The sequence below is a fragment of the Corapipo altera genome, unplaced genomic scaffold (assembly GCF_003945725.1).
Source record: "Corapipo altera isolate COAL_440 unplaced genomic scaffold, ASM394572v1 116, whole genome shotgun sequence".
NCBI classification, from domain to species: domain Eukaryota; kingdom Metazoa; phylum Chordata; class Aves; order Passeriformes; family Pipridae; genus Corapipo; species Corapipo altera.
In genome coordinates, this window is record NW_020884953.1 from 2,448,936 (window position 1) to 2,566,942 (window position 118,007).

Consider the following 118,007-nt stretch of genomic DNA (forward strand, 5'->3'; position numbering starts at 1 on the left):
GGGACAGGGGATGTGCGGGGACAAGGGAGCCGGGACAGGGGACAGGGAATGTGCGGGGACAAGTGAACTGGGAGAGGGGACAGGGAGAGGGGACAGGGGCAGGCGACAGGGGATGTGCGGGAACAGATGAACCGGGACAGGGGACCGGTGAGTGGGGACAGGGAATAGGTGAGCGGGACAAGGGACAGGTGAGTTGGAACAGGGGCTATGTGGAGATAGGGGAGGGGGAACTGGGAACAGACGATAGGTGAGAGGGGAACCCCTCCCAGGACAGGGGCCGTACGGGGACAGGGGAGAGAGGACAGGGGAACCAGCATAGGGACTGTGCAGGGACAGGTGAGGCGGGACAGGGAACAGGTGAGCAGGGACAGGGAACGTGCGGGGACAGGTGAGTGGGGACAGGGGATGTGCAGGTGAACAGGGCAGAGTCTGGTAGGAACCAGGCAGCGATTTTTGTCCTTATGGCAAAGCTTCCCTCCTTCAGGGTGTCAGCCCCCCCCCACTGAGATGGGGTGAAGTCAAGTTGGACAGAGAAGGGAGATGTGGGGTGGGATGGGATGGAATAGGAGCAAGGAGGGGTGGGGTGGAATGAGGGTGAAGATAGCAGAGAGGTGGGATGGAATGGGAGCAAGGAGGGGTGAGATGGGATGGGAGAGGTGGGATGGAATGCAGAGAGAAGTGGGGGAGGCACAGTGCCAGCACACCTCGCCATGGTTTTAGTGACAAACCCTCAAATGCCCCCTGGGATGATGTTGTAGAGGGGCTGATTGCTCTGGGGGATGGAGCTCCCCAGAACATTCCCATCTCTGACCACTGACACATGAACTATCCTTTGCAGTGAGCTCCATCTGGAATGGATTCAGTTGTTGCTCATCTCTTCTTCAGGCTAACAGGTGATTAAGGTGTATCTCCACATTGCAAACGAGGCCCGAAGGTGCATTTGTAGGACTCTTAAGGAATGTCACATTTACAGTGGAAAAAAAGCTGATGCTGGTCATGATTTTAAAAAGAAGAGAAAGCCCTCACATGCCCCCAAGGCACACTTTATTAAAGGAAGGGCTATTTTCTCTCTTCCAGCTGTACATCCGAGGCTGCTCAGTGTCAGAGGCTAATGCTGATTTTCTGTGTCTCTTTGCTTTGGAATGTAATACAGAGTGATTTAATCAATAAGGTGATACGGAAACTTAAAGAGTTTTCTGTAAAGATGGCTTTGAAAATCTATAGGGTGTAACGGAGGACTAGAAGACTCCCATATAATTATTAAATACCCAATAAAAATCTATGTAAGGAATAATTCTCCATTAGTTAAAAATATATAAAAAGATGTGTGCCATTTATAGCAGCACTTTCCAATAATAGCAGAAAAAAAATGGTGTAACGTTTGAAATCAATAGCATATCCCACCTCATCTGTGCAAACAGCAAAAAGCAATACATTGGAGATTGTTCTACTTGCAACAGAGGAGTTTCTTCCTGGTCCCTTAACTAAGGACTGACTTATGTCTCAATGCATGTCTGGTTTAGACCCCTTTCAGGCTTTCTGCTTTAGTTCTACTTTTGTTTTTAAATAGTAATAGGTAACTTATTATTATTTTTATTGGTTTGTCCTTATGTCTAAAATATCAATCCCTGACCATGATCTCACTGCTTTAGGCACTGTGCAGAAGAGAAAGCAAGCTATGGAACCAAAGAGGTAACAATACAAACTAATTAGGCTTTAAATCAAACTATACACTTATTGGTTTTTGTTTTAAGAATTAAGCCTGGTAGGATATCTTACATTGTCTCCATTTACATGTATTCCCTTAGCATGATGTGTTATTTTAATATTCTGAGTTGGAAGAGCATCCACTGTGCTTTATCTGTCCTGCATTTTATGTTATACCATTTCCTTGTGTCTTCTTATCCCCATCCTCTTAACTGTGTCATGTGCACAGCAGCTTCCCCCAATTTTCATTAATTTTCATATTGGGAAGAGTATTTTCATTATGATTAAGTTGCCCTAGCATATGTTTTCCTTGCAGTAAAACAGGAATCTCTGCAGTTATGAAAGCAAGCTAATCCATGTTCAGGAAAAATCAGGAATATCAAAGTCAGCACTTTGGATTTATATGCATCCAGACATTATCGCTAAAATAAAGGTGAAAAAACCCCCTAAATTCCACTGTTTGCAGAAAAGTGTCCTTCAAACTAGGTAATTATGAGAATGGCAACAATAGCAGGGTTTTAAGCATTAAAGATTTCTTTTAGGAAAGGTCACAAAATAATATATTATTTAGACATGGAAAAATGGTGTTGCCAAAATAAGAGATTAAGAGCAACTTAGACAATGTCCTTCTTGGAGTCTCACCCTTTAGCCACCTGGGCCCCAGAGCTATTCAGGCCATGCACCCTCTGCTTCCTAAAGGCTGTGAGCATCTTCCCTCAACCCAAGTAATTGTAGAGTGCCAAAACCTGGAGGAAGCTGAAATTCTGGAAAGGATACCAAAGGAGGTGATAAAACAGCTGCTACTGGCAGGATCTGCAAGCAGTGCTGCAGACCTGCTCCCACAGAACTGAGTGGGAGTTTGTTACTGATATCCGAGAGCACAGGCTTAGCCCATCTCCTTCAAATCCTGAGCTGCTCATTATCTTCAGTCTGCACCTGCTTCCTATCTCCAGATTTAATCTGTAAGCAGAAGTGGCCTCTCGAGTGTGCTGAAGCAGCCATGGTGAATTTCAACACCACTGAAGCAGTCTAACCAAAAGATTTTGCCCCCTGTCATATTACTCTGATTTCTAATCATCAAAATACAACCCCCCTGCTTCAGTCCTGCAGCCTTTGCAAAAGCTTGGGTGACAAAGTTTATTCTTTTCAGATTAAATAAGTAAGTAGTGCCTCAAAATCTGTATCTGTACATGCTCAAAAAGTGAATACTTCATCTTTTACATTTCTGCTCACTGGGATAATCCCACATTCTTTGGCCAGATATGGATTATGATTTTTTGCAAATGGCTCAGTCTGGAGATTAGAGTGGATAAAGCAAGTAAAATTAATGTTGACTCTGTCAGCATTATCATACCCTTGACTGTTTCTGTTACTTTTTTAGAATATAAAAAACACAGTTGGATCCATCTAGCTCTGTGTTTTGTCTCCAGCACCTAAGACTGCATGCTTAGTAAAACAGTGTAAAAATAGACCCTGTATTCTTTTCCTATTTACCTTGTAATTTTTCAGCAACTAGTGAGATAGGGATTTCTGGAACTCAAGGTTGTGTCCAAGCTACTCCACTTAGTAACTACCAGTGGTCCTGTTCTCTAGGAGTTTAAGCCCCATTTGTGGTTTTTCTTTCCACAATGTGCTGTGACAGGATAATTCTTCACTATTTAAAACCAATTTCAAGTCTTATTCCTGAATAAGTGTTGCGTTGTTATAGAGGCTGTAAATTTATTATTTTTACCTTCTCACCAGCATTATAAGATGAGGGGATATGGCCTTAAACTGAGGGAGGGCTGGTTTAGATTAGATATTAGGAAGTGATTCTTTACTGTGAGGGTGGTGAGGCCCTGGCACAGGCTGCCCAGAGAAGCTGTGGCTGTCCTGTCCCTGGAAATGTTCAAGGTCAGGCTGGATGGGGGTTGTAGCAACCTGGGATAGTGGAAGGTGTCCCTATCCATGGCAAGGGGGTTGGAACTGGATGATCTTTAAGGTCCCTTCCAACCCAAACCATTCTATGATTCTAAGATTATTTTCCAGACTTGAATTGGATTGCCCTTCAGATGTCTCTCTTTCAAGCTCATGTAGTTTTCTCTGTTTTCAGTGGGAAACTTTATTACCATTCTCTCTAGCCTTTCTAATTTTACAAGAAAACACTACTTTCTTTAAAACTTTAATTCTACTAAAATGACTTGAATTTTGCTGGATCTGAAGTAGGCAAGAGCTGCCTGGCCAGGGGACTTTGAAGAACTCTGAGCATCTGAGTGACAGAGTCCTATGACTTTGGTGGTCTCCTTGTCATCTCAGGGAGGAGCTACTAATTCTTAACATTCAGTTCCCCTTTTTGACCACTTCTTAGCCCCATACTGACATTTTAGGAGCGCTTTCCCCTTCAGCCTCCAGATCTCCTGCAGAAGAAGTGGTAGCTGGAAAGAGTGTCTATGTATGTATGGCTGGGGTTATTTTTTCCCCTGTACGTTACTTTGCACTTATCACTGCTGAATTTCATCTGCCAATTTATCACCCAGTCACTCAATGCAGTGAGACAACATTGCCTCAACACCTCTTCAGTGCCATCCTGTGTGTGTACAGCAACTGCAAAGCAGCTTAGCTACATCATACTACAGAAAAAAAAAATGTGCAAAGCAAACACCATCTCTCTGTTTTGTTGTTTTGTTTTGTTTTGTTTTCTGTCTACAGAGCATTTTGCACGGTTCTGGGCACAAGAATAATAATGGCACAAATGAAAAATTGATGCAGAAAAGGAGAATATCCTTCACTTGTAAAATGTCAGTGCCTGTAGTGCCCTTGCATGTGATACTCCATGAGCAAGGTTGATTGTGGAGCAGAGCTGTTTCCTTTGGGGGTTTGGAGATGCAGAGAAGCACATGGTTCAGCTGTGCACAGGGCTGCCTCTCCAAATCTAGTATGTTGGGGTCAGGCAAGTAAAATTAAGTACCTAAAGGGGGCTTCCAGAACTTGGAAGGGCTACAAGAGAACTGGAGAGGGACTTTTCATGAGGGCATGTAGTGATAGGACCAAGGACAATGGCCTTAAGCTGAAGGAGGGCAGGTTTAGATTAGATATTGGGAAGAAATCCTTTACTGTGAGGGTGGTAAGGCCCTGGCACAGGTTGCCCAGAGAAGCTGTGGATGCCACGTCCCTGAAAGTGTTGAAGGCCAAACTGGATGGGGCTTTGAAAAACCTGTTCTAGTGGAAAGTGTCCCTGTCTGTGTCAAGGTTGGAACAAGATGATTTTTAGGGTCCCTTCCAACTCAAACCATACTGTGATTCTACAAGAACCTGTGGCACTGTTCTGGTAACCAGTGGGAGAACCCCTGATTTTGGCTCTGTTGCTCCCTAAACTCTGTCTCTGGTATATCCCTGTTGTTTCTGAGCATCTTCAGGGGCAGACAGAGGTCAGACAAGAGGCTTGTGTCTTTTAAGGCAATGAGAATAGGAACAAAGAGTCTTCACATTTTCCATCCACTTCTGAGAGTGAGAGTTACCTGAAAAAAGGTCTTTTGGATTTGACATTGCAAAATTCCCTGTCTAACGTGAAGTCGTACAAATCGGAACTTTATTATCTTACAGCCAACCCTGAGTTTTGAAGACAACAAAAATGACACGTCCCCATTTCGGGTTAAGGAATATTTTTAACCAAGGGATGTTTTTTCAGCCTAGATGCATGATAGATCAAGGGGAAAAACGGGTTTCATTGACTTTTAAAACAGTCTCCATTTCAAGAAAGAAGAATGCAAACTTTTTGTTCTGTAACAAACAACATCCTTGAAGTACAAGTACAGTTCTCTCAGATATGAAATATTACGGCCAGGTATTAATTCTCCCATTTGAGTGAGGCTGCTGAGGGATGAGAAAGTTTTCAGTTTCTTCCTTGTTTCTTTAAAATTTTGTGTTTTCCTCTTGATGTCCTTTTCCCAGTGATCTTCTCTCTGCAGAGTCCTGGACTGTTTATTCCATAACTGGTTCACTCAGGCCAAGGCCTGTACAAGCTACTGTGCAAATTCAAAAGCAGTCTTGGAGGTGTAGCCACAATTCAAGAGTGCAACTGATGATATCAGCTCAAATTGCTCAAGAATAAACTGTGGTTTGCTGCCATGTGTTAACAACTGGAAGCACTTGGTCTCTCGAATTTACCCAGTCACAATACAGGAAGCTAAAACATCTGGCTCTTCAAATGATCATAATGTTATAGAGGGAATGACAAAGATGCCAGACAAATAAAATCCAGGATATGAGCACAGTTTAGCCACAACACAAGTTCAGTCTCTAAACATCCTGTCTTACTTTTCTGATGCACTGATTTCTGTTTTTCAGGCTTTAATTCACCATGAAGGAAACTTCATGTATTTGAGGAAGTGCTAAGCATCGTGATAGTTTTTAGTAAGTAATTCTTACCACCTATCCTGCTATTTCTTACATTTGTGATGAGAATTATTAGAAGTGACTTGCCCATTGTGACCCAAATGGAAATAAAAAAATGCAATGAGCCATAGCTATGTGACCTCCAGCCAAACGCTTCAAACTCATGTACCTAAATATAGACACCTAAATAAATGGCCTGGTTTTCAGAAACACTGTGTAACTCTCAGAGTTGTAGGTGCTCTGAAAAAATCAAGATACTTATTTAGGTATCTAAATACAGACTGAGCTTATGAATATATTAATTAATTTGCTTCAGAATGTAAACAACTAAGAAAACAAAGCTACTAGAAATTCTATTTTTATATGTGCTAATTAGAAGACCACAGAGTGCAATTCACTGCAAGACACAATTTACTCCTATAAAGCAAATAGTGTGGTAATTATTGTTTATTAATTGTTGAGAAATAGAATTTTGGAGCCCTAGTTCTGAAGCAGTGCTAGACAGGTTTGATGGAGAAGTCCACTGTAGTAGATTTCTTTGCCTTTTATTAATCTTTATCCACAATTACAGAGATTGACACAGAAAGGCTTTCCAAAATGTCATTTTAAGGATCTTCATTTATATTGAGAGATCATAAAAAAACAATTTATGTGTTTCAATCTGTTCAAGTGTGATCCATAATCTTGAGGCTTTTTGTGTTTTTCTTTGTTGCTGAAATTTTCATTCATTATTCTGACACTTTTAGGTGACTATTGAAGGCATAATGGGAGTATCATGGGAAGCAGAGGGCTGTGAATGATGAGTTATTAGTCAGCACATGGCACCACATACACATTCAGTTAATAGAAAATAAGCAGCTCAAGCAGATAAGTAACAATTGAGACTGTATTTTTGAGCCTGAATTATGCCTAGAAGTAAAAATTTACTTCTTCAACACTTCTATTAAGATATGTTTTGCTTACAGACTTTATCTGGGTTTATGCTTATTTTATTATTTTTATATATTATAGCCCCGATCTTCTAGAAGTCACATCAGTGATTGACAGGTGGCCCCTGGATGATGCCAGTGCCCTTGTCCTGCCAGCCCTTGTGCAAGGTGAACACTGGAGATGCCAAAATGGAGACGGACCTGGTGACACAGATATTTTTGGGCAGTCACAGCTCCCACAGCACAGAGTCACTGCAGCAGAGCAACCTCTGAAGAGTGTCCTTCTTCCACATCAGCCAGGGGGAAGACTCTACCCCTTCCTCCTGCTCTCTCAGCAGGGTGATAGGGCTCCTAAAGAAGTAGCTAGGTCCATTTTGGCCTACCCAGGGACTGATCTACCAGGCTTAGCCTTGCAGTGCTGCACTCCAGCTTTAAGCTTTTTAGATATTTGGTTATCTGAAAATCCTGAAGGAAAATGTAAGCTGAGCTGGGAAGGGAGGGAAAAGGACACTAGTGAAGTTCCCAGAGAGGACAGGAACAGTAAATGGAAGTGGGAAGAGAAAGGGAAGGGAAAGGGGAAGATGAAACATGGCCTTTAGTCTAGATTGTGCCCTTGGACTGCCACCTTGGGAAGAAACCACTGTGCCATGAATTCATTATGTAAATCTGTTTGCAGAAGGAGCCTGTGCTAGAGATGTCCTGTTCAGACAGGCAGCCCACCAAGACATCCAGTGGCACAGCACAATCCCAGGCTCTGAGATACTCAGAGTCCAGAAGGCGGGACAGCCCAAGCTCCCATATTTTGCCCAGCTTCCACCTTCGACCCCTGCACAGAGATGCCAACACAGGCATGTCTCCATGCGGAGAGATAAATGTACCTTGTCAGGTGCAGATCCATGCTGGCAGGTGTGGCAGCTCAGGGCAGATGTTTTAGTAATTGCAACAATCACTTGTGGCTTGTGGGTCTGTAGAGAACTCATTTCCTACACACCCATGCATGAGCAAATTGTGCATGTCCACAAAACCTCTGAACCAGGCTGCAAGGCCAGAGTCTGTAAGAAAAACTCAGTTGAATATGTTCCTTAACACCCAAAGGAGAGACTATTGCTGATTTGGGCCTTTTTATTATTTTAAGGAAAAACCAGATGATTGCGATGAAACCGGCTTTTAACGGAGGAGTGCTTGGTTTCAGTTTGTGGTAAGCAAAGAAAGCAAAGACCAGTTGCCAGGTTTTCAGATAGTAAAACATTCTTTGGTTTATTTTTTCAGAAAAAGGAACTTCAAACCTCAGCTTTAATGCCTGAAAACACCCTTGTAATCATCCTTTTTTATCTCTGTATTATTCCAGTTCTATAAACAAGCTTAAAATAGTAAATGATAATACCAAGATTTGGACAGAAGAGCATCAAAGGCAGTATCTTCAGCTGTAATGAATTACTTAAAAAGCAGAACTCTAAGTATCTTGCACTGCTTGTCTATTAATTTTAACCTGGGAATCACACTTGGGGAGCCATGTCGTGATACTGGAAGGCCCTTGATTTTCTTCTGGTATCAAGTAAACAGGACACACATGATGCTTTTTCTGAGCAATGATGGTTTTCAGAATAAAGGCCAGATAAGAGGCCCGTGCCTTGAAATTGCCTCTGGATCTGTGTCAACAGTAACAAAGACCAACACTATGAACCCAGTGAAACTTTTGTGTTTAATTTGAAAGAGTTAAGTGTACAATTGAGACCTTTGACATGAGAAAGTGTGACAGAGCCCCATCTTCACCTTGGATCACTCTTTACCAGTGCAAGACTCCACAGCTAGAAGAGTTTGGGCATGTAGTGTTGAGAGCCTCACTTGTCTCTTAATTTGGGTCAGATCTTCACAGAAATCACTGGTCATTGTCTCTGAGCAAGGACCCAGGAAAAAGGGAATGCCAAGTCTTTCCATTCCCTACTTACACTTTGTAAAGAAAATGATCCTCCTTAGATTTAGGCTTCTCTGCCCAGCTGTGATTACTTGATCTGAGTATTACACCCTCAGAAAAGAGATGTTTCCTGCCTTTGTAGACTACCTAAAAGTTGCTTTATTGAAGCAGAATGCCCGTATAGAGAATTTAGGTCTTCAGACTTTCCTGATTTATGTTTTGCAGATTCCTGAAAAGTAATCAGGATGCCATTCTCTCCTCTCTCCGCCCCAAGAATGCACACACCCCAGATCAAAAGCTTCTGTTTCAGGAAAAAAAAGGCAATTTTGTTGTCAGGACTATTAATTTAGAAATGTCATTTCAGTGTTTGGTAAAACAATTCAATTTCCTGATCTGCATTTTTACCTCATTTCAGATGGGAATCTGCTCATTTTCAGTTCACTGCAAAAAGGCACAGCAAGCTCCAAAGGCCCATCCATTATTGAACTTGGGTATCCTCAGGCTGTGCTTAAGTCACTTCTGAGCATTCCCTTTCTTAAGCTCACCAGATGGACTCCAAAGCTGGGCAGGCTTAGCAACATTTCCATCAACTTTCTGATTCAGCTCTGATCTCTCTCAAATTTATCAGCAGCCATTTGGAATCACAGCCAGGGCAGTTACAGTGGGATGTAGTATCTCCTCTCCAGCACTGAAGTTTTTGTTTTCATATCCAAAATCCATGTTTTCCCCTTCAGGCATAGTATCCCACTGGGCCTTGGGCCCAATTGTTTGCTCATTTGCCATCACTCCTTCCTCACTTGTCTTTTTCAAAGCTGCACTCTTGGAAAGATGATGTATGAAGTTTCTAAAGCAGTAAAAGCCTGGTGCAGCTTAGGGAAGTCAGTCAGAGTATGGGTGTAGTTCCTACTCATAGGTGGTTGCTACTCAACATTCTAGGTTATGCTCCTCTGCAGGGGTTGGTTTTATGAAAGGACATTGTATTTTTACTCAACAACAAACCTTCCCATAGTCTTTAAATTCCAAGCTTTGCATTAAAAACAAAGTATTTCTAAAGACTGGGGGGTACAGCTTGTTCATCATCCTCTTAAAATGTATGAATTAGGAGATTTAAAATATTTCCCCTGAATACTTTGACTGTAACTCCACAAGTAATGTAATTTACAAGGAGCACATCTCAGGAAAGCACATATCTTATCCAACCCTTCCAGACACCCATTGCTACCCATAACCAGGCTTGAGTGCTCTGATGAGTGGGAGCAATACTTACATATAGAGGCTTTGCAGCAGTGGGTAATTGTCATTATTACCCCAATGTATAGGTGAGGAAACTGAGGGATGAAGTGACTCACCCAAAGAGCCCAGTGAGTCAACAGGAGAGTTGGGAATAGAGGGCAGAATTCCCTGCCTTATGCATTGGAGCCCTCAGATAATAATTTTACAAATGCTCTATCTTTGTAAAGACTTCAGTGCTATAATTATCCTCCCAGGACTCTCATGGAAACAAGATATTTATAACTCCATTAAGCCTTTCCTGGTAATTTTATGATCAAAGTAAAGAAAACAAATAACACCGTGACAATCAGCTGCATGTCCAATGTCATTCAGAATGGCCACATGATGAAAGACTCGCCTTGGTTGTTGCAATTAAGTGCTTGCTATCTTTCAAATGCCTTTCTTGTGTCTAATTCCCCTTCCACCACATACTGGCTGAGAGGAAATATTTTTCTGCCATATGATGAGCCGCACGTTTAGAATATACCAAATAACTGGGAAAGATGCTTGCTGCCAACAAAGCCCACTGGTTTATGCTCTAAATGCTTCCTAAAATCCTTTAATGTTTGCCAGTTTCACCTAAAATAAGCAAAGCCACCTCAGTGTTTCCACTAACCCCCATATGGCTTTAAAATTACAGCACAGATGCCAAGACTAACTGTAAACAACAGGTTAGGGACTGAGGCATTTGAACCCTGGCTCAGCAAAGCACTTAAGCCTGTGCTTAAATTGAAATCCATTCTTATTCTGCAAATCCATTTTAAGTGTTTGTTTAAAGCAAAACACATGCTTAAGTCAAGTTTTGCTTGGCATGGTGCTCAAGCCCAGCACAGAGTGAGGGCCTTAGAATTAATTTCTTTTGGGCAGGAAGTAATTATTTTTAGCTCACCTCTCAATGGCCACAGCCCTATCTTTTAGTCCCCAGACATCTATTTCGAGGAGGTATACGTGCTAAGCCTGAACTTCTGGGTTCTGTGGCAATCAGTGGCAAAGAAAAGAGGAGACCACTTGAAATACTTGACTGCTCAGTACAGATGAGAGGGGCCTTCGGGGAGGCTCATTAGAGGGAAGACATGAAAGAAATTGTGATTATTCTGGGAGGTGGTTGCTGATATGGCACGTCATCTTTTCACTGCACTGGCTGGAGAAAATTCACTTGCAGTAGGTGAACAATTTTAACTCAAAATGTTTTCATGAGTTTTATATTTCCAAGGGAAATTTATGATTTCAGGGCAAATATTTATACTTTCTTCAAAAGTGTCAAAAAAGGTTCGGCTGCAATGTGATAGTTTCCCTTGTTTTTCCTTGTTTTTTTTTTTTTTTTTTCCCCTGAAACTCTTCATTAATATACAATAAAATTCAAAAATTGTTAAAGAAAATTTGAATTAGCAGAGTTTTATTGCTCATTTCCCATAATTCTAGATTTCCTCTCTCTTTAAGACAAGTCCTACCATTTTTTTCACTGGCTTAGATGTTGGGATTATTTGTCAGGTAGATCTGGCCTATGGCATATCTGGAGGAGAAACAATTGCATTTTCTAAGATGTTTTTTGACGGATGTCCCACTGCATTCCCTTTAACATCCATACTTCATACAGAAGGTAGAAATACAAAGATAAGTCAAAATACAGTATTTTTTTTTCCTCTGCGGGCTTAAAAATCTGCTGCTTCATACACTTTTGGTACTGGCATGGATAAAACCTGTTTCTGACTCCTGCTACTGATACGTAGAACAGCTTTCTAACAGTAGAGAGGGTAAGAGGACAGATCCCCTATGGAGTTTCGGCACTGCTGTATTTAAAAGCAGATTGGATGAACACTTGAAGAAGAATAATTTAGATACTGTTAATCCACTCCTGCATAGGGTATCGTGATGACCTTTTAATTCTCATTTAACCCTGTCCCATGGGAAAGTCTCTCCCTCCCCCAGAAGCTTCTGAATTATTTCCAGGCAGAAGACCTCATTTAGCTCTATCACTTGACCACTACATTGCTTTACTAATCCATCTCCCTTGTTTTTTCCACCTAGGAAAGTACAGCGAGTGCCTGGAGCTGTCATCCACCACAGGCACTGATGGGATCCCAGAGCCAAGCCCGCTTTTCTTTACCTGCTTGTTTGGTATTTCTCTGCCACAAACAGGTATTTCTTTCCTGCCAAATGCCTACATTTCTAATAAAAATAAGTCATGCCTTTCAGGACAGATATTTTCATGTCTGATTCTCCACTGCTTAGGGAGTTGCTAAATCCTGTATCCTCACAGAAGTGAGGCTGCTGCAGCTCTGGGCCCAGCCTGTAGTGAGGCTGCACATGGATTCCCAGCAGGCACATACACAAACACACGTGTAAAACGTGTGTATGCAATGATGGCCCCACTGGCCAACTCAGACAGAAACACTCAGCACTCACAGAAGCAGCACCAATGGCCTCATCCTGCTCCCTGCTCTGGCACATCGAGGTAAAGGTCTGTGCAAAAGGAGTGCAAAATATATAGAAAAATCATCACAGAATCACAGAATGGTTTGGGGTGGAAGGGACCTCAAAGATCATCTCATTCCAAACCCTTGCCATAGACAGGGAAACCTTCTAACCAATTCGATGTTGACCTTCTTTTGGGGACCTTTTACCTTTAAAGTCAAGTTTGCCATTATAGAATTTTGCTTTCTTGATTTACCTCTCGTGGGGAAAAAAAAAATCCCACATCACACAGACAAAACCAAACAAAACAACACAAACAAAAAACACAAACAAAAAAACCCATGCACCAAAAATAAAAACCCAAAAAAACCCCAAACAAAACAAACCACAAAAAACCCCACCAACCTCCAAACCCCAAAATCAATTAAACAGAAAAATAAAAAGCAATGCACATTTTTGAAAAAAAAATAACTTTGCAAAACTGGAAAATACATAAAACCATAGAATCACAGAATGGTTTGGGTTGGAAATGACCTTAAAAAGATTATCTGATTTCAACCCCGTGCCATGAGCAGGAACACCTTCCACTAAACCAGGTTGCTCAAAGCCCTGTCCCACCTGGCCTTATGGATATTGCAGTGATTGCCAAATTTTACAATTAAAATATACACTTCTAAGTAATACCATGCATGAAAACCAAGGGAATAGATTTCAGTTTTGGAAGAGACACTGAAACAGCAGTTAAGAGTGCAACTCTTGCAGAGTTCACTACAATGAGCTAAATTAGAAGCTGGATGAATCATTTTCCAACCATATAAATCATTGAAGTTGTTCTATCCATAACGAAGGTAAGCCAACCACGTAATGAATTATACAATGTGTTATTTTCCTATGCTTGTTATTCCCATAGTTTTACTGTTGTTGAAAGTCTATTTGTGTGGGATTTTTTTTTTTGCAAATACTTTTAAAATGATGAATAATCTTTACTTAAAAGACTAAAAATACATGCCAGCTATTATTGTATATGAAATCTGACAGCAGTGAAAGTGTTATCTGAGCTTACTTGACAGCTCCATCAAACAACTTTTACTAGGTATTCTTTATAGGATTGAATATTCTTAGATTTGTGCAATTTGTTCTATAAGTCATGTGAAAGGGAAAGCAAAAGTGTTCTAGATATTAGACAACCAGTCTTTTCTTGCAATCACTTTTTATTGGGAGCTGAACATCCCAGTCAAACTTTCATTGTGTATTCATGCAAGGACCGATCCTGAATCCTGTGGAACAAGTAATGCTCAGTAGAAATTTTAGGGGCTCTGATGGAATAAGACCCCAAGTGCTTGCAATTTTTCCATTACAAATGCATTTTATTTGCAAAAAGTTGGCACCTGTTGCAGGCAGAGCAGGTCAGATCTTCATCTACCCACAGAGGCAGTGGCACAGAAGTCATGATACTTTTCCAGGCTGTGGATATGATCCGGTGGTCTCTGCTCAGACTGTCCTGGATATTGTGCACACCAACACCAGGGAGATGTACAGTGTTACCAATCTGATTTCTTAACATGAGGCACCACTTTGGTCTTGGTTTGAAGCAACCTGCACATTCTAGCTGGTTCTAGCTGAGCTTCCACGCAGAATTTCCAAACACTGCAGCTTTTTGTCCTGAATGTTTGGTGAATAACTGCCCTCCAAAGTATGAATGCAGCAGGAGAGCTTGGATTTTAAGCACTAGGACCTGGGCAACCAGGTGCAGAGCACAGGTATGACTATTCTGGTATGGCAGAGCACGGTTCAGCATTGAATATGTGAATATTGAGTATGTGCAGCATTGAAAGTTGAAATTAAGAACTCTTCAGGTAGAAAACTTATCTGAAGGTGTAGGATAGGGAAGCAGCTCAGTGGTTCATCCATCGGGGGGGGCGGTGGCAAAGGAAGGTTAGTGCTGGGCAGCTTTTATTCCCGGCATTTATACTGGACCCGGAATGGTGCCATGGGTTGCTGTGTCCCCACCAAGTGTAAAGGGCTCTGCAGAGAGAAGAAAATCAGTAGGAACATTTAAGTTAGTTCAGTTATTGGATTTATTATCTTGCTTTAGTATTAAGATATGAACGTATTCTTGGAGCTTTGGTCTTAGAGAACCAAAACCAAATACCAAGAGTATTTCTTGGCTTTGCCAAAGCCATTGAGGAAGGCCTTCATGATTAGTTTTTATTCCAGTCACTCTGCCAGGATGACACATGAGCTCTTAAGAAATTCTCACAGTTTTGAATATTTTCAAAATATTAAAATAATAAAGTGGAGACTGTGCCATTCTCCCTTAATGGTAAAACTTCTCTATGTCACAGTTACTCCTTCAGTCTTACCCTAATGATTTACCTTCCACCACTGAAAATGGAGTGGAAGAGCACTATGAGTGCTGCATCTGATTTCATATTTTTAGAGTATTAATGATCCAGTTTCATATTCACTGTTTTTGTGAGGGGCAGAAAACAATTATCAAATCTCTGGTGATGTTTAGGCAACAATGAGACAAAATACTCTTGTACGGTCAGTGCAGCTCCACTAACTGGAATTGCTGAAGTTATTCTGGGTTTTCTAAGTTCAAACAAAGACTGAGCTATGCGTTACATGTTTTATAACACTCCTCTCAAAATTTCATTTCATTATACATAACCACAGTTGACCATGGCTGTTCAGCTGAGCCTGATGACTGGAGGACATAAAGATGGGGAATGTTATATGATTGCATGGAACTCTTACCTCCTTTGGTACTGCATCCAATGCCACAAATTCATACTTGTACAGGAACAGAATAACAAACAACTGGATTTCCATGATCGCAAACCACCTGCAAGAAAAGGGAGGAAAACATTTGCCATCCAGCCTGAATATAACACGTGTTATCATCAGGTAACAAACAGGGTGTCTGACACATTTTACGCTCCATGCTTTAGTTCTGCTTGAAAGTTTATCTTCCATAGGGAAATCTGCTGTAGCTTTGTTCAGCTTTGTTCCTCAGCAAAGAACATGAATGTAGTGACTGCCCCTTCTTTCTGGTGAACCATTAGACCAACAGTATCCTTCTGACACCCTATTTTAAACCAGACCCTTATCATTATGGATTTTTCCACTGTATAAACATTTATGTTCTCCTAACGCTTGCTGACTTGAAATAACTTCCTAGGAGTGAGAAGGCAGTCAAACACAGAAAAGGCCATATGACTAATCGTGCTATATAAAGTTATATAATACAGCTGGGAGCCTGATGACATCAGGGAGCAGTGACAGTGGGAGTTATTATTTAATGCATCAGCATTAGGATGCAGTAGGAGACCCAAGGGCATGATTTCTTTTTTTCTGTAACACTCTCAGAAGGGTCCTTCTTAGTCAGGCCGGAGAAGATTTTGGATAACTGCAGGTGAACTCCTCCAGGCTACTGCTTTTTAAGGTTGATACATACAAAAGCTTTCTGCATTAAGCAGCATACACCTATGCCCGGTCATGGGATTACTCACTTGCAGAATTTAGACATAAGTCTTAAATACCCAGTTAAAATAGTAATACTACCTTCCTCTTCTACAGTTTATTTTCTGTTATCTGAGAGATGCTGGAAAACCTGGATGAAACATCTATTGGGGAATTCACAGGGGAGGAGGCCATGTGACTGCGCATGGCGTCAGCCTGGAGTTGCCCTGGGAGGTGTGAAGAAGCTAAGAAGCCCCAGGAGACCCAGGCTAACTCCTGCAGAACCATCAGGATCTGCACATGAAGCTGCCCTGGGCTCTGGAGTGGGAGGATGCTTGTTTGTTTTAGCACAGCTTCAGACCCAAATTATCTCTGGAACTACCTTACGACAGGGAGCTTTTGGTGACCTTGAGCTCTGGGGAAAGCAGTGCAGGGATCTTTCAGTGGATATTAGCCCAGATCAGGTGGGATGTACTAGCCCAAACTCCATGCCTGCAGCACTGTACAACGGTGGGATCCTTCCAGTCACAGTCCTGTTTGCACAGTGGAGCCCTGGACCCCTGGTGCTTGAGGTCCTGCCTCTGAGCACCCTTGCTGGTCTTGCAGGGGTGAACCATGATGCACCCAAAAGCATCTGGATTTCCCAGAAAGTGGAAAGGCTGAGTGGACAGAGTCCTTCAAACACCAGCACAGCTGGAGGTGGACTGTGCAGTCCTGACACCTCTGTACCCTCTGCAGCCTGTTCCATGGATATAACCAGCAACTGACCACAGCACTTCCCACCACCAGATCCCAAAGTGTTTTTCCCAACAGGCTGCTGTGGTTACTCTGCTCTGCACACAGAGATGCTAAGATACAAGGATAATAAGCAACACATGTGTCTGAGGGTGGTCAGAAGGACAATCCAGGAGTGAAATGCCAGACTGCAGCATTCCAGCATGTCCTCTTCCGTGGCTTGTTGTACTGAGCAGAATTCATGAGCTTTCCCGCAGGAAAATGCTAAAGCCCCTTAGTTCCCACCTGTCTTTCATGTTCACGACTGAGTCCTAGAGCAGTTTTCCTGTAAAAACCCTGAGTCACTGATGCCTTCCCATTTAATTTAGTGACAAAGGGGCTGGACCAAGATGTGCTTTCTGAAATCTTGCCCCCAGTGCACTGCTACATATTTGAGTGGTGCTGGAACCCAGGATCCCAGCTGTGGATTAAGATGCTGCAGTAAATGGAGCCCGAGAAGAAAATCACAGCTGTTGCACTGGTTTTACAATGTCAGCACAAGACAAGAGACAACAGACAGAGCCATGCAAGATAAGCACAGTCACACAGGCAATAATCACCTGGTTAGACCAAAGTAGTCAAACTGACATCACGTTTTTCTTTTAGGTAAAAAAGATGGCACAGAAATGGCTTTGTGAGAGCCCTTCCCATGTCAGTTTGCTAGAATATTTGACAAGTAAGTTATTTACTAGCTTTCAGTTTCATTAACTTTTCATTTCATGTTGAACTTTTGCAATGGAGCAATTAAATGTTTCATGCATTTAATTTAAAAATCTCAATAGTGGATTAAAGGAAAATGCATCCTAAACTTCAAATATCATTCTTTCATTCAGTCACATCAAGGAAATCTGCAGCCTGGAATCTAGATACAACAGTTGATTTAATTTTCTTTTTTTCAAGACCACCACATTATTCTTTTACAATTATTGCTGAAAAACTTGAAGTTGTATGTTACCATGTGAACTGCCAAATGGTTTTAAAGAGTTTTTTTGTCTGTCAGCAAGAAAAAATATTCTCCATCTGTTGTCTATGTAGAAATGTTATGATTTTCTTCCTAACCACAAACTTATTTTAAAGATGTTATCAGAGTCCAGAGAACAGCCTGAACAAATAGGTCAGGATATACAAACAAGCAGCTTTCAGAAACATTGTTTTGCAGCTTTCTCTGTACCTGCAGATGCCTCTTGTGAATTTTGCTGTCACCCTTGCTGGAATGAGGCTGTGCTCATATTTAGCTCAGGAATATGGTACAAGCCACGGAGGTACAGCAGTGAGTGAGCACCTTCCTCTGGTAAGCCTAAATAGTGAATGCAGTTTTATTAATTTTGCTCATTTTAATGCCTTCACAAAGTTTATCTGACACTCATGTCCAGCCTGCTACAGGGAGCAGACTCCAGAATGCAGATCCTCTGCAACTCTCTCCAGATTCCTTGCTCCACATGGGACTCAAGATAAAATGACTACTTTTAAGGATTCTTGATTACTTGCTTCTTAGAGGAGACCAGGTTTTGAAGGCAGAGGATTGAGCATAGAGATGTTTGAACACAGAAACAAGGAGCAGCTGGCTCCCTGGGACTTGTTCCAGAAAAAGGGACAGCAGAGAAAACAGCAGAAGGAATGCAGGAAGCACCAAGGCTGGCATTGCTGGAGGAGTGAAGTGAGACAGGATCTGCAATTTAAGCCATTATACAATTGTGTGGGCCTTAATGCAAAGACAAGATTCAAACACAGAGGGGCCAGTTAAAATATTTCAAGATCAGCAAAGATGTCAATGGCATTGTAGAGGATGGAATGAGAATCTCAGACCAGAGAAATGTTCTTTAGGTTTGTTTAGAACTGGTTTATGGCAGCTTAAATACCTCTGTCTGTAAACTGGCAAGTTTGAAAGTGGGACAACTCCCCCTTGATGAACAGACACCTCAGCAGAGGCAGAGCTGGGCTGACTTTCCTTCCAGGGGGTGGAGGGGAAATAGCCCTTGATACACTAGTCTCAGATTCTGCTTTTGCAGTGTGACTTAACCTGTCTTTTCCAGGAATGAAACCACTTTCAAATCAGTTTAAACAAGGTCCAGATGATGCCAAATATTAGGAGACTGACAAAGAGCAAAGCAAACACTTTATCTCCAAGTGTAAGAGGAGCCCAGTTCAAGAGTTGTTCTCTGCAGGATTTGGGAATAAATAAACCCCAGCTGTTTCACTGACCTTCCTGGACACTGATGCTTCCCTCCTCCAAATGCCACAAAGCTGTCCAAGAAAGCATTCTTCTCTAAATTTGCCTCTTTCCAACGATCCTGTGGGAAGAAACTTTTTTTCCAAATCAGCCTTATATAAATAAAGCTTAACTTTATTTCTCCAAGCTAAAAATGACCTTGGACAGCTAATCCTCAATACAAAGTTGCACTAATGCCATTTTTTTACATTCAACCTGTTAATGTTAAAGTCTGGATTCAAAAGTCAGCACTGACTCAGGGAAAGAAATGAGGGTCCCATCTGAAACATATTTAGGTGCCTCAAAATGCTGGTGAGGTTTTCAAAATTATCCCTAAAGCATTCTTCCTATACCTCCCCATTTGCCTATAAAAAAATGCAACCTTGTCCTTTTAAATATACACAAATGCCAAGGAAATGTTCAACCAGTACTGGAGAAAGCCTCAGCCACAAAATTGTGTCATGACACACAAGTGGCTCATGCATATCTTGCACAAAAAACGTTTCTAAGATGCTGCGTACAGACAAATGCAAGGTCCATGAGCTGTATCTGGTGTAAGCCAGTGTGTGTGAGAAAATGAACTATTTGGAACAAAAACAGCTCTGTCTGTACCTACAGGGATCCTTGTCCATCCTGAGTTGCTTTGAGAGAAAAGGAACAACAAGGGACAAGGCTGAAGTTTTGGTGGGTGACACTGAGAGAAGCAAATCTTTTGATTGCTGAGTGACAAACCAGCCTCCACAAACTCAACACAACTCTGCCAAGTAACACCCTGTCAAGGTTCTGGTGGTGAACTACTCTGATGAAGCTGTCCCAGAGAAGATATCTTTCTTTGGTTTAGTTTTGGGGTTTTTTTCAGCTAGGGCTGTTTATATCTTTCTGAAGAGGAAACCTGTTAGCATCAAAATTCAATAAAAGAAAGAAAAAAATCTAAGGAACAAGGAAGGAGGTGACACATTTGGAATGACAATGTCATTCGAATGCCGAGGAGCACTCATCTATTCCTCAGGGAAAAAAAGTGTGAGTTTCTAAAAAATAAGCTAGTTTGCTTTTTAGGAATAAAGTTACTAAAGAAATAAGCTGCTGCATCAGGGTTTCAGCTTCAGATTTCAAACAGTCAGGAATTGTTATGAGAGATTCCAAACTGGGAAGAGTTTGCTAGAAAGGAAGTTTTGTTTAAATTATTCCTTGATGTATTTCTATAAAAAAGACAAACTGTTCTATATCAGATGGTGCTAAAAAGAGCCGTTACAAGCCTGCCCACACAGCCACCTGCAGTGGAATAATAATCAAGAAACTAGATTAACTACTAAATTAGCAGAGCTAATACCTACCAGAAATCATCTGACAGGGAGAGGAGAGTACTTGGAATCATAGAATCATAGAATTAGTTTGATTGGAAAAGACCTTTAATATCATTGGGTCCAGCCATTAACCTGGCACTGCCAAGGCCACACTAAACCATGTCCCCAAATGCCACATCTACACATCTTTTAATCCCTCCAGGGATGGTGACTCCGTTACTTCCCTGAGCAGCTTGTTCCAGTGCCTGACAACCCTTTCAGTGAAGAAATTTTTCCTAATATCCAATGTAAACCTGCCCTGGCATGCCTTGAGGTCATCTCCTCTTATCCTATGAGCTGTTACTTGGGAGAAGAGACCAATCCCCACCTGGTTACAACCTCCTGTCGGGGAGTCACAGAGAGTGATGAGGTCAAGATCACAGTGATATAAAGGAGTACCATATTACCTGGAACATGTAATTGAATTTACAGTCTTGCTTATTCTTACAGGCTCCTCCTTTGTGGGCCCATCTTTTCTGTGTACAAAGCCATCCTCCAGTCAGTGGGGAATACTCAACTTTGGGCAAATTTGTCTGTGTGCTTTTGTTGTGAAATAAGTGAAGAGGAGAAAAGACAGCAAAATATACACACACAAGAAGTGACAACTTACAGGTTTGAACGTTTCTGGGTCTGGAAAATATTTTGGATTCCGGTGCAACCAATAGGGCGACAACATCAGCATGTCACCTGCAGGGATGGTGAAATTCTGGAAAGAAGGAAAAACTCTAAGAAAGGAGAAAATCACAAGTCAACTCCCCAGACAGTCCCTCCTTGGTACTTCTCTTCCATCACAGAAAGTCCTAAGAGAGAACAAGTGGAGGTGATAAATCCTTGATGGCCACATTACATGTTTGAATTTTCTTCTTGCTGTTGCTGTTTTCTTCCATAAAACCTAAACAGTGGAGACCATGAAAAGACTGTTTGTGTTCTAATTTGTTTTTTTCAGGTATCAAAAGACAAGAAGCATTATTTCTTCTTTTCTGATTCTTGATGTAGCATGTGTGCTGTTCGTTTTTTTTCTAAGTCTTTTATTGAACATTTCATTCAATGTAAAGAAATTAATAGAAGGTCTTATATGACAGCAGACATTAGTAATTTCTTAAGTGTCAGGAGCACTGCTTCCTTAAGAGAATGGGTTTTCCCCAAACATTTCTTTGCCAGATTCCTAAACGCTGACACCTCCCTTCTGAATGTCAGTGAGGAGGACAAACAGAAAATAAGTTTTATCAGTTACTAAATTGTGGTCCTTTCTACTACATTTGTTGTGTCTGATTACTATTTTACATACCATCAGCACAGTATCTCCATCTCAATTCAATTCAATCTAAAATCAACTAAAAATTGAAGGTAAAACTGTGAGCAAGAGAAGCAAAGCCACTCATAAATTAATGATGGTGAATAACTCCATTAAAAAGAATATATTTGTGAGATTGGGAAATATCTCTGGTACTTTAATTTTATCCAGATCTGTTGAGAGAACCCTTTCCAGACAAATCATACCGCATCCTTTGGGGAAAAAACCCCACAACCAAATCTCACCTTAATTTTAATTGGGTTTATTACTTTCTTGGTGATTGCACCTGGAGACCTCAGCCGTATGGCTTCCAAAGTGCACCATTTAATAAAAGGGAGCTTCTTCAGGTCCTCTTCAGAGACTTCCAGTTTATCTTTACCTGTCGTGGCATGAGAAAGAAGACTCAGTGTGAAAAATGAGATTTCATAATTGTTTTGATAGAGGCTGACATATCTTGCTTTAGAACTGTTGTTAAAATACTTCAAGACATATTTTACATCCAAAATTTTTCTTTATATTTCAAAGTTTTAAGAAAAGCCATTGAAGAGAATGTAGTAACTCTAAGGTGCTGTATTAGATATGGTGTTGGCCAAGAGAAGCCAAAGATAGGTCATTTTGAAAGGTAAGAGAGTCTCTGGACTTTTTCAGTGCTTTGGTACTGCATGGAAGTTGCAGGGATTGTAGGCACCAAGACAAGAAGCCATGGCTGAGTTCCTGGGCTGTGTTAACACAAGCAAATGAAACAGGGCCAGAAGAAAGGCTTAAGCACTGCTTTGTGATTTTCTTTATTGGATAATTATTGACATGTTTCTTGATATGGTTTTGACCCATGTCAACAAAGAGCCTTCCATGAAACTCCAAGCATGGTTCAGGGCATGGCATATGGGAATCACTGCTCCCAGTAGGTAACTGCTTTTTGAGGGAAAGAGATTAGCCATGGGGGGTGAATCATGCTGGATAAATTGGCCTCTGATGACAGAAAAGAGAACAGTTCCTGGCCTGATTTTTTCCACAGAATAGCTGGAACTGGTGAACATCACACCACGAAAAGCAGCTGAACTGAAAAACCTCATCTGATGCTATCCTAGGTACATGGAAAAATCACAACACTGGTTAATACAAATCTAAGTTTAAATGATAGGAATGAGGAAACATATACAGTTCTTTTCCTACCTTCTTTTGATAACATCAAAGGTGTTCTTGCTTAAAAATACTTCTTGAGCATATGCTGAGTAAAGAACTGAGAGCTGGACTCGACGTTATCAGTAGCACTCTTAGCAGCAACACTCATTGTTCCCAGCCACTGACCAAGTGTGCTGTGTGCTGGGCTGACACAGAACAAATCATTTCTAACCTCCAGGATATGATCAGATTTATTACCTGCTTTGCCAAAAACAGAAGCCAGGTCTTCCATGACTTTCTTGTAAATGGAAGGATGAGACAGTATGAAAGCAAGGGTCCAAAATGCAACCTAAACAGAGATGGAAACCCTTGAATTTAGGAATACAGAACAGAATGACAGTATCTTTGTAGCAAATCATGGAGGCAGGTGAAAAAATCTTCTCTTTTTTTTTTGTGCGTGTCTCTTGTAGTTGGGATGCACAGGGAGCTGTGCTTTCTGGGTAAATCCATATCTAAGGGCTCAGCTCCTGGGAGATTACGTCTAGTCATCTGCTGTGTACTTATCTTTAGTGAACATTATATAGCTTTGGCCTTGAGCTTTGAGGCACAGAATCCTTACTTTATTTTCAAATAACTAGGTGTTGAAATGAACTACGAAATCATTGTGTGTGATTAGTTTCAGCTTCATGAATGGAAATAAAATTCCTACTAATATTAGCAGAAATGAGGTTAAATAATTTGCAGGGCATTGTCATAGTGAGTCACACTAAAACGGGCAGGAAAAGTTTTAATTAACAGCAAAACAGGGAGTAGTATATCCCCTTTAGAAATAATTTGCTAACTGATTATGCAATGAAGTTGAAAATCAAGAAATTTAGGAAAGGAGAAAATCCTCTTAAGTAGGATGAAACCAGAAGGACTGGCAGCAGTGCCAGGAGTCTCTCTCCTCTTGCTGAGCTAGCGGGAGATCTGGTCATGGGCCATCTGTGCTGGTGAGGGATGAGAACTCTTACTGTTATTTCCCAAATAGCCCGATGTGGATGCAGGTCCTCCTTCTGCAAAACAAATCTGGTAGCTTAGTTTTCTTGTACAGCACTTGGACATTGTGGCTTCACTCCACGGGCTAAGGAGGGATAACTGAATTGTTTCAGATAAAAGGGTTTAAAGTGCTTGTAAAAAAATGCCCTTGGAAGGTGAAAGGCCTTTTTTTCCATCATTCCATTCCCCAGAACAGTGGTTGTGCCTATTCTGAGAAACAGCGAAATATCTGTATGTCTATTTACAGCTGAATATTACAGGAGTAAGTGTTGTGGAAGGAATGTCAGTTATCCTGATAACAGGCAGCAGGCTATGCCTCCCACTTATACCAACACATGAATCCACAGAAACTTCACTGAAATGGATGAATTTCCCTTAGGCTAAATTTCAGTGATATCCAATCTACAAAAAACATAGATATATCCATTAGGGGTACATATAAAAATAACTCACTATCATGTTTTTCTACATCACATCTGTAATGGACGTAACTGTGCTGGAAAGGGCTTAGTAGTCATGGTAAATAAAGGATGGTTGTGCTGCTATGGATTTTTCATCTGAGAAATTCCTATAAATGTCTTTGGTCAGCCTAAGCTGTGTTAGATATATTGGGTTTGTTAGCATACTTATATCAGGATCATTAATCCAGCAAATCCTTTTCTAACATGGACAAAATTTAACAGAAGTAGAATCAAACTATTGCTTTTCTTCCTCTGGCATTTTTACAGCAGATCCCCTAAAATGAAAGAGACAAATTCACTCAAGGATTTACACATGGATGAAGTTACTCTATATTATGCTTTTGATATTCTTTACAATTGGTAACACCAGGATATCTAAAATAGAGTCTTTACTATAACACAGCCACAGTGCTTCAAAACAGAGTTAAATGCTCTTCACAGCTTAAGACTGTGATCTTAATAGCTATGAGGCTTATGTTCCTGAAATGTTATGATAGGGGACAACATAATTTAGGAAAAATACAAGAAGAGCTTTTCTTGTCATTGCTTCTGTGACATTGCAGCCTGGGTATATTTGTAGTGATGCATGTGGGCGTGATAATCCCTTCTTTGGAATCCATGCAGTGTGTGTGTGACCTCTGCTTCAAAGTCTTTGCTTCCCAAATACAGGCTTTTGAACAGAATAGAAAGAAGATGTTTCTGTAGCTGATGTACTTACGGGGACAGCATTTGCTTGGGCAGCCCAGAGCATGAGGAGACCATAATTGGGAGCTAAATGTTTTCCTTGCAAGTTGTCCAGAAGATGTTGCAGTAGTGTCTGTTATAAATAAAAGATAATGGCTATTTCCAAAATATTAAAAGTGTTTAGGGTAGGGCTTACTAGAATTCAAGGATTAGTTTATCAAAGAGAAGTAATATTAGTCATGGCTTTTTTGCAACCACAAAGTAGAGATGACAGCTGTTGAGAGTAAGTGAGACTCACACATAGGCAGAGAGCAAGAAGCACTCAGTGCTCCATGTGAATCCCTACTGAATACTTGCACTGATCTCAATTTCCTTAACGTTTTTAAGGAATTGGGCACCCTCAATCCCTATTGTTGCTTACACATGGAAGAATTCTATTCTAACTCCTGCTCTACTCCTCTAAAGAACCTGAAAATGGGAATGAACCAGTTGAATGAATGAAAATGAAGAAAATGTTCTCTCTGTTCATGCTTGTTATGAAGAGATGGTCTGATATATCAGTAAACTCCCTGGTTTCAGGCACTTTGTAGGTGACCTAAGCAGTGACCTCAACGGGTGGATATTCTTTGAAACTATAGCAACTGTGTAATGTTCTAGGATCAGCTTTTGTTTATAGTATTTCCTTAAATATAAGGCAACCATGCATTCAAGACAAAGCTTCCTGTCTACTTTTCAGAGGGAAAAAGGCTGACTTTGAATAAAAAATTACTGATCTTTTTTCCAGATTCCCATCCAATCTAAGACACCAAGTTTGTGCCTCCTACTTTGTGCATCTTCTTAGGTCCCACCATCCCCTCTCCACCCTTCTCTTTCTTTCCATTAATCTGTTTTATTTTGCGAAAGAAAATGTGGTATGTAAAGCTTTTAAAGTCTAAATAAAACTTGTTTTGTTTAATGACCCGTTCTACAACCATTTGGTAGATCAAAATTCCCAGGCCAGTCTGCTATCACGTTTGTCAGCCATATCAACAGAATTCCTGCCAGAGCTAAGGAGAATAACCAGGGGAACAACTTATCACAGCTTTGACACAATCAATATTTAGGGTACTTGGCTTCCAATCCAGTAATCTGCTATTTTCTACTAGTCTGGCTGTTGGACAACCTACTCACTCTACACCAGGGTTTAAAAATAGTACATGTAAGGTTTTGAGATTTCACAGCGTGGTGCCCTCAGAGAAACAACTGAAGGATCTTTCTCTCACCTCTTTCAACTGCTCACTGCAGTGTGATACTGGAGGCTGGCAATGGATCACAGCTCTGAACCCTTGGCTTAAAATTCCCCAGAGGAAGACATTAATCCTCAGAATTGTTGGAAATAAACTAAATGGAGGAGTAGAAGTCAAAGTTGTGGATCTGGATCTGTCCTACTGCAGGTAACAGCAATACTAGACAATGAAGGCATAGCTATAAAAGTTGACACATTTGATTTATTTCTTCCAGTACTGAAATAATTCCTGTCCTCCATTGCTTCAGTGAGAATATACAACAAAGTCATCTTATTTCCTAGCCTGGGATGTTTACCTTGGATGTGGTGTCTGAAGGGTTGGTCCTTTCAGCATCCAACACTACTTTCTCAAATAATTTTAGAAGCCATTTTTTGGATTTAGACCAGTTCCTGTAAAGAAAAGCAACAAACAAGAAGCACTTAAGTGAGGCAGCACAAACCAGCATTTCCTTTTCCATGAGAAGGACTCCTAGTTTGTTTTCCAAAAGCCCCTGGGCAGCAGTCAGTTGATGGATAGCCAAGTGTCAGTCTGACTGATTGATGTGATGACTGACATGAAGAACAGCACGTCCAAGACCTTCACCTTGGCCAGACCTCATCCTAGAGCCAGGACCTGTGGCTGCAAGACTCCTGCATTTTCCTACCTTTTCACCACGTTTTCATTGTGGCTTTGGACAGATTGCTTAGGCCAGTCTTTTCAAGTATGATCCTCCTGAAGAAAATCAAAGCCACATTTTTAGAGTACCCTCAATTCTTTCTGAAGGCTATTTTGGGGTGTTAAAGGCAATATCATGGCCCTGGGAGCACTGACAGGCTCTACAAGCACTTCCCGCCCTCAGAAATTGGGTCTCTCTACCCAAGGTCAACTCTGCAACAGTGCAGCCACATAATCTAAGATTGGTCTGCTGGGAAAACAACGAAGTTATGGAAGAGATCAGAGGGACACCTCATTGGAGACCCCCTGAGCTTGGGACTCACATTTAGGCTCAGGCCTTTGCCCTTTGCCCTGTTCTGCTGCTCCCTGGCAGGTCCAAGCTGGACCCTGCCTACCTAAGCAAGGTTGTTACCTCAGGAAGCACTCAGGCATCTGAGAAGCGTATTCAAAGTCCTCATCGTACTTCTGAAAATGTTCTTCAAACTCCTTGATTTTGCTCTGACTTGTCGGGCAGATGCCTTTCCCAAACAAGGTGTTCACCACTGCTGGATACATGACATGCCTGCAAGGACAAGATCCCCAAGACTTAGGGGCCATAGGAAGCCATGGCAGCAGTTTTAGGTCAGGATGCAGTGTGTTAAATTGCCAGCACTTGTGGGACTCAAGCATCATGCTGGTACGGAAGGGCTGGCACAATACTACACTCACACCCTTTTTTAAGATTTTAAGCAGAGACTTGGAGATACATAAACCTCAGGCTGGTCCTCTGCATGTGGCTGAACTTCATCAGTTATCATTTGGTCACCTGAGCAGTGGCAGGAAAGCTCTGGGCCTCAAGGTCCCTTCTCCCCATTAACAACCCCTCTCATTTCAGGTCGGCCTACGTGAACCTTCCAGGCATTGCACAAACCCTTCTGGACCACACACCCCAAAACTTCCTTCCTCTGTCTGCAGCTTTGCTGGACAATATTCCTTTGTTTTCATCTCACTCCTTCCCTGCTTGTTCCTCCGTTATCCTGCAAACTCTGAGCTCCCTTCTCAGACCCTTCTCCTGTACGGTCTTTGCAAGGTTCCAGCCTCTGCTAAACCGGGAATAGCGCTCACTGTCCTGCTTTTCTAAAGATCATAAGGAAGCTGGGGCCATCTGGTGGCTCTGTGGATTTAGTTTTGAGGCAGCTAAATAACAGCTATCCTGGGCATTGCATTCCAATTCTTTTACTCTGCCTTGTAAGAACAGATCACCCCCACCCCCAGATTTACTGTGGATGACTTTTATGGATTCTGTATTTTATCATCTAGCAAATAACTTGGGTTTTTAAATTTTAAACAAATAGCAGCTGATGTGAATGCCAGGACAGCCATGGAAGTGGAAAGAACACATCAGGGATGCAGTAGGATGGAATGCTCCATGTGTAATTTGTAGGCTCATGGCACCACTGACTCTTGTGGACCACAGTCTGTACTGGTGCCAGTACAGCACAGAACAACAGGTCCCTGTCCACAGAAACTTGATCCCAGGTTAAAAGACCACAGATGGATTCAAAAGGGGAATAACAGGAAAATGTGAGCCAACATTAGCACACCAGGCAGTGGTATGGGTCACCACCAATCCAATGATGCCCATTTTTTCACAAGAAGCAGATGTGAATTTGATCTCAGAAGACAGGTGGGGAAACATCATGGGATGTAAGTTTTTGCACCCCATTATTGAGACAAGTGTGATAATGGGAGGGTTTCAAAGCCCCTTTTCCCCATATTTTCCCCCAGTTAATCCATATTGCAGCAATTGCAGTGACAGGTGCTGAGTGTTTTAGCTGCAGTAAAAGCTGTGTTATGCAGAAAAAGTCAGCAAAAGACAACCTGGTGTTAGAAACAGACAATATTTGCCCTATCCCTTGGAAGTGTTCAAGGCCAGGTTGGATGGGGCTTTGAAAAACCTGGTCTAGTGGAATGTGTCCATGCCCATGGCAGGAGGTTCCAACTCAAACTATTCTATGATTCTATGAATATTCAACTTCTAGTACTGATGGACAGACAAGATATAGATGTTGTCCCAGATGACCAGGAAAAAGGAGAAGTTAAGAGCTCTGTTGTTGTCACATGAAACTGTCAGTAAAGGGATTTTTTTTTACATGAAGAATGAAGTTCTGGCAGCAAAGTCAGTTGCAGAGGATTAGTTAAGTTTTGGCCTAGGCTTGGCCCAAACATGAAAAGTTTTCAACCTGCTGAAGATCAAGCATTTTGTCTGTTCTTAAGTTCTTTATAAAAGTGTGAAGTTTTTATCCCATCTTCTGGGAAACAGGGTTTGTTGGAAGATTCCATGTTTTCTTTTTCTTTCAAACAGGCAATTCAGATGCTTCTCCTAGCTGGGAAAAACCACCTTTAGATGAAACCCTGCCTGCTCTGTGAGCCACCTGAAGCAGAGAATCTGTGATGAGCATCCTGACAAAACTTTTGTAACACTTGAGAGCCTGAGCTCCACCTGCTTTACAGTGACACCTCTGCTCCCATGTAGGACACCCCTGCATTGGAGATGTGCTGCAAAACTCCCTTACCTTACCAGGTCATTGAGGTCGCCTGTGCCCTCCATGCCCAGCTGAGCCATGTGCTCATGCAGCTCCTTACACAAAGTGCCCGTGAACATGTGCAGATTGGAAGGACTCATTTTCCCCTTCATCATGCTGTACAGGTTACTGTGATTCTGATAAAATGCTTCTGCAGGGACAGAAACTAAATACAAAAAGAAACAGAAACATTTTGGAAAGTAGACAAAGTAGATTTTCACTGAAAGACAGAGTGAAAACTTTTACACTTAACTTTTGACTGTAATTTAAGTGCCTTAACCCTCATTTTCCTAGAGTGAAATACTCTGTAAGCTTCTTTCTAAAGAAGCTTCTTACAGTAAAAATTTTGGTGAGCCCTCTGCTTTTACCAGTCTGTGTAACATCTTCCTGCCTCATGAAGCTTCAGTGCCAGAATCAACAATCCAGACACTTCCCCCCAGTGGAATATAGAGAGATGTGCATGCACATCCACAGAACTGACTGTAATGAAAAATAAATTATCCCAAGAAAAAAGTTTGTATCACCTTTCTACAGTGGCACATCCTCTCAGGAGAGGCTGAGAGAGCTGGGACTGTTCAGCCTGGAGAGGAGAAGGCTCAAGGGGGTCTTGTCACTGTGGATAAATATCTGGTGGTAGAAGAAAGATGAAGCCAGGCTCTTCTCAGGGCAGGAGGCAATAGGCACAATGGCAACAAAGGAGACTCCACTGAGACACAGGGAAGTTTTTATTGTGAGGATGATTAAACACAGGAACAGGTTGCCCAAACAGGTTGAGGAGTCTCCAGCCCTGGAGATATTCAAAGCCCAACTAGACACAGCCCTGAGCAATCTGCTGTCACTGACATTGCTCTGAGCAGGGACTTGGACCAGGCAATCTCCAACAGTGCCTTCCAGCCACAGAGATTCTGTGATTTAATCTCTCTGACAATTTGCTTCTCTCTTATTTCACAGTCCAAAATTGCCAAACTACTCAAAGAATTGCTGTCTGTGCTATTCTGTGAGGATATAAGCACATGAGCTGATAGAGCATGCCACTCTGGATGGGATATATACCTCGCCCATTTTTAATGCCTGTTGTACCACAGGGTAACAACTAATTACTGCTACAAGCTGATTTTCAAATGAAGTGATAGGACTACACTCACTCCAAACACGGTACACACAGGAGGAGTGTCCAGCCACAGAAAAGGACCTGATCTCAAACTTGGGTTGCTTGATGATGAAAGTAATAACAGTCCTTGGATCAGAAACCTCTGCTTCCTTGTGACTGAATCCAAATCACTTTGCAGGTTTACAGTGCTGGATCCACACGGAGAAATTGAGTTTCACCTTCAATTCACAGTATGGTCATGGGTTAAAATAAGCATTTAAGGTATGATCAAAGAGTCAGTGGGCTTTTGGCTTGCTTTAATGTTCCTGGGTAACTAGATTTTATTTCCTTTAAAAAAGAGCCAGGTCTCAGTTACCTGCATTCTTGACAGCTTGTTGTACTGCCTGTTCAAAGTTTAAGTCTTCAGATTTAAAAAATGCTTCAGTTCCTTCTTCTTCAGTCACAAAAGTAAATCGTTTTCCCAGAGCAAATATTGTGAACACGGGTCCATACTGGAACAAACAAAGATTTCATATTACTGCACTGTTAACTCAGTGCTGCTGAGAGGTCAGGAGGGAGGAGCTCGTCCTTTCTGCTCTCTGTACACCTTGGCTCAAGACTGCACAAAGAGGAACACAAATCATACCAAAATTTGTAGACTTAGGGACCAGAAGGGAATGTGATCTGTGGCTACCTGACCTTTTGCAGAGTAGAAGGGATTCCTTCTCTGAGAGTAACACTTTATACTTGAATTACATTACATTTCAAACAATACAACCTACCTGGATTTAGAGAATCCAAGGGATGGACTATCTACTGCATCTCTTGGCTGCCACAGTGAAGTACCCACAGTGTTAAAATCCATAATTATACCTATTTCAATCTACAGTTTTTTAGCAAAAAATCCCCACTCCTACATCTTTTTATTCCTCTCCTTCTCCTCTCCCATCTCCTCCCCTTCCCTTCCCTTCTCTTCTCTCTCCTCCCCTCCCCTCCCTTGCTCTTCTTTTTTTCTCTTTTTTCTTTTTTTTCCTTTTTTCTTTTTTCTTTTTTCTCTTTTCTTTTTTCTTTTCTTTTCTTTTCTTTTCTTTTCTTTTCTTTTCTTTTCTTTCCTTTCTTCTTTTCTTTTCTTTTCTTTTCTTTTCTTTTCTTTTCTTTTCTTTTCTTTTCTTTTCTTTTCTTTTCTTTTCTTTTCTTTTCTTTTCTTTTCTTTTCTTTTCTTTTCTTTTCTTTTCTTTTCTTTTCTCTTTCCAATGATTTCTTTCTTTTACAGATGTTGAAAGATTAATATCGAAATAGCGAACAAGCTTTGAGCAGAACAGATTGACTTACATTCAGGGAAGGTTTTTGATGCCATAAATCATTCTTTCATCTTCCCTTAATCTAATATCCTAGAGCCCTCTCAAAACTTTCAGCAATAGGCATTCACTTCTGAATTCCTACATTATGAAAATGGTCACTGACACTTGGAAATACTCTAAACTAGAAAACAGATGTGCAGTATCTACTGTCTGTGAGATGTAGGCATAAAAAATCATTCCATCTTGCTCACATGGTTTATGCCATTGGTTGTAACCATTTCTTTTGCTGTCTGTGTCTGTATTTAAAGTCTGCTTTATCAAAAGGTCTTTGAAGCCAAGAAAATATTCCTCTTGACATCAGTTGAATTTTGATTGTGTCCTTCAACTGTAAATTATTAAAGAAAGAATGACTGTTCAGACCCTCTGGGTAATAATAAATAAAATATTGTTTTAATAATAAGTGTTCAAGGCCAGGTTGGATGGGGCTGTGAGCAACCTGGTCTAGCGGAAGGTGTCCCTGCCCATGGCAGGGGGGTTGAAACAAGATGAGCTTTAATGACCCTTCCAACCTAGACCATTCTATGATTCTATGATTCTATAATAGCTAAATTTCTAAGGTTGCTATTTTATGTCCAGGTCCTCATTATCAGGCTGGCTAAAAATCAGTGAATTCGTACTCTGCTTGTTTTCAAATAATATTTTTAAATTAACATTACAATGTAGTTAAACTAATTTTAAAATAAAATCAATTTTGAACTAATAGCAACTAGACTCTGATTACTACAGAGACAGAGAAAGCAAACTAAAAACCCTCTCAGGATTTACTGCTTTCACTCATGAAAGCTCTGTTTTTTCCAAAGACTGGGAGACACTGCAGTGCCATGGTGAGAGGAATTTCTCTCACAGAGAGATAAAAATTTATTTCTCTCTACAGAGAAATAAAAACTTCAGAAGGATGCTCTCCAAAACCCCAAAGGAAGGAAATCAGGGAAACAGCCATTTTTCCATGGGGCACTGACAGTCAGGGAGCAACTACTCTTAGCTGGGACAGCTGCAGTTGCATCAAGAGTCGTGCTGGAAGCTGGGAGCACTGGGTGGGTTTCCTCTCCGTTGGCACACACCCACACACATGAGGTCAGTGCCGTGACCCCTCTTTATCTCAGGGACTCCAGCATTTTGGTCTTCTCTGCATGGAACCAGGGCCACAGACCTTCAGGGACTGGGCTGCGGACACTGACTATGGAAATGCTCCACCAGAAGCCTTGTCCTCCTGTCCAGCCTGTTTCTCCTCCTCATGTCCCTTGCCCTGTAACCCAGCGAGCCATCCCTTGCCCAGCCGCACACAAGACAGTAAGGCCAAGAGGCATCTGATGAGTCCTGAGATATGGCACCATGTCTCAAAAGCAGTCAATACACTGAGAGGGATATATGGATCCCACAAGTCCCTACAACAGTGCAGAACAATCTCCTGGGTTTAACTGAACTTTTCCTGTTAGCTTAATAAGCAAACTGATAAGAAGAATTTGAAATTCCTTACTAACTCACGTCATGTTTGCCAGGCAAAGTGAGGAGCTTCATCCTTTGAACTCCTCATTAAGCACCTCTCCCTGTATTTTACGTTGCACAGTGACCCTGATTACCCATCCCAGACCACCTGCAAAACTGCTTTAACCAGGCAGGCAGCTTTAGGAGGAAGAGGTGGTATCTTTTATTAGATGGGAGATTAAATATTTTATTTGAGCAGGGGAACTTGCTTTTCTTAGTCCCAGTAATGACACAAGGGGGAAACCAGACAATTCTTCCAGCCCACGGATTCTTCTGTAGGAGGAAAATAGAAGCAGCAAACTTCAAGAAAAGTGCAGGCTGGAAGTAGTGGAAGTCTGCTGTGCTACTCCAGGGCTTGAGAGAGAAAGCAGTGAGGGACAGACAGAAAAGGAATTAAGAAAGAAAGGAATTAAGATATTAAGAAAGAAATGAGTGTCACTTTGGCAGGCTGAAGGATTTATCCAGAGGAGGAATTTTCTAACTGCAAGAGTCTCCCCTGAAGGTAATGACCCTATGGAGCTGAAGAGGTTTCTCACTGCCTAGAGCCCGTTTCTGCACCACCTTTTACAAGGGCAGCTTGCTCGTGCTAAGGACACTTAACTCTGTTCTGGCAATATTAAGGAGCCTGGAATTATTGCCGATGTATTTTGCAACCCCTGCAATGCCTGTTAATGACCCCTTTGGCAGCAGCACATGTTTTGTTTGGCTGTACTCTGCTAGAGTGCCTACTCCTTTAAAAGGGAGCAGGCAGGAAAAGGCTTATTTTTCCTGGCCTCAGCACAGCCTGCCAGCATGGGAGGTAGGAAGGGAGGGAGACTCTGCAGTGCCTGGAGTGTTTAAGGAGAGGAAGGGGAAAACAAAAAAGCAGCCCTCCTCAGGGACAGGGGGACTGTCAGATGCTGCTGCTGCAGCCAACCTTGTAGGGGGGGTGTGGATGGAGACATCCCTCTTGGCCCAGGGGCACCTCAGGGAGAGGTCACAAGGATGCTGATTTGCTGGACTAAAAACAAAGTCAAAGGAAAGGTCCTATCTGCAAACACAAAAACAAAGGGGAGAGATGTAAGAAAGCCTTTTCCCTCTTCTTTGCCTTATCTAGAGTTTTCTCCCACGGAAAATGTTTCTTGTTCTAGTTTCTATCCCAAAAAAACCTGGGGTTAACAAAGTCCATCAGGTGTTTTTGGTGTGCTCAGATGTGTCAGCAGCTGCCACAGCACCACTAGCAGCCTATAGGGTCTCCAGGCAAACAAACACCTAAATTAACGAACCCAGAGCCTCTAAGTGTGCATTTGTACATCAACACAAACATGTAAATGCTTTGCTCATTCAGTCTGTGAATGAGCCCCCAAAAAAGACTCTTCTGCCAGGTTTGTTTTAAAATTTCATCCAAGAGATTTTGCTAAAAGCTTCTTGGGAAAAAAAGGCAACTAAAGGAAGTTTAAGTCATGGTGAAACAGCTGTCCCCAGAAGGACTGCACCGGAAAGGACAGATTGGCAGGCTGCTTTAATTTGGCTGCCACCAGGACGTGTTTGCAACAGAACAGGGTGGGGAAGTTCTCTAACAGCCTCATATCAGAAAAGTAAAAGAATGTTATGACTGGATTATATAAGTGAGGCTTGATCAGTTTATTTAAAGGATTATATGGTCTCTGAAATAGGAGGAGAACAGGCTGGAATGAGTTTTCTTCCAGTCCTACATTTCTGCCCTATGATGAATGAATAAATAAATGATTATGGTGTGCATAGATGAAAGATACAGGAAATACAGAGTAATATAAGGTTAAAACTGGCCTATTAAGCACAAGGAAGCCAAAGAACTCCAGATCATACACATGATCTTACCCCATGGTGAACCCAATGTGCTGTAATACAAGACTGACAGCACCTGATGTTCTCAAAAATTATACTTAAACCTCTGCTTTCATTTAACATCATGAGTTTATAACAATAATGACTGTAAAGATGCACTTACAAACATGAAATCTAACAGTTGAAAATGAAAAAGCAAATCTTAAACATCCAATATTTATGTATGCATTGGGGGTTTTTTGTTTGGTTGGTTTTCTTGTTTGTTTTTTTGTTCGGTTTTTTGTTTGTTTGTTTGTTTTTGTTTGTTTTGGTTTTTTTTTTTTTTAAATTTCAGGATGTTACAGAGGTTTCATTTTTAGCCAGTTTTTGCAAGTAGTGGGCTGTGTGATCCTTCAGTATGGAACACTCGAGGCTTGACTACATTGCAGTAGCAGGTGATATCATCCCTGAATGAAAGTGGGAAACTGTTTTTTTATATCAGTTATTATTAGCTACCTAGAAATTAGGCATCTAACCTAAATTAACCATTTGGTCTTTATCCAACAGACACAGAGAAAGAAAGTTATGTCCAGGGGGGAAATCTTCACACTCGTGTTTGGTAAGTTTTTTAGGACGGAAAACGTTGCCTTCCAAGCATGTCTGTGTCTCTCTTGAATGCTAAGGGACACCAGCTGGTACTCAAAAATCTCACCTAACTTTAGGCATGCAAATAATTAGTTTCCTGGTCCCCGCGCTTGGCACAGAGCTTTCCACATTATCTGAAACCAAGATTAACATGCAGCCAGACTGCAAAAGCAAACCAGCAGAGGTCCAAGCAGGATAGTCACAGCACAGAGATTGTGTCTGGATCAGATCCACAACTTAGCAACATTAGTGGTACAAAGCTGATTCTTCACCAGCTAAATGCTCCTGATGTTATAAAATGTGACAGGAAAGGAGAAAACTTAAGGCAGAAGCTTTGCATTGCCTTTCCCCTTGAAGGCAGCCACCCTGAGCACACACCCACGAGCAGGCATGCCGCCACAGACATTACCTTGTTCCTAGCTTGCTCTATAAACTCCAGAGGAGCTTTCCCGAACTGAAACGCGGCTCCAAACCAAGGGATCCAGCTCCTGATGCAAGGAGGGCAGCTCGGGTTTCTCAGCTGAAACAAAACAGCCTTGACAATAAGGAGCCCCAGGACTGCTGCCAAGAGGAGAGTGAGATCCATTTTGCCTGCTCGCTGCCTGCCCCAGCAGCTGCTCAGTCCACCGCGGCACCGGCATGGCCGCGCTGGCCCGGGCTCCGAGTTAATGAATAGGCCTCCCTGATCAGCCCTGCCAGCTGAGCACTGCCATGGAGACAAGATGTCAAAGCACCAAACAGCCCAGCGGACAAGCCCTTGTTCTGGGAAAGGCAGAGCCAATTGTGCTTTGTTCTGGGATGAGGACCAACTTCCACGGCTTGCAAAACTGAGATGTTGCTGTGGCAAGTCCTTGGACTTTGTGCCTGTTGCTGAGAGGCTGCTCAGGCAGCCAGGGACATGGCCAGGGACACTGGCAAAGCAATGCAGAGCTTTCTTCAGTTAAAAATATTACTTTTTTGGTAATATTGAGATTACAAAGCAGAAAGGTTGTGATTCACAGACCTTTAGCTTTCAGCAAGTGAGATGGCAAGAAACTGTTGCAGGCATCATCTGAAGGAAAAACCTTATGAAAGGTGTTCCTCACCTGCCTGAGATCATCTCAATAAAGACTAGATGTGTGTCCAGTGTCTGAGAAACAAGAGGTTGAACTGACAACTCAAAGCCTGCTGGTCACCTGTGTTATATCACTGCAATGTCAGAAGACAAGGGTACAGAGGTCAAATTAGTTTCTTTGCATATGTGGAAGTGGCACACCAAAATTACACATAGAATTCATTAAGTATAAAACATTCCCCCTAGGAGGTGGTCTCATAGCCTTCCCTCACACACCCTCAGCAAGAAGAGAACATAAAACCACGAGGAGTCACTGATAGACCAGATGAGTGTGCTGCCATTCAGAGGGACCTCAACAGGCTGAAAAAATGGGCAAACAGGGACTTATCTTAAAACCACAGAATACCAGGTTGGAAGGAAGCTCAAGGATCATGTGGTCTAACTTTTCAGGGCAAAAAAGTGACTTCATGAAGTGCAGCAAAGGGAAATGCCAAGTTCTGTCCCTGAGTGGAAACAACCTCATGTACCTGGAAGGCATCTGCCTGGAAAGGAACTTTGCAGATCTTGTGTCCTGGTGGACACCATGTCAAACACAAGGCAGAAATGTGCCTTTGCACTCAACAGTACCCTAGACTGCATTAGGAAGAGTGTTGCCAGCAGGTTGAGGGAGGTGATCCTCTGCTCAGTGCTGGAGAGATCGACTAGGAGTGCTGGGTCCAGTTCTAACCTTCCCAGTGTGAGAAGACTGGAGTGAGCCCAGTGAAGTGCCAAGAAGTTCATAAAGGGGCTGTAGCATCTGTCATTTGATGAGAGGCCGAGAGAGCTGGGACAGCTCAGTCTGGAAAAGAGAAGGCTCAGGGGACCTTACCAGTGTGTATGGACACACGAAGGCAGGGTGCCAAGAGGATGGAGCCAGGATCTTTGTAGTGGTGCCCAGGGAAAGGCCAAGAGGCAGTGGTCATAAACAAATAGAGAAAAATCCACTTAATTTTTTTTTTTAATTGTGATGGTGGTCAGGCACTGCAACAGGTTGCCTAGAGTGGCTGGGGAGTCCTGGGAGACATTCAAAACCCAGCTGAACACAGTCCTTAGAGCCTGCTCGAGGTGACCCTGCTTTAAGCAGGGCTTAGGACTAGCCAGATTCCAGGTCCCTTCCAGCCTCAAATGCTTGATTTTTTTTTTTTTTTTTTTTTTTGGTGGGTGTGTGTGATTTTGTCTTCTTTTGCTCTGGCTCTTTGTCCAAATCTCTTGTTCTTCTCAGTCCCAGGACCTGATCCTCCTCCTTGCTATGCCCAGACTCCTTGCTTCAACAAGCCCTGCTCACCTTTTCTAGCCTTTCATCTGTTTGCTCCACAGTCAAGCAACCAGATGTACATCAGATCACAAGAGCTGTGAAAACCAGATCTATGTCCTTCATTAAACAGTCATGTTGAAATACCTTGGGATGTTACCTATCAGTCATAGCTGCAGAAAAACAAGCCCAAATATATCAACTGTGTCAAGTAGGATGCTGATGTCCATTTCACAAATTGTCTGGAACAAACAGCTAAATCACTGTTAACTGTGGTATTATTACACTTCTGTGTTTAGCTATCACAGCTCTTTGTATGTTTATTTCCTGGGTTTAGTTTATCTATTAAATTCTTTCTTTTCCTACAAATGGGTATGTAGTGATAAGAGAGCTAAAGACCTTGGAATATTGGAGTATATTTTCATTAACTGACTGAGTAGTGAGTTTAAAGTGATCTATGTGTACAGGTAATACAAGCCCTCAGCCCTACGTGAAGACATAAATTAAAGGATTTTGTGTTTGTTTTGGTCTTCTTGTTGGTTTGTTTTTGTTTAGCTTCTGCTTTTGGGGCAAGACGTGATGAAGGACATGAGATGCAACTGCAAGGCACTAATGTGAGGAGGATACAACCAGTATGACATTGCAATAGTCACTACCAAGCTTTCCTCAGACTAGGCCCTAGTCCTGGGCAGGTATTGGTTAGTGGCCTTTCCAAGTAAACTAACACCTGCAGAAGCATCTGAGAGGACTGGGCAGTCTTGCTGCCTTTCTCCATCACAGAGAGAACAGCCCTACCAGGCCCTGCTGCTCTGTTTCCCATTCCATCTGAAGTCCACCCTCCCTCCCTGCATATGTAGCCTTTGATCAAACCGGCTTTGGAAAGAAACCAAAAAATGCGGTCTCAAAAAATGAAATAAATTAATAGGAAGGGTTCTCTCTGCTGGTGCTGTCTCCCTCAGGATTTGGGGTGTATGAACTCCAGCTATGGATTTTCATGAGCACTGGCCTTTCTCTGCTCCACACGTCACAGAGCTGTCCATGCAAGCATCCATCTCTAGTCAGGCTCATTTCAAAAATCCTGTGAGAAAATTCTTCTTTGTTGCCATCTCTAAATCAGTCTCATTTAAAAAAGAACCTATTTCTTCAGAATAAAAATTACCATGGAAAGCTGCTCTTTCCATCTGCAATGCTATGGGGTTTATTTTAAGAAGAGATCTACTTGTTGTTTTCCACTCCCTAAAACATGGTTATAGAGAAAACAGAATGAGACTGTACCCAGAGGTGCACAGCTAAGGGATGATGGTGAAATCCTCATCCTGGGAGGTTTTCAGGTGACAAAAAAAACCTTGGGCAACCTGATGTACCTCTGAAGCTCTCCCTGCTCTGAGTAGAGGATTGTACAATGACTGTAGGTGACCTCTAGAGGTCCTCTCCAGCCTATATTATGAATCGATGATATGCAGGCTGATATGTAGTGGCCAAGCCCAGAGAACAGTTTTGGAAGGAGGCACAAAGTGCCACAGCAGATTTCATGAACTGTCAGGAAAAAGGCTCTGAACCACTTGTACCTTCCCTGCAGCCAGGCGTGTTTGCATTCTTCCCATTTTTAACCAGGGTTTTGTCAGTAGCCTGCTTTATCACTGTGTGAATTCTAGTGAATTTTAACCCAAAGAAGGATGCAGTTTAATACCGATTACTGGTGAATGACAACATAAAGTCTTTGGACTTCAGCTGAGTATTTCACCTGCAATGCTCACTTTGTTTGTCTGAATCCTTGCAGTGGGGACCACACACCAAAATGTCAGGCAGTCAGACAAGTGTGTGGGGAGGTGGTCTGGAATAATTTTCTGTGACCTAAAAAATCCCCAAATCCTCAGCATGAGGATTACTGACTAATGGCTAATGATTAACTTAGGGATTCAGCTGAGCCTTAGTGATAAATGAAACGCCTCTCTCGAACAGCACATACCTTTTTTTTTAATGATGAGGACCTAAATATGTTAAGAGAAATTAGGACCAGCACACAATTAACAGGGCTTCAGCATTCAGCCAGGAAAAGCTTTAAACTTTTCACTTACGGGGCTCTGGGCAGTGATCAGCTTCCGTCATCCCGAACTGCACTGCTTCGTGCCTAATCCGCAGGAGAGGCAGATTGCTGAGAGCACTCCATCACCTCAGCTCGGCACTGCTGCCAGTGCAGTTCTTATTGAACCAGATCTGTATCACTTCATCCCTTATGGATGCCTGTGCAGCTGTTTGACATGGGAATGCAGTTTGGGGCTCCCGAGGCGCTGCTGTCAACGACAGCACCTTGTAAAACAAACACCCCCCACACATGTGCTTGTAATCTCGAGCTCTCGTTAATGATTACACTTTTTAATACAGATGATAATGGACAAAACTGTGTGTGTGACTGTACCTGCACTGCCGGTTTCCTGGCGCAGGGCAGCGTCGGGGACAGACTACATTTCCCAGGAGCCTGTTGAGCAGGATTCTCTTGTCACTGCAGAAGGACCTTCCAGCTCTGCAGGAGCCACCAGGGCTGCTGCAGTTCCTGGTACTGGCGCTGGAGAAACATGACCTTCAGCAACTTATCTTCTAAACGACCCAGAACTGAGCTGTGCTAGGGTCTGCTCTGCTCCAGACAGACCCTGGGCGGCTGGTGAGCCTTGGTTCATGTGAGATGCTAGATGTCACCTGCAGAAGAAGAGAAGACCTTACCTCTTCCACAGAGGTGGCCCCGAGCCAGCAAATTTGCTCTGTCAGCCTGTGCAGCGGCTGTGGCAGAACTAGGTACAACTCATCGTGATTTTCCGAGAGGGAAGGGGGTCAAAATTTACTTACGGGGGGCAGGGAAAACGTCAGCCCCTGGCTGCCTCATTTCTCAGTGTTCTGCTCCAGCAAATCTGTGCATTTCACTGTGCTCACCGTGACTTTTCTGTAATCTAAACCTTGCAAGTGCTTTATGTCACCTGAGTGTGGCTGGAGGGCGGGTTTTTCAGGATGAAATCTTTGCCAAAGGACTGCAGTCATTAACACAGAACAGTTGTGACTGGTTTAAGCTTTGCTGTTGCTGGGTTTCCAGGAAAAGACTAAAGAGGCAGGGAGATTTGTTGCCTAAGTTACTAGCAAGGGCTGATTCCTTTAGGACTTTGCTTTTCATAGTTAATGGAAATTAATCAAACAAAAATTGACTCTTATATGACTGGTTACAGTGGAGATGGCTTTAAAAATGGGGTTGAAAACTACTTGGTGAAACGTGGGGTAGAAGCACTGTGGCATCTGCATAGCACTGCTTTGTGATCAAGTAGCTTATTTGGAATATTTTTCAGCATGCTTTGTGTCATTTCTACAAGCTCTTACAGGCAAATCTGTTACCTTGCTCTAAATGATTTGTAACTTCTCAATTTTCCCTAATCTTTAAACACGAATACCAATACCATACCTAATGCACAAATAGACTGTAAACCTGCTGAGGCTTTGAGCATTGACTGCATTCCCCCAGCACCTGAGTCCTGCTCTGGAAGGACCTTGGTGTGTTGCTGAGGAATCACACCAAAGACAACCCCTGCTCCTGGGCACTTGCCACCAGAGACAGCCTGGGAAGGTCCCTCACCCAGAGAGGAACTCCCAGCCTGGAAGTGAAATGAGGGCAGCAACCATGTATCCATACTGTTTCAGGAGCAGCCCTGGGAAGCTGAAATCAAGTTGGACCTACTTCTCTGGCCAGCAGTTATTTCAGCGAGAGAAATAACAGGCTAGACACGATTTTAGTCTCTGAATCAGAAAAGCAGCGTGTTTTAGGGTGGTCTGTAGGACAGCTTTGTAGATGGGTTTGTAGGTGAGCCTGTATGTGTATCTGCATTACAATGGCCAGTGTGGGGTTGTTCCTGACCTTAACGTGCTGCCTCTATGCTGGGCAGAATTGGAGAGGCCCCATGGACAATTGAGAGATTTGACTGGTCTTTATTCAGGGGGACTAACAGGAACAGGATTTTTAATTATGAGTCTCTCAGAAAGTACACATACTGCATAACAAATTTGCAAAATGAAATGCGGGAGAAAGACTTGGTGTTTGACGGGAATGTAATCCGGTTACTCGTGCCCAGAGCTGCTTTTAACAGATCTGGATGTGAATCTTCTCCCCTCCATGAATCTCCTGCACCCATTAGGTACAGCACCTGATGCCCGTGGTGCCTGGCAGGGGGTTCTGGTGCAGATGTTCCCAGCGTGGGAGGTCTCCCCACAGCCACACTCATATTCACATGTGTTCCCTGCCCTTTCTCCTCAGTGACATTTCCCCTGGATCTCACGAAAACTCGGCTGCAGATCCAAGGTGAGGCTGCTGTCCGTCAGGATGGAGCTGCGGCCGGCCAGGCAGCCCCGTACCGTGGGATGCTGCGCACGGCAGCAGGAATCGTGCAGGAGGAGGGATTGGGGAAGCTCTGGCAAGGTGCCACGCCAGCCGTCTACCGCCACATAGGTGATTATCTGCTTGTGATGGGGCAAGCGTGGGTCCTGCCTTCTGTGGCCAACAGCCTTTTGAAGTGAGCTTGATATATCTCTTTGTATTTTAGATATATCTGTATTTTAGATATATCTGTGATATATCTTCAGTCTAGCCTGCAATCCCACTTTGAAATATATAGGGGATTTGGGATCAATATTGACTCTTCCTTCTCTCCTTATGCCTTATTCTGGCTTCTGGGAAAACAAAATATAATTTCCCTGTCATCTTTGCTGGAAGGCCTTGTGTAGGAAGCAAAACAGGCACCTGTAGTCCTCAGAACCATAAATATCTTATACTTGAGGGAAGTGGGGATGGGCTGGGAAAAAAAGATAAGGTTGCAAGCACTAGGGAAGAATACAAGTTCTAGATTAAATGCATTAGGGGGTTGGCCACTGGTAACAGCTTTCTGTACTTTATTTGGAAATACAGTGATAGCAACAAACCTCAAAAGTATTTGTGGGACGCTTTGTGTTTGGCATCAGCTGAGGGGGAAGCAATGCAGTCACATCTCCTTAGGATGAAGGTAAAGCCTCCTGGCAGACCCATGGCTCAGCCAGAGAGATTCTCTGATGCTGAAATGTTCTATCTGTAGCACTGATACCAGGTAACGCCCTCATAAATGTGAGGGCAGTGACCAGCTGACCCAGGTGAGATCCAGAGTGTCTTAAACCGATCTCTTGATGTCTCTCTCACAGTGTGACCTCCAGAAATGGCAAACCCAAGAACTCTCTCCTGCTTTTGTTTCCCACAGTGTACTCTGGCGTTCGAATGGTTGCTTATGAACACCTCCGTGACTCTGTGCTTTGTAGGGCTGAGGATAAAACCTTTCCTCTCTGGTAATGTTGCATATTTATGCATATTTATTGCTTGTTTTGGGATTGTCCTCACTGAAGGAGTCCTGCAGACAAATCTTTGGTCCAAAATGTATCTGGTTTTAGGATGAGATTGAGAAAATCTAATACGAAATACTTGCCATGGCTGGTGCTTCAGGAAGGGGGAACTATGGATACTACTGAAATTTCTGGGTTTACTAAAATAAATAGAACCAGAAAATGAACATAACCCAATTAGCAGCAGTGAGAGATAAAGAAAAGTCTTAAATATCAGCAATCAGTTTAGAAATTCACACTGGCATTCAGTTGTAGTATATGGAGCATCATCCCTTACTTGTGTACCTTCCCATCCTGCCTTTAAACCTTAAGTGAGGAGCATAATGCAACCTTGATTTTTTTCCCCAGGCAAGTTTTAACCCTTTCTTAAAATTGGCAGAAATATTACTGACTAACAACCTGCAGTCACCACAATTATTACCTTCACTTTGGTCATTAGTATATGGAGCAACCATTTACACTTGTTCCACCTGGGTCGTGCTGCTGAAGTCTGCAGCTCAAGCACTGTGATTTTTGAAGATTTTCAGTTTATTCTGGAGCACAAATTTCCCCCTGTTTGGCAGGAAAGCTGTGGTTGGAGGCATGTCTGCAGGTGCCATCGGACAGTTTTTCGCCAGCCCAACTGATCTGGTGAAGGTGCAGATGCAGATGGAGGGAAAGAGGAAGTTGGAAGGAAAGCCGTTACGGTTGGTTCCTCTCAGAGCTGGTGGTTTTTTTCCTGTTACTGATCATGCTCTGGCCCAGAGTGTGTTTCTCTCTGTTTTCTGCCACTCCCTCTCTCTAGCTGCTCTTTGCTTTTTCAGGGGGAGAGCAGTGTCTGGGAAGCACACAATGGCTCTGGGCAGTGAACAGGGTGGGGGACATAAGACTTTCTCCTTATCTCATTTATACTTGCCTTCCTTATTCTGATTTATTGGCCCCAGAACCACAAACTCTCACCTGTCCTCTGTGCTGCAGCATGTCCAGGTCACCATATTTCCATGGGGAGGGAAGGATGCCTTCTAAAGACAGTAAACTGGAAGAAAGGATGAGGGAAATGGCTCATGCAGGATGCACAGACAGCAGGGCTTGAGACCCTCCTGCAAATACCAGGACACACTGCTCTTTGCATCCCAAACTGCTGCCATCTTTTGGTGTCTTGTACATTTACTACTGCAACGCTGTGTGGGATCAAAGGGTTGTCTGCTGTTAGAGATCAGATCATTGCTTAGCAAGGCAACCAGTATGTTTGGTAAAATATTGTGGCATGAAAGTCAAAGATGGATCAAAAAATGGATCCAGAGGGCCAGATCCTTGCAGGTGTAAATTGCATAAATCCTCTGTGAGGATCTGGTGCAGCAAAGTGCTGGAATATGCAAAGATTTCTCTGTATCTGGGCTGTCTACCTATTAGTTGCATATTGATTTCAGGTTTCGAGGTGTGCACCATGCATTTCTGAAGATCCTGTCTGAAGGAGGAATACGGGGACTTTGGGCTGGATGGGTGCCAAATGTCCAGAGGGCTGCTCTGGTGAACATGGGAGGTAAATGGAATAACTTGGTCTGCAGCACATAAGGCCACACAGAAACTTTAAGAAAGAAGAGTCTTAGTGTCTTGATTACCTACACTAGGGACCCGTTTGGAGCTCACTGCAGGTGACCTCTGCCTTGTGCACCTGTGTTTCAGTCCTGTGGAAATCAAATTGCGTAAAAATAACAGTTTGTGCCTCAGCTTAAGGAAAGGTGATCCAGGCGCTGAGGGGATCCCACGGCCAGCAAAGCAGGGACCTCACCAGGCCACAATCCAGCCCCCAGCACTCAAGGTTTGCAGGGCAGAGCCATGAAGGCAGCGAGACTTCACTAAGATCCAGATCCTCAGGGAAGTGTGTGGTGATGAGACAAGTCTAAGGCCAAGCCTGGAAGCTGAGCCAGCAGCAGGTCTGGTGAGGGTCACCCAGACACACAGCTCAACGATCACCTCTGAGGTAAATTAGAGCAGATGGGAACAAAAAGGAGAATCATAGAATCAGCCAGGTTGGAAGGGACCTCTGAGATCATCAAGTCCAAGCCTCGATCCACTACTGCTGTGGTTACCAGACCATGGCACTAAGTGTCACATCCAGTCTCATCTTAAAAAACTCCAGGGACAGAGAATCCACCACTTCCCTGGGCAGCCCATTCCAATGCCTGATTACCCTCTCTGTAAAGAATTTCTTCCTAATATCTAACCTAAACCTCCCCGGCACAGCTTAAGACCATGCCCTCTTGTCTTATTGATAGTTGCCTGGGAGAAGAGATCAACCCCCACCTGGCTACAGCCTCCTGTCAGGGAGTTGTAGAGAGTGTTGAGGTCTCCCCTGAGCCTCCTCTTCTCCAGGCTGAACAACCCCAGCTCCCTCAGCCTCTCCTCATAGGATTCGAGTCCAGCCTTGTTGCTCTTCTCTGGACCTGCTCCAGCCCCTCAATGTCCTTCCTGAACTGAGGGGCCCAGAACTGGACACAGTACTTGAGGTGTGGCCTCACCAGTGCTGAGTACAGGGGAAGAATCACTTCCCTGGACCTGTTGGCCACACTGTTCCTTGATACAGACCAGGATGCCAATGGCCTTCTTGGCCACCTGGGCACACTGCTGGCTCATGTTCAGCTTCCTGTCAATCCAAACTCCCAGGTCCCTCTCTGCCTGGCTGCTCTCCAGCCACTCTGTGCCCAACCTGTAGCGCTGCAGGGGGTTGTTGTGGCCAAAGTGCAGGACCTGGCACTTGGCCTTGTTGAACCTCATCCCATTGGAATCAGCCCAACTCTCCAGTCTGTCCAGGTCCCTCTGCAGAGCCCTCCTGCCTTCCAGCTGATTGACACTCCCCACCACCTTAGTGTCATCTGCAAATTTGCTGATAGTGGATTCAATCCCCTCATCTAAATCATCGATAAAGATATTAAACAGAACTGGGCCCAACACTGATCCCTGGGGGACACCACTAGTGACCAGCTGCCACCTGGACGCAGCACCATTCACCACCACTCTCTGGGCTCGGCCCTCCAGCCAGTTCCTAACCCAGCACAGAGTGCCCCTGTCCAAGCCCTGGGCTGCCAGCTTTTTCAGGAGAATGCTGTGGGAAACGGTGTCAAAGGCTTTGCTGAAGTCCAGATAGACCACATCCACAGCCTTCCCCTCATTGACCACACAGGTCACCTGATCATAAAAGGAGATCAGGTTGGTCAGACAGGACTTGCCCTTCCTAAAACCATGATGTCTGGGTCTGATTCTTTGTCCATCCTATAGGTGCTGCGTGATTGCAGTGAGGATGATCTGCTCCATAACCTTGCCAGGCACCGAGGTCAGGCTGACGGGCCTGTAGTTTCCTGGGTCCTCCTTCCGGCCCTTTTTGTGGATGGACATGACATTTGCCAACTTCCAATCATCTGGGACCTCCCCAGTGAGCCAGGACTGTCAGTAGATGATAGAGAAGAGGTTTGGCGAGCTCTTCCGCCAGCTCCCTCATCACCCTAGGATGGATCCCATCTGGTCCCATAGACTTGTGAGGAACCAAGTGGCATGTGCTCACATGTCTAAAGACAGGACTTAGGTGCCACAATCATCATCAGAACCTGGGGGCAGAGTGCCAGCTGTGCCAATGGGAGGAGCTGCACCGGAAATGAACATCCTATGCCATGAACAGCACAGACACCATTTGCTTCTGACAGTATTGTTTTTTCTCATTATCCTCTCTACAGATCTGACCACTTATGACACAGTGAAACACTTCTTGCTTCTGAACACGCCACTTGTGGACAACAGTGTGACTCACAGTGTTTCCAGGTGCTGTATTCCCTGATTACCCCTTTTCCACTGTAGAGCACTTCCAGTCTTGCTGTCTTCATCTGCCTCTCTGTGTCAGCAGAAGCCCCTATTCTTTGATTTTGATACTGCTGATGAAATGCAACTTTGGAATTTTATTTTTTTTTCCTGAGAGAGTATCACTTTACAAAAGACACAAGAGAAAGAATGTGCAAACTGCCCTCACTACAAGTGCCTGCTGGTGCATTTAAACACCTTTGCTCTCATCTGTGGGAGCATAGTCATATAACCCCTGCAGAACAACCTTTTTTACTCCCTTAATTATGAAGAAATCTACTTTATAGAAACAATATAATGAATTGTGTGTTGTAGGTCCTTCATTCCTGCCTGAGAACAGCACACAGAGGTGAGGGTAGCTGGGAGGACATCTCAGCAAGAGCAATACTAGCAAGCCTTCTCCCAAGCCAAGTTTATTTTACAAGTTATTATTCATGATTTTATGATAACTGTTGTAATATATCTCTATTATAAGAAATGGAATCACAATACTACAGTTGTCATAATACATATTGGTTTCTTCTTTAAGTATCTGTTGCTGTTGGCAGTGTCTGTTCTGGCCTGGTAGCGGCTGTTCTGGGAACTCCTGCTGACGTGGTCAAAACCCGAATAATGAACCAGCCGAGAGACAAGCAGGGAAGGTGTGGGCACTTCGGAGACCAACTTTTCAGAAGCAAAATGAAAACCCTAAATCTCACCGATTTCACTGGAAGCAAAGTGCTAAGTTTATGATTTGCTCTTCATCTTTCTGATGATGATTTTACTGATTTAGTAAATGTCTGAAGGGCGTTGTTGTGATGGCCACCTAAGCATAGCCAGTTACTCCAGTGGATTTTAGTTCTGATTAGATTCCAAGGAGCTTACAAAAGAGCTTTTGCTTGTAAAGAAATATCAGCAACAAATTATTTTTATGAGCAGGATGTGATTTTTTTAAAATTACACATTTGTAATCCTAACACTGTTTGTTTTCCGTGCACGTTCCTAGAGGTCTGCTATATAAGTCTTCCACGGACTGCTTGATTCAAACCGTCCAGGGTGAAGGGTTTATGTCTCTGTACAAAGGCTTTATACCAACCTGGATGCGAATGGTATGTGCCTTTTAACTCTCTTTACAAGAACAATTAGCATTAAAATGTGAGGAGTTTCTTCCTCAACACTATTTGAGTCTCTCAGTTTCTTTAATTGCAGTTAGCATAGCTGAATGTAGTGCATTACACAGCTGCATGTAGGGTCACTTCTCTCATGTTGCATTTTATACCTCTTTAATTTGGAAAACATTGTCCTGCTTAATTGCTAGCCAGTTTCCTTTCTTTTTTTTACAATTTCAGGCTCCCTCCTTTCTCCCTTCCCCAAACTCTCCAATGCTCCCTTCTTACTCCCAGCCCCGGACAACCTTTGCATGCCTCATACTTTCATTCCTCCTTCTCTCTTGATCCCAGAATTACTTTCTTTTCCCTCCTGGGTCTCATTTTCACCCCTCTTGTATTCAGGCTGGCAACCTTTCTCCTGCACACTGCTGGGCTGTTAAAGTTCCAGCTCTGCAATTAAGCCAGGCAGCAGTAACTGGAGCCTGGGAACTGGAACCCTGCTGTTAGTTTGAGCAAAGGGAAATTCCTAAAAGCAAATTTACATGTGATTACCTTTTTTAAGTCCATAAGAATTAAAAAGAAATAAAAAAAAAACCAAACCAAAACAAGAGCATCTCAACTAAATGGGTGCAGGATATACATTTTATGCAAAGCAAACTCTGTCATTTTCTGATTAAGGTTTCAGAACAGGTAAACCCTTTAAAAAATTTAAAAGCATTCAGCCCGAAGTAGCCCACAAGTATGAAACATTTCAGGTCAAACATTCATGAGTTGGCAAGCTGAAAAAAGAAAGAGGTTTAGGTGTCTTGTGAAGGATTTGGTAGGCCTAACCACATGTAATGTTACGATTTTTGTATGAAAGACAAAATCATAGAATCATACAATGGTTTGGGTTGGAAGGGACCTTAAAGATAAGGTTCCAACCCCCTGGGCAGGGACACCTTCCACTAGACCACGCTGCTCAGGCCCCATCCAACCTGGCCTTGAACACCTCCAGGGATGAGAAGTTCACAACCTCTCTGGGAACCAGTACAACATGAGATTGAATTTAAGAATATAATTTTTAAGAGGAGACAAGTTAATCTAATGGGTTTACTTATTGGATTACTTCTGTTCTAAGCCTCTAACTTCTGTGTTTGCTTTCACAGGCTCCTTGGTCGCTGGTATTCTGGCTTACATATGAACAAATCAGAAGGATCTGTGGAGTTAGTTCTTTTTAAAATCCTCAGTATTGACAAAACAGAGAAGAATCAAAAAGCTGAATTCTCATTTCACACGGCAGTAGGATCCCATGTATACATTGCTTCTCCAAATCCAGTCCTTACTGGTTAGAAACAGCCATGACTTAAGGACACTATTTGGTTGTCAGACTGCTAAATGAAATTTATATTATCTGCACAGACTAAAATCGTCACAATAATACTTCAACTAGCAGCCAGCATGAGCTTACTGAAACAGTAAACAGGGTAAAAGAAAAAGTCTACCAAGTAAATAGAATATAATAATGTCTGCTTGTTTGACAATAGAGACGGTTCCTATTGTTAAGGACAAGAGCAGGTTCAAAAAGGTAGCACTAAACATCTTCTGTTGCTAAGCATCTATAAAATTATTTGGACATTTTTGTTATTAATTGTATTTGCACACACATAAAGAACTACTTCTTGTTAGTGTTATGCCTCAGCAAACCAAGCCTGTAGTACTAGGTATTGAAAATGATAAAAGCAGTTTATCTGATTCCAAATTTGCTTTGCACAAAAAGCGGAAGGGTTTGTGTTCCTTTTACTTCCCAGAGACTGCCTGACCTCTGTACTCAACCATGAGTAGATCCATGATTGAAATGCAGTCCTGTTCCCAAGAAATCAAAAGCCTAGTTCACTCTGCCTCTCTTGAAGGACTCATGATACTCCAAGCTGAACTACTTGTCCCATGGCAGTCCTGGTGCTGATGTGGCAGACTGGGTTATTAAGGTACCACTTTTCCATGGAAATATGCACTCTGCCCACTCTAAATCTTGGTGGAACTACAACATTGTCTTTAAAACACAAAATGTTTGAGGAGGAGTGATTTGTTTATTTTGAAACCTAAAGCCTTCCAGATTTCATAGGGAAGGAGATTAGTGCTGTTTGTCACAAGGTTCATCTTTGGCAATGAAGAGGCAAAAATGCAGTATTAAAAGCCACCGTTAGTAGATAGAACAAAGGTGGCTTTGATTTAGTAATATCTAATAATGGAATGACTGTGCAAGACTTGGCTCTCTGAGTTAATACTCATGATTTCTTCTAGTCTTTGAAACCAGTGACTTCAATGTGCCAATTTCTCATTAAATAAATTCTGGGCGTCTTTTGGCTTGCACTTATACTTTTTATTGTAGCTCTGTTGTGGCTTTATGCATTTGGGGGTGTTAGAAAAAATTAATCTCTCCATTATTAGGGAGTCGCAGAATCACAGAATGGGTCAGGTTGGAAAGGACCACAGTGGGTTATCTGGTCCAATATCCCTGCTCAAGCAGGATTATCCAGAGCACATGGTACAGGATTGTGTCCAGATGGTTCTGGAATATCTCCAGTGAGGGAGACTCCATACCCTCTCTGGGCAATCTGTTCCAGTGCTTGGTCACTGCACCGTAAAGAAGTTCCTCCTCATACTTAGGTGCATCTTCCCGTGCATCAGTCAGAAGGTTTTCTTCAGAAATACTGACATTTTTCTAGTTGACACTCTGAGAAACTAATCCAAGTTCTTTTTGCCTTGCACACCATCACCAGCAATGACAAACCAGTAAAGCTGCTGCTTCAGTTCCATCCTGAGGGGTCCTGCCTGCCATCTCATTACCCTGATAACCCTGCTGTTGAATATGCAGATGTACCTATTGATTGAGTTAGAATAAGTATTTTTATCACAGAATCATGGAATCACAGAATGGTTTGGGTTGGAAGAGACCTCAAAGCTCATCTTGTGTCAATCCCCTGCCATGAGAAGGGATATCCTCCACTAGAACAGGTTGCTGAAAGCCACATCCTACCTGGCCTTGAACACCTCAAGGGAGATTGAGCATCCGCAGCTTCTCTGGGCAACCTGTTTCAGTATCTCATCACCCTCACAGCAAAGAACTTCCTCCTAATATCTAATAAACCTACCCTCTTTTATTCTGAATCCATTCCCCCTTGTCCTGTCACTACATGCTCTTGTAAATAGTTCCTCTCCATCTTTCTTGTAGGTTCCCTTCAGGTACTGGTAGGCTACAACTAGGTTACCCTGAAGCCTTTTCTTTTCTATTCTGAACAAGCCCAATTCTCTCAGCCTTTCCTCATAGGAGAGGTGCTCCGTCCCTCTAATCAACTTGGTGGCCTCCTTTGGACTCACTCCAACAGGTCAAGGTCCTTCCTGTTCTGGGGACAACAGAGCTGAAGGCAGCACTACAGGTGGGGTCTCACCAGAGCAGAGCAGTGGGGCAGGATCACCTCTCTTGACGTGCTTTGGATGCAGCCCTGGACACAACTGGCTTTCTGGGCTGCAAGTTCACATTGCTGGGTCATGTCCAGCTTTTCATCCTTCAGCACCCCCAAGTCCTTCTCGACAGGGTTGCTCTTGATCTGTTCATCCCCCACCTGGATTCATACTAGGTGCTACCCTGACCCTGGTGCAGCACCTTAAATTTGGTCTTGTTAAATCTTATGGGATTCCTGTGGATGCACCTCCCTCTGGATGTCATCCCATCCCTCAGGAGTGTTAACAGCACCACTCAGCTCAGTGTCATCTGCAAACTTGCTGAGGGTGTACTTGACCTCTTCGTCTATATAATTAAAGAAGATATTCACAGAAGTACAGAATATGTTGACTTGGCCCTGCACAGGACCATCCCCAAGAGTCACACCACATGCCGGAGAGTTATCATCCAGACACTTTTTGAGCTCTGTCAGACTTGGTGCTGTGATCACTGTCTTGGGGAGCCTGTTCAGTACTCAACCACCCTCTGGGTGAAGAACATTTCTCTAATATCCAACCTAACCTTCCCCTGACATCAGTAACACTGGCCCCAGTACGGATCCCTTCAGGGGACACCACACACACACACACACACAAAAAGTCTTGTGAAAGTCTGGTAGTGAAAAACTGCTTTAATCCTTAACAAATCTTTCTTTTTCAGTGTGAACACTACAGACACGCCACGAGCTCACACCGCCAACCCCTCTCACACTGCGCCCCCCGCCCGCGCGCCGCACCCCACCCTCACACCGCCGCCCGCACTGGCCAATAGTCCCCAAGCCCTGCCGCATGTCCCGCCTCCGGCGCCTCTCTGGCCAATGGGAGCTGAGCACCCTTGGCTCCCTCTCCCCTCACCCCGCCCCTCCCGCCCCGCTGCCACCCGGCTGACGTGGAGCGCTCCACGCCGCCCGAGGGCACCTCCTGCGGGCTCTGCGCTGCGCCCCGCGGGGCCAGGGCGATAACCCCGTAATAACCCTCCTCTTTGTGGCGCCTCCGGGCAGTCGCGGTTGAGCAGGAGCGGTCCCCGTGTATTAGCGCCCTCCACCCCTTCTTCCCCCCAGTGCCCCCGCGAGGATCGAAATGGGCTCGACCGCCCGGACAGCCGCTAAACGGTTGGCCGCGGGTCACGTGAGCGACGCGTGGCCCATATAAGGCCGGGGCGCGGGAGGGTAGCGGGGGTTGTTCGCCTCGTGCGGGCGGTGAGGGCGCGATGGGCTCCCGCGGTCCCGCGATGGACGCCGGACTGGGGCCGCTCGGCCGCGGCGACGCCGTCACCCTGCGCGTCCGCGCCGTGGGGCTGCGCCCCGACGTGCCCCTTCTGAGGCTCTGGGGGCTGCTGGGCGAGCGCAAGGCCGACTACGCCCGCCTCCACCGCGAGATACAGGCGGCGGCGGGGCCGCGCCTGGCCGCGCGCTCCGAGCCCGGCGGGCAGGCGGCCGGCGGGGTGGGGCTGTGCCCTGGTGAGTTGGGGCTCGTAGAGATGCTGGGGCTCTGGTACCGCTGCTGCGTGGTGAGTTGCAGCGCCCAGGGGTACCGCGTGTTCCTGCTGGACGAGGGGTACCTGGTGGCCACGTCCGCCTGTTACCTGGCGCGGGGCTGCCCGGAGCTGTTCCAGCTGCCGCCGGAGGTGCTGGGCTGCGTCGTGGCCAATGTCATGCCCTCCCAAGGCCCTGAGGGCAAGGGCTGCGGGGACTCACCGGTCTCCAAGTGGACAGTGGAGGCGATGGAATTCCTCAGCTTCCTGCACGGCAAGGAGGTGTCTGGTGTGGTGCAGGAGGTGATGTCCCCGCAGCTCATCGTGCTCGAGCTGCCCCAGCTCGTGGCCCAGATGCAGCAGCTGGGCTTGGCCAGGCGGGTCTCTCCTGTGTGGTTCTACCAGGTGCTCAGGCGCTGCCTGCCTTTTGGCCACCTAAAGCAGCAGCTCTGGCAGCAACAGCCCTCAACATGTTCCCTTGGAGCTTTTGCAGTGCCTCAGCTTCTCCACGTGCTGCTGTCATATCGGCCCCTGTCACCTGCCTTGGATTACTTCTACCCACAGCTTCAGCTGGGTGTGACAGAGCCCGTCCTAGTGACCCATGTCTCTGACCCACATCACATCTACTGCCAGTTGCAATGCCTGTCCCAGGAGATCCGTTGCCTTTCTGATACCATGTGCCATGTTTATGACCGGTGGGAGCAGGATTTATTGCCCAAGGTGGGCTCACCCTGTGCTGCCCGTGGCACGGATGGCCAGTGGTACCGTGCCCTTCTGCTGGAGCTTATTACAGGGGAGCAGGACCAGCAGGCAGCTCTTGTGATCTTTGTGGACTATGGCAGGAAGGAGACTGTGACCAGAGCTAACCTGCGCCATTTGCCTGCTGAGTGTTTTCAGATGCCTGTGGTGACTTATGTGTGCGCTCTTCAGGGTGTTTCTGATGGGGGCTGTGGCTGGTCCTCGTCACAGATCGATGTGCTGAAAGCACTGGTGCAAGGCAGAGGAGTGAGTGCTCGCATCAAAGCCTTTAACTCCTTTGAGCATCTCTATTACGTGACCCTGTATGGGGAAAGCGGCGTCAACTTGAACCATCTTTTTGGGTCTCAGGCTTGCTGCCTGGTCAGCAGTTGTAAGCAGGTTAGCCAAACTGAGGCTCGTGGGCAGCTGGGATTAGAAGGATCCTCAGCTGGAGAATTGGAATTGCCATCAGATGCACCTCCTGTCTTAACACACAGAGATTTGGGCTCTGCTGGTGTACCTGGTGTACAGCTGAAGACCTGTGTGTTCTACAGTGCACAGGTCTCCTACCTCCGAGATCCATCTGAGTTCTGGCTGCAGCTCAATGAGCACCACCAGCTTTTCAGGCAGCTGAGGCAGTGCATGTGGAATTTCTACTCCCATGCCACGAAGCTGGATGGTGCTGGGTGGGACCCACACCCTGGATCCCTTTGTTGTGCCAGTGGGAACGAGGGTGGCTTTTATCGAGCGGTGGTCACCAGGGTGCTGGACAGTGGGGTGGAAATATACCTGGTGGACAGGGGCAGTACGGAAACTGTGGATCGGTGTGCAGTGAAGGACCTGCTCCCTCGGTTCAGGGAAGTCCCTGCTCTAGCTCTGAAGTGTTGTTTGGCAGGTGTCTCCCCTCTGAGAGGGGCTTGGAGTGAAGCATCTGTGTCTGCGTTCAGGGAGATTGTGCTGAACAAGGGACTGAAGGTTTGGTTTTTGAGTTTGAAGGGTGACAAATACATGGTTGAAATTTTTGACCAGACCCAGTTAGGAGAGAAAAGAGTAAGTAAACTCATGGCCCAGGGAGGTTATGCTGAATACCAGAGGTGTGAAATATCCAAGACTCTCCAGAATTCAGATGAAAAGGCTGTGACACAGGCCTCTTCCCTAGGAAATAGTGCAGAGGAAAAACAAATAAATGCAGAGAAGAGGCTCAGAGAAGAGTCTGCTCTAAAGAGCAATGATAGAGCAGTTGATCCTGACATCACTGTGATGGTCAGAGAGAGCCCTGTTGCAGTCATTCACAGTTCTAAAAGTAGTGAATCTCTTCCTACTCAGGAATATAAGGGCAAGGGAAACTTGCACGTGCCTTTGAGACAGAATTATGTGGAAATTAAGCCAGGTTATTCTTGTGGAGGCCACTTAGAAGTGGGAAGTACTGTTAGTGTTAATTTGTCATATGTTGAAAATCCTAGTGTTTTCTGGTGTCAGTTGAGTAGAAATAGCCATGACCTTGAGTTACTAATGGATGAAATTCAGGAGCACTGTAAGAATTCATCCCAGCCACATGTTTGGCCAAATCTTGTGTGTTTAGCCCAGTACTCAGAGGATAAGAAATGGTACAGGGCTTTAATTGTTAGTGAAGCACTTCGTGCAGAAAAAGTAGAAGTTGTCTATGTTGACTATGGCAACAGAGAGCAGGTGTACCTGTCAAACCTCCGTGCAATTGATGAGCGCTTCCTCAGGTTGGAGGCTCAGGCTTTCAGGTGCAGCCTTTATAACTTAATCCAACCCAATGGTCAGAATCCTTTTGCTTGGGAAGAAGAAGCGATTAAAACTTTTCAGCAGTTTGTTGTTAATTCGTCATCTGAACTTGAACTGAAGTGTACAATATTTGCCTTGGCTTCAATAAATAGGGACCTGTTTAACATCGTAGATTTAATAACACCTTTTCAGAGTGCTTGCCAGTTTCTGACTCAGAGAGGTGTAGCCAGACCTTTATTTCCTCAAAAGCATCTGGCATCCTTGGTTCAGCTTCATTCTTACTATTATTCTAATCATGGTATCAAAATTGGGAGTGAGGAAGAAGTTTATATTACACACATTGAGGATCCATGGACGTTTTATTGCCAGCTTGAAAGATGTGCAGATACCTTAGCACAGTTGGCTGATAACATCAGTCACCTGAGTGAAACAATGACCAGCACAGGAACCTTGAGAACGTCTGGGAGCTTGTGCCTAGCAAGGTATGCTGACAGTCAGTGGTACAGGGGAGTAATTATGGAAGCACAACCTAAGGCAAAAGTCTTCTTTGTGGATTTTGGGAACACAGAAACCGTAGAGGAAGACGATCTGCTTCCTTTACCCAGTGATGCTTCTGATATCCTGCTTGTGCCAATGCAGGCCATAAAGTGTTCCATATCTGATGTATCTTCTGTTTCCAAAGAAGCTGCAACATGGTTTAAGGAAGCTGTCCTAGAAAGGCAATTAAAAGCAATAGTAGTAGCAAAGGACTCTGATAATACACTGCTGGTTGAATTGTTTGATAGTAATACTCAAATTAATACAAAACTGAAGGAGCTAAGCCTAAACAACGCAACACTGTGTAGTCATGTAGAAAGTGGCACTCAGTGCTCTAGAAATGGAGATGTGAATGAGACTGCAGTGTCCCCTTTAAATGCAGGGAGGCCTCTTGAAAGCAAAAAATGCGGATCTGAAGCTCAGGGAGGACAAGGGAGCAAAAGGCACTTCAAAGAAGATGTAAACCTTTTCCAGCCCTCTAGCAAGGGAGATCTGGCAGCTGGATTACTAGAATCTGATGAAATGCTTAGCAGTAAAAAGGATGCTATTTTGTTAAGTAAAGCAGGGGAGGAGTCTCTGCTCTCTATCCAGATGGATACACGGTCAGATATTAAATCTGGTGCTGAAGGCAGGTGTGTAATGCTTAAAAATGTGTCTGATCTACCACAACAGAAGATAGTGCCAGCTCATAAAACATTAGTGTATGTGTCTTATGTCAATGATCCTCTGGATTTTTATGTTCAATTAGGGAGTGATGAGGTTCAGCTTAACAGCATTTTGGAAAGTTTAAACAATGGGACACCAGCGAAGAATCCTTGTGGACAATTTTTCCAAGCAGGAGATTTAATCAGTGCTGTTTATTCAGAAGACAACCTGTGGTATAGAGCTGCAGTAAAAGAGAAGACTTCTGACAATTCAATAAGGGTACACTATATTGATTATGGTGATACTTCAGTAATTAGTGTTCATCAAGCACGCAGGCTCCCTGAGGACTTGTCATCTATTCCAGCAATAAGCATTCACTGCTTCCTAGGTGGACTTAAGTGCAAAAAAAATACAGACTGGGCAGAGAAAACAGTGCTTTACTTCACCAAGAGAACAAGTGAAATTCTGCTGTCATGTGAATTTGTAGAAAAGGTTGAGGATAAATGGGAAGTTATTCTCAGTGACCATCAAGGTATAATAACAGTGGATTTACCTAATGATCTTGCAAGTACAGAGAGATCTTGTTCAACTGAAATAATTGATAAAAGAGAGAACAGTGACATGATAACTTCATGTGAGCCTTTGCCTTCTCAGGCACCAAGTGAGGTTTCCTGTGATTGTAAATCATTTATCTGGAAGTTTCCAGAGGCAGGTCAGACTTTAAAAATTTACATCACAGTAGTAAATGGCCCAGAATACTTCTGGTGTCATAGTGCTGATACTGAACACTTGAGCTACATTGACAAAAAAATAGAGGAAGCTGAAAAGCTTGGACTGAGCTCTTTGAGTGATGGCAGAATATCTTGTATTAAAGGCGGTCATACTTGTCTAGCAAAATACAGTCAAGATGGATGGTTCTACAGAGCTCAGATCGTCAGTGTAAAAGGTGACAGCGTAGTTGTTCGACATGTGGATTACGGAAGCCAGGAAGCTGTTGGCATGGAGATGGTCCGACAGATTCCATGTGAACTGCTCAGAGTACCTGGTCAGGCATTTGCTTGCTGTCTGTCAGGTTTCAGTGCTTCAGAGGGCTCATGGCTTAGTGAAGCAAATCAGAAGTTTTATAATATGACTGCAGACCTTGTATTAGAAGCTGAAGTAGTAGAAACTCAGAAAGATAAAGATTCTGAAGTTCCTCTCTGTGTTGTCAAGCTGGAAGCTTCTGGCAATAGTATTAATGAAGAGATGAAGCCTTTTTGGAAGGCTAATAAAGGAACTGGTGACAGTGCTTTCTCAAGTCTTGACAACCTCTTAAAGGAAAATAGAAGTTCAAACAGTGATATGGGTCTTTGTCTTGAAAGAGAAACTACTGCTGTTTGTGGATTAGCTCAGGAAGGAAGTGCTTTACTTCGTTCTGAACCTTTCCTGGGTGTAACTTCTGAATGCTTAGAAACTGCAGAAGCAAATGTATCAGTGGGAGCTGCCAGTGGGAACGCTGATGATGGATATGAAACAGCAGAGCATCAGAACAGTTTTGATAAAGAGGTACCTCTGTCTGAAGGCGATAGTGATAACAGTATGTTACTAGAACCAATGAGATGCTGCAGCCCTCATATTTCAGGGAGTGAAGTGACAGCTTCAGAACAAGAACTGTCTGAAGTACTGTTTGGAGAGGATGCTGAGCTGCAAGCAGAACTGACGGGCAGTGCTTCAGCAGCCAACCTCTTTCTAGGAAACAAACCAGAAGAGCTGCAGCAATTGCCAGTGCTCCAGGCACAGCCATCTTCCAGCGAAGGAACTGGGATGTTAGTAGAACTGGATCCATTAGAAATGCACTATTCATATGATGATCTAAAAGAGTTCCTGCTGGATCTAGAGGCACTTTCAGCCAAGTCCTCCTTCAGTGAAGAAACAAAGGAAGCCCTGGAAACAAAGTCACTTGAAGTGCAGACAGCATCAGGCAGTGAAACAAGAGAGACAGTGTTGGAACAGGAATTGCTGGAGCTGCCAGTTTGTAGTGAGGAGACAGGAGAGTTGGCAGCTCTGAACTTTCTTGAAATTTTAACATTACTTAATGAGAAAGAAAACCTGGTGCCTTCAGTTAGTGATGGAAAGAAGTCAGAAGAGCCGATTCTGCCTGTTGTTCAGCCTTCTTTGGGAGGGAACCCAAAGAAACTGAGAGTGAATTTGTCCGGAATTCATCAGGCAGAAGATCTACTAGGTGATTGGATGGAAGCAGACGCCCCTCCCCTAAGGCTGTCATCATCTGGTGGCAGACCTGAGAAACAACTGGACCTGAAGACCCATGACAAGCAGTCAGTCGTAAGTGCCAAGTTTGGGCACTTTCTGGAACTGGTGCTGCCTGATGTTCAGCCTTCTCAGGAAGACAGGGAGGAGGACTTGTTAGAGCTGGAACATGCTGTGCTGCAGAATTCTGCAAATAGTGGAAGTCAACTTTCATTTCTTACGAAAGACTCAGTGGATCAGAGGCCTGTTTTCCCTGTAAAATCATGTGACTACAAAGTTAAGAAACGTAAGGGGAGGCAGAAGCAGCAAGATGACTGTGTGGAAGAGTGGATGAAACAAGACTTGACAGACTCATTTAAAGAGTGTGGAAATACGCATGGGCAGTCGTCAGGCTGTAAGTCTGGGGATGAAGAAGAAGAAAAGCAAAACGAGAACTTGGCTGACTGCAGTGCAGGTAAATTACCTGATTTTGAGAAGTTAAATAATTAAAATGTTGTGCTCACTCAGACATGAGAATAGCTTGCTTGTAGAAACCTAATTTTTATTTCCTAATAAGCTAACATATTAGCGTTAATGTCAGTATGCTTTGATGGGTTAAGGACAGCAGACTAAGTGTAGTATCTCATGTTTAATGTGACAGTGCAACAGCAACTAATCTTACCAGGGGAGAATGATTTCGATTGGAAATCTATTTCAGAACATGAAATGCATTTGCAAGACTGCTCAGGATGACAAATTTTAGCTTTCCAATATCAAGTAAGTAGTTTGGAGGGGGGCAGGGGAGCAGTGTTGTGAGGCATCTTAGGTTTTTTGAGGGGTGATTTTTTTGGGACTTTATGTGTTTGTTTTTTTTTCTTCCTCCTTCATTGATATGTCATAATTTCTTGTAGCACACCCTGAATATCCTTGTAATCTGAAGGGCTTTGCTGTTGGTTCCAAATGTGTGGTGTGGACCTCTCTCCAGTGGTGTGAGGCTCGCATTTTGGAGATATCTGAAAAAGGTACTAGGGTAAGTATGGTTTGAATATTCTTTCTGCCTTCTTAAGATCTGGTCCTTCTGTAGTCTTCCTCTAAATATTTTAATATTGAATATTTTAGATCTTCACTCTATAAAAGGCTACACGGAAACAGGAGTGTCTCAAATAGAGTTGGATGCTACATGCCAACACTTGATATTCCCTTCACATCTTATTCCCTTGTATTGACTGGGAATATTGAAGGAGTTGGCTCCAGATTGAGATGCACACTTATACACATGGTTCTATCTGGCCTGCAAGTTAATGTTCTGCTGTGGAGCTGTTTTACCATTAAATGCTCATGAAACCTGGTACTATTTTACTGGTGTTTTGAGGAATTAGTGCTACAACAGTAGAACTTTGGGAAGAAACTTGAACTGTACTGTATATAATAATGAATCCAGGACTATTCCTGCTTCAGTGAAATGTGTACTACGTTAGTGGCTGGTGGGAGTTAACTTTAACAGTAGAGGATAATCGAGGGAGCTGCCTTGTTCTACTGCTCCTTATGCTATGGGATGAATCGGAAGCTTTCCTTCAGTTCAGGGGGAGTGTGTGTCTATGTACACACATCACAGATGTCATACTTGGATAAAATGACCTTTAAGTTATAATTAAGGTTGCAAATCCAAAAGATCTTTACAGAAAAGCAACTTTTTGGAAGATTGAATGCCTGAGATTGTGGAAGCCAGCTCTTTTGCTAGTAGATCCCTTGGGTATCTAAAACTAACCTCAGCTGTATTCAGATGAGGTTCAGTGTCTATTGTGTATTATTATTTCACCAGCTTTCTTCTGGTTCTGATCTAGTAGGTATTTTACAGCCTTTGTTTCTCACTATACTTACCTTAGAAGTCCAGAAGAGTCTTGAACAGATTCAGTAATTATATTCAGTTTTTTTAGAGATTAACTTGCTCTTCCTTGCAAGATACAGACTTCTCAAAACCTTCTAAAGGCAGAGAGTCCTCAACTGTGTTTTCCCACTGCAGTGTCTTATTTGCTGAGTGTATTGCTGCTGTGCTAGATACACTTTGGCTCCCTCTCTGCAGGTCTTGAATCTCTCCAGTGGCAGTGAGGAAATTGTGGCTCCTGAGAATGTCTGGAACGGTATTCCTGACTCGGCTTGCGGATCATCTGAGGTATGGCAGTGTGGTAGTGGACTGGGTAGGACGGTACTGGTTTTCAGAAAGGGTGCTAACTAACTGGTAAATAATGAAAAATACTTCTATTATGAAGTAATTAGGAAAGAATAGTAAGGTTTTCACCAGTGTTCTTCATGAAGTACCTACCATGAAAAAGTCGTGTCTAGAACCCAAAGCTCAGGTCATCAGCCATGCTGTGGTGATAACAGAATGAATTTCCAGTTTGTTCTTCACATGCAGTTTTTGAATCAAAGCGAAAAGTGGGCAGAAGACCTAATATAATGAGTTATAAGGGGGGAAAACAGTGGTACATAGGAGTCCAGTAGTGCTGATGTAAAAAGTTAGTCTAGTATTAAAGGAAGCACCTCAGTGGATGTCTTAGCAACAGTGCCAACTTCCTAAGAAGATCCCTTTTTGTATAGGCATTAACCTCTGCAGCAGAAAACTTCCAGTCTTTACCAGAGGAGTCCTTGCTTCATGGTAAGTGTACCTGAAACCTCCCAAATGGGTTGTGTATTTGGTGTTGAGATGTTTTCTAATTTTCTAGAAAGTGTTTTATTTTAGAAAACACAGTTAAAACACTAATTTGAATTTATGTAGTTGATACTGTTGTTGAGATGTTCTTAGTATCATTAGCTTATGTACTGTCAGTTTAGGGGTGACCACATGCAATGAGAGCTGCTACTCTGTCTGGATTGGAAATCAGTTTAATAATTATTTATTCACCTGATGGATTGAGCCTCTTGGAAGAGCTTGTTCTTGGATGGTTCACCCAAGCTATAATTTTTGGTAGGGTTTTGAGCATCTGCCATTAGCATGCTGTTCTTGCTCATGTTTCTGAGGCAGAGTTGAGTGACTGCTAGGCAGATTCTACCAAGCATTTAGTGTGGGATTTGAGTGCCCCAATCCCATAATAGATCTTTGGTCTATAAATCTAAACCCATAATAATACCATCTTAGTTGTTTGTGAATAGTGCATGTACATCTTTATTGTTTCTTATAAATTTTGATGTGTTACTGGTAATCAGTGCACCAAATAAATAGTACAGGTTCTTTCTGGTTATAATCTATGGAATTGTAGGGCAGTTCTGGTTGAAAGGGGCCTTTGGAGCTGCTGAAAGCAGGGTCAACTAGATGAGGTTGCTAAGAACCTTACTGACAGGTCTGGAATCTATCCAAGGATGGAGACTCCAAAACCTGTCTGGGCAACTTGTTTCTGTGGTTGCCTGATGAAGACTGAACTGAGTTTAAATAGAGATAGCATATGTGCTTTCAGGCATTGAGTTGGTAATTATATTTCAGTACAACTGTACTGAAAGCTGACTGGTTTATGGGTAGCAAATAATGAAGCCTGCAATAGAGATCTAGTTGCCTGTTAAACCAAAAAAAAGGCAGTTAAAAGAACTTGATTAAAATGTTAAAATGGTGAATCTACAAATTCTCCCGCAATTGCATCACCTAGATGCAGAATTATTCTTGATTTTTGTGGTCTTGATAATACTTTCATAGTTTTTACCTCTTCATTTTAGTTGTTTTCCCTTATTTGCTTGCTAAATATTATTGTCCAAATTTGCCCATTGTCTGTTCTTGAACACTTTACATGGAATTAGTATGTTCGCCCTCTCAGCAGCAGCACAGGAGATGTGAGCTAAGGTGGTGCAACCACATGTCACAGAGTTGGATCTTGCTGCACATGTGTGGCACTGCCTGGAAAGGCAGTTTGAGTAGAAGGTACCTGATCCACAGGATGCAAAAACTCCTGCAGTGATGTATGCCAAGCCCAATGAGGGATGGAGTGACTTGAACTCATAACTGGAATCTGGGAGCACTGCTGCTTCATCTTTTGGGCAGGTCTGCTCTTTCATCTTTTTGTAAATGTAGTCTTCTCATATGGTCCAATATGTTGATAATATTTAGTCTGAAGCCCTGTAGAGCTGTGACTTTAGATGATAATGCATTTATATACATTTATAGACACATCTTGTTTGGTCTAATCTGTGTTTATTCCCTGTAGAAAAGCAAACCGGCCACAGCTGTGATTTAGTTGAAGATATTTGTGCCCTCCAGCATTGCTAAAACCAAGTGACATGTTCACCACATGAAACTGATTAAGTACCTGTGTGCCAAACATTCCCATGGAAATGTGTTCATGGGAATGAGAACACAAGACAAGCATTGAGTTGGTTTTTTTTCTCCCTAACTGACTAAATGCCTGTCACTACTGCACTTCCTTGTCAAAGAAGTGTTGATGGTAGACATTGTCGACTTTTTTTCCTACAGCTGTTGTTGGTAGACTGTTATTGTTAGCTTGTTTCTCATAACTGTACTTTCTTTACTGAAATAAGTTTGCCTCTTGACTGGCATTTCTTATTGTGTGTGGGTGCACTGACTTGTATCGAGTTCTTGTATTAAGGTGGGTGGTTGTTCAAAAAAGGCTTCTTATGAGTTTCTGTATATGCTATTTGTTGTACAGCACTGCTTGCTGATGTTTGCTTTTGGAAAGCAAAAGTTACGTTGTTACATGGGGTTTTTTTTCCTCAAAAAAAAAAAAAAGAAAATTGAGGGTATTTTTGCAGGGGTGTGGTGGGGGGAGGAAGGTTTTTTTCCTCCGTTGGGAAATACAGTTGTTTTGGGTTGAAATCTTGCATTTGGTGCTGTTCTAAAGCAATGGAAGAAGCTAGAATAAAGCTTTGGCTGACATATACTGTTTTGTTAATGTGTTTTTTTACTGACTTGTGTCTGTTCCCTATGCATAAGCACAAATGCTGTGTGGGTGCTGTTCTGCAGTCCCTAGTTCTGTTTTGACCTTAACCAGCTCTCTAGAGCACTGTGAGCTATGGTGAATAATTAGAAACAGTAATTGCACTTAATTAATTGAAGTTATTCCAATTTCACTAATGAAAGATGAAGCTTTTCCAATAAATATGAAGATGACCCAATCGAATGGTGTCGCTGCTACACAGGTACAGCAGTGTAAGGACTTAACCTGCAGCTATTCAAAGATCTCACCTTTTAATCTCCTCCTCAGGTGTTCAAAAGGGGATTTTATTTTATGGTGGTGTTCCATGCTCCTATATGGCATAGCTTTTTCCTCCTCTTCAGAAGCTGTGGATTTTTCATGCTGCCATATGGATTAGGAATGCAGGCTGGCTGATAGTGTCAGTCTGGCTGTCTCACAGTAGATTTCAGGTGTTAGCTGTGACTCAAACACATCTTTAAATGCTTAATAAAGACAATACATGGTGGTAGGTTGGAAAGAACTTCATTAAATTTTGAAGGACAGGTCTTAGGTGTTGTTGCAATCTCATTTTAAGATCACAGATTATGTAACATTTAATTACACTGTTAATTGCTTTGCTTGTTCTGCTTGCTTCAGTTTTGTTTGTAACCTCATTTTGAAATGAACATAATTCAGAAGACACCCTTCCCATGGGGCAGATTCAGAAACTTCTGATCCAAAAATGACAGCCTTAAACAAGGCTGACCAGGTGGCTGTGGACACTATTTGTCCAGGTATTACCATTGCTCTCTGTCAGTGGGAGCCAGCTGCTTCTGCTGTCAGCTACAGACAGCACTGTACCTGGACAAAGAGGAGTATCAGGGGAGAATTAGTACCATGAGAGACCTCAGAAGATCAAGCAGTGCTAACAAGGACCATGTAAAGGGAGCTTTACAGGTGCCACATCTCTATAATTTCAGCTGCAGGCTGTGTGATAGTGGTAACAGACATTAACAAGAGAGGAACTGCCTGGAGCTTTGCCCAAAGGGAATTACAGAGTGACCAATACAGAAGCTTTTGGAATAGAAATATTCTCTAGGTATGGCACTAAACACAGATCTTACATTTAAGTGGATCAAGTTCATATGAGGAGTCCTGTGTCTGAACAAACACCTTTCTCTGCTGTGATCTTAACTATTTCCTGTAGCTTTTACTGTGGTTTACTAAAATAAGGCAGTTTTGAAGACCACCCTCCACTGGCACCTTTCTGACTGGAAGGAGCAACAACCTGCCCCAACTCACAGCTGTTGTCAGAGCACAGCTGAAACAGTATCTAAATGACAAAGTGGTGGTTTTGGGGGAGGGGTGGTTTTGGTTGCTTGCTGGATGCAAACTGACTTAAAGCTTGGTAAGCAGAACTGTAGTTGTATTCCTTGGAGCTTAATCTGTCTCTCCGCAAACTTGACTTAGGTCCAAACCAGAAAGAGCATTTAAATTACCATGAAGTGATTTCCCCCAAGCTGCCTACAAAGCAGAAGTTACCCTGTTGCAGTATTTCAGTATTATCCTACTATCCATTCACTATTATCCTACTAACTCATTTGAATCAAAACCTCTGGTTTTATGGTAATGTAACTTAATGCCTTTTTTTTTTTTTTTTTATTCCACACCCCAAAAGCTGTGTAGGTGTTTAATGCCACCCCATGTCTGAGCAATGTCTGGCCAGCATTAGTGTCCTGATGTCTATGGCATTTTCAGTACTTCTTTGTATTCCTTATTCAGGTTCAGCTGGAGATATGTCAATATTGCTTCCAGGAATAACATTGGGTCCTATGCCATCCACAAGTGAATCCCACTTATCGAAATCTTTCTTAAGACCTGTAAAACGGGGGAAATAAAACCCAAGTGGTAATGAGTAAGTAATCAGCTTTTTGTAAAACTACACTGAAAAATAAAACCAACTTGGCAAAGTAAGGGAGGCATGATGTTTTAAGAAACATAAAAATCTGGAGTATCATTTTTTCTATGAGAACAAAATGCCAGTGACATTGCTCTGAGTTGCTAAGATTACAAAAGTAACTGACACTCTAGAAACTGTCTGACTTGTTTTTTCCACTGACAGACTTATTTTGATCTTGCTTTAAACTGAATAAAAAGCTTCACAGAAATTAAATATGAGCTAACTTCATACTTCTCTGTAAACAGATACTTACTTAGATGTTTCTGCAGGAAGGCCAATGAAGCATGATTGCTGATATCAATAGCTTCATTTGGATCTATTTCTCCTTTTAATTTGAAAAATCTTGCAATAATTCCTCCGCTTACAAAGGTAAAGTCAGGAAAGCTCTGATGTACTGTCCCCCTGCAAATACAGAAATGATCAACAGGTTTATAAGAATACATTAAATCACACAATTAAAATATGCACAGACTTCAGTCATGTGTCTTACACTTTTCTTTAGCAGAAGATAAAACACATTAATCTCACGAGTATGCAAGATTAGCAGGAAATTCTGTACTAAGCACAGAAGGGAGGAAGGTTTGTACACGCTCAGTGTAGGTCACTACAGCTGCAATGGCAATAAAGCGTTGGCTTAGCAAAACATCAAGATAAAGTTGTTTTCCTCATCTGTGGTGCAGGATAGAACCATCCACTGCACTGCTTTCACTGGGTGAGTGCAGAACTGCCCCCAGAAGACTATTTAAAGTCTTCAGATGATGCATGAGGCTCAGAGCAACACTTGTGACCCAGGACAGGAATGCACACCTTGGAGTATCTCAAAACCTGGAGTTACTGGCTGCTTTGAGAGGTCTCTGTCCCCAGTATGGGAGATGTATGGCTCATTTAAATGTGCAGTAAAAACCTGGGCCGTGAGGAAGGACAGAATCGTTCCTCAGTGCCACTTCTGCATGACTTTTAAATACCTCCAGGGATGGTGACTCCTCCACTTCCCTGGGCAGCCTTTTCCAATGCCTGACAGCCCTTTCAGTGAAGAAATTTTCCCCAATATCCAATCTAAACCACCCCTGGTACAACTTGAGGCCATTTCCTCTTGTCCTATCACTTTTTACTTGGGAGAAGAGACCAACCCCTACCTGGCTACACCCTCCTTTCAGGTAGTTATAGAGAGTGGTAGGGTTCCCCCTTGAGCCTCCTTCTCTTCAGGCTGAGCCCCCCAGCTCCCTCAGCTGCTCCTCATAGGACTTGTGTTCTAGTGACTGTCTTTCTGCAGTTACATATAACTGCACAGCTCCAACAAGAAAGGAAAGATTCACCTTCAACCACAGAAATTATGGATCCCGGACACTTACTTGATAGTGATCATTTTCTTGTTTGTGTCATTGGAGATGAGCTTCTTAATCTTTAAGATGTTATCAGCCCACTGGAATTTTTCAGAGTTGATAAAAAGCAGCGGTTGCTGGACACTGTTCTGGTAAATGTCATCACCTACAGGAAGCATCCACACATCGAGGGCAATGCCACACCTGCCAAAAACAACTGGATATTGGCACAGAAGCAGAAAGCTCTTAATGGAAGTTCTCAGCATGCTTTGAGTTGCAAGAGACATGGGAAAGAGCTCTCTCTTATACTGAACAGGTTAATGAATCATTTTGTTTCAAAATTATTTCTACTCTGGGGGAAGAGAATGAGTCTGTTCTTGCATTTGTTGGTCTCCATTGCCAGGACAACAGGGTCCCACAGTATCATGATATAATAAGATACAGCTATTATGTTCCACAGTTGTAGGAAGCATGACTGGAGAAAGCAAGACATACCAAACAAACCTTTGCTTCAGTTGCTAATTAGTAGTTGGGGGATCCTAGAGAAGGTGCTCTGCTCCAGAGCTCTCCAGTGCCAAATGTCTCTTGCCTTCTTTTGCATACTCACCTGAATCTTATTTCTTTGCTGAGACTCTCAATAACTGTAGCACCACCAAAAGAGTGTCCCATCACAGCTATTCTGCTAGTATCAACAGAATCCTGTCAAAAAAATCCAGGTGCTGTAAGAGACTTTCTTTCCCAAATTTTTTTTTTAAAGGGAATAATTTCTTAGGAAATAGATCCTATTGAAGTGAGAAGAGCATCATTTCAGCTCCATTGCTATCTATCCATCTTGGGATGACCTGAGAATATGTTCATAGATCTACAGTGTGATCTTCAGAATAATTTACAGGAACCAGTTTAGAAATGGAAAAGGGAGACCAGAAGCATTATTAGCTGTTTAACCAAATGCAGTCGCCACCTTTCACTCACCTTTAGGCTGTTCCAGTCAAAGTCTGAATGTAGTACATTTGTTACTTCCTCTCCCAAATTGATTTTAAGAATGAGATTGAGAGCTTTGATACACTCCTGTGCTCTTTGCTGCACCTAGGGAGAAAGAGAGGTTGGGGTATCTGCACAATAGCCTTGAAACTGTCTTTACACCAGATAAACCCCAAATAAGAGCTAAGAAGCCCATCTCATTTTTTATATATACACATCCTTGAAAACTGTAGCAAAACTGTTGCAAATAAAGGTTTTCATTGTCCCACATAAGAACAGTTTTTAGCTTTGATATGTCAGTAAAAGAGAAGCTTCAAGAAGAATCAAAGAACAGGAGTGTTCTTGGGAACCACAGTGTGTAGGCAGCCAGCAAGATGTCTGTGCACCACTGAATTTCAAATACATCCCAATCTCCTGACTTCTCTACTTGTGAAATTTGTAGACAATGGCTTCTGGAGGTTGTTTGCAAGTTCAGACATTACACACTGAGACTCATAAGCAGGATGTTGTAGGCATACAGGAAATGACTCTTGGACTGCTGTCTGTATGGCCCTGGGAGATAAAGAGAAGCAGCTCCCTGGCTGAGTTTTCGCTAGCTGGAAAAAACACTCCTGTATTATAAAGGTCAAGTTATGCTTGGAGGAGCTCATTAGTATGGTCACATCACATCTAGCATGGACACTGCTTATAAGCAGGAAGTCTGCACTGTTTACATTGCTAAAAACCACCTTCAGTGTGTTGAAGACTATGAAGCAAACATCCCCCTCAGAGCAGCCATGATTCATCTTGCTATGCAACAGTAAATGAAAGCTAAAGTGAGCCTAAGGCCACAAAAACATATGAACTGAACTCTGTGTCACTTGTAGGCTGGGCTGGGCAGTAAAAGTGTGAAGACACGAAGAAGAAACAGAAAGCTGAGTGGAACCAGAGGACAAACAGCTGACTCAGCTCAAGAGTGCGGCTTCATGAGAAAGCTTTTTTGAGGAAGTAGTTTATGCTCAGAAGAAAACTTGTTGGCTTTTCCATCTTCAGGAACACGTGACTTGATCCATATTTATATATACCCTGAGTCATGGCAGAAGACTGTAGACATTGCCAAAGGGAAAGAGTCTGCTAGTCAGCCCTAAACACACCACTCCTGCCACACTTCCCAGAGCACAGACCCAGTCCAAGTACCTGCTTATGGCGCAAGCAACGCTCCTCCTCTCCAGTTTTCAGTTTCCTGTAGTAGATCCACTCCTTCTCCATGTTTGATGTAGACTCTTCCTGTGATTCAGAAACGGACCTTCTTTTACAATAATATGTTGCTGAAGCAGATTCATCTCTGTAATATCAGCAAAAGGTTATTTCTGGGTATGCATTCCATTTGGTCTGAGATGAAGTCAGCACAGGTTTTAGATTTCACTGATCTGGAGATCCAGTTATCAACCAGTGCTACTGCAATTGCAACTGAGTGTAGACAGACTTTCTAAATGATGCAATAACCCCACCAAAACTCTCAGCTTCTTTATATTCTCCAGATTCTATCTACTATGAGACTTTTTACTCCAGGGCTTATCTAAGCAAAGTTCCTTTTGTTTAGGGAAGAGTTGAGCTATGGGAGCTATGCCCAGCTATGGGCAGGGCTGAAAGAGAGATGTCAGTTTTTCTTTTTTAAAAAGAATAAAAAATTCTTCTTTAGAATAAATAACATTCAATGTTCAATGTGAGAAAATTTCTTGCCATCAGAACTCCCAAAACATGCAGCATACACACCTGTGCTCAACAGCAGCCACTATAAAGCCCTGAGAAGCCATCTCTATGCAAATAGCAGAATAGATTGTCCTGCAATAAAAAACACACTCTGGTGAGTCATTAACTCTTTCAACTCCACTGCTTTTTAAATGCTGACTACACCATGTATGTGCTAGTCCCCACTCGATATTTCCTTCTGTTTGAATTTGCTACCCAGCAGAGCATGTTTGTGTATGCCAGGCACCAAAGCCTGTTCAGAAAACCTTGGTGCTGTTTTACTGTCAGAAGGGAAAATGCTACTGTAGCACATACAGCACTTTGCATCTTCAAAGAGCTGTCCAAAAATCAACTAGCTACTCTTCACAGTGTGCTTATGGGTCAGTAAATATCTTCACCTCTATCATACAAAGGGAAAATAAATGGAGCTCGAGCAACCTGTTCTAGTGGAAGGTGTCCCTATTTATGGCAGGGGGGTTGGAACAAGATGATCTTTAAGGTCCCTTCCAACCCAGGCCATTCTATGATTCTATGATCAAAAATACATCAACCCTGCTTTTCTTTACTGCTGTTGTTTCAGTGGAGGCATATTGACACACAGCAGCCTATTACTGAAATCTGTTTCAGCTCCAGAAGGATCTCACCCCCCTACTGAAAAACTGTTCAGAACCATCCTTGATAACTGTTGTCTCCATAGACAACAAAAATAGTTTGTCAACAAACTGCAGAATTACCGAAAAGCTCCAAGTCCATGGGAAAAAATAAGAAGTGGATATTTTTCTCCTGGCTTAAAGGCAGCATTTGACTTTGCGGGACAGGTCACTGAACCTGGATAAAAACAGAAGTGTATGTCATTGTTACTGAAATGAGAGAAAGTGTTCGTTCCTGTGGGAGAGATCCCAAGAATGTGGTGACCACTGACTTCAGAGCAGTCACCTAAAGATAAGGTACTAAGTCTCATCTTTAAAATACATAAGACAAATCCAGATCTATTCTGAAAATACTTACTACTTGGCAGAAGATACTTTCCCTCTCTTCTTCCCAGCCACAGTCTGGCACGAGGTCTACATATCTCCTAAACACTAACAGTCCGGCATCCAAGTCTTGTTGGTATTCAGACCTTAGGATCTCTCCAGCTTTTACATCTTTGCACATTTCCCTGTGGGATTTGAATCCCAACACATAGGTGCAGCTTACCCAAGCTCTTCCTAAAGCAAGCTGCCCAGACACTCCTACCGACAGCAGTCAGGGACTGCCTGAGAACTTGGTCACGTTCAGCACTGAGCCTCCCTACAGAAACCCATCCCACAAAAACACTTGGTAGCTAAAATATATTTTTCAGTCCAGCAATACCACTCTGTTCTTGGAGCAGCAAGGCAGTGGCCTGCAAACAGAGCTCATGCACTAGTCAAGGAATAAAACCAGAACCAGTCTTACCAACGTAGTAATGGAAAAGCCTTTCTCCTACAATCCGGTACATATTAAGGAAGTCAGAGAGTCCCTGATAGTATTCTCTGTCTGGAATCCATCGTGCCTCCTCAATATCTGTGGCATCGCATGCTGGGTAATACAGGCGTAAGAAGCTTCCCTGGGATCAGGAGGAAAGTAAAAAAACCAATATTGGCATTTCTTTCTATATGACAGAGAAAAAGGAAGATAAAATCATCCATATAAAGGGCTTCAGATGCAAGAATGACAGCTCAAGAGATTTAAGAGAATCTCATGAGAAAATTATTATCCTATACAGGCTTTGATGCCAATTCACTTTCTGTCCCTAAAATGAATTTAAAGTAGCATGAGATACAGAACTTCACAGGCAGAGATGCACATTACCTTCCCTAGGTTAGCCTATGGCTAATTCAAAATGCTCCATTTAACTAAGTTAATAATTTACAAACAGTCACTACCAATTTGCTCCATTTCTGCATCTTGGTGGATCTTTCCTTCTGTCTTCCTCACTGGGAATGGTTCTATGATGCAGTTTTATAGGGCTGACTGTTAGAGGGGTGACTGAGGATGACCTGAGAGCTGGAGCATCTCTCCTAGGATGACAGGCCAGGAGAGCTGGGGACATTCAGCCTGAAGAAGGCTCTGGGAAGACTTTAGATCACTTTCTAGTACCTAAAGGGGCTCTAAGAGTGCTGAAGAGGCACTTTGGACAAGGGCCTGGACTGACAGGACAAGGGGTAATGGCTCTAAACTAAGAGAGAGCAAGGTTAGATTAGATATATGAAGAAATTCTTTACTGTAAGGGTGGTGAGGCCCTGGCACAGGTTTCCCAGAAAAGCTGTGGGTGCCTCATCCCCAGAAGTGTTCAAGGCCAGGTTGGATGGGGCCCCGAGTAACATGGCCTAGTGGAAGGTGTCCCTGCCCATGGCATATGGTCTTTAAGGTCCCTTCCGATCCAAACCATTCAGTGATTCCATGATTTTATGACTTTGTCCCTTCACCCTTTGAGCTGGGAGCTGTCATTGCTTTCCTTGCGTCAGTGAGTCTCATGGAGCTGTTACTGACCCAACTGAGTTTGCTAAACTGGGAAAGGGGGGGAAAGGACCCCCCTGGATGTATATTGTTCCACTGGGTTAGCAAGACAGATTTTACTCTGAGACTAGTTTCTGGAAGTGTGGTCCAGCAGAGGAGGTGTGTCAGGGGCATGGTCTTGTGGCTATAGTGTTCCTGGCTAAACTGAGCAGAGGCTGTCTGTGAAGCTCTTGGGCAGCTGCACAGCAAGGGAACACAATATATTGTTCTTCCTCCTCAACAAGATGCTTACAAGTCTCCGGTGGTCCATCTTTCTAAACACAACTTTGCTAACCTGTGCTTTATCTGCTTCTGTTCCTTACCACCAGTTTGAATTTTCTTTTATTGTCTGCTCTCCAGGTCTCCCAGGAAAGCACCCAAGCTTTCCACACTCACATGGACCCTCCATACCCCTTGTCAGTCCTTTTCCTTTGCAGACAGCAGCAATGTACCAATGGCACACCTCAGCAGAGTTCCAGGCAGATGAACTGTGTGTATCTGCATTCTTACTTCCTGGTTTGCAAGGGAATTTGCAACACATTATTCAAATTCACTGTCTTGCTCCAACTGTGCTTTTGGTTTAGCAAGTTAAGATTAAATAAACATGACCTTTAGAATAAAGCCTGATTTCTTGAACACTAATGTATCAGTTTACCAAAAGCTTGTTTAATGAAGCTTGTTTCTATTTATTTATCAAAGTTAAACCAACCTTTGACAAAAAGACCACTAAGGAAGAACCTTCCTCCATATTGGTAAAGATATTAACTTGATCTCAAAACAGCCCCAGTGAACTTCCCCAGTGATTAACTGCTTACCAGAAGAGGAAAGATGTTCATTATCTATGCTTGAGAGAACTGCAATTGTTCAGAATGCTTATCAAAACAAAAACACGTGGGCTGATTGCAAAGAGAAACTAATTGCTGCTTTGTGCTAATACAGAGTAAGCTCAGTAAAGGAAAACATGACCAACCACTACAAACTGATCACAAGCTCCACTATGGCTAGTCTGAGGAGTAAAACCACACTGTAACTGCAGGCGGATTGTCTAAGAAGCAAGAGGATTTGATACAGAAACCCACAAGTGAAATCATTTGTCTACTTGTCTACTTACTGTGCCCATCTTCTTATTGTGGCTTCTTCACTGTGCTAACCTCTTACAGAACTGACATCCTGTTCTTCTCAAGAGAGATAAAATCTCAAGAAGACATCTCACACTTTACCCTGCAGCTGAAACACTGCACACCCTCATCTCCCAGCCCTGCACACCTGCATCTCCCAACACTGTCAAATCCTGCTGGGACCTTTGTGATTAGAACAGCTACAGTCACAGAGACTGCATGTGGAGTCTCCTCAGGAGCCCAGTGCAAGAGGGAGTGGTGGGGTGGGTGGGAAGAACCCCGTGGGTCCCAGGAGGACACAGTTTCTCTGCAGTATCTTGAGTAGGGGAGTCAGAAAGAAAAGAATATTAGGAGGAAGGAGGAATTGGCCATGGGGAAGGCTTGCAGGTTACATCCATCTAGCAAATGCCCAGTATACATCCTACACCTGGATGGAGAAGGTAGAAAGCTCAGCTATGAATGTCAGTATGGAGCACACAGACAAGACCTTCTGTGTGACTCCTCTGTAAAACTACAGCAAGTTGTTTCGCTAACACTGTGGCTTAAATCCAAAAGAGAAAGAACCAAAAGCTTTACCTCAACTGCATTATCTGTCATCAGGTCTGTACATCCAACCGAGTGTGGCCCCTTTCCTTCAGGAATTCTGTAAAATCTCTCAGTGCTGTTGGTCCACATTTCCATTGGTGCCTTCACTGGCAAACCTGAAGAAAAGCACAAAGCAAATCAGGAGAGGGCCATGGCCTCTGTGACCAGATCACCCACCCTGAAACAAATCCAGTGCGCTGTAAATCCAGGAGTAAGAAATTCAAGATTGAGCTGATACATAAATCTGCTTATGAGAATCAGAGAAATCCCGAATCACCAACCTGACCTGTTCTACTGGGGAATTTCCTTGGAGTATCCTGAATCCTAAGGATCAGACAGCACCGTGCACTTACAGAAAGGTGGGATGAAACCTTTGGCTGGGGAGGCCGCGGTGGCACTCGGGAGGTCTGCGGTGCTACGAACCGCACAGAGGGAAGATTTTGCGGCTCCTCAAGGAAAATCGGCCTATTCATCAGGAGCAGCGGGATGTCACGGAGAAATACAACGCCGCTGCCATTTTTCCAGGAGGAATGACGAAGCCCGGGTTCGATCCCTGGAGAGACAAGGGCGGGCTGCCCGTGACGGAGCGGGTGTCGGGGCGGTGCGGCCGTACCTGGGGTGACCCCTCCAAGCCGGGCGGGCCCCGGGGATGCGCCGAGCGCGGGGGGAAGCAGCCGCATCCCGGGCTGGGCAGCAAGGAAGCCGCTCCGGCCGCGGGGGTGGGCGCTATCCGCTGCCTTCTCCTTCGTGAAGGAGACACGGGACCATTCCCAACCTACCGCCCCACCGGGCTCCGCCGCCCCGGGGCGGGACTCCCGGGGAAGGACTCCCGGGGCGGGACTCACTGCCCGGCCGCTGTCAGCGGCTCCTCCCCGGAAGAACCGCGGTGTAGGCGGCCGCTCCTCCCCGGAAAGGCCCCTCGCAGCCGGCGGCGCGGCGGAGCCTGAGTCCCGTGTCTCGTCAAGATGGTGCGGAAACTGAAGTACCACGAGCAGAAGCTGCTGCGGCGGCTGGACCTGGTGAACTGGGAGGCGTCGGGCGGTAACCTGGCGGAGGTGCGGGCGCTGCGGCGGTACCGGCTGGGCCGGCGGGAGGACTACGTGCAGTACAAGGCGCTGGCCCGCTCCGTGCGCGCCCTGGCCCGGCGGCTCCGCGACCTGGGCCCGGACAGCGCCGCGTTCCGCGCCCGCTGCGCCGCCGCGCTGCTGGAGAAGCTGCACGGGCTGGGGCTGGTGAGCAGCCGGCAGTCGCTGGCCGTCTGCGAGAGCCTCTCGGCCGCCGCCTTCTGCCGCCGGCGCCTGCCCTGCCTGCTGGTGAAGCTGCGGATGGCGCAGAACCTGCGCCACGCCGTCACCTTCGTGGAGCAGGGGCACGTCCGCGTGGGGCCCGAGGTGGTCACAGACCCCGCGCTGCTCGTCCCCCGCGCCGTCGAGGATTTCATCACCTGGGTGGACGCCTCGCGCCTGCGGCAGAAGGTGCTCGACTACAACCAGGAGCGCGACGACTTCGACCTGGCTGCCTAGGGCTGTTCCGCGGGACATACGCACACTAGTGATGCCACCGCTGGATATTCACCCACCCCTTCCAGACGCACCTGGAAAGGGAGCCAGAAGGAAACTGTGCTTCCAGTGTGGTATTGCCCTCCTCCTGGCTCCCCTTTGCAGCTAATGGCTCCATTCATCCATGTGGAAAAAATTCCCTTCCACATCCACCACTTCAAGAATGCGTCCACATCCACCACTTCAACAATGGCCCAGCTCTGTTGTTGTCCCTGGTGTGTCCAGTGCCATCATCCCTGGCGTGCCCAGCTCCATTGTCATCCAAGTGTCCCAGCTCCATCATCATCCCTGGCATGCCCAGGTCTGTGGTCATCACAGCAACCCAGCTCCATCGTCCCAGCGTGCCCATCTCCATCCTTCTTGCAGCCTAGCTCCATCGTCCTTACATCCCATAAAGCAAAAGTGCTTGGAAAAGTCTCTGCCTGATCACAGGAGAGGATGTGGTTAGGTTTAAGTGCTCGGCAGCTAATACTAGCTGCTGGAAGGGGTTTTAAGCCTGGCCAAGTGGTTGATTTAAGACTGAGTTTGGCAGCTCAGCTGCTGTTTTTTGAGAAGTTGCCCTGGTTCTTCCTTCAGCTGTTGGATGTACAGGAGCCAGAGTTGCTGCTTCTGGAAGGGTTTCCCCTTGATACCAAGCAATGTGTATATAGGGAAAATGTGGGGATTGTTGGGGGTCAGCAGTAAACAAGGAGGCCAAATACTGCATTTCTGAAACTGTTAAAGCTTTAGCCAAATATGGAATAAAAAAAAAAAAGCCAACTTTATTTTCATGTGAAGATGTAAAGGGAAGTTTGATGTGCTGAGTTCAGTGTCTTTGCTGTGTGGGTCTCCAGCTGACAATTAGGCATCATTTACAGAGCAGGATCTAACTGGGGAGGCATTGGAGCAAAAGCTGACCTAACCATAACTGCAAATCTGGGGGGAACTGTTGCATGTAGTACATTAGCCACACAAAAACTGGTACTCAAGGGAAACCTTAGGCTTTCTGAGACTGTTGGGAACTTTATTTCCCTTTCATTAAAAAAAACAGAAAAACAAAAATAAAGGTTTTTTGTAAGTTGGTGGAGAAATGTGTGGACTATTTTATGATATAGTTTCTCTGAGAGTTTGTTCTGATTTTTAATTGTTCCACGAAGGCCCATTTGTCATTCTGTAGAGCTTTTTTTTTTTAATTTGAGGTCTTTTATGTAACTTACATAACCTTTTCTTTTTTTGATAGCTGCAAGGCTATTACTGAATTCTAAAGTGTTTTTTGTTAGCAGTGCTTTCTTTCCATTACCCAGGGCTATGAAAGGATTTGGCAGTAGGTTTAGGAGCGGAGCTGTGACTGCCCATTCCAAGTCCAAAGGGCTGGAGTTCAGCTGCCACTGAAGCTCTGGGTCTGTATGCTTTAATGTGGCTTTTCTAAACAGAAATATGTTCAGGTGAGGGGTGTTTTCGAGATTTCAGAAACTGTCATATTATGGCTGTTTTTTAAAAGGCAAACTAAATGTTAAAATTTCTACCCATCTCATAAGCCAGCTGCATTAAGCAGAACATTAATTTATAAAGCAATAATAGATATTAAGAAAAGGACACCAAATGCACCTTGCTTATGGTAAGAAATACAAGTTGAAAACACATTTCGCACTTGAAGCCTGACTTTTAAACACCTTCCCAGCTTTCCTCTAGAACAATGTCATTATTTCTTGGGAAATTTGGAAGATGCCCGATTCAGGTACAGGTAAAAATGGTGCTTTTGCTCTTCTTTACTCTTTTGGGGGAACTTGAATAACACCACAGTGACTGTGCGGAGTGTTTTACTACTCATATGATAAACTGCTGCTCTGCCCAGTGTGTCCAGCCCTTGAAAGAACAGCAGAAAAGGAAATATCAAACCTCCAGCCTGTCAGCCTCCATAGTTTACATCATCAGCCCATTCTTTTTGTATTAAACCAAGTTTTCAACCTTCATCTGTGCACCTCCAGCATCTGCAGCAGAAGAGAAATGACCCAGCCCCTTGTAGGCTGTTAAGTTAAGCATTGGGAATTGACTTCCCTATAGATGCTGTGGGATAACAGCATCCATCAGCCCTGCTCTCCTCCTGTGGTACTGGAAATTAAATTCTTATGCTCTCTAAGAAATCAGGCTGTGGGTTTATATGTCTGTATGTGTTCTAAGTCTGGAGTGTCACAACTGTGCTAGCTGTACAGTAGCTGAGGCCTGAAATGAGCATCCTGCTCCTCAATTTTTAACAGCTGGAGCCCTCACATGCCTCAGATGAGAGCCGGGTCCACTTCAAGCATGATAAACAGGTGAAATGGAAGTTCCAGCAGCATGTCCTCATTCCTGATGGTGAATTCAGCCAGAGATGATGGCTTCCTCGTGTCTCTTGGTGGTTTTGCCTTTAGTTTGAGGGTTTGAGTTTGTTTGCCAGAGCTGATGTGCTGTGGCTGCTGCAGGGCGGTTCCCGCAGCGGTTCCGGAGCTGGGGATTGAAAGGGCACAGGAAGCAGCTCCGACAGCCTTTCCCAACACTTGGATAAACACAGAGGCTTTTTTTAAATTCCAAGGCTGGATCCAATGTCAGTATAGATCAGCATGAGCTTCCATGGGTCTGTGTGAACTAGCATGAGGAGATGATCCAGCACGGAGCTTTTTTGGGCCAAATCCTGCAAACTCCCCTCCAGTGCTCCAGGGATTTCCAGCAGGAGAGCTTATGCATGTGAGAGCAGCAGGATGGGGTCCTGGGTGTCACTGTGCTACTTCCCAGCACTTTCTGAAGTGGGCTTGCTGTTCCTGAGGGGGCCCGACATCTCCATGAATCTTGTGGGAAGTTGCTGGTGCAGGAGGACAGAGGATGGTGGTGCTGCTGTTGGAGCAGGCTCTCCATGTGCCTGACAAAACCTGATCATTGTCACCTTGACAAGTGTCTGTCCCAGCAGCTGGGGGCTGCAGAGGTGCCAGCTTCTCCAGCAAGGGAGGAAAGGGCTTCAGGGGGCTCTGGGAAGGGTGAAAGCCATTGGCAAATGGCAAGCAGTTCCTAAGCAGGAGCGCTCGCTTGGGTAGTGGGCAGCTGGAAGGGAGGTTTTACCAGGGCCTACAGTTTTAGATTTGGGTTTTGGCTTTTTTTCCGTTTTTTTTTTTTCTCCTTTGTTGTTTTTTTTTTCTCCTGACCTTGTCTTTTCCTTTATTTGAAGGCTGCCAAAGCGGGGGAGCTGAGCCTGAGGAATGTGAGGGAGCTGAAGGAAAGAGCCCTTCACACTGGTGCCTTTTGTGTTGCAGAGTGTAAAAGGCTGAGGCTGTCACTGAAATGCTAATGTGTGTTTTTTTCACTGATCTGAGCCACTTATTTTCCCAGTAAACAAGCATGCTGCATGTTTTAAAGGCTGCTTCCATGCAACATCTTGATGTGGCTTAGTGCTGACCTCAGTAATTCAGTGACAGCACATCACCATGAGCACAGGCAGGTACAGGTTGAGCTGTACAGGGAAGGTTGGTACATCCCACTTCTCAAGATCAGAAATGGAGACTGAGAGAACCAAAGGTGGAGCTGGGCAATTCCCAAGATTTCACATGAGAGTCCTGCATCCTGAGTTAGGCCACGGCCGTACAGCCTCATCTCAGGGCACTTTCCCATGCTCATCTCAGTAGCACTCCCCAGTATGATATTCCACAGTGGTTGAAGGTGTCACTGTCCCCTTCTTGAGCTCTGATTAATCTGTTTTAAGGACATCCCCTGCCTGATTTGGCACTGCAGATTGAACCAACGAGCGATTTCTCATCACCAGGGCATAGGATCACCTTAGTCCCTACCCCAGATACCAAAACATTTCAACACTCACAGGGTCTGGGGGAAAAAGCACACGTAAGCACTATGACAGCATTTACCTGAGAGCCCCAGCTCTTGTCCTTGCTTTTAAACACCCCATTTTAAGGACTGAAAAAACTTGTTACCCTTTGCTTGCTGGTTTGGGCCTGCAGCAGGACTTGGGTGGTGAGAAACCTGTCTGCTGTGTGGTTGGGGCATGGGGATGTCAGGTGAAAGCAGCAGGAAGCAGCTCTGCAGTCAGCAGGAGGAGGCACTTGGGTTCAGTCTTTCCACAAACTGTGGAGTTTCTGGATCCAATAGTTAAATCCAAGTGTATGTCCCACAACAGGAGCATCCCCTATCACTTCTCTGCAAGCACTGGAGAACAGCCCCTTCCTGCATCATATTAGCGTTTTTGAAGAGATAGAATGTTTCACTCCCAGCAGGCAGAGAAAGGGGAGGCCACCCACTAATAACATCAGAGATGGGATTGGTGTATCCCCTGTTTCCTACGCTGCCTCTTAGAGGATCTTATTTGTAAGTCACAACAGCTTCTTGGCTGCTCTAAACATGTTAGTGGGTTGGTAAGTGCAAGCCCAGGCAGCACCACCAACCCCGGTCCCTCCCTGGAGGAGCCACCACCTGCTGCTCCTGGAGAGGCTTGGATGGTTGTGTCACAGGGTAAAGTACAGGCAGGCTGTCCTGACGTCTGCCAGTCCACCACCTCACCACTGAGTTCATCGAGCTTAAAACACATCAGGAAACCCACGTCTTAAAATCACCATCCCTCTCCCCACCAGCTCCAACAGCAGTTGGGGTGCATGGTCCCTTGCAGGTATTGGGATGCTGGGTGTGTGGGAGGTGAATGCTGTGCTGGCAGAGCACCCAAAACCTCCAGCTGTGTCCCTCTCAACCTTCTAGAAGTATTTAGGCGGGCAAGGACACTGGAGGTCAGTGTCCCAGTCCAAGCCCCTGCTCAAAGCAGGACATGCCTCGGGTCTGCACATCTCAGACTCTCGCTGTGAATTAACTTTTCCCCTTCCATCTAGTCTGAGTTTCCTCTGCTGCAGCCTAGCACTGCTGCTTCCCATCGCCAGGCTGGGCACGGCCGTGTCAGGAGGTGGGTTAGTTTTCCCCACCGGAAAATTGGCCCTACACTCAACGGCGAAGGGGCACGTCCATCGGAGTGAATCCCACCCCTCCGCAGGGACGCACAGGAATTTGGGGCCAGATACGGGGCTGGAAGGGAGGAACTGGAGAAACGCGATCCCTCGAGGACTGGGAACAGGCTTCCTGCATGAGCCGGCTGAACCCGGGGAGCGGGGAGCGCTGATAACCTGTTTGAAGGGCTGCGCAGCAACCACCCAGCTCTTTAAAATCCCCCTCACGTCACCGTCGCTCCTCCCCGTGCTCTCCCCAGACCCTTTTTTTTGCCCTCGAGTAGCGCCTGGTGCTTCCCATACCTGGTGTGCGGTGTCCCGGTTGCCCTGTGCTCCCGTCCCGCCGTCCAGAGGAGCAGGACGGCCACCCAGAGCCCTGCGGAGCCAGGGGAGCTGCGGCTGCTCCCACAGGAGGACGTCTGTCCCGCAGGCCGAGCCACTGCCGGGCTCTGCCCGAAGGGGAGGGACCAAACTTTGCCTTAGTTTTCAGCTGAGACAGTCTTCCCGGGAGAAATCTCCCCTGGGCCTGGAAAACAAGTTTCTGGCACGGGGCCATCCCAAGCAAAGACTGCACGTCCCGGCGGATCCCGCGGCCGCCGAGGTGCTGGGCTGTGCCTCCGTGTGGCAGGGATGGGATCATATGTATGGATTCTGGATGTCCCGGCGGTGCTGCCGAGCGTGGCGGAGTGGGGCTGCGTCAAGCACCAGGAACCCCAAGAGAAAATTTCCCCGGATGGGTTGCAACATCCCGCGGAGGAGCTGTGGCTGGACGAGGAGGGGGGACCAGCTGCGGGGGAGCGCTTTGCCTCAAGGTCGCTCCGTAAAAAGCCGAATCTTTTCCTCTGGCCTTAGGAGAAGGGGGTAATCACACTCTAGGGAAGCATATCCCGCTTTTGAGTACAACTTCTGGAGCGGTTTAAAGCAGATTGAGCACAGGTCCCTACTGGCGGGGCAGATCTGCACTCACCCCCCCTTTGCACAGTCCTGGCATTTGCCCCCTCGGTAACACTGAATTCAGGGAATTAACCCTAAAACCAGCACCAATAATAAAAGATTAATTTTATGAGAGATGAGCAGCTATTAAACGGCCATATGAGCTTCAAAGGAAGCAGCAGGGCAGGAGGGGAGGTAAAATTTGGCTTGGCCTAAATCGCTTATGGAACTGTCCCATGGACTGTCCCCTTGGAGAGCTGGTGAGCCCCTGGAGTGGGATCAGTGGCTTGTCTTCCTCTCCCTTTGCATGCCTCTGTGTAGGTATGATCTGAAGTTGGAAACAAATAAGCAAGTTGTATGAAAAGGTTCAAGAGTTTGGTTTTCTCCCTGTACTTTGGTCCAGCCCTCATTTCAGTGATGGGCTGGATGCATTAAAATGTGCCATTTTCATGATAGATTTAATGTAGTTGAAATCTTGGAGGAGAGCTCAGAACATCTCTGCTTAATCTAAAGGAACAGGTTCTTCAAGACTAGTGAGAGCCAATGAGGAGGAGGAGGAGGCAGCAGTGCACAACAAGTGGTTGAAGTAACAGAGACATGTCAAAACCAATACGTCTGCGTCCCACTAGGAGCTCCAGAATTTATTTTATTTTTTAATATGTTCAGATATTCCCAGACACACAGGAGTCAAGCTCAGTAGAAGACAAGTATGGGTCTGTTTTTTTGGATCTTATTTGCACAGTCCAACCACCTAAGACTGAAGCAGGCTGTGAATCCCTCTGACCTTTGTACTTCTTGTTTTCCTTACAAAAAAGCAGAGTGGAAATGATTCTATGTCCTTCCAGCCTGGACTTGGGATGTGATTGGTATGCTTATGGGAGTTGGGAGCAGATAAATGGCCCAATTCATCTCTGGCTCAGAATGAAGCCCTTAGGATTGCAAACCTTCCCTCGCAATCAGCCTCTGCAAGCTCTGATGTTGGTCCTTTCCAACGTGCTGAACATGAAAATCACAGTCTTTTCAAAGCTGTGAAAATTTCTCCATGAAGTAAATGCAATGCAGAAGCTGCAGCAAACCCTAAAATGCTTCTGGTTTATCAGGGTGATGGGACTAATTAGCTCAAGACCAGCTATTAATATGGGAATATAAAAGTTTTCTCCCCATTGATTTGACCAGACTGGAGAAAATATTGCAGTTTCCATTCTCAGGATGATGAAGTAGCCTAGTGATCCTTGCAATCTGCTTAGATTCACTGCCAGCAAAGCAGCTGGGAAATACCCTCTAGCACAAGTATAATTATTGAAATCAAAAGCCTTGCAGGGGCTGGTGATCTGCTTGATGGGGGTCTATTGAATGGGACTGGTAATGAGAACTTTAAGCAATGGGCCATAGCTCAGTTATTTTTTAGAATCATAGAATGGCCTGGAAGGGACCTTAAAGATCATCCATACCCCCTGCTGTGGGCAGGGACACTTTCTACTAGACCAGGTTACTCCAAGCCCCATCCTACCTGGCCTTGGACACTTCCAGGGATGGGGCAGCCACAGCTTCTCTGGGCAACCTGTGCCAGGGCCTCACCACTTTCACAGCCAAGAATTTCTTCCTAACATCTAATCTAAATTTCTCCTCCTTTAGTTTAACTCCATTCCCCCTTGCCCTATCACTATCTGCCCATCGCTTTTTCTGTAAGTTTCATTCTTCTTATTATTATCCCTTATTATTATTTGCACCAAAGAACATCAGAGAAGATACTTGCACAGTAGTTTCTGTTGTTGCAATAAAATGCTACCAGTAACAGATCTGCAGCACTGGCAAGGGAGGAGCCAGTTTCCATGGTTAGTGAGCACAACAGACCTGTGGCAAATGTTCCCTGTGAGCTGGATTTTAGCAGCAACTCCCTTCAGAAAAGCTTTAGATACAAGTCCTTTATATAAGTCCTTTATATAAAGGGCTGCACTTGGCTCCAGATTTCCATGACTACAGACCAAATGTCACCATCATTCTGTGATCACCGGTTTGAAGATAAATTATAATTACTTTTCCTCTTTCATTCTTTTTCCCTTATTTTTGTTAAATCCTGGTTTCTCACAGTTCCTGTCTCATTTTCAATCCAGGTGCTGCTTGATCTATTAAAACAGCCCTGAGAGGAGCTGATACATCAGTGAACACCCACCAAACACCTGTTGCTCTGTTACCAGGCATCTTTCTGAAGGGTGCAGCATGACAGAGCTCCACGAAGCCGTGGCTTTGGGGGACTACGACCAGGTGGAAAAGATTTTGAAGGCAGGACGCTGCGACCCAAACCACAAGGATGTCGACTGGCACGACAGGACCCCACTGCACTGGGCTGCTGCCAAAGGTGAGGGCACCCCTGGCTCTGTTATCTCTGCTAAACAGCTTCATAAAAGGTGATTCTGGTTGTAATTTTACGTATGCTGGAAATAATCACAGCTTGTATTTGGTAGTTTTGTCCTTAATGAGCAAAAAAAAAAAAAAAGATAAAAATACCAATTTAAGTGGGAACTTTGCCTACAAAATAATTCATGGGATTGCCATCGAAGTGATTTTTAGCTTTTTTCTCTTCCATCACATGAAAATTTGCAATTTACATGGTAGGTACATAGAGCATGGCTGCTTGTCCCCCACTTTACTTTTCCAAGAGATGACTCCATACAGTGGAAAGAAGTTATTTCTCATGTACAGCTGTGTGAGTGAGCAGAAAGTAAAACCCGCTGTGTTTGTACCAGGTGTTTATTAAACCAAATGGAACAAAATAATAACTGTGTTTTACATTGCCTTCCTTTTTTCTCACCTGCTTGAGTAAACAAGGCAGGACCAGAGGTGTTTGCAGCTCCCATTTGGTCCTTCCCCTCCAGAAGTGTCTGTTAAAATCAAAATCCCTTTACATCTCAAAAAAGAGATGATACAACAATACATAATGTATAATTGTACACTGTGTAAAATGGGAAGCTGAACCTCTGTTCCTCGATGCTGCAGTGTTTATTATACGTCATGTCATGGCATCTGTCTTTACTCAGAAAATAAGTGTGTAATTTGCTGTTTGAAACTTGAGACCACGTTTTTCTTTTGCCCTGATGGATTATTATGCATTTAGGCATCAGCGAAGGGAACTGAGCTACTTAAGAAAATAATGACAGACTAACATTGCCTAGAGGCCTTTGGGAATGATCTGGCTCAGTCAAGGCAGTGTGAAGTAGGCTAGAAATAACTTTTTTTGCTTCTTTAAGCAATTCCCCAGGTTAGAAAAATGAGAAGGTGAATGAAAACAAGTATTTTCTCTACCTCCTATCCAACAAACCTTTGTTTTAGTAAAGCTGTTCACAGGTTTTCCCATTCTTTGTGTTTAAATTTTATATTGCAATGAACTAAAAAGCAAAATGTAACAAATAAATAGTCAATTGGTCAATGACTAATTGCTGTTCAGAAATTAGAAAGCTTTTTGATCTAATAGTTGTTTTTGTTGTAAAGTTCTTCTGGAAGCAGTCTGGTTTGGTAAAAAACAACCAGCATTTTCTATTGAGTATCATTTATATGATAATATAAATGGTCGGGTCGTGGGTAAAAATCCGTGGCTGAGGGAATTATGATCAACTGTGTGTGACTGTCTCCTGCATCCTGAAGGCACAAATTCTGATGCACTTGCATCTTCTCTCCTTGTTTTGCTGCCCACCTCAAGGGCGGTCGGATCTGGTCAAGCTCCTCGTGGATCACGGTGCCCGGCATTGCCTGCGGAGCGACGTGGGCTGGACTCCGGCTCACTTTGCCGCCGAGTCGGGGAGGCTGAGGGTTCTTCGCACCCTCCATTCCCTGCACGCTGCCATGGATGCAGCCGACCTCTTTGGCGACACTCCCAAGAGGCTCGCGGAAATCTACGGTCACCAGGACTGCTCCAAGTTCTTGGAGAGGTGAGTAGTGACGGCAGGTCCCACTGCGGCAGTGGATGGGGCTCCAGCAATGAAAATTAAACAAACCGTCCTATAAAGGAACAGAACAAACACAGGGTGTTACTTATCTGTCCTCCTAAAGCCTGTTATAGCCGTCAAGCACGAGCAGTAGGAGATAAGCAAACACGGGTCTGTCACAGGGAAGTCATTTAGAAGAAATTATTTTGTTCCACTGCCTCCTGTGGTTTGCCTTGGTATGTTTTCAAAAGCATTACTGCTCGTGACATCATTGTTTTTGTAAGGGTGTTACAGAGAGATTGTTAAGCAACAGAAATGAGAGCAACAGCTGGCAAAGATTAACCCCTTAGAGAGTGGTGAATACTGAAGACACAGGTTGAATTGTTTAAGAGCAGCCCTTCAGCAGTTGTATATGTATATATATGTATATCATCTTGCTTTTCTTATAGTAAAGAAAAGAACCATTGTATTTTTTACATAATTATTGAAAATTAGATCGTTTGGTCTGTTAATAGGATGGCCACATATTACTCCCAAATTTTGGGAAACTCCTTACTGCCTTAACTGTTTACAGTTAGCACTGTGACACCACTTGCCATGAGAAATATGCTTTTAGAGGATTCCCAATTACCATTCCTGTTTTTCAGCCACTGGTTTGGCTTGCAGATATTTTCATCCTTGCAAAGCTGTTTCCCTGGATTAGGATGCTGTACTCCAGAGGTTTGAGCTGTGTCCCATACCTGCATCTCTCTCAAGCAGTGGGACAGATCACCAGAGGCCAACCAGCTTGTTCAGTGCAAACCACAGTCCCTACTTGGTGTTTAAATACACTACCCGTGAAACCTGCACATGCCAAAGCCTGGAATGCTGAGAGCTCCCTAAATCTTTTTCTCCCCTGGGTTTTTCTGTTAATTTACAGTCCCACCATAGTCCTTCACTGGCATCTCTTTTACCACTGCCACAGTTTCAAGACTACTTTGGCACCACGTGTATCCTGGATTTTTTGTTTGTAGACAAATATCTAACTCAAAGTCTCCAGGTTGCCAGTGCAGCACAAGAGTTGCCAAGTTAAAAATCAGTCATGGTGACTGGGCAAATGTCTGAGGAGGCCAGTGCCTACCAAGTGCCACATAAACCTTTCTGTAGGTGCTGCGCTCCTTTAGTTGTACTTCTACAGCTTCTTGTTTCCTCTGTTAGGGCTCCATGCCCACCTTTTATCTTCGCACAGCATCAGTGTCCTGCCATAGGAAAAGACACCCAAACTGTGCAAAATCCCCCTGTACAAAGCCCAAAAAACTTTCTAGGGCAGCCACAGGTTTCACTTTCTAAGCTCTGGCTATTGTGAAAGCTACTGGAACCTTTGCATTTTACCTGCCCATCCAACACAGATTCATAGAGTGCTTGAGAGGGACCTTAAAGCTCATCTCATTCCAACCCTCTGCCATGGGCAGGGGAACCTTTCACTAGACCAGGTTGCTTCAAGGCACATCCAGCCTGGCCTTGAACCCTGCCAGGGACACCTTAGAGCTAAAGCCGTGCAATATTTGGAGCTGACGTGTGCAAACCCTCACTATTCACCACCTTCCTTCTACACAGAAGTGTCAGCTCTTCTTACCCTCAGACATTCAGTTTAAAGACATTTAAACAACGAGCAGCTGTTACCTAAGCTTTGCTAAGTAGGGTCTTAACTGTCTAGACCCTGGCTTTGTAGTAAAGCTCGAGTTTGCCAGACCTTTGAGAATGGGGCACTGTGTTCCAGTGGAGTTTCTCTTTATACTGTTCTCAGCTCTTCGTATGCTTAGTTTCTCTACCAGCACAGGTAAATGTTGTCTAACCTTGAGAGTGAAAGTCTGCAGGCTTCTCTCCCTTGACGAATCATTTATAGCAATTACTTAACCTATTCAATGCTGTCCTTTTTGCATTAACCTCACCAGTAATTCCTGTCCAATCTGTAGCATTTGCTGTGCACTTGGCTGTGCACGAGGGCCCTGGCAGTGAGGTGACAGCAAGGGCAGGGGAATTGCCTGGATGATGCCAACGGGCGATGCCCACGGCAGGCAGTGGCTCCTGGGAGAATGACTGACAAGCTGATTGACAGGATGATTTACATCCTGGTCTGAGACACCTTAGCAACAGCCTAGGGCAACTCAGGTAGGTGATGAAGGGTTTTCTGAGGTGAATGACTGATTTAAGCTGGAAAACGTGCCTTTCAGAGCCATATGCTGGCCTGACTCACCCCACAGCAGCATGGCTCATCTAGGAGCATGGCTGGGAGAACTTAACTGGGAAGATGCTTTGAATGCCCATGCCTAGGACATTTTATAAGGCACACAAAGCTTGTGCAGTCACCTCACAACCATAACACAGCCTGTGGGCAGCCGAGAGTTTATCACTGTTACTCAGAAACACTTTTTTTAAGCCCAACCTCTGTAACTTACAATTGCAATGGCTTCACCTCCTCATACCAGCAACCTTGGAGCTGGAATGGCTGGCATTTATAGTATAATTTTGATTACCTTCTGCTCCTTTAGATGTGCAGAAGGTCCCAGAGGTGGTCAGGCAGTGTCAGCAGCTGGGAAGTACCAACGTGTGCTGCAGACACAGAATTAAGTGTGTGCCTGCACATAATGCTGCACAGCACAGAGCAGGTCGGCACTCCACTCATGGTGTCTGTGGTATATAAATATGAGGAATATTTTGTCAGTTTTGGGTATTTGCTTGTCGTACAAAAAGAGAGAAAAGGCAGGTTTTCTATTTTTAAATCTGAGGGTCTGCCAAATGCAGGGCTGATGAACATATCTAAACAGGGCTATGAATATCCAAATCCTTCCTAAATCCTAATTCAGCCCCATCTAGCACTACATTGACCCTTGAACACTGTGTATCTGTCCCCAGGTGTTGCCAGCTGCATGAACTGCCTGCCTGCCCAGGCTGGGCCACTGTTCTGTACTGAGGACTCTTTGCATCCACATGGAAATATTACATGTATCAACATGGAAATATTATTAACATGCAAATATTGGGAATATTTTGCTACCAAGTATCCGTACGACTCACTGAGGTTTGCATGGACATGCAAAGGTTAGGAAACAGCCTTCGAAACAGCTACTTCTGAATAACAAACACATATTTTGCATCAGATTTGTTTTGCATGAAAAGGGCTTTACCCTGGTTGCTGTGAGAGCTGCCAAGGATGGTGCCGAGCTGGCACAGACACCCACAGCCTGTGCCTGCTGCCAGCCTCTCTACAAAGTGCCAAGTGTTGAACTTGCACCAAAGGCTCCTTCTATCTGAGCCCAAAGCATATGTTTATACTCACGTGTGTATAGGTACATACATTTAGAAGTCTACAGAAAGATGTTTCTTGCCCTTGGTAGCAGATAGTTAATAGAAGAAAATAAAGATAGTTCAGTTCAAAGGGGCCTGCCACAATCATTTGGTTCTATGGCCTGACCACTTCAGTGCTCACCAAAAGTTAAAGCATGTTATTAGGGGCATTTTCCAAATGCCTCTCAAACACCAGCAGGCTTGGAGCCTCAACAATCTCTCTCAAACACAGACTCTGTGGAGACCTTAGATCACCTTTCAGTACCTGAAGAGAGCCTACAAGAGAGCTGGAGAGGGACTTTTGACAAGGGCATAGAGTTAGAGGACAAGGGGGAATGGCCTAGGTAAGTAGGGTTGGATTAGATACTAGGAAGAAATTCTTCACTGTGAGGGTGGTAAAGGCCCTGGCACAGGTTGCCCAGAGAAGCTGTTCTCTGAAAGTGTTCAAGACCAGGTTGGATGGGGCTTGGAACAACCTGATCTAGTGAAAGGTGTCCCTGCCCATGGCAGGGGGTTGGAACGAGATGATCTTTAAGGTCCCTTCCAACCCAAACCATTCTATCATTCTCTGACGTAGTAAGCTTATGTGATGAAGCTCATCAGTGTGAAGGCACTGGCTTTGCTTCCTGCTCTCAGTTGGGACAGCATTGCACTGATGTGACAGAGCTGTTCTTTCATAGAAAAAAGTTTTTTTTTCCTGATACTTGATGATATGTTTCTGATAGAGCTGCATAAATCCTGAGTGCCTACAAAATCAGAGCTCTGCAGTAGGAGGAAAGGGTTTGCCTTCTCTTGGACAAGAATTACACTTGGAGTTTCCATGTCCAGATCCTGACAGTGGTGGGGTCCAGGGGGGTCTCTGTGAGGAGAGGTTGGGGCTGCACCATGCCGGGCACAACACAGGGTTTTCTCAAGTGTTACTGGCAGCAGGTGTTTAACCAGACTGAGGTACAATCCTGGAGATGGACCCTGGAGATGGTGCCTCGTGAACAACCTGGAGATGTGACTGTGCTGTGCTCACTCTTGTTTTCTCTCGCAGAGCAGAGGTGGAGAGCAGAAACTACCGCATGACAGCTGCAATGAAAGGAATCCCCTTAGACCAGAGAGATGAAGACTGGGAACACAAGAAAGAGGAGCTTGGGAGAAACCCACCATGTTTTTGGGAGAACTGCACAACCTCTGCTCCAAAGAAAAATGGGGAAAAAAAGGGGAAGCAGTAGTTTGTCCTGTCTGTTTGGTGCCTCTGAGCATGTGAAATACAGAGCAAAGGCACTGGCAGATCTCAGGTGAATCTGCAGGGTGATATACACGTGAATGGGGGAAGCAAATGCCCACAAGGATGTGTCCTTGAGATATACTGCAAATAACGTCCTTAACAGGGAAGAGGTAGAAGTGCTTCTGTCTTTCTGTGTGTCTCTATGTATCAGATTTCAAATATCAAAAAACTGCAGAATATATTTAAATATACCAATACTCTAAACCACTGGAATGTTTAAAGTTATTGAGATGACCAGCAGTTACTCATATTGTGAGGGAGGGAAATGGTTTTGGTCCTACCCGAATCACAAAAGCATCTGGGACTGTGGTTCTGCTTCCTCTGCTGATGTCCATGGTCTTTTCTTGTTTGCTTCTGGTCCTGCATTAACCAGGAGGCACTACAGGTGCCTGTGACCTCTGGTGTTGCCTCTCTCTTTTCTCAGTCGTGGGGTGTAGTTGCTTCTTCTGGCTGAAGTTGAGATGTTGATTTTGAGTTTTCACTGGACACATGGGTCCAACAGCCTGAATCTCCCATTCCTATCCCAGCAAAAGGGAAAATGTGCTCCTCGTTACTGCTTTCAGAGATCTGTGACTTCCAAGAGTGTTGGAACACTGCCTTATTTTCAGCAATACTCCCAACTATTTTTATATCTCTGCCTTTAGGAATGCCGTGAAACTGGTCCTGAGCTCTGCCTTTGATCATCAACACTCTTGCACAGCAAAAGCATTTTTAACTGTTTCGCTTCTCAATCCTGAAAACTTGGAATGTGACCCAAAGCAGTTTTCCATACCCTGCCAACACTGGGCAGCCCCTCCCTCTTCTGGGTCAGCTTCCCCGGGCTGGGCCCATCAGTGCATCTCTCCACGTGGGCTGTGCACTGTGGCTGTGCTGGTAGATAACATGTCCACTGAAGGTGCAGCTGAGTGGGGCTGGTGCACAGGGCAGTGATGCTGTGCTGGGTGTCATGTTCTCAGGGCTTTCATGGAGATGGCAGAAGGTATCTACAGTGTGGTTTGCTGGGGCTGCCTTGTTTTGTGTGGTGCTGCCATTGGCAAGATGCTGGGTTTGCCTGCTGCGTGTTGTGGGATGTGAGGTTGTGAGGGATGATGTTGCATGGGATGTAGGGAATCAGATGGGTCTTCCAGGGTCTTCTTGTGAAATCAATTGGGACAGTCATGTTATGCGATGAATGCAAAAGCAACATGAGGGAGAGAAGGGAGGTGTGTTGGTGCCTGTCCTTTCAAGGCCTTTTAGTAGGGAGATGTGTCCAGATGAGATTTCTAAGATCTACGTCAGGACCTGAGCTGGTGAGAGGAATGACCAATTCAGGTTCTGCTCAGTTCATGCTGGAACTATGTCATGTTTAGAGGACCTACTGTGGAGGGTTGACCTTGGGCAGCTGCCAGCCCCCCACCCAGCTCCTCCTTCAAACTCACCCATACACAGGACAGGCATGGAAGAGCTCATGGGTCAAGAAAAAGGCGGGGGAACACTCACTCATTTATTATTTTGTCATGACAGAACAGGCTCGAATTGGGGAAAATGAACTGAATTTATTCCTTATTGAAAACAGAGTAGGTTGATGAGGAACAAACACAAAACCAGAAACTGATGTCTCCAACCCCCTTTTCATCCCAGACTCGACTCAACTCCACTCTGTCATTTCCGGCTTCTCCACCTCCTCTCCGTCAGCAGCAGAGGGGGAAGGAGAATGGGGGTTGCAGTCAGTTCATAATGTGTTGTCTTCTCCACTCCTTCCTTCTCATGGTCTTCCCCTGATCCAGCACAAATCCTATTTCCTGGGTATTTTACTGGGCCAGTGTCCATTTGGAAAAGTCAATCTCACCTACAAGTAAAAGCAGAGCAGGAGAGCAGTCACACAGAGCAGGGCAATCCTGTTCTGGCAGGAAATGGGGCAGAGAGGACACTCAGGGCTGGTGTGGGCAGTGGGCTCTGCACCCACCTGTGCCTCCCACGGCCCTTCCTGCATCACTGTTTGTGTGTCAGTGACCACCCATGGAGAGTGATAGGGATCAACACGTTCACACATCAGTTATCAACCACTGCTAGACAGTGATATAGCTCATCTTGTTACACTAGAACAGGGCCACAGCAGAAATTAACGTAAACTAAAACAGAGATAAACCTGTTGTTATTTTGGTTTTTTTAATCAACAAATACCAAAGTGTTTGAAGAAAGTTTGCAGTATTGTTATTGCCCTTATGTAACGAGTCCATGTGCCAGGTCTAAATGATTTTTTTCTTGGCAATAATTTAACTCAAAGAATTACCTAGATGAAATTATAATTGAAAATATTTTATTTAAGCCACGCTATTTTAGTTCAAAGTATTTGAATGATATCTTCTTAATCTCAGTGATGAAGACTGAACATCTGTGTCATCTGCATTGCCTGGAGAGTTGCATTAGAGATTAAATTACTCCCTTTCTAGAATGAAATATCGACATTTTGCAAGTGCTACAGCAGTTTTTTACAGTTCCTACCTCATGCAAGCCTTGAACTTCACATAGGATAGAATTCTTAGCAATGTCTTTTCCAGTTTGGGATTGCCAAAAATCAGAATAAGTGAATGAGCACCCGGAAAAGCGTATTGAAATACTAAAATGAGAAATGTCACAGGACTTCCCTTCCTCGTGGCATAAACCAGTGTCAAGATCAAAGATGCAAAGTTGATGCTGTACATTACAAAAAAGGAGAGAATAGATTTCATAGCTTTGATGTGGGTATCCATGCTGAGGTCCTTCATGGAGTTTGTTTGCATGTTGCGTTTGTGTTTCCAGAGGGAAAAGAGAAGGAGAAGAGCAGAAAAGGTGACTGCAATGAATGAAACAGCATATCCAAAGCCAGCAATAAAAAAAGAAGGGAAAAAATGTTTATCCATTTTGATACTTGCTTTCCAAAAATTACCTCGTCCAGTGGAATTGCGGTTGTTACAGTGCGGTTTATTAGCCATATCATAGGCAATGATGCCAATAACCAGGGAGAAAAGCACTGACCCCAACAAGAGCCAGGGCACAGTCCTGTCAATTTTTACTTTCAGGTAGATGAAGAAACTGTTCCTGAAATTGGCAATTTTTATGCAATAAAAGACACAAAGACAGGCTGAAAACCACAGACTGGAATAACTTAAAAAGCTCTGAATAGATGAAACTAGTTGAAGTGTGGGGTGAACATAAAGGAAATGGGGGTAAATTATTGAAAGAAAGAAATATACCCATGAGATGCACAAATACCAAAACCGGGAGGATCCCAGTAACAGCAAGATCTTCTCATTAGAGTTCAAGGTTTTCTTCTTGACCCAAGCCATGCAAGTCACAGAAACAATGAAAGCATTTATCCACATGCCAGCAAATGCCTCCAGGGTCACGATAGCCACAGCTGTGGCATCATATGAAGTGACATTGAACTGTTCTTGAGAGTGACAAGTTTCCATCCTGAGAGCTGAGAGCAGTGCTGTGCTGGACAAGGGGGCTGTTGCACCAATGCCAAACACAGGTCAGCATCTGCTGTTGCCTGAGTGTCAGGTGTGGAAAGAGGAGCTTTATAGAGCTGCTGGTGGGGGGGATTTTGGTACCGCTCATCTTGAGAGCAGGGCAGGTGCAGGGATGTAAATGTGCTGGGTACCCCCTTACCTGGTGTCAGTGTCAGTGTGCAGGATTTGCATGTTGGTTCAGGAGGGCTGTGTTGGGTGGCACAAAGAGTGGAGATGTTTTTGTGCTGTGGACAGTGTTGTGATTTTGTGGGTGACCCATGTTTGATCCCTGTGAGGCTTCAGGATCTGGGCTTTTCTGTGCTTCGGTCAACTACAATGAACAAATTAGTTTTGGCTGCAGTCATTCTAAAATATTATTTCTTTTCATAGTTTTTTATACTGGTGGATGCTAGCATATTGCCTTGAGAGAATTTTCGTTTTCTGATATTTCCTGTTCTCTTCTTTATCCTTTACTCTGAATTTCCTCTTGTTTTGCTGAAAAAACCACAATAAATGGTGTAGGTGGCTTTTTTCCTTGTCTGTTTTCCTTCTTTCTTCTTCTCTCTAGATGGATATGAGAAGAATAGATGTTTTTTGTATTACAACAGGTCTGAAGTGTCTCTGATGGGATTGTGCTTGTACAGGGAAATTAAATGAACATATTACACCAAAAGGACCATACCGGGACTGGAGTTTGTGTTCAGTTCTACCTGGAGAATCTCACACCTTTAAAAAAATAAGGATGTAAATCAGAGTCTCAAATGCTGGGTTTTTAAAGCAGGAAGATGTTGGTCAGGCGCTTGAAACACAGATGTCTGCTTTTAATTCAAATCCATGCTCCCCAGCACCACTTGAGAAGGGGAAAGAATCTCTCGGTCTTTCATCTACCAGCCACTTTTGGACGCCCTTTTTGCATCTCACGTAGCACCAGACCCATGTGTTTCCGCATCAGAAGAATTGCATCAGACTGAATTGCTTCCATCTGAGCTTGGTCCAGGCTGAACCTCTTCCCTCTCCACAATCCTTGTCTTTCTCCTTTATATGGGAAATCCCAGATGAGTAGCCTAACTAGTTAGTTCACTAACTACTTAGGCTCTTAGTTCCGCAGTTTCTACTGGGGAAATCCATTGCATCCATAACTAAACTTTAATGCTCAGAAAGCCACAATTGGTTCAGGAAACAGAATAAAAATCTCCTCTGGGCAGGTATTATAAACTTGATATGGAAATCTTAATTCAACCCCAAATCCTCCTTAGACAGAGAAGGAGGACTAGCGTTTTTTTAAAGTGGCATTAGTTATTAGTTTACTTGTTTCTGGGCAGTTGCTGTTTAAAGAGAGATGGGTTGGTTGGTGAGGCAGCCTGAGAGATTGTGTGGTGTTTGGGAAAGGAGATATTACAGTGTTTGAGAGGTTGCTCTGGCCTAAATGGTTGTTTCTCGCATTTCATGAAGAGGAAGGAAGCGTGTTTGAAGGTGTTATTTTGAGAAATGCAAAACTGGCGCTTGGCGTGAGGTAAAATGTCCCCCTGAGCCTGAACTGGTGACAGAGATGAACAAATCAGATTCTGTTCTGTGGATGCTGGAACTATTTTAAATTTACATGGCCTGCTGTGTGTGGTTAAACTTGGACACCTGCCGGACCTTCACACAGCCTCTCCTTCACTCCCACTCTACAACAGGGCAGGGAGGGAAGATAGGATAGAAACACTCATGGGTCAAGATAAAGACAGAGAGATCACTCACCAGTTACTGTCACAAGCAAAATAGACTTGACTTGGGGAAAATTAAATTTATTGCCAATTGAATATAGAGTAGGATAATAAGAAAAACCCCACAAAACTAGAACCCCTCGCTTTCCCCCCTCCTTTATCACAGGCCAAAATTCACTCTCACATTCCCACCTCTCCACCTCCTCCCCCTCAGTGGCAGAGTGTGACAGGGAAGGGGGGTTGTGCTCAGTTCATAACGTGTTGTCTCCTCCACTTCTTTTTCTTCCCGCTCTTCCTCTGCTCAAGTGTGGGTCCCACCCATGGGCTGCAGTCCTTCCGCATAAGCCAGTTCCAGCATGGGGTCTCCATATGATGCAGTCCTTCAGGGAACATCTAACCCACCTACACTGACAGGCACTGATACAACTGGAAATATTACAAGGAACAGAGCCACAGCAGAAAGAAATGTAAACCAAAATAGAGATAAACCTGTTGTTCAGTTCAGTCATTTCAATCAGCAAATGCCAAAGCGTTTGAGGAAGGTTTGCAGTATTGTCATTGCCTTTTTACATACAACCCATGTGACCAGAGCTAAATGAATTTGTTATTGACAATAATTTAGCTCAAAGGTTTTTCTAAATGAAGTGATAATGATTTAACTCATAATCACGTGGTTTAAAGAATTTTCATGAAGTTTTCTAGAACATCTGTATCATCCACACTACCTGGGAAATTGCATTACAGATTAAACGATTTGTTTTCTATAATGAAACATCAGCATTTTTCAAGGGCTCCAGCTTTTGCTACAGTTCCTACCTCATGCAAAACTTGCACTTCACACAGGCCAGAATCCTTAGCACTGACTTTTCCAATTTAGGATTGCTGAAAATCAGAATAAGGGAATGAACAACAGTAAAGGTGTAGAGAAGTACATAAATAAGAAATATCACAGGACTTCCATTCTCTGTGGTATAAACCATATTCAAGATCAAACATGTGAAGTTGATGCTGTACATTACAAAGAAGGAGAGAATAAATTTCATGGCTTTGATGTGGGCATCCATGCTGAGGTTCATCATTGTCTCCATGCTGCGTTTGTGTCTCCAGAGAGAAAAGAGAAGGAGAAGGGCAGACAAGATGACTGCCGTGAATGAAGTGACAAACTCAAAGCCATAGATTAAAAAAATAGACAAAAAATGTTCCTCCATTCTGATACTCACTTTTGAAAAATTTCCCTCACTGGTGGAATTGTTACAGTGTGGTTTATTAGCGAAATCATAGACAAGGATTCCAATAACCAGGGAGAAAAGCACAGACCCCAACAAGAGCCAGGGCACCATCCTGTCAATTTTTACTTTCAGGTAGATGAAGAAGCTGTTCCTGAAATTGGCAATTTTTATACAATAAAAAACACAAAGACAGGCTGAAACCCACAAATTGGAACACTCAAAAAAGTTCTGAATAGACACAATTAGAGTATTTGTGGGTGGAACATAAAAGTAATTGGGATAAATTATTGAAAAAAAGGAATATACCCATGAGAAGCACAAAACCGAAAACCGGGAGCATCCCAGAAACAGCAAGATCTTCTCATTAGAGTTCAAGGTTTTCCTTTTGACCCAGGACATGCAAGTCACAGAAACAATGAAAGCATTTATCCACATGCCAGCAAATGCCTCAAAGGTGATGACAGCCACAGCCGAGGCACCGTATGCAGTGACATTGGATTGCTCTGGAGAGCGACAAACTTCCATCCTGGGAACTGGGAGCAGTGCTGTGCTGGACAAGGGGGCTGTTGCACCAATGCCAAACACAGGTCAGTGTCTGCTGTTGCCTGAGTGTCAGGTGTGGAAAGAGAAGCTTTATAGAGCTGCTGGTGGGGGGGATTTTGGTGCCGCTTGTCTTGAGAGCAGGGCAGGTGCAGGGATGTAAATGTGTTGGATATCCCCTTACCTGGTGTCAGTGTCAGTGTGCAGGATTTGAATGTTGGTTCGGGAGGGCTGTGTTGGGTGGCACAAAGAGCGGAGATGTTTTTGTGCTGTGGACAGTGTTGTGATTCTGTAAGTGATCCTTGTTTGATCCTTGTCTGGCTTCAGGATCTGGATTCTTTTGTCCCTTGGCCACCTACAATGAGCAAGTTAGTTTTGCATGCAACCATTCAAAAATATTATTTCTTTTGATAATTGTTCGTGTTGATGTTAGGCAGAGCATTGCCTTGGGAGAATTTTCATTTCCTGATGCTGCCTGTTCTCTTCTTTATGCTTTGGTGTCAGTTTCTTCTGTTTTTACTGATAGAACATGAAATACGGTACAGGGTTGGGAGGTTTGTTTACTTCTTTATTTCTTCTTCTGTCCATATGTATGTGAAGAGAACAGAAGTTATTTCTATAACAACCTGTCTGAACATGAACTGCCTGTGCTGGGACTGTGCTTGTGCAAGGCCCATTTATATGAAAATATTACACCAGAAGGAGCATACTGTGGCTGGAGTTTGGGCTCAGCTCTGTGTGGGCCATTTGGTACCTTATTAAAATAAGGTTATAACATCAGAGTCTGTCATGGTTTGAGATAGCCCCAAAATCCAATTCCCTAGCTCCATCCCCCCTCCCACATCTCAAACCTAATGTGAGATGGGTTTTTCCAGACAAAACACAACCAGACTCAGAATGGGGAAAGGGAATATATTACAATGACTGTACAAATAAATACTATAACACATTACACACACGATCACAACTATCTCTACCATGACATATAGTATTTACAATGGATCAGATCTCCTCTCCCCTCCAAATAAAAGTCCAGGAGGGAAAGAAGGACAGATCCTTTCCAGTCTCTCAGGGCGGCAGCTTCTTCTAAGGCAGCAGGTTCTCCTCATCCCATGCATGCAGCAGCTGATAGCTGGATCTCTACCAGCACTCACGAGGGGGGTATCCCCCTCGGCCCCTTGACGCAGGCAAAGGGGTCTTCCATGGGCTTCGTTACCCCAGACAAGGCCGTTTCACCACGTCATATCACGAAGACGCAGGGGGTCTTCGTGACGGTCTGGTATCTCCAGGAGATTCAAGCTCCTTGCAGGGCCTCTGTGCCCTGTTTCAGGCTGCGAGCTTCTTTGTAGCTTGCAGCAAGGGAGGGCCCCCAAGGGCCAACCTCCCACACCGTCCTGACTCAGCTCTCAGGACGACTGAGCTTCTCAGCTCTTCTCTGCAGTGCATGTTGCACTTCAAGGCTCTTTCAAGTAAGAGTTCATCATCTTCCTCCTCTCCAGGAGGTCTCAAAGGAGTTTTAGGGGTTTGGTACAGTTCCTACCCCCAGAACTCCGTAGGTCTGCTGCTACTTTCTGCTGCTTCCTCCGGTTCAGTTCTTATCTGTCCTGGCTCTTATCCAGAGTCTCTGGACACTGCCGCCGCTTCTGCTCTGTCTCTGTAGCCCCCAACTGGGGCTGGGGGGCCCCAGAGGCCCCGAGGGGCTCCGGGCCCCTTTCCTCGTGGCTCTACCACAACATGGCTACTTCTTCTTCTACCAACCAAACTACAACTCTTCTCTTCCGGTGCTTGTGATATGTTTACATTTCTGCAGGAGCGCTCATTGGGCAGAACTTCAAAACTTCCAGGGGTTTCCACCCCTGGGGGTTACCACTTTTCAGCCTCTGGGAGAAAACAAGGTTCAAACCACTACAGAGTCTCACATGCTGGGGTTTCAGAGCAGGAAGATGTGGGTCAGGTGCTTGAAGCACAGGTATCTGCTGCTGTTTCATATCCATCCCCTCCTGCACAACTTGAGAAGGGGAAGGAGTCTCCTAGAAATTGCATCTACAAGTCCATGTGAATATTTTGGATGCCTTTGTGCATTTCAAATGGCACCTCACCCCCACGTTTATGCATCTGGATGGACACAGATTTTGTTGTGATCTGAATCATGTCACACACAGATTGAATTGCTTCCATTGGAGCTTGGTTCAGGCTGAACCTCTTCCCTCCCTAGCAGCCCTTTCTTTCTCCTTTTATGACAAGGGGAATCCCAGATGATCAGCCTTGGTTGCTACTGAATTTCTACTGAGTGCTTTGAGCTGGATGAAACCTTAAAGATCATCTCATTCCAACCCCCCTACTGTGGACAGGGACACCTCCCACTAGCCCAGGTTGTTCAGAGCCCCATCCAATTAAAAACCACTTACGCTTCAATATTAAATTCTTCCCCTTTCATTGTTGTGGGGATGGAACGACAGAGGGAAGGGAATGCCCATGGCAAGAAAACTCTTCAAAGAGAAAGCTCACAAGACAAGGTTTTTCACCTTCACTTCAACTTTTCAAATTAGCATCCCAGGGCCACTCATGTTCCCTGAGCAGAAGCTCTTCCTCTGGGTCACTTTCTAAAAGACAGTGCAGTGAATCTAGAGAGTCCTTTGCAGTGTTGTCCTACAAGAAGGACATATTTGCTTTACTGGGGGAAAAGAAAATTTGAGAAGCTTCAGGATACGACGGATTAGTGGGACGGGGGAGACCTCCAGGCTCTTGGGTGCCAGCCCATAACCTGGAGGGTGAATGCCCTTCTCCCCTGCCCCCCATCTCGTGGCCTGCGACCCCGTAAGGAGCTCACACAGACCACCAGGGAGGGACGGACGAAAGAGGAAGTTTATTGCGGGGTAGGGGTTTATAAGGCTTTTAGGAGGGTCAAAGGGGAACCAATGACAAGTTCAGGGTCACATAGAAAAAAACAATCAGGTGAAGGGTCAACAGCCAATAGGAAGGGGTTAACAAGGACCAATAAGAAACACCTCAGGACACCTTCCCAGGACACTGTATGGGAGACAAGTCCCTCACAGGGGGTGTCGGGAAGAAGGGGCAATGACTTTGCAAAAAAGCAAAAGCCATTTTGAAACCTGTTTAAACCACATTAAAAACTTATGCTTCTATAACATTTGAGCTGTTTTCTTTTTCTTCACTAGTCCATCTCTGACGGGACTTCTTCCATCCTACATATGGCAAATCCATTGCCACATCAGGAGAACTCTGATGTTTGGACTGCACACCTGGCACATGTTCTCCTTCTGGGAGAGCAAGAGCCAAAGCAAAACCTGCCAAAAAGCATGAAAAACACATCCTTGGCAGCTGCTGTGAGCTAAGATGTTACTCTGTGCCTGAGATGATGACAGAAATGAACAAATCATGTTCTGCTCTTCTTGTGTTGGAATTGTGTCACATTTAGAGGACAGCAGTGGTTGGCTGATACCAGTGGTTGGGCACCTGCCAGGTCCCCAGCCAGCTGCTCCTTCTCTCTTTTTCCACAACAGGGCAGGAGTGGAAAAGAAGATGGAAAAGCTCACGGGTCGAGATAAGGACAGGGAAATCACTCACCAGTTACTGTCATGGAGAAAACAGACTTGAATTGGGGAAAATGAATTGACTTTATTGCCTACAGAAGACAGAGTGGGGTGAGGAGGAAGAAGCACAAATCTTGAACCCCTTCCCTTCCCCCATTCTTCTTATTCTTCACATCCAAAATTCACTCCTGCATTCCTGGCTTCTCCACCGCCATTTCTTCAGCAGCACAGGGGGACAGGGAATGAGGATTGTAATCAGTTCATAACGAGTTTTCTCCTCCACTCCTTCCTCCTCACACTCTTCCCCTGCTCAAGTGTGGATCCCACTCCTGGGCTACAGTCCTTCAGGATAAGCCAGCTCCAGTGTGGGGTCTCCTTAGGCTGCAGTCCTTCAAGGTGCACTCACCCCACCTGCACTGTCAGACAGACAGTGATACAGCTGATAATGTTACAAAGAAGGGAGCCAGAGAAGAAAGAACTGTTAACCAAAATAGAGATGAACCTGTGGTGTAGTTCAGTTGTTTCAATCAGCGAGTGCCTCACCATTTGCATATTTTTATTGTCCTTTTGCAACCAAATCACATGTATAAGGTCTAAAAGACTTTATTATTGACAAGAGCTTTGGTCAAAAAAATACCTAAGTTTAAGGATAATAAAAATTTCTTTTGCTCATTCTAATTTCAGTCAAAGTATTTGAATGTTATACTCTTAACTTCAGTGATAAAGAGATAATATCTTTCCCTTCCAGACAACATGGAGAGTTTGCGTAAGAGATTTAATGACTCTTCCAACAGTTCCTACTTCATGCAAACCTTGCATTCACACAGGGCACAATCCTTAGCAATGTCTTTTCCAATTTGGGATTGCTGAAAATCAAAATAATGGAATGAAAACCTGGAAAAGCATACAGAAATACAGAAATAAGGAAATCTGTGTGATTTTGGCTGCTAATTGCATAAATCAGTGTCAAGATCAAAGATGCAAAGTTGATGCTGTACATTACTAAAAAGGAGATAATAGATTTCATGGCTTTGATGTGGGTATCCATGCTGAGGTCCTTCGTGGAGTTTGTCTGCATGTTGCGTTTGTGTCTCCATAGAGAAAAGAGAAGGAGAAGGGCAGAAAAGGTGACTGCCATGAATGAAGTGACAAATCCAAAGCCAGTGATAAAATAAATGGGGAAAAAATGCTCTTCTATTCTGATACTTGCTTTCCAAATACATCCTTGGCAACTGAAATTGAGGTTTTTACAGAAAGCTTTATCAATGACATAGTAGATAATGGTTCCAATAACCAGGGACAAAAGCACAGACCCCAACAAGAGCCAGGGCACCATCCTGTCAATTTTTACTTTCAGGTAGATGAAGAAGCTGTTCCTGAAATTGGCAATTTTTATACAATAAAAAACACAAAGACAGGCTGAAACCCATATGTTGGAATAATTTAACAAGCTTTGAAGAGATACAACTAGTTGAAGTGTGGGGTGAACATAAAGGAAATTGGGATAAATTATTGAAAGAAAGAAATATACCCATGAGATGCACAAAAACCAAAACCGGGAGGATCCCAGTAACAGCAAGATCTTCTCATTAGAGTTCAAGGTTTTCTTCTTGACCCAAGCCATGCAAATCACAGAAACAATGAAAGCATTTATCCACATGCCAGCAAATGCCTCAAAGGTGACAATGGTCACAGCCGTGGCAGCGTATGCAGTGACATTGAATTGCTCTGGAGAGAGACAAGCTTCCATCCTGAGAGCTGAGAGCAGTGCTGTGCTGGACAAGGGGGCTGTTGCACCAATGCCAAACACAGGTCAGCGTCTGCTGTTGCCTGAGTGTCAGGTGTGGAAAGAGGAGCTTTATAGAGCTGCTGGTGGGGGGGATTTTGGTGCCGCTGTCTTGAGAGCAGGGCAGGTGCAGGGATGTAAATGTGCTGGGTATCCCCTTACCTGGTGTCAGTGTCAGTGTGCAGGATTTGCATGTTGGTTCAGGAGGGCTGTGTTGGGTGGCACAAAGAGTGGAGATGTTTTTGTTTAGACAACAGTGTTCTGCTTCTCTGACTGACCCTTTTTTGATCCCTGTTGGATTTCAAGACTGGATTCTTCTCTCCCTTGCTCACCGATAGGGCTCCCACAGAGTGGGGATAAAGTGTCTCACCTGCAATATTGGGGCAGTTTTGGGCACCACAATATCTAATTGTAGTGGTTTGAACCTTGTTTTCCCCCAGAGACTAAGAAAAGTGGTAACCCCCAAGGGGTGGAAACCCCTGGAAGTTTTGAAGTCCTGTCCAATGGACGCTCCTGCAGAAATGTAAACATACCACAACCAGCACCAGAAGTGACGAGGTGTAGTTTTGGTTGTAGGTGAAGTGGCCATGTTGTAGGAGCCACGAGGAAAAGGGACCCGGAGCCCCTTGGGGCCTCTGCAGCCCCCCAGCCCCAGTTGGGGGCTACAGAGACTTGGAACAGTGTTAAACTGGACTATGTGTCTGTAGCTGTGAGCTGGGAGATGTTTTCTCCAAACTGGGCAGCGGCCAGAGAAGAGCAGCAGCCGGCACTGACCGAAAAAGCGGTGGCAGAGAGCCAGAAGAGATAAAATGGAGCAACAGAGACATGCAGCACCAGAGAGAGAGAGAGAGAAGAGTTGAGAAGCTCAGAGCGTCCTGGGAAGCTGGACCAGGACGGAGAGGAATGCAGAGGGGCTGACCTTGGCTCCCCCCTCGCACTGCTGCCAAGGTGGCAGCCTGAGGCAGGGCACAGAGGCCCTGCAAGGAGCTTGAATCTCCTGGAGATACCAGACCGTCACGAAGACCCCCTGCGTCTTCGTGATATGATCGTGGTGGAACGACCTTTGTCTGGGGTTACGAAGCCCACGGAAGACCCCTCAGTTGGTTGGCGACGGGGCCGAGGGAGCTTGGATATCTCCCTCGTGAGTGCTGGCAGAGATCCAGCTATCAGCTGCTGCATGCATGAGAGAGAGAGATAGACTGCTTCTGCTACTCTGAAGAAGCTGCTGCCCTGAGAGACTGGAAGGGATCTGTCCTTCTTTCCCTCCTGGACTTTTATTTGGAGGGGAGAGGAGATCTGATCCATTGTAAATACTATATGTCATGGTAGAGATAGTTGTGATCGTGTGTATAATGTGTTATAGTATTTATTTGTACAGTCATTGTAATATATTCCCTTTCCCCATTCTGAGTCTGGTTGTGTTTTGTCTGGAAAAACCCATCTCACATTGGGTTGAGATGTGGGAGGAAGAATGGAGCTAGGGAATTGGATTTTGGGGCTATCTCAAACCATGACACTGATAGATATTAAGCCATTAGAGAATGTCCATGAAGATGGTGAAGGGCCTTAAGGGGAAGCCTTAAGAGGAGTGGCAGAGGTCACTTGGTCTGTTCAGCTGGAGGAAAGACTGATGGGAGACCTCACTGCAGTTACAACTTCCTTGTGAGAGGAGGACAAGGGGGAGTAGGCACTGGTGTCTTCTCTGTGGGGACAAGTGACAGGACCTGAGGGAATGGCCTGAAGTTGTGTCAGGGAAGGTTTAGGTTGGACATTAGAAGAAGGTTTTTTTAGCCAGAGGGTGGTTGGGCACTGAACAGGCTCCCCAGGGAAGTGTTCACAGCACCAAGCCCTACAGAGTTAAAGAAGCATTTGGATGATACTCCCAGGCACATCCTGTGACTCTTGGGGATGGTCCTGTGCAGGGCCGGGAGCTGGACTCGATGATCCTTGTTGGTCCTTTCCAACTCAAAATATTCTGTTATTCTGTGATTCTGTGAGCAAATCCTTGTCAGAGTGACATTTTCTTACTGGTATGTGGTGCTGATCTAAACTACATCATCGAGAGTGTAGATTTGGATTACTGTGTTCACAGAAGTATGCTGATGTCATGAAGAACTGGAGAGGAATGCTCTGAGAAACAGCTGCTAAGGAGGGAAATTTCCTGACTCTTCTATCCCACCATGTCGATGGGTTTGGAACCAGCTGATATTTAAGGTCCCTTCCAGCCTGAGAAGTAGCCCTGTATAAATTGCATTAGGTACAGGCAGATTTTGTCCAACTCTCCAGACGGCTTTTATTTCATTCACTATTGAGTTTTGTTTTATTAATGTCACTCCCGAACTGTCCGTCTGCTCATCAACACTCTTGCATGGCAAAAGCATTTCTAACTGTTTCACTTCTCAACCCTGAAAACCTGGAATGTGACCCAAAGGTGTTTTCCATACCCTGCCAGCACTGGGCAGCCCCTCCCATTGAGCTGTGACATCTCTTCTGGGTCAGCTTCCCCAGGCTGGGCCCATCAGTGCATCTCTCCATGTGGGCTGTGCACTGTGGCTGTGCTGGTGGATAACGTGTCCACTGAAGGTGCAGCTGAGTGGGGCTGGTGCACAGGGCAGTGATGCTGTGCTGGGTGTGATGGTCTCAGGGCTTTCATGGAGATGGCAGAAGGTATCTGCAGTGTGGTTTGCTGGGGCTGCCTTGTTTTGTGTGGTGCTGCCATTGGCAAGATGCTGGGTTTGCCTGCTGCGTGTTGTGGGATGTGAGGTTGTGAGGGATGATATTGCATGGGATGTAGGGAATCAGATGGGTCTTCCAGGGTCTTCTTGTGAAATCAATTGGGACTGTCCTGTTAAAGAAGGAAGTGCACAAGCAACATGAGGGAGAGAAGGGAGGTGTGTTGGTGCCTGTCCTTCAAGTCCTTTCAGTGGGGAGATGTGTCTCGATGTGATTTTTAAGATCTACCTCAGGACCTGAGCTGGTGAGAGGAATGACCAATTCAGGTTCTGCTCAGTTCATGCTGGAACTATGTCATGTTTAGAGCACCTGCTGTGGAGGTTGGACCTTGGGCAGCTGCCAGCCCCACACCCAGCTCCTCCTTCAAACTCACCCATACACAGGGCAGGGCTGAAAAATAGGATGGAAAAGCTCATGGGTCGAGATAAAGGCAGGGAGATCACTCACCAATTATTGTCATGGAGAAAATTGACTTGACTTGGGGAAAATGAATTCAATTTATTGCCTATTGAAAATAGAGTAGGATGATGAGGAACAAACCCAAAACTAGAACCCTTGTGTCCACCCCCCATTCAACCCAGGCTCAACTTCACTCTTTCATTTCCAGCTTTTCCACCTCCTCCCCCACAGCAGCACAAGGGAAAGCAGAATGGGGGTTGCAGTCAGTTCATAATGAGTTTTCTCCCTCACTCCTTCCTCCTCTCACTGCTCCCCTGATCCAGCACAAAACCCACTTTCCCAGGTGTTTTCCTGAGCCAGACTCCACTCAAAAGAGTCAATATCATCTACAAGTAAAAGCAGAGCAGGAGAGCAGTCACACAGAGCAGGGCAATCCTGTTCTGGCAGGAAGTGGGGCAGAGAGGACACTCAGGGCTGGTGTGGGCAGTGGGCTCTGCACCCACCTGTGCCCCCCACGGCCCTTCCTGCATCACTGTTTGTATGTCAGTGACCACCCATGGAGAGTGACAGGGATCAACGTGTTCACACATCAGTTATCAACCACTGCCAGACAGTGATACAGCTCATCACATTACACTAGAACAGGGCCACAGCAGCAAGAAATGTAAACTAAAACAGAGGTAAACCTGTTGTTTAGTTCAGTCATTTCAATCAGCAAATGCCAAAGCATTTGTGGCAGGTTTGCAGTGTCATTATTGCCCTTTTGCATCCAGCCCATGTATCAGTTTTGCATATTTTTCTATTACATTAAGAGCATAAGAGTTTGGGAGAAGATAAACTCCCTTGCATTCTTCTGGTCCTCAGAGATCAAAGGCCCTGGGTGTGGCTGAGCTTAATTTCTGAGTATAGCCTTCAGCACTGTAAATCTCATCACATTCAGTAAGAACTTCCATGATCACAGATTCAGAAATAGTGCATTTTATTGCAGAAATACAAGTTTGGAATTGCCATTGATAAATGCAGTTACTGGATTAGCACTAAATATATTTAAAAAAAAAAAAAGAAAAACAATTGATAATTCATTAAGCTTTACCAGCAGTTAAACCTAAAAACCCAACTTCCCCAGGGCACAATGTGACATAGCTGGAGGAGCAAATCTTACCAAAGAGGCATCCCTGCTTTTGGGGCAGAGAATGAAGCAATCCCATTGACCCATCTACAGAGTGGAGTCATATTGTCATCCTCTGCCATGGAGGATTTCAAATGCCAAATTTATACTTTTGGGAGAAGTGGAGGTGAGACTGAAGTCCTGAATGGCAGGGACCAGCCATCTTCTATACAAATGAGGGTTATCAAGAGTTTTGATTAGAAAGCGTCTTGCACAAGGGCTGAACAGAGCAGTGTTAGTATTACTCCATCTTCTGCCTGGCTCAGGCAGAGGTCAGGGGACTCTACTGGATAATTTATCCAGATTATTGATTCCTCCACCACATATCTCAGGGATTTATGCCTTGTTCCTACAGTCAGGGCTAAATGACTTTCTTAATTACAATAATAGAACTCAAAGGTTTATCTAAATCAAATCATAATAATAATTTTTATACACACAATAATTTAGTTCAGTAAATGTGAATGAAGTTTTCTTTAATCAGGAAGAGTGAACATCTATATCATCTGCTATGGCTGGAAAGTTCTTTTAGAGCTTAAATGACCTGGTTTCATTAAAGATTAAATGACTTGTTGACCTTAAGGGAAAGATCAACATTTTCCAAATGCTCCAGCTTTTCTTGCAGTTCCTACCTCATGCAAAGCTTCATACAAGGCAGAATCCTTAACAGTGTGTTTTCCAGCTTGGGATTGCTGAAAATCAGAATAAGGGAATGAACACCTGGAAAGGCATACAGATATGTGAATACAAGAAACATCATGGCATTTTCATTCTTAACAGAATAAATGAGAGTAAAGATCAGACATATAAAGTTGATGCTGTACATTATGAAGAAGGAGAGAATGGATTTCATGGCTTTGATGTGGGCATCCATGCTGAGGTCCTTCATGGAGTTTGTCTGCATGTTGCGTTTGTGTCTCCAGAGGGAAAAGAGAAGGAGAAGGGCAGAAAAGATGAATGCTGTGAACAAAATGGCATATCCAAAACCAATGATAAAATAATGGGGGGAAAAATGTTCTTCTGTGCTGATACTTGCTTTCCAGATCCTTCCTTGAGTGGTGAAATTGAGGTTTTTACATAAAACTTCATCAGTATTATTGTAGACAATGATTCCAATAACCAGGGAGAAAAGCAGTGACCCCAACAAGAGGCAGGACACAATCCTGTCAATTTTTACTTTCAGGTAGATGAAGAAACTGTTCCTGAAATTGGCAATTTTTATGCAATAAAAGACACGAAGAGAAGCAGAAAACCACAAGTTGGAACAATATAGAAAGCTCTGAGCACTCCCAACTAGTTCAAATATGAGATGAACATGAAGATAATTGGGATAAAATTTTGAGAGAAAGGAATAAACCCATGCAATGCACAAGAAGCAAAACCGGGAGCATCCCAAAGCCATCAAGATCTTCTCATTAGAGTTCAAGGTTTTCTTCTTGACCCAGGCCACGCAAATCACAGAAACAATGAAAGCATTTATCCACATGCCAGCAAACACCTCAAAGGTGACAATGGCCTCAGTCGTGGCAGCGTATGCAGTGACATTGAATTGCTCTGGAGAGTGACAAGCTTCCATCCTGGGAACTGGGAGCAGTGCTGTGCTGGACAAGGGGGCTGTTGCACCAATGCCAAACACAGGTCAGCATCTGCTGTTGCCTGAGTGTCAGGTGTGGAAAGAGGAGCTTTATAGACCTACTGGTGGGGGGGGATTTTGGTGCCGCTCATCTTGAGAGCAGGGCAGGTGCAGGGATGTAAATGTGCTGGGTATCCCCTTACCTGGTGTCAGTGTCAGTGTGCAGGATTTGCATGTTGGTTCAGGAGGGCTGTGTTGGGTGGCACAAAGAGCAGAAATGTTTTTATGCTGTGGACAGTGTTGTGATTTTGTGAGTAGCCCTGTTTGATTCATGTCAGGCTTCAGGATCTGGGTTCTTCTGTCCCTTGGCCACCAGTGCTGCTCTTGGTGAGCAGGGTGTACTCTCAGCAGAGCACAGTCAGGGGAGTCACTGTGCTCTTTCATCCCAGAGTCCAGGAGCTGAAAAGTTCAACCGATGTGCTAGAAAACTAGAGTTTCTTTTGATCCTCCACAGGCATGTGGAGTTAGTTTTCCCATGGTAAGGCCTTAAGACTTTTGAAGAGCTACATAGTGGGGTGGGTGGGTAGGCAGCAAAAGGAAAACTGTGGGGTTTCTTCCAGGGTTAAGTTGAAGCATATGCAGGAAAAGGGTAAAAAGCAGCATGAGTCCCTGTGATAGGGTTCAAGTCTCATCTACTTGCAATATGAAAAGTTTTAGGAATGGGACCATGCTAGGTTCCTCCCTCACCTAAATACTCTCAAGCTTCCAAATGAATTTCGGTCCTGAAAACTGTGGGTTTTTAACAGGCAAGGTCTGTTAAGCTCTGTAGGGCATGGAGTGCCCTTGGACACTGGGTTAGTATAGGACCTTGCACATTGGGACCACAGGTACCAACGAGACCTTGGCTGATTCTTTAGTGTAACCAGGAAAAATTGAAATCACAGTAAATTACTCTGTGGTTGCCAGAAATGAACCCCTAGCATTTTCTCTCTTCAGAATGGTGATGTCTTTTTCTCCAGGGGACAGAAAGGCAATCAGTATGTTACATGAATATTCATATCACAGGCTCCTATTTGCATGTTTTTGTGAAGGCTCTCACTACAGCACTGACACATGGAAAGTTTTTCACAGAAGACCTGGAGTTCGTCTCAACAACAAAACTTGGTACCTGCCACACCCTTGAAGTCCATTCATATAGTCATGAGGTTTTTGTAAAAATACTACTGAGATCTTCACTTCTCTTTATCTTTTATATTTCTTAGAAAGCATCAATGTCATAGCTTAGTTTGAATGAAGTTAAGCCAACAGCATAAGGGAGACCCCTCAGCAGGTCTTCCCACTTTATTTGAATGTGTTATCCCTTGCTGGCAACTGCTAGGACCTATAAAGGACCCACTCCAGCAGTTTATAGAATAACACTTATTATTAATACAAAATTGTGACAGGTTAAGGTTTGAAGATTGCCGGTGATAGTATTTGGCTGCAAAAACGTATTTAAAGCAATATAGTATATCGTAAAGCAAGCTCCAATCCTACTAGCAATATTTAGCACACGTGGAGTGTGGTTCTTAACCAGTCGGTGTCCTTACAGGGGGAGAAGACAGGTTCAGCCCATTGACTTATCCCAGCAGTTTTGATTGGGTCTTCCCTGATGTATTCCCCATTCTCAACTTCCTTTTATGCTATTTCTTCTTAGGTGGAGCTTGAGTGACTTTAGTCATAAATATCTTCGTTTCTGATCAGTGTAAAATTCTCTCACTTTGCTTTTAAAGATACAGTCAACAGAATATAGAGGGCATGCCCTCTATGGAGGTGTGCATTAATATTACAATTAGGCTGTAATGAACCAAGTTCACCTGAGGAGAGAGACTTTGAATAGTTGTTGGCTCAGCAGCAGGACATCTTCATCCATCTCCCTTGGTTGGCAGGTACTGTGCAATCTTATTCACTGCAAGGTACCGCTAAGTTGCAATCCCTGCAGGGATTTCTACGGAGGGAGGCCACGGCATCTTCACTCTGCCCCACCCTCCATTCCATCCCTGGTACCAGGTGCTTATGGTTGTGTGGGGAATCATCATGGAGCATGTCAACCTCATTCCATCCAGGGAGTAGCAGCTTTATTTTCCCCTATAATTCTCAGTCTCCTCTAATTTTTACCCCCAGCCATCTTCTCACAGGAGTGTTGATGTGCAGGGGGGTAGGAAGGCTCTGCAGAGGGATGTGGACAGGCTGGATCAATCAACTAAGGCAAATTGTGTCTGACAAGGCTTGACAAAACCAAGTGCAGGGTCCTGCAGTTGGGTCACAAAAAAACCAACCCCCTGCAGCATTCCAGGCTGGGGGAGGAGAGTCTGGAAAGCTGCCCAGTAGAAAAGGCCCTGGGGGTGCTGGTTGGCAGAGGCTGAACATGAGCCAGTGTGTGCCCAGGTGGCCAAGGAGGCCAATGGCACCTGGCCTGTGTCAGCAATAGTGTGGCAGCAGGACCAGGGCAGTGACCGTCCCCCTGTACTGGGCACTGGTGAGGCCTCAGCTCGAATCCTGGGTTCAGTTTTGGGCCCCTCCATTCAAGAAAGACATTGAGATGCTGGAGCGAGTCCAGAGAAGGGCAATAGAGCTGGGAAAGGGTCTGGAGCACAAGTCTGATGAGGAGCAGCTGAGGGATCTGGAGAGGCTCAGTCTGGAGAAAAGGAGGTGCAGGGGGGACTTTGTTGCTCTCTGCATCTGCCTGAAAGGACGCTGTAGCCACGTGGGTATTGGTCTGTTCTTTCAGGCCACAAGGACAAGATGAGAGGAAATGACCTTCAGATGACACAGGGGGGTTTACACCGCATTTTGGGAAAAATTACTTCACTGAAAGGGTGTTCAGGCATTAACCCAGGCTGCCCAAGGAAGTGGTGGAATCACTGTTCCTGGAAGCTCACAAGTTGTGCAGCTGTGGTGCTGAGAGACATGGTTTAGTGGTGGGCTTGGCAGTGCTTGGTTAGTATGGATGATCTTAGAGGTCTTTTCCAAGCTTAATGATTCTATGTTTCTATTCTGTAATTCCAAGTTTAGTCTGCTTTGATTGACAGAACAGAAAATATGGTGTAGGCTTAGTAGTAGTTCTTTGTTTTATTTCTTGGTTTAGTTGGGTTACTTGGGGATTGTTTTTGGTTTTTCTTTATTTGTTTTGGTTTGGTTTGGTTTTTTTTTTTAACTTTTTCATCTCCCTGTATGTGTGTGAGGACAACAGAAGCTAATTCTACTCCAACGGGTCAGAAGATGAACTGCCTTCATCTATCCCAGTCCTCTCTCTATTATCCCTGCTTATAAAGGGATATGACATGAAGGTATAAAATGAGCAGGACCAGACCGTGCCTGGGGCTTGGGCTCAGCTCCATGTGAAGAATCTGGAACCTTAAAAAAATAAGAGTATAACATCAGAGTCTCAAATGCTGGGTTTTCAAAGCATAGAAGATCTGGATCAGGTGCTTGAAACATTGAAACAGCTTTTAATAAAAAGCTGTTTCAATAAAAGCTTGAAACAGCTTTTAATTCAAATCCATGCCCTCCAGCACCACTGAAAAAGGACAAGAAGTCCCCAAGACTTTGTATCTACAAGCCAATGTGCATATTTTGGATGGCCTTGTGCACCTCAAATGGCACCAGACCCCTGTGATTCTGCATCTGAATGGGCACAGAGATGTACTGGGATTTGAGAGACATCTCACACAAATTGAACTGTGTCTATCACAGCTTGGCTCAGGCTAAACCTCTTTACCCTCCACAATCCTTGTCTTTCTCCTTTATGATGGGAAATCACAGAATCATGGAATCAGACGGGTTGGAAAAGACTTCCGAGATCATCCGGTCCAACCCAAATCCCAGATGGTTAGCCATGGTTCACTAACTACTTAGGCTCTTAGATGCCAAATTTTCTCTGGGCAAATCCATTCCATCCATAACTCAACTTCAATGCTCAGAAGTCACAATTGTTTCAGGATACAATCCTGGGAAAGAGAATAAAAATCTTCTCTGGGCAGATGTTATGAACTTGTTATGGAAATGTTAATTCAACCCCAAATCCTGCTTAGGCACAGAAGGAGGGCTTCCATGTTCTAAAGTGGCATTAGTTATTTATTTGCTAGTTTCTGGGGAGCTGCTGTTTAAAGAGATGAATTGGTAGTGAGGTAATCTGATAGACTGTGTTTGGAAAAGGGGATATCACAGTGGTTGAGAAGCTGCTCTGGCCTAAATGGTTGTTTTTCTCATTTCATGGATAGGGAGGAAGCTTTTTGAAGGTGATATTATGAGAAGTGCATGCCTGGCCCTGGGCATGAGGTAAAACGTCCCCCTGAGCCGCCTGAGCTGGTGACATAAAGAAACAATTGAGGTTCTGCTCTGCTCATGTTGGTGTTAAGGAAACTTTCCTGTCTCCCCATCCAGGAGGCACTCTGGCAGTCCCCCCCCCCACCAGAGACTTTCACTGCTGGGACTGAAGCCCCTTTGCAGGGGGCAGCTCCTGTGAGCCCACGGGTGCCCCACTTGAGCCCCTGCACACACCACACCCCCAGAGTCAGAGCAGGTTTCCTTACCAGCTGCACACTGGGTTTCCCATAGCAGAGTCTCAGACGTCTGGATCTTTAAAGCAATTGAATCATGGCACAGTAACATAGAATCATCTCAAGCTGGGTGCCTCTGAACCCAGCTTGGCTCCTTGTCTCCACCCTCAAATTATCCCAGACACAACTTCACTCCTTCCTTCCCAGAGTCTCTACCTCCTCCCCTACAGAATGCAGGGGGACAGAAAATAGGGTTTGAAGTCACATCATAACAAGGTGTCTCCACTCCTTCCTCCTCACGCTCTTCTCCTACTTCAGTGAGGTCCATGGGCTGCAGTTCTTCAGGATAAGCTGGCTCCAGAGTGGCTCTCCATGGGCTGCAATCCTTCAGGATAAACCCACCACACCTACTTTCCTGGTGGGTCATCCATGGGCTGAAGGTGGATCTCAGCTTCTTCATGGACTTCTGTGGGCTGCAGGGGCACAGCTGCCTCACCACAGTCCTCTCCAGGGGCTGCAGGGGAACGTCCGCTGTGGCACCTGGAGCAACCTCTCCCCTTCCTTCGCTGTCCCTGTTGCTTCAGGACTGTTTCTTACAATTTTCCTCAGTCCACCTTACCAGTCTGAGTTTTTGCACTACTTAAATTATCTTTTCACAGAGGAGCCCCGACCATCACTGATGAGCTGAGCTGTGTCCTGCGGTGGGTTCTTTTGAGAGCATTGAAGTGGCTTTCCCTGGTACAGGGCAGCCTTGACCTTGCCTCACTGAGACACCCACAGGTCCCCAGCCACCGGCACATGACCCAAGCACCCTGTACCTCTGCCTGTGGGTCACTGTGAGATGACAGCAGGACTTTATTCCATGCTGCACCTTGCAGAAATCCCACTTTCCCAGGTGTTTTACTGAGCCAGACTCCACTGGGAAGACCCAATCTCACCTAAAAGTAAAAGCAGAGCAGGAGAGCAGTCACACAGAGCAGAGCAATCCTGTTCTTGCAGGAAATGGGGCAGAGAAGACACTCAGAACTGGAGTGAGCAGTGGGCTCTGCACCCACCTATGCACCCCACGGCCATTCCTGCATCGCTGTTTGTGTGTCAGTGACCGCCTCTGGAGAGTGATGGGGATCAACATATTCACACATCAGTTATCAACCACTGCCAGACAGTGATACAGCTCATCATGTTACACTAGGACAGGGCCACAGCAGAAAGAAATGTAAACTAAAACAGAGATAAATCTGTTGTTTAGTTCAGTGTTTTCAATCAGTGAATACCAAAATATTTGCAGCAGGTTTACATTATTGTTATTGCCCTTTTGCAACCAGTCCATATACAAGAACTAAATGAAGTTGTCAATGTTAATAATTGAGCTCAAAAAATTACCTAAACTAAACAATATTAGTAATAATAGTTTTATCAGCAGATGATGAAGCATTTGTGGCAGGTTTGCAGTGTTCTTATTGCCCTTTTGCATCCAGCCCATGTACCAGGTCTAAATGAAGTTGTTATTGACAATAATTCAGCTCAAAAATTATCTAAACTCAATGATGATAATAATAATTAAGTCACAATAATCTAGGTCAAAATATTTGAATGCAGTTTTCTTAACTTCAGTGGGGAAGAGTAAACATCTGTACCACCTATGCTGCCAGGAGAGTTGTATTAGATATTAATTGACTTGTTCTCTATAGTGAAAGGTCAACAATTTGCATGGGCTGCAGCTTTTGCTACAGTTCTTCCCTCATGCAAACCTTGCACTTCACACAAGGCAGAATCCTTAGCAGTGTGTTTTTCAACTTGGAGTTGCTGAAAATCAGAATAAGGGAATGAACACCTGGAAAAGCATACTGAAATACATAAATAAGAAACATCATGACACTTTTCCCCTCCGCTGAATAAATTATTGTCACAATCAAAGATATAATGTTGATGTTGTACATTACAAAGAAGGAGAGAATAGACTTCATGGCTTTGATGTGGGCATCCACGCTGAGGTCCTTCATGGAGTTTGTCTGCATGTTGCATTTGTGTCTCCAGAGGGAAAAGAGAAGGAGAAGGACAGAAAGGATGACTGCCATGAATGAAGCAGCATATCCAAAGCCAGTGATAAAATAAATAGGAAGAAAATGTTCATCTATCTTGATTTTCACTTTCCACAAGTTTTCTAGACCAGTGGAATTGTTACATTGAGGTTTATCAATGATTTCAAAGAGAAGGATTCCAATAACCAGGGAGAAAAGCACTGACCCCAACAAGAGCCAGGGCACCATCCTGTCAATTTTTACTTTCAGGTAGATGAAGAAGCTGTTCCTAAAATTGGCAATTTTTATACAATAAAAGACACAAAGACATGCTGACACAGAAACTTCAGAACAATTAAAAAATCTATGAGCAATTGCAAGTAGTTGAAATATGGGGTGAACATATTGGTAATTTCGATACATTGTTGAAAGAAAGTAATATAGCCATGAAAAAGACAGAAACCAAAACCTGGAGGATCCCAAAACCAGTAAGATCTTCTCATTAGAGTTCAAGGTTTTCTTTTTGACCCAGGCCACGCAAATCACAGAAACAATGAAAGCATTTATCCACATACCAGCAAATGCCTCAAGGATGACAATGGCCACAGATGTGGCAGCATATGAAGTGACATTGAATTGCTCTGAAGAGTGACAAGCTTCCATCCTGGGAACTGGGAGCAGTGCTGTGCTGGACAAGGGGGCTGTTGCACCAATGCCAAACACAGGTCAGCGTCTGCTGTTGCCTGAGTGTCAGGTGTGGAAAGAGGAGCTTTATAGAGCTGCTGGTGGGGGGGATTTTGGTGCCACTCGTCTTGAGAGCAGGGCAGGTGCAGGGATGTAAATGTACTGGGTATCCCCTTACCTGGTGTCAGTGTCAGTGTGCAGGATTTGCATGTTGGTTCAGGAGGGCTGTGTTGGGTGGCACAAAGAGTGGAGATATTTTTGTGCAGAGGACAGTGTTGTGATTTTGTGGGTGACCCTTGTTTGATCCCTGTGAGGATTCAAAATCTGAGTTCTCATCTCTCTTGGCCACCAGTGATGCTCTTGGTGAGCAGGGTGTTCTCTAAGCAAAGCACATCAGGGGAATCACTGTGCTCTTCCATCTGGGAGTCCAGGAGCTCTCAAGTTCAACTAAGACGCTGGATAACAGGAGTTCCTTTTGATCCTTCACAGGCACTGAAATCCGTGTAAATTTCCCCACTCTTAATTCTTTAATGTTTAGTGAAGAGCCACATAGGGGATGTGGGAGGGCATTGAATGAAAAGTAGGGCTCTCTTTTCCAGGATTAAGTTGAAGAATTTGCAGGAAAAGGATAAAAGTCAGCACGAGTCTCTGTGCCAGGATTCAAATCTCATGTGTTGGCAATGGGAAGAATTTTAGGGATGGGACCATGCTGGGCTCCCTGCACCCTGAAATCCTGTCAAGCTTCCAAATTAATTTAAGTTCTGAAAGCTGTTGGGTTTTTAATAGGCAAGGTTTATGGAGCTCTGTAGGGCATGGAGTGCTCTTAGACTCTGGGTTTGTACAGGACCTAGCACAGCAGGACCACAGGTACCAATGAGACCTCAGCTGATGCTGTGGTGTAACCAGGAAAAAATGAAGTCACAAGAAGTCGCTCTATGGCTACACGAAATAAACCCCCAACATTTTGTCTCTTCAGAATGATGATGCCCTTTTATCTTACGGATATAAATGTCATGTCACTATGTCATGTCAATACTCCTATCATATGTTTCTATTTGCATGTTTTTGTGAAGGCTCTCACTACAGCACTGACACATGGAAATGTTTTTACATAAGGCCTGGTGTTCATGTCAACAACAAAACATGGTACCTGCCACACATTGCATTGAAATACATTCAGACAATCCATGGATTTTTCATAAAGTTCTGGTGAGAACTTCATTATCCTTTATTTCATATTGCCAAGAAAATGCCAGTATCACGGCTTGTTTTGAAAGCAGTCATGCAAAAATACTGTTTCTTTTGAGAGCTGGTGATGTTGATGGAAGGCTGAACATTGCCTTGAGATTTTTCATTTCCTCTCATGACCTGTTCTGTGCTTTATGCTCTAGTGTGAATTTTCTCTGGGTTTGCCGACAGAACAGAAAACATGCTGTAGATTTAAGGTATGGGTGGTTTTGACTTTTTTGTTGTTGTTTTTGTTTTCTTCTTCCTCTCTGCATATATATTTGTGAGGAGAATATCAGTTATTTCAATAGCGGAGGGTCTGAAGATGAACTGAACAACCCTTATCAAAGCGATGTTTTCTTACTGATATTTGCTGCTGATCTAAACCAATGTCAGCAAGAGTGTAGATTGTGCTTATGCTGTTAACAGAAGTCTGTTGATGTCATTAAGAGCTGGAGTGGAATGATCTGACAAACGACTGCTATGGAGGGAAATTTCCTGACCCTTCTATCCTGCCATAGCAGGGGGTTTGGAATTAGAGGAAGTTTAACATCCCTTCGAGACTGAAATGTAGCCCTGTATTAGTTGCCTTAGGTAGAGGCTGACTTTCTCCAGCTCTCCAGATGGCTTTTATTTCAGTTACTACTGAGTTTTGTTTTATTAATGTCACTGCCGAGCTGTCCCTCTGCTCATCAACACTCTTGCACAGCAAAAGCATTTTTAACTGTTTCACTTCTCAATCCTGAAAACTTGGAATGTGACCCAAAGCAGTTTTCCATACTCTGCCAGCACTGGGCAACCCCTTCCATTGACTTGTGACATCTCTTCTGGGTCAGCTTCCTCAGGCTGGGCACATCAGTGCATCTCTCCATGTGGGCTGTGCACTGTGGCTGTGCTGGT

General features: G+C 44.3%; 11 protein-coding genes across 27 annotated transcripts; 4 read left to right on the forward strand and 7 right to left on the reverse strand.

Moving 5' to 3' along the window:
- Nucleotides 1-14,276: 14,276 nt before the first annotated feature.
- Nucleotides 14,277-40,743, reverse strand: LOC113956645 (24-hydroxycholesterol 7-alpha-hydroxylase). 6 transcript variants are annotated; one of them, XM_027663436.1, is made up of 12 exons: nt 40,637-40,743; nt 30,973-31,108; nt 29,498-29,672; nt 27,355-27,504; nt 26,584-26,677; nt 25,037-25,135; nt 23,078-23,168; nt 21,943-22,076; nt 21,014-21,109; nt 19,054-19,142; nt 15,373-15,460; nt 14,277-14,637 (listed from the first exon to the last, which is right to left on the reverse strand). In XM_027663436.1, the coding sequence occupies exons 3-12, from the start codon at nt 29,620-29,622 to the stop codon at nt 14,566-14,568; spliced, it is 1,038 nt and encodes a 345-aa protein (XP_027519237.1). In that variant the 5' UTR covers nt 29,623-29,672; nt 30,973-31,108; nt 40,637-40,743; the 3' UTR covers nt 14,277-14,565. The 6 variants fall into 6 exon arrangements, with proteins under 6 accessions (XP_027519237.1, XP_027519232.1, XP_027519235.1 ...); XM_027663431.1 differs by lacking the exon at nt 40,637-40,743 and adding an exon at nt 36,282-36,622; XM_027663434.1 differs by lacking the exons at nt 19,054-19,142; nt 40,637-40,743 and adding an exon at nt 36,282-36,631.
- Nucleotides 40,744-40,889: 146 nt separating this feature from the next.
- On the forward strand, nt 40,890-50,892 carry SLC25A27 (solute carrier family 25 member 27). 4 transcript variants are annotated; one of them, XM_027663438.1, is made up of 9 exons: nt 40,890-41,010; nt 42,509-42,700; nt 43,479-43,563; nt 44,181-44,303; nt 45,027-45,139; nt 47,328-47,412; nt 47,997-48,089; nt 48,434-48,536; nt 49,685-50,892. In XM_027663438.1, the coding sequence occupies exons 1-9, from the start codon at nt 40,908-40,910 to the stop codon at nt 49,754-49,756; spliced, it is 969 nt and encodes a 322-aa protein (XP_027519239.1). In that variant the 5' UTR covers nt 40,890-40,907; the 3' UTR covers nt 49,757-50,892. The 4 variants fall into 4 exon arrangements, with proteins under 4 accessions (XP_027519239.1, XP_027519240.1, XP_027519241.1 ...); XM_027663439.1 differs by lacking the exon at nt 47,997-48,089; XM_027663440.1 differs by lacking the exon at nt 44,181-44,303.
- A 2,260-nt stretch (nt 50,893-53,152) lies between these two features.
- Nucleotides 53,153-64,271, forward strand: TDRD6 (tudor domain containing 6). Of its 2 annotated transcripts, XM_027663479.1 has the most exons (5): nt 53,154-59,866; nt 60,303-60,421; nt 61,475-61,564; nt 61,990-62,047; nt 63,582-64,271. In XM_027663479.1, the coding sequence occupies exons 1-5, from the start codon at nt 53,230-53,232 to the stop codon at nt 63,641-63,643; spliced, it is 6,966 nt and encodes a 2,321-aa protein (XP_027519280.1). In that variant the 5' UTR covers nt 53,154-53,229; the 3' UTR covers nt 63,644-64,271. The 2 variants fall into 2 exon arrangements, with proteins under 2 accessions (XP_027519281.1, XP_027519280.1); XM_027663480.1 differs by lacking the exon at nt 61,990-62,047 and having other exon boundaries at nt 53,153-59,866; nt 63,582-63,734.
- A 542-nt stretch (nt 64,272-64,813) lies between these two features.
- PLA2G7 (phospholipase A2 group VII) lies at nt 64,814-81,582 on the reverse strand. 6 transcript variants are annotated; one of them, XM_027663482.1, is made up of 11 exons: nt 81,315-81,582; nt 74,495-74,619; nt 71,718-71,868; nt 71,015-71,108; nt 70,305-70,373; nt 69,726-69,873; nt 68,541-68,654; nt 68,176-68,267; nt 67,599-67,772; nt 66,500-66,648; nt 64,814-66,164 (listed from the first exon to the last, which is right to left on the reverse strand). In XM_027663482.1, the coding sequence occupies exons 1-11, from the start codon at nt 81,565-81,567 to the stop codon at nt 66,061-66,063; spliced, it is 1,473 nt and encodes a 490-aa protein (XP_027519283.1). In that variant the 5' UTR covers nt 81,568-81,582; the 3' UTR covers nt 64,814-66,060. The 6 variants fall into 6 exon arrangements, with proteins under 6 accessions (XP_027519283.1, XP_027519287.1, XP_027519282.1 ...); XM_027663486.1 differs by lacking the exon at nt 81,315-81,582 and adding an exon at nt 75,490-75,512; XM_027663481.1 differs by lacking the exon at nt 81,315-81,582 and adding an exon at nt 74,790-75,332.
- IMP3 (IMP3, U3 small nucleolar ribonucleoprotein) lies at nt 75,337-77,125 on the forward strand. The gene has a single exon (XM_027663488.1). The coding sequence runs from the start codon at nt 75,469-75,471 to the stop codon at nt 76,024-76,026; it is 558 nt and encodes a 185-aa protein (XP_027519289.1). The 5' UTR covers nt 75,337-75,468; the 3' UTR covers nt 76,027-77,125.
- On the forward strand, nt 80,540-90,677 carry ANKRD66 (ankyrin repeat domain 66). Of its 3 annotated transcripts, none has more exons than XM_027663490.1 (4): nt 80,540-80,686; nt 84,059-84,303; nt 85,642-85,870; nt 90,234-90,677. In XM_027663490.1, the coding sequence occupies exons 2-4, from the start codon at nt 84,165-84,167 to the stop codon at nt 90,412-90,414; spliced, it is 549 nt and encodes a 182-aa protein (XP_027519291.1). In that variant the 5' UTR covers nt 80,540-80,686; nt 84,059-84,164; the 3' UTR covers nt 90,415-90,677. The 3 variants fall into 3 exon arrangements, with proteins under 3 accessions (XP_027519291.1, XP_027519293.1, XP_027519290.1); XM_027663492.1 differs by lacking the exon at nt 80,540-80,686 and adding an exon at nt 81,697-81,823; XM_027663489.1 differs by lacking the exon at nt 80,540-80,686 and adding an exon at nt 83,466-83,958.
- A 2,273-nt stretch (nt 90,678-92,950) lies between these two features.
- On the reverse strand, nt 92,951-93,966 carry LOC113956673 (taste receptor type 2 member 9-like). The gene has a single exon (XM_027663487.1). It carries the CDS (start codon nt 93,902-93,904, stop codon nt 92,951-92,953), a length of 954 nt encoding a protein of 317 aa, XP_027519288.1. The 5' UTR covers nt 93,905-93,966.
- A 2,498-nt stretch (nt 93,967-96,464) lies between these two features.
- LOC113956649 (taste receptor type 2 member 9-like) lies at nt 96,465-97,406 on the reverse strand. The gene has a single exon (XM_027663444.1). It carries the CDS (start codon nt 97,404-97,406, stop codon nt 96,465-96,467), a length of 942 nt encoding a protein of 313 aa, XP_027519245.1.
- Nucleotides 97,407-101,777: 4,371 nt separating this feature from the next.
- LOC113956648 (taste receptor type 2 member 7-like) lies at nt 101,778-102,725 on the reverse strand. Its single transcript, XM_027663443.1, has one exon. The coding sequence runs from the start codon at nt 102,723-102,725 to the stop codon at nt 101,778-101,780; it is 948 nt and encodes a 315-aa protein (XP_027519244.1).
- Nucleotides 102,726-107,689: 4,964 nt separating this feature from the next.
- LOC113956650 (taste receptor type 2 member 114-like) lies at nt 107,690-108,637 on the reverse strand. Its single transcript, XM_027663445.1, has one exon. The coding sequence runs from the start codon at nt 108,635-108,637 to the stop codon at nt 107,690-107,692; it is 948 nt and encodes a 315-aa protein (XP_027519246.1).
- A 4,799-nt stretch (nt 108,638-113,436) lies between these two features.
- LOC113956641 (taste receptor type 2 member 41-like) lies at nt 113,437-115,859 on the reverse strand. The gene is made up of 2 exons (XM_027663420.1): nt 114,939-115,859; nt 113,437-113,484 (listed from the first exon to the last, which is right to left on the reverse strand). The coding sequence occupies exons 1-2, from the start codon at nt 115,857-115,859 to the stop codon at nt 113,437-113,439; spliced, it is 969 nt and encodes a 322-aa protein (XP_027519221.1).
- Nucleotides 115,860-118,007: the final 2,148 nt, after the last annotated feature.

Bases quoted from the DNA above. Each gene is read 5' to 3' on its own strand.
- LOC113956645 (XM_027663431.1), bottom strand. From the start codon at position 36,458: ATGGATCTCACTCTCCTCTTGGCAGCAGTCCTGGGGCTCCTTATTGTC. The intron at 21,110-21,942 runs GTGAGATTTGGT...CCTTCTTTCCAG, and splicing joins TAAACCCAATTAAAATTAAG to AATTTCACCATCCCTGCAGG. The intron at 15,461-19,053 runs GTCAGTGAAACA...CTTTTCTTGCAG, and splicing joins AAGCATCAGTGTCCAGGAAG to GTGGTTTGCGATCATGGAAA.
- SLC25A27 (XM_027663438.1), top strand. From the start codon at position 40,908: ATGTCACCTGCAGAAGAAGAGAAGACCTTACCTCTTCCACAGAGGTGG. The intron at 44,304-45,026 runs GTTGGTTCCTCT...TATTGATTTCAG, and splicing joins TTGGAAGGAAAGCCGTTACG to GTTTCGAGGTGTGCACCATG. The intron at 48,537-49,684 runs GTATGTGCCTTT...TTGCTTTCACAG, and splicing joins TACCAACCTGGATGCGAATG to GCTCCTTGGTCGCTGGTATT.
- TDRD6 (XM_027663479.1), top strand. From the start codon at position 53,230: ATGGGCTCCCGCGGTCCCGCGATGGACGCCGGACTGGGGCCGCTCGGC. The intron at 60,422-61,474 runs GTAAGTATGGTT...CCCTCTCTGCAG, and splicing joins TATCTGAAAAAGGTACTAGG to GTCTTGAATCTCTCCAGTGG. The intron at 62,048-63,581 runs GTAAGTGTACCT...TATTCCCTGTAG, and splicing joins AGAGGAGTCCTTGCTTCATG to AAAAGCAAACCGGCCACAGC.
- PLA2G7 (XM_027663481.1), bottom strand. From the start codon at position 75,183: ATGCGGCTGCTTCCCCCCGCGCTCGGCGCATCCCCGGGGCCCGCCCGG. The intron at 68,268-68,540 runs GTGAGTGAAAGG...TTTTTTTGACAG, and splicing joins TTGACTGGAACAGCCTAAAG to GATTCTGTTGATACTAGCAG. The intron at 66,649-67,598 runs GTAAGTGTCCGG...CTGTATTTGCAG, and splicing joins AAGAAAATGATCACTATCAA to GGGGACAGTACATCAGAGCT.
- IMP3 (XM_027663488.1), top strand. From the start codon at position 75,469: ATGGTGCGGAAACTGAAGTACCACGAGCAGAAGCTGCTGCGGCGGCTG.
- ANKRD66 (XM_027663490.1), top strand. From the start codon at position 84,165: ATGACAGAGCTCCACGAAGCCGTGGCTTTGGGGGACTACGACCAGGTG. The intron at 84,304-85,641 runs GTGAGGGCACCC...GCCCACCTCAAG, and splicing joins GCACTGGGCTGCTGCCAAAG to GGCGGTCGGATCTGGTCAAG. The intron at 85,871-90,233 runs GTGAGTAGTGAC...TTTCTCTCGCAG, and splicing joins TGCTCCAAGTTCTTGGAGAG to AGCAGAGGTGGAGAGCAGAA.
- LOC113956673 (XM_027663487.1), bottom strand. From the start codon at position 93,904: ATGGAAACTTGTCACTCTCAAGAACAGTTCAATGTCACTTCATATGAT.
- LOC113956649 (XM_027663444.1), bottom strand. From the start codon at position 97,406: ATGGAAGTTTGTCGCTCTCCAGAGCAATCCAATGTCACTGCATACGGT.
- LOC113956648 (XM_027663443.1), bottom strand. From the start codon at position 102,725: ATGGAAGCTTGTCTCTCTCCAGAGCAATTCAATGTCACTGCATACGCT.
- LOC113956650 (XM_027663445.1), bottom strand. From the start codon at position 108,637: ATGGAAGCTTGTCACTCTCCAGAGCAATTCAATGTCACTGCATACGCT.
- LOC113956641 (XM_027663420.1), bottom strand. From the start codon at position 115,859: ATGGAAGCTTGTCACTCTTCAGAGCAATTCAATGTCACTTCATATGCT. The intron at 113,485-114,938 runs GTGAAGTGCAAG...TCACTGAAGTAG, and splicing joins TGCTAAGGATTCTGCCTTGT to GAGAAGAGCGTGAGGAGGAA.